Raw genomic sequence first — 136568 nt, 5'->3', positions numbered from 1 at the left:
TGGATATTCTCTGTTGGTTCTCGTAGATGCCACCTCAAAGTGGGTAGAAATTGCATTCACAAATGGGTCCTTTCCCAGATGGCACAGAATCCTCCGTATCTAATTCGTATGCAGAAACTATCCATTGACTACCGCTTCGTCGCTTTTCGTCAATGGATACTATCTGCATACGAATTAGATACGGAGGATTCTGTGCCATCTGGGTTTCTTCTAAAACTATTATTGTGCAATTGCAGAAATAGTTTGCAACACATGGCTTGCCTGTCTCCGTTGTCACTGATAATGGTCCTGCTTTTCAGGCTCACAAATTTAGATCTTTTCTGAAGAAGAATGGTATTGACCATTGCTTTACACCTCCCTATCATCCAGCCTCCAATGGCCAAGTTGAACGCACAGTTCAAACAGTTAAAAGATTTTTAAAAAAGATTCTCCCAAATGATTGGGCAGTAGAGCTTCCAAACATTTTATTGACACTTCATTCAACGCCCAATCCTGCTAATGGTCAGGCACCCTGTGACATCCTGATGGGTCGTGAAATTGCCACTTAATTGGACCGTTTGCTACCTTGAAATGCACCTGACAAGGAGAAGGGAGACAACTAGAACCTTGCAAATATTCTTTAGGGGATCTAGTTTATTTCAAAGACTACCATGGGGGTAAAGGGTATTGGAAACCAGGGAATTGCTGGAATTGAGGGTCCTAGGATATTCAAGCTGCAGTCAGAAGGAGGGAGAGTTGAAAGGCGACACCTTGATCAAATGCAAAAAAGATATCATTCTGATAAAAGTGTTCAGTTCTCTCAACAGGCACCCATTCACAGCAGAGACCCTGGGAGGAGGGAGGAGCTAGCTTCTCTAATATTAGACCCGGCCCCAGAGAGAGAGTCTGCAGGACAGAGCCTCGTGAGGATTGTTCGACTGCACAGGCAGGCCTTGCTGCCATCGGTAGTAGTGCAAAAAAGCCAATGACAGATCCAGGAGAATCAGCAAGGACCTCCCGACCGAAGCGGGAAACTAGACCACCTTCTTATCATGGGAGTTATTTTACGAACTGACTATTCTACGACAGTGACATGTTTGTTTTTTTATCTGTGTTCTCATTTGAAAAGGGGGATGATGTTGTGTATGTATATTTATGTCATGTGTATTTATGTATTGTAATTGCTTCGCGCCGCCGCCGTCTTGGCTTGGATATCATTATTCAGTTGTTCATGGGCATCCGTCTCGGCGTTGGGGGATCATCATGGTGGGCGGACGTGGCGTGGCGTCTTGGGCTATATAATAAATGGTTGTGTTGATTTGTGAATCCTGCTCTTATTTAACCCACGGACATGATACCTTAGTATAAAGATTTTGAGAACAGATAATTATCTTCTTTGAATTGTACATGTACATACTAATGATTATAACGTGCCTTACATCTTGTACATTACAAATGTACTTGGCCTTTGCGAAAATGAATACATTATTATTATTATCTTAAAACCCTATTGAGAGCCAGACAGAATGGTAGTAATGTCAGCCCCTGTTGCTGTAAGGGAAAATGAAACTCTCCCAATCGAAAGACCCGTGACTGATGTAAATATTGATAGGAACATTGAGGTGGACAATTAGGAGATGTTTGCACCCCCTAGTGACAAAGATGTTTTGAATGCAACCCAGAAGAAGTAATCGGGTAAGGAAGCCAAAACAAGTTTTTGACTTGTAAACAGGAAGTTATTTATATTTTCTTTTTCTATTTATGTTTACTAAAATCTTAGAGGGAGGATGTTGTCATATCACAAAGGTTGGAATTGCTTGTTTTGTTTCCTCCCCCTCTCGGAGATGGAGTGATGGAAGTGTAACATGTGAATTGTATCGTGTTTGTAATAAATGTGGCTGTGAACATTAAGATATAACAAATTACTCTTTACCATGTAGTTTATTTATTTTACTGGTAACTTATTTGAGTCTTGTCGGAGGAATTCATCTTGCAGATGTAACAAAAAGAATGTTAACACGGTTTATGACTGACAATGTTGCATCTCAATTCAGCTGGGTTGGGACAAAGAAGAAAAAAGCTCTGGCAGGCCTGTTGTTGGCGGATGTGATCCTAACTTTGTTTAATAGGGTATCCAGCAACCTGAAAAACCAAGAATTCTTAAGGAAGTTTTAAGTCCCGAGGAACTCAGGGAGTATTTGCATTTCTCTGAAAACCCTTGGAAATTGTTTGGCAACCAATTAACTCTGGGTCAGAAAACGCTCTTGTCATCTCGCTTGGCCCAGTGCAGCGCTATGCTCAACTCATCGTACGTTCCTCCACTATTTGCTGTGTGCCTGTCCTACATGTTTTGCTACTCAATGCCCAGTCCCACCCAGCTATGCTACTTCATTGCAAAATTGTATCGCATAGTGTGTGGAGTTTGCATGTAAGGGTGAAACTCTTACTCAGTGGTGGTAAGGTAACATTTTTTACTTATTTTATGGAACCCTCGTGCTGGTACGTAATGAGCTTGAATCTCACTCTTGAGCAGGCCATTAAGCATCTTCGTTGTTATTTTTCATTTTTGGGACTTACTTTTCCACATTTGGTATTTATAAATTATTAGGCATTCTTATCTTAAGGCCTCAGTCAAGAATATTGCCTGAAAACCGTGTTCTATAGCTCAATATTGTAACCATGGAGGCACCAATGCACTACATGAAAAACATTATATTCCATGCAGTCTGTCTGGAATACTGCCAACTTCCCTCCATTTTTATTTTGTTGCTGGGTAAGTTTATCTATCAAAATTCTTGTTTTCATGTATTTATATAAATTTGAACAGCCTCTTGCCTGTCTTTATGAAATTTTTTAATTATATTTAGCATAACCACCAGTGCTAAGTGTAAGATACACAAAAAGATAGGGGTGTTTGCTAACATTACAGTACATTCATTGCAGAGGATGTACGTAAAAACCAAATATTAAAGGTTGCCTTAGAGAAAGACATCGAGCTGGCCATCCCTTTGTTGCACCGTCACCCTTTTAGTCGCCTTCTAAGACAAGCAGGGATACTTGTTGGACTTTCTAGTCCCCCATTCCCAGGGAATGCTCTCCTAATAAGAATGACCAAGAATTGGCAACAATCAGAACTAAGTCCATTGTGCTTTCATCATGCTTGCTTTTCCGCAATCCAATGTTGAAATTATTTCACAAAGTGGCATACTGAATACCAAATTGTTTTGTCACACGTTAGAGCAGTGTAAAAAACTGATGCCCCTATAGGAGGGTCTGAGAAGCAGTGTAAACCCAATAGCTATTTAATTAACAATTCAACCACTGTAGGGTATATTCCGTTACTGTGCCACTAAGTTGTAATAGTAGTACATTCAACCATTGCTACAGCATCCACCAGATACCCTAGACGACCCATTTTCAAAGCAATGTATCCAATCATTTAACTCATTAGTGTCACGCAATGCTACATCTTAGTAAGGCATATTCCCTCCACAAAGGTCAATCACCATTAGCTCTCTACTCGAACCAAGAATATTCACCTTCATCGCCATAATATCTTACAACTGCCCACAATGAATTCTGAATCAGTGATGGCATTGATAAGGCTTTATAAATGTTGCATGCGAATGAAATGCACTGCCAAAAAGACAGTGAGGTGTGGGACAGAGAAAGTGATTTTCCTCAGATCTAGGCAATAGCGACAAAAATTAAAATAGCTGTTATGATATGGGTATTCATCATTGATTCATAATTCTATTCCCTCGAGAGTAATGATATTTCATTTTATTATGTAAAATATGCTATCACATTGAGTTTTCCCATGTGATACCAAGATGTTCAGGTTTTGCCCATACCCACACCTCCAGCTCATAAAGCAGTCCAAACCAATGCTATCAGGCATCTAGAAGGTATTGAGAGCATTCTATTTTCATTTAAGTAGCCGAAAGACTTCTGCAATTGAAAAATAATGGATTGAAATTGCAAACATTCCTGAACGTTTTCGGTTGGATATCAGGATGGCGATATTGATGCATAAGCCAATAAATTCATGTGAAAGACATACAGGAACACTTAACTTTAGCAAATAATTTTTAGTAATAGATTGTACATTCATGCCATGACAAGATGATGCAACATTACGGGCTAAAAATTGAATTTTTGTTTTAATTATTTTCTTCCTCATGAGCCAGCACAAAAAATGTGGGGTGCTTGTGACACCCGAGGGCCCGGCTTACTAAAGTATATACTATCTCCACATATTGTAATTCAGTTCTTCACTGCATGTATTAGCATTGAGTTAAATAGTTAACTGTTTTTTTGTATTTCCTGTTTTCATGACTGATCAATTTAAAATTTTTTTACTTTTAAAATTCAAAAGGAGCCAGTAAGATCTATGCATAATGATAACTTCAGGAGCGATGGCCGACCTCTTTTAAAAAGTTAGAATTGCTTATTGTACCATGTTTTATGTGCATGGGTTTTTACAAGAGAAAATTTATCTTTGTTTGTGAAAAACATGTGCTACCAAGAACATAACACTAGACAGGTAACTGATCTATATCTTCAACAAAATTGTGAAGTCTCTTCTAGGGGGGACCCTGAGTTGTGTATTAAATTGCGCAATGCCCTTCCAGAGCATTTAAAAACACTCCAACAATGTCTGAATTTAAATGCTAACTAAGGTCATTCTCATGATCTAAGTATTTTCAGTGTGGAGGATAACTACTTGTAGTTTTAATCTGACCTGTCAATTACATTCTTGAAACGTCTCCAGGATGGAATAAATTATTATTATTTCCAATGTTTTTTACTAAAGAACAATAACATTCATAGTTATTGTGATTTCAACCCTTTAAGTCGCCTCTTACGACAAGCAGGGATACTGCGGAGGTATTCTAGAATCCCCTCTCCGCAGGGAATGCTTTCCTAAACAGCTGCTATAAAATGCTTATTACAATGAAGAGTAATTCTGATGTTTTTTTCAAGAATAATTTATAAGGAACCTAGGTCTTTGATTGTGAAACTTCGAGAATAAAGGAATAATATCAAGTTGCTTATTCACAATCAACATTTTCATTACAACTGAAAGCAATGTTGCACATGAATTGCATATATTCTCTCCCAGAGTTAGAAGTGTGACTGCTATGTAGAAGTAAAGGTATTCCAGTATATGCAGATTGTACAAAAATTAACGGTTTAAGAAAACTGATTTGATGGCCCACTGTGGTGCAAGTAAAGGGAATATACACTTTCACAATCGAAGACCATGAAAACATGACATCGAAAACCTAATTTAAAAGTGATTATACAAATCAATAAAATTCTTAACTGTATACCTTGAAATGCCTGGGGTAATACTTACTGAAAGTTACTTTGGTAGAAGTCATCAAGTAAAATCAAGTAGTTGACATACATCTAAGTATTGCTACACAGTTATAAGCAATTTAAGGATAATAAGATTATTTTGCACAAGCAGAAACAAAGAAGAGATTAATCTTTATTTATCACAATCAATCGAAATTTTGTCAGCAACATTTACCGATGGTTTTTTCACATTTTTTAGTGATTTGGGTAAAATAGTTCAAATTCAGGCCACTTTATTTCCTTCAACAGCTATTTCATTCGTTGCTTTCCCATTCCTGAGGTGAGATTTGTGAGGCAAGATACTTTAACAGTGAAAAAAACACAGGTGGACACCATGGGTGTCACCTCTTGATGCTTAGTTGTGTGCAAGGCAGATCCGGACTACTTTCTTGCCATTAAATCCAGTCTCTTCTGTGCCTGATTAAGATGAATGTCTCATACTTAAGTACTTCTGGGTTAACATCCATACATCACTTCACAGCTTTGAGTTGAGCCTCTGGGAGGCATGGCTCTCTTCAGAGTATCCATATGTTGTTTGGATAGACAGAGGGAAGAGATTTCCTGTTGTCCTAGTTCGCCTCTGCTCTGCCCTTTACATATCTCAGAAATCCATCGGGAACACTCAAGTAAAGAATACCTACATGACAATAATTGGAAAAACAAACTGGATAAACTTAAAAACTGCCACATAAAATTATATGTATTGGAAATAATGATTAATATAATAATACCTATTAAGCATATTAGGAAATTTAATATTATTATGTGGGTATACCATAGTTAAAACAAGTTAAGATCCTAGAGGCAATTCTACAACTGGCATTGATGAGACTACATAGCCACTAACCACTTCCAGTCATTGCCTAGCGATGTTACAGCATTTTGCAGCCTCTTATTAACGGGAGCAGTAGGAAGGGAAGTGTACGAACAAGGGACTGTTCAGGCTTACTGAGGGTAGAGACTATACTAGAGGTCATATAGGTAAAATTCCAATGCAACAACACCACTTCAGTATATACCATATATGTACTACCTCCAGTACATCTGTGGAGCATTTCAGAAAACGAGAACATACATATGACCAAAGCCCTGGTACACTAATGCAGCAGCCAAAATACTATAAACTAAATTAAATCTCTAAAGCACCATGTTGCACTGAAGGATATGCACCAAATTTACAGATAAAAATGGTGACTAGCAAAAAAATGACCATCTTAGCATATGAAACCATTGCTGAGAGAATCATTGCATCTACAAGATGGTTGGTGGAATTACGGTAGCTGCAGGATGGAGAATGAAATGTGCCTACTTAGAGATTCAATTTTTATGTATATAGTACCTTACTACTATGCATACATTATTGATGAATTAAAACAGAGAAATATTAAAAGAGACTATCCCCACTTAAGTGAGAAACAATACTATGAGTTATCAACCACGAATGAAAAAACAAATGTATATAATTCAACAAAAATTTAATTCATTTGATAACAATTTTAGTAGCTTACACACACAACACATAAACATATTAGAGTTGAAAATAAGGAAATTGCCCTGCTTGCCCTGCCCCAAAATTGTCGTGTTCTCTCGCAATTTGGTATTGTGTGAGTGAGGGAATGAGGTATGTTTTCTGAGTTCCATATTTTTGTTTGCTTGGTCGCGGGCAGCGTGTTACATGTGCCAATCATTTCACGTTTGCTTCTTCTCCACCCGAAATATTCATTTTCATCCCATGCTTAGTCTGTTTCCCTGTTAATTAAGGTAATTAAATTGAATAATTGTGTTTTAATTATTAAAAATAAATGCTGTTATAGATACTTATGTCCCGACCTTTCATTTGGCAACTTGTCATGGTTCCCCGAATGAGGACCTATTTCACGACCTGATTTACATTAGCCTGGTATTAGTTTAGTAGTGGTTTAGACTGAGGGACGGCACCCGTACAGTTACAATATATAAATATATCAGCAAGACATTTGTAATCTTACCATTCAAAATACTCCTCCCTCACCCTACAATCCAAAAGAAGAGGTGTGATGACGTCGATCACATCAAATCCACCTGAGGGATTCGAAATCACCAGAATGGGAAATCACCAGAAAGGGAAATGAAATCACCAGAATGAATATCATGTTAATGCATGAACGCAATGGCAAATGTAACACAAATGAATAATTGACATAATTATGAATCAAGAGTGAAAACATTGTCTTACTCTCCCTTTTTAGTATCCATCAGTTGATGGCTAAAAATGATGCCGATGTATTATGTTTCCCCATTGGGCTGGAGTGGGGATCATGCTTAATAGAACCACCCTCAATGTCAAGCAATGTATCCTGAGAAGTATCCGATGGAAATTACTCATCAGCTGGTGAAATCTTAAGACCCTCCTCAAGTCATTGGATCCTATTGATAATATCATTGGAGAAAAGCATTCAAAATCCAGCAAAACTCTCTGCAATTCCGTCATGCTCTGGCCCGATACGCAAAGTCCAACGGCAGTGGGACAACCTATGAGCAAAGGAAGCATTTCGGAAAGAAAATAAGTTGCATTAAGGATTCGTTGAAATGAGAAAAAATTCTCCTGCCTCCCTCAAGGTGGTACCCCAGAAGAGATGCCAACCACAAAAAATGGCTGTCTCCCACCATTATGTGCCCGTAAATCTCGGGTCTATCCATGGAGAATCCAAATCAATCACATGTGGAACACTACCAATTGACTATGAAAAGGCAAGTGTGGCCATGATAGGCAGGGTGAAGATCAGCCAAACAACTCCACCTTCCACGCCTCATAAAAAAATACACCAGCAATGTACTCCGTTGAAAATCAGGAGGACCTCTGTCTCTCATCTCCCGATTGGCACAATTAGCTACTCTTAAGTTCAAACAGGCAACCGGATAGAAATAAAAATGTTAGCGACCTCTGCATTATTTCCAATGCCACAAACACATCGATGGCAAAATGCTCAATGTGAAAACACGTATGGTGACACTGAATGTGAAATGAACACTGTGAACATGTGTAAAATGTTTTTAAAAATAAAATGATTCAATAATATGCCCATACTTCACATTGAGTGACAAATTGAGGAAATGTTTACATCACAGGAAGGAAACACGGAATAGCAAGATGGCAATTCAGTGAACACATTGCTAATTTGTAAAACAACAATAAAAGCCAAGCAAAACAGAACTATTATAGTAAGTACATAAATAAGTTTAAGTAACATTGTTCGCATCAAAGAACCTTTACATAGTTGAAGGTAAACAACAAAATTGTGTGACTGAATCAATATAATAAAAAGATATTGCTTTCAGTTCATTAAACCTTTTCCCTACTAAAGACAAAAATATACGTGTGGACATTTCTTGACCTGGGAGATGAATGCCGCATGTTTTCGTCAGAGGTTTTCTAACACAAATAAATGAATACTGAATACATATGTTTCCATTCTCTCCCCCTTTTACATATGGGTTCCTGGAGGGGGCATAAACCCTCAGATGTGAAGCCATGCCTAACAGTACTCTTTACGCATTTAGCCATCATGTCGTGCCCATCGTCAATTTGCCTTAAGGCTGCACGTTAAGAAAATATTGAGTTTTTCTGAAACCAGTGGCTTCACCTAGCATTCTTTACACAAATGCATCATTTAGACAAATTAAATGCTAAAACATTGAATTTTGCCCTGTGATTTAAAGGAGATTATAGGGTTGCCACTCTGCCTACATAGTGAAATTCACCGTTGTTTCCAGGTTTTCATGGTTTTTTCAGGTTTTCAGCCTCAATGTCGTCAAATTCACAGTCTGTTAATAAGCCAACAATAAAACAATCACCGGCCCTATATCAACTAATAATTAACATATGCCACAGATGCCGTGAATGTAAATGCCGCAATGAAAAGTGATATCTGTTATGAAATCACCTATTGTTTGCAAAATTCAGGAAGGCCCAACCCAACTGCACTCTTGCCACGACACTGAATACCAAAGCCTCTTTTAATATGCTAATGCCCTTAGGACCTTTTTCTGTCTGGACAATGGAAGTCCTTTTTTAATTCCTTGCCAAGAGATTGTTTTCGCAAACGTTGTTATTACCACACAGTAACCAAATTTCCCTTACCAATTTCAAATTCTACAGGTAATAGAACATGTAAGTTATTTTAACATGAGTAAAAATTATTGTGAGCCGTAAATAATATTTCTACTAAAAACAATACCCAGTAATACAATAATTTGATGGACTCAGGGGCTAGAGGGTCTAGTACAGTGCCTGGGGTAATAGCCCGGCACCCCATTGAGTTGAGTCCCAAATCAGAGGGGAGCAAACACAAGAGAAGTTTACTCCTCTCAAAATTACACCTCTATAGAGAGAGATTTAAAATATTCTGATGCTATGTGTAGAATGGAAAACATTTTTCTTTGGCAGAAAGAGTTAAGTATGCCATCTTCAACATGGAGTTTGCCTTAATGAATAACCCACTGACCAGAGGATCGTGCTCAACTCCAGCACCAAGCAGCCGTTTATCCGTGGCCTGCTTACTCTCCAATCATAACTATAGCTGGGAGGTGGAGTGTTACTGAAGACACTGGGGATTCTGAAAACACAGTAGTCCTCAAAGATACTGTTTTACCTCAGCTTGTCCAGACAGACAGAACGCAGACATTTCAGGAAGCCATCCGACTGCGCTACCTACAAATCAAGAGGGAAATTTTCCATAATAACAATAGGTCCAATGAAATCCTATCCTCAAATTTTCGTCAGTCGAAATTGTGATCATAGAACAACGACACCGAGTCATGAAAGTCAATCGATAGTCAAAGTATGGCTTGATTAGGGCTGAAGTACGAGAAAAAATTCCTTTAAGTTTAGGGCCCCACAGCAACAATATCTCTAGTTCTGTCTAAGAATTACACTTCAACAATTACCATAATTCTAAATGCATTATAGAAATAAACAAGAAAATTACTTACTTCAATTTGAAATAAGTCACATATCACTCAAGAAGTTTTTCAAGGATGCCCAAGACAGTGGAGCAATAAACATATCCCTCTTGTTAGTTTTTGATCTCCGATGAATAAGTAGGGGTCAAATGTCACAGAATCTTTCACGGGAATATCAGGACAACTTCCATGACAGACAAAAGATTTTAAAAGTTGTTCCAAGGTATGGTGCTGTCCACATATCAAAAGGTTACCCTACATAAGTTACAAATTGACCTTGTTGTGTGTCTCAAAAACTGTTTGATGCATTTTTCAAGTATTTTCATGCAGGCACCCTTACCTCAGCAATAAGTGGAAAGAGCCACCATGAAGAGCCTTACTCCCGCAATCAGGGCGGATATAATCAAGACTTACATATTAAACGGAAAGTCAGTTATCAAAACGATTCTTAAATTTTCTTTTAGCATGGTCTTTGCCTTAGAAGCACAGTGGACCCTAGGTTATAAGACAAATTTAGGAAGGGAAATTGTTTCATCGTGGAACATCTCAAGAAGAGGAATTGTGAAGGGCACCCAACAATCTCATCAAAGCACAGAAACACATTTGTGGCTTCAGTCTTTGCATCTCCATGTAGATCCATCCAACGTCCCACACTTTCATTGGACATTTCCAGATCAGTGTTACAAAGCGCTTTAAAAATTCTAAACTTTATGCCTTATAAAGTGAGAATAGTGCAGGAGCTTCATGAAGGAGATAATGGCTATCGAAACCATTTCAGCAACTGGATGATTGACAAGCTTAATGAAAACCCTATGTTCACATTTCAGGTTAGTATCTTATTCATTCTGCTGTTTTATGTTATTTTCCTCTGCTCTTAATGTCTTTTAATAGTATTACATCAACTTGTATGATTTATCTAAATTAAAAATGAAATTCACCCACTGCTTTTATGTTTCAGCTTATGCTTTCAGACGAAGCAATATTTTTTTTTAATTGTGCTGTGTCTTCAACCCACGCACAATAATGGGCGACAAGTAATCCCAAGGCACGGCGTGAGCGGTCGTTAAACTGAAATGGTGTAATGGTGTTCATGGCCATTACAGCTAGCCATGTTTTTGGGACATACTTTTTCAAAAAAAACTTGACGACAGACACCTATCAGGCTATGCTGGAGGAAAGCCTTTCCCGGGATATGGAGCGTGAAAACTTTGGAAATGCTGAGGAAGTGTGGTTGCAGCAGGATGGAGCTCCTGCACACAGGTCTAAGGCAGTCCTCAATGTGCTGAAAGAGAAGTTTGGAAATCGGCTGGTGTCCATGGGGACAGAAGTTGAGTGAAAGAAACCCCGACCTCACTCCGTGCGATTTCTTTCTATGGGGATTTTTAAAGCAGCTAGGGTATAAAAAACATTTAATAATGTTGTAGAACAGAAAAGAGAGATAATAAGATGTACAGAGTTTATTACCCCAATTATGCTCGAGGATGTTTTTACTGGATAATTTGTCAAGTGAATTACATTGTGCCTGGCACGGGAGGGAGGGCACATTGAATAATTGATAATTGGTACTTTATATTTATTTCTATTATTATTTATACATATGACTTTGACATCAATATAAACAAAAATTTTGCTTTCATTGTAATGCACAGTTAAGTTTGAAATTGGCTCAACTCAACCCAACATCCCTTTCTTAATCACTAATTTAGTAACATTGAAATGGAAACGGCACCACCCTTTGGAACACATTTTAAACCTTTAATTTAGCATGGTGTTCACCGCTCCATTGTCTTGGGGCATCCTTGAAAACCTTCCGGCTAGCGGGTTAATTCCCTGGATATTTTTGTGCAAACCTCAGTGAATGTTGGCCACCTTATGACCTCAGGAGGGTAACGTCTTAACAAAATGGGCACTATTCACTCACTAGGTCACCCTTTGGGTGGGGACATTAGTTTCGTTGATATATCAAAGCATGCCTTCATGATCTTTGACTCCCATTATGAACTATGGAGGTCAAAAAATCAACAATACTGATAAATGAACTACAAAACTGTCGTAAGAACCCTTAAAAACCCATGGTTCGACACGCTGGTAGTCACGATGGCCCGACGTTTACCTCTAAGACCCTTGACCCCCATTGTGACCTCCTAAGGTCAAAATATCAACAATACTGACAAATGAACTGCAAAAATGACTAAAGCACCCTTATGTCCTTGACTGTGACCTTACTGGGTCAACAGTTGAGTTTTCGTGAACGTAAGTGTTATTTTCGGTTTCCTCGTATCCGAAAACCTAAGAATTGACATTCTGATCAATGAAATTCTGACTTTTTTCTATCTCGATTTTTTTAACATTGAAACCCCATAAGGCAAATTCATAATTTTGGTTTGGGCCCACATTGTAAGGTCAAAATTCTAAAATTTTGCTTGCATTCCGCAAAACATAGGACCTTTCCCCACAAGTATGCCAATTTTCACAAATATTTACTGGAGTGGGAGTTACTAAAATTAGAGGTCAAAAATGATGCACCACCGTTGGGATAGTCTGTACAATAACATAAATCCAGGAAGCAAGATGTATAGATCAAAATTACTACGAAAAATTTTGAGGGAGTTGGTAGTCACTTATAAGGATCAGATCAGATATAAAATGATCTCAAATGAGCTGAAAAGAAAGACAGCTTATTTGCTGATTTATCAACACGTGAAAGTGCTATGGAGAAAAGAAAAGAAGTAAGTGGTAGATGTATCATTTGTCTGCAGAATAAAGACATTAAAACAAAATTGTTGTGTTGCTCGTGCAATTATTGGATGTGCATGAGTAATATGATTTGTGTTTCCAAGGACTGTAAGAAAAATTCTAAGGATCACTGACTAGGAAAACAAAGTGTAAAAATATCAATATGTGTTTATGTTCATTAGGAACCTAGCCTACGAAACTTTGATAAGCTACGGAAATATGAGTCAGCACACGGCAAAAAATGACTACCGTGCTTATGCCACGATAACGTTATTCACTGTGCATATTGAAGATTCTAAGGAAGTAATTTTTGTAGGAGACAGATGAGGATTAGCCTATAAATTTAGTGGGGAACACCACCCCCAAGTATAGTCTCAGGATAATTCAAGTATTATCAGGTACGTATTAGAAGTGTGAACAAAATTTCTCAGATGGAACACCGAGTCACAATGGTCATTGTTTCAGACATGTCAACACTATAATCGAGCATCTTTTTTCTGGGCAATTGTGAGTCACCTCTGCCGTGAGGATGACGCTCTCCCTTCACATTAAAAATGCAAGTAAAAATTGATTTAAATCATAGTAATTAATTAGATTCCTTCACTATAAAATCTAATTCCATTTGTTCATATTTATTGTACTGCATTTGGGCAATGATAATAACAATAATTAAATTGTTTATTCTTTCATGGGATGACCCATTGTAGATTCAATGATGCTTTACTTAAAAATACATTAATCCTAGGAATTTTTTCAAATAAATTATTGTCTAACCCATTTTTTTAATGTTCTATGTGGTGTCAGGAGCACCCCACTCGAGTAACCTCAATTCAGAATCTCCCGCGAGTAACGCCGTGTTGGCTGAGCGTGACATCAGAGGCCAGTAAACAATAGGTTTATGCGGTGCTAGTAGACTATTTGTCCCAGTTTTAGTAAAACCTATGCATCTCTCAATACAATTTATTTTTTAATATCTTGATTCCAACATCAGTCATGTGAAATATTTATCCTGAATAATTGACAGGTTTAAAGAATGTATGCAAACTGGAAGATGCAGCACCATCTTGACAAATAGCACTTATTACCTCCTCATCCTCCTCATCCACGGAGATTTACACGGTATATGCTTATTGCTCTCACTTAATGTTCTGGTGTCACCTTAGCCTCAACAGTGCAAACATTCAAACGTTAACATCACATATTTCAATATTGCACCAAGTACACATTAAAAACAATGAGTAAATGACAGTAGTTACATGAGACACAAACCAAGCTTTAGATTACTAGTGAATGAGATTATTGATTTAATTTATATTACATTTCAATTTCGAAGCTTCTCAACTCCAGACCAAGAAATCTTCATTACTGGAGAAGAAATAAGTGGCTATGAATTAATGTACTGATTAAAAAAAATTTCCTTTGTGCTGCAAATTGAAGTTAAAGCATTTCTTCTCCTACCTGCGTATTATTTGTGAAATTCCAAATTGAAAAATGGATATTAATCTTGCACTCAATACAACCCATTGCCATGTTGGCTGAGCGTGACGTCAGAGGCCAGTAAACAATGTTTACATGGTGCCAGTAGACTATTTGTCCCAGTTTTAGATAAACCTATGTATCTGTGTATGCAATTAATTTTTTTATATCTTAATTCCATCATCAGTCATAGAAATAATTATCCTGAATAATTGATAGGTTTAAAAAATGTATGCATACTGGAAGATGCAGCTCAATCTTGACATATAGCGCTTATTACTTTCTCATCCACGGCAATTTCCACAGTATAAGCTTATTGTTGTCACTTGATGTTCTGGTGTCACCTTAGCCTCAAACGTGCAAACGTTCAAATTCATTAACACTTGAACCTAACAAACGGACCTTAGGATTGCTAAGTAAATGAGCGTAAAATATGATCCGTTGTATTTCTCCAAAACGTTAACATTACATATTCCAATATTGCACCATTAAAAGTAATGTACCATCAAACATCATCAACAAGTACCATCACCATTAAAGTACACATTAAAAGCAATGAGTAAATGACAGTAGTTAAATGAGACACAAACCAAGCTTTAGATTAATAGCAAATGAGATTATTGATTTAGTTTATGTTGCATTTCAATTTTGCAGCTTCTCAACTCCGCACCAAGAAAACTTCATTACTGGAGAAGAAATAAGTGGCCATGAATTAATCTACCATCAGAATGTTCCCAGGATGCGTATTTACAAAGTCGGAGTCAACCATTGCACAATACAAGCACCGTAAAAACTTTAAACTATTAACCACTGTTTTTGACACACCCTTAAATTTATGTATCATTATCGTCGTAGATCTTTGTTATCATTGTTAATGTTTTGTTATTGTCATGGAGTGAGTCTGCTTACTCGTTGATGTGACAGGGCATTTTTGTAGCATGAAAAAATTTGGTAATTGTTGGGAACTTAGAAGATCTCTAGCAACAAGAATATTGAGAATCATGAATTATTTATATTGCATATACATTTTATAAGCAAATATATTATTATTTTGCATACATTAATAACTTTAGCTAACTCATCTAAACTTGAAAAAAAATTAGCTTTTTAATTTTAGGAGAGCACCCAATTCCTTTGTAAAGAATAGGAGAAATTCCCAATGGTAATACTTATGTTTTTCACTGCAATAACTCATTCAACCTGTAAACCAGTTCACTCCACAAACAAATCTCAAAGCACTCAGTGATTTACAAATTTCTAATACATTACGTTCATTTCTATGACGTACACCAACGCAAAAAACTTGAGAATAATTAAGAAAACAGACATAAAAAGTTCACATTAACATATGACCTCAAAAATAAATCGAATTTCAACAGAAAAGACAGCAAATATTTTGCACGAACTCCATGCTCATTGACGGCCTAGCTCATAACTGACCAGGCTAGCAAGAATTAGTTTAGATACCAGACTTCATTTGCGTATTGCACCACTAGAGGTTTACGCATGCAACAGGCTTACCTTAAAAAGATGAGGTATATCTAACGATGAGTGAAATATTATTGAGGTTCATTGCATTATTTTGAACATGGATATTTTAAAACTTTTTTCATTCGACATTAATGAGATTTTTTACTGTTTTTAATACTAAAAGACCATATATGAAATGTGGCCAAGTGCAAGCCATGAAGTACCTCTTGGACTTAGTGATTGCTACATAAACTATCACAAATTGTTCCTTCAGCAAAGTCGTTCACCACTTATACTAAAAACTGCCCACGAAGACAGCCATTAAAATAAAATTGCAAAATATACTAGAAAAGAAGACTATCCTGTTCAAGTAGTTCATTGCAATCTGTACACCAACAATTATTTTTTTCATGTACTCCTAATTAAATAAAATTGATCTATAAAAAAAAACCACATCCCATCAGTAAATAAACTTTAAAAATGGGCGCAAATATGATTCTAGAAATAACCTTAACTTTGAGTGTAAACCAAATAAGAAAGCTAACAATTTTCCATGTACTCAAAATTAATTAAACAAAATGGATCAATAAAATTAAACACATCCCATTCTCTAATCCATGAGTCTAATTACAAAAAAAACTTATATGTACAAATAATAAGCGTTTCCATAAAAGAAGACAAAAAAATATATCACGAGAATCAAAATCATCACCTCATATTATTAACACCTGTTTACACCATACATTAACATACACAAGTTATTGAGTGAATGCATGAACGACTTTAGCAGACCAGGATGGAATGTGTACATATGCGTTGACCATATCAGAACAGGATCTATTGTCTATTCATGCATTCACACAAGTTGTGTGGTTATACGGTGCATTTTTGTTTACATCCATGGGTTCACATATTTAGATAATAACTGATACAGGTAAATGCATGGAGTAAACAGACCTTTAAGCAAGAACGGTAAGGAAACGACCTCTACTGATTTAAAAAGCACTACAGAGTTTAATATCCTCTGCAAGAATTATGAGGACTCCTGCATGGGAAAAACATCTAAATACATAAAAAATAGTATTTCACAGCAAAATATCTCTTAGAAATAACACACCTATGGGAATGAGCCCATTTTCCCTAGCAATAAATGTTATATTTTTTATACTAACATCTGACAGATGTAATTTAAACAAATAATAAAGTTATCTAATCAATCAATTGTGAAACAAATATAAAAAATGCATACGTGTATAATATTGTAACATGGTAATGAATAGTGCACTAAATAGCCACAAATCAACTATCTAAACTTGTTTTAAAATACTTATATCGATTTGTTGAAATGCCTCATTGGATATTTTTTGCAGCTGAATTATTCTGTTGTAAAACAAAGAGGAGGTAAAAAGCAAAAGAAATACATGGAAAACATATTCCACAAAATTCATCACGTTCATTGATATGTGTTATGAGTTGGTCATTGGTAAATTCAAATTATTCACTTTTATGACTGAATGAATTGTAAACACTTGTTATACCAAAATAAAAAGCGACTTCGGTCGTCACCATTGAGGTAGCAAGTGCGAGTTTATTAATGCCTCGTCAGGATTCGGAAACACAATGTGGGAAATTGGACTTTTCTCACTGCTCCGTCGATCATTGGCGGGGCTCCTTTCATAACATTCAATATTGTTAACTAACAAATTTAATGCTTCATTAAGTTTTGATCTCTAATAATTAGTGCTTTTCAGTTGATTTTTCATGTAATACATTGATGCAGTCACTAAGGATTTAGGCCTGTTTCCACGATGCATTAAAAGGTATGAGTTGATGTACAGTCACTTTCAAAAGTTTTAGGACAAAGTTTGTGGCGCCACTTCTGCATCTCAAGAAAATTTAGTTTCCCTTACTCCATTTGTTTTCTTTGCTCACGCACTGCAAATATTTCGCCTCCATGTGAAGATATATGAACAAAGAGGGAGAAGTTACTTGCTAAATTTATCGTTTTTTTTCGATATTTGATGGATTTAATGATCAATTTCGTGTGCATACTCTGTGTCCTTGCTCCGGTTTTCACTGCTGGTCTGATATTATGTATTACAACAACCTCAACGTCACAAATCGTGGTGGCGTAGTGGAGTTAATGCGATGTCGTCATAGTAAAGGTTGTTGGATCGATTCCCCTGCTCGGAATTAAGGTCTCAACATTTTTTTTCCTTGGTAACTCCTTTCGTATTTAATAATGGGTTTCAAATAATTTAAATTCACTGTAACCGTTATATACTTTTTTTTTATGGTAAATGGTTAATATACAAGTTAAGAATTGGGCAAGGGTTGACGTATCATTTTTATGGATTGCTAGTACCCATTTTGAAAATTAGGGATTTGCAAAAGGGGTAACCGTAACCCGACGGTAAGGGGCGCATTCAAACCCAGCGTTGGTATTAACTTAATGATTTTAGATTGGCGATGAAGGGTCATACATAGCAGTTGATTATTGCATTAATTGGTTTAGAAAGCTGTTGATTGTTATGATTTTATGCAATGAGCACCATGCCTTATCACACGTCTCTTGAGACGGGTGATAAAGCACAGTGCTCATCACCACAAACCTCAGTCTAGGGATTTGAAAAAGAGCTTCGAAATTAAACTTTTAAACGCACTATTTATAAAAATTCCCTGGGCAAGACCCCCGGTATGGGCTTCCCCAATATTTTTTTATGAGTCGGCACCCCTGCATATATATCATTATTAAAGGAATTCGCCAATATTTGAATCCTCTTTCAAGTACTGTGTTAAGGCGAACGACAAATAACTTCACTTGCGCGTTCAGGGCACGTTAAAAAAGGTAGGGAGTAGAGAAAACTGGCATCGGCTTTCTCTTGTTCTTAACGAAAGGCGCCAAGGGTCTGAACGTCACATGCGACGGACAGATATTTTGTACTTGCAGTGTTACCCACACACCACACAGGATGGGAACGACATTCAACAGAAAAATGTCCACCACCGCCAGATTTTTGAAAAAAGCCCTCGGAGAGAATTACCTATGCACTGTCAAAACGAAAATCTGTTTCCGTGAAATTACCCACTCATGCTATACACCGTAGCAGGCACATGGCGCTAGAGGGTAGTAGAGCTCAATAACCCACTACAACTCTTAAATAATTTCAAGTTTTTTTAACTTAACTGAGAATCGTTTAACAGATAAACCTTTAAATATTGAAAAACGAAAACTAAAGGAATGAAGTAAATTCTATTACCATGACAAATTATAAAATGAATCCCAGGTAAGTTAAATTTGTGGATATCAATCATCTCTCCCCGAATGATCAAATACAAATGACTTAAAGTGAAAATAATAATTAAATAAATAATCAAAAATAATTACTTGCGAACCAAAAACTTATGGAAAACTTTAAAATTGTTAATTTGACTGCCGTGTTTTTTTTCAGTACAATACGCATAAAAAATGATTGTAAATTTTCGTAAAATCTTTTATCGACCAATAAAAGTAAAAATATCAAAACATGATACAAAAATGGCAAAGCTTGCAAATTATTCTTCGGAAGGCGTAAGCGTTGGTTTTATCTATTTAATAGCGAGTAATACCACCATTATTTTCTGTAACCGCCTCCAGTCTGGAGCTCATAGAACGAACTAAATTCTCGCACACCTGAGGACGGCGTCCAATCGATTGCCATATTTGGCGCACATGACCATTTAGCGCATCCAGATTGCGCTCATTCCCAATGTCCCATTCTCTCACCACTACACTCCAAAGATTTTCTATGGGATTCAAGTCTGGGGAATTAGATGGCAATGGCAAAACATAAGTCCCAAAAAACCTAGTCGTTTACTAAATTATTTCTGCTGAAAAACAACCTCGAATGCTTCTGCTGCTCAGTTAAGAAAGGCTTTAGGGCAGGTTTGTAGTGTTGTATGCCATGCGCAATCACCCGCCTTCTAATTGTTGCGTAGCTGCAACCAAATTGCGCCTCCCTGGAAATCGCAGCTACTCCGCCAACACTGAGAGATTTACCCTCAATCAAATGGCGAATCCTGTTGTCCTCCAAATCGTTGGTGGCCCGAGGTCTGCCTCTTCTTCGCCCGTCCTTCAGGAATTCGTCGCCTTCCCTAAAACGCCGTACCCAGTAATACACGTTATTCCGGGACAAATTGAGCTGGCCAGCTATTTGGGCAACTGTTTTACCGCCCTCCACCATGCCAATTATCTGTCCGCGTAAGGCTGGGCTCAACCGCGTGCTCCTCTGCTCTTCCATAGCCCAGAAGTTCAAGACTGGTTCTGAGTTATCGATGAAGTTGTTTCTGAACCACGTGCTTTTCTTTAGTTCGCTGTTCCATGGTTCACGGTTCTCAGGCCCTGTTCCCATGATTACCACTTCAAAACCATGGATATCTTTCATTCCCAACTGTTAGTAATTCGTGGCATGGATAAATGATTAGAGCGTTAGTTTGCTGATCTGGAGTCTTAGGTTCGCATCCCCTTCGAAGCTAATATTTTTTCTTTTGAAAATTTTTAATTTCAGCGTATTTACTGTCAAAATTATTATTCAGTAGATACTCATAATTAGAGAGCGGAAAAAAACTCTTTCGACGTTTTGTAAAAGTGGGACTTTTGTGGTTTTAAATAAAAATCTTCACTAATCTCATCAAATAAAACCGTTTTTAATTACTTTCTTAGAGACTTTTTGGGACTTTTTAGCTGTGGCGGGACTTTTTCGATTAAAAGAGACTTTTCTGGGACTTTTTTTTTATTGAAAATACGTTTTTTTCACGCTAAGGTAATATTTTGCTGTTGTGACCACACTTGTTCAACTTTGTGTCGGACAAATCTTGTTTTTTATGCTGTGCAAACTATACGGAGCAAATATTTACCGTATAGTGTAAGCTACTAACAATTGCTAATGCGGAATTTTATTAATAACTCTGGAAACTGCATTGAATTCTTTCGATTATTCCACCGTTTATGAAGTAAACTCATGAAGTGCTTCAACTCGAAGGTGGTTTGGATATGTGAGGGTAGAGCTTACCACGTCCTATTGCATGTTAAATTCACATATTTTTTCTTTCCCTGGGCCACCTCACCCTTTCTTGCTAAGGGTGTCCAAAGACTTCACAAAGGGACATTATGAACCAACTTATTTGAACCCGGGTGGTCAGCTGACAAGGGGAGAGCGCTACACTGTATGCTAACTCGCTTTTTTGCAGGAGATAAGTGAAAAAATGATACAAATGTATGAAAGGTTATCTAGAATTTCCGAAATCTCTCGAAAAGTCTCACGTTATATGAAATGGAATTCCTGCAATTTTGCTCAGTTAAAAATAACTACAACAGCAAGTTCTAAATTATAGAGGAAAAATGTATTTAATTTTTTACTTCAGGTTGTAAAGAATATTGACCCTGAAGGCGATGCAGAATGTATAGAAAATGCTCGAGAACTCTTAGAAGATAGTACACTCTCACTGGAAATGATATGTATTTCAGCATCCTTTGGGTTTTTGGTAGAAAAAATCATATATCTTGAATCTTCTATCCTGAGCCTCAGTGATTTGGTGTCAACAATAATGGGTGTGAAGAAGAAACTTGAATATGTCAAGGGTAAACAAGCTGTAAGTGTTTATGGCAAATTGTGCAATGTTTTGGATAAAACGAAGGCTTCAAGTTAATGACTGATATAGCTCAGATTCTCAACGGAAAGGTAAAGGGGCAGACATCTAATGTTTTACAAAAACTCACCTTAATTGAAGTGGCTACGCTGCGATATGCTCCTATTACAACATGTGAAGTTGAACGATCGTTTTCGACGTATAAACTTATTTTGACCGAACGTCGCACAACATTTACCATGGAAAACATAGAAAAATATCTTATCTGTCACTACTTCATAGATAATTTTTTGGAAATACAACTCAAATTGAATGAAAATACGTTTTTTTCCTTTATTTTATATCATGCAATTAATAAATAAAATCTCTTATCCGTAATCCGTAATTTGACTTTAATATCCCTATTTCAAAATGGAGATAGCTATTGATCAGCTAAATAATTTACAGGGGTCAACAATATTCTTAAACAATTGCTGATCATCCAAGAAAGCGTTATTAGGAATTTAAAAAAATATTCTACAAATTATGGTGATCTCCCGTCTTAAAAGTCCATAAAATAACACGTAAACCCACGAATCCGCATCTCTACCCTCTTTTCTCCATCAATTCAGTTAAATTCAGCCATTTTCTCATGGAAATTACTCAGACTTTTAAAGAGACTTTTTTTTCAAAAATATTGACGACTTTTTAGGCGACTTTTTTTGAAAAATTGGAGACTTTTTTTCCGCGCTCTGCTCATAATTTATAAAGGGCTTAATTTGTTTTTTATGCAAGCTGACCCGGCGAACTTCGCACCACCTTGCAATCAATGAACATTTATTTGAAATAAATCAACATTCAGCCCTGATGATGAGTGCCGAGACGGTACTTGAAACGTTGGCCGTTATAAAAACATTAATCCGGTGGGAATCCCGAGAAGAGTTTACCCACATTATTCGCCGGGAAAGTATAAAATCATATTTCACAATGAACATTTTGGTTACAGCATTTATAAATAATGTGCGGCGGAACCGATTTGAATCATTTTTGACCTATTATAATACCGTAAGGAAAAAAATTCAATAAAACTACAACAATTAGTATTACAATTGCTTGTTAGAAAGGCATTTTCTCTATCTACATAGGGTTGACCAGGGCTTGTTACGCAGAATTTCTTTCTGTGAATTTTCTTATTTTTATGTTTTAACTTATCAAAATTTAGACATTGTGGTTTTATAAAGCAGTTAATAAAGTCCAAATTGTGGCGAGCCATTTATAACTCGGTTTGGTAAAAGTGCACTCCGTAAACGCGCCCCGTATGTAAACGAACCCGAGTGTACACTACACATTTGGGTTTATTCTGCACTAGCACCTTCTGATATACAACAGTTTTTGCTTTGTTATTAGACGCACGAACAAATGAAGCGGATAGTTTGCCAACACTGAACATGATGAGAAAAACATGGATTTCCTAAATTCAGACTACAAACACTCAACGGTTGACATAGTAATTAGCTAATCATCATCGCGAATGAAACACGAAGCCGAAATTTTAATTTATTTGAACTCATAGGGCATATCAGATGGGATCATGGGAATCCTTGGAATGAGAATATCCTCATCTTTGAATTTTCCTTTGAATATAACCGCGTGAATCACATTGATTATCGTTTTTTTATCACCTAACATGTTCCATTACGGTGGTAAGCCAGTAGTCACATCTAAGAAGTTTAAAAATGCAGATGGATAGTTGGTGACTTCATCTATTTTTGTAACACAGTCAATAGATTTGAGTAAATGCAGATTTGAGTAAATAACCAATTATTTGCAAATTTCGAAGTTTCCAAGAAGTAATCCACATCTTCGTCCTGAGCCGCCAAAATTGCTCGCTCGCTCTAAAATTTGTGATTATTGTGCTCATCAGTCATGTTCGAGAGCACTTTGTTGAGGAGTTCATCTTTCAATGAAACGAAATTGCAAAAATGCCGAGGATATGAAATAAATCCGCTCGATTCGTCGACATGAACACGGCCTTTACCGATAGTCAAAAATTTTTATGAGGCTCAGTCATTAAATTGGTAAAAACAAAACAGATCATTTAGTAAGTAGAATGACCGACTTGAACTTGAGCTGTTAAAGTGTTGCCAACTCCTAAAAATGTCCCTTAGCATCCATATTAATTTCTTCCATGAACTGATATTATTTTTAAATGTTAATTCTGCTATTCGAGGTTGATACGAATCCAAAAAATTCTATTCATCTAGAAAATCGTTCAACTATATGTAGCCGTGCTCGAGTTACAAATAGTGTAACTAACACGATTTACGACTTTTTTTATGAATATAAATATACTTAGATTAAATAAATAAAATAGTAACACTGAAAAAGGTACACTCACAAAATGTTTTTCAGACGTTTCAATAGGGTTACCCACCATTCTCAATGAGTGAGACAGGATTCCTGATGTCTTCTGTGGAGTTTAGGGGGGGGGGGGGTTTAAGGGGTAGGTGGAGGTGAGGGGGAAATGGGGAGGGATTGGCTGGTGGCTACTGAGCGACGTTCAGCCGTGGGGTTTGAACGCTGTTTCCACCCAGGTGTGCTGGGTGAATTTTCTGGTAGTATTTCGATTTAGGAATGGGAAAAGCACTGCTCGAAAGAACTATTTTGTGTTGGAGTACTGGTTCAACGAATGGGGGGGACTTTGTGGAGAAGTGATGGTTATTCATTCGAATGGATACTGCCGTGGTGCATTCTCCAATGTAGTAGGCAGGGCAGGAATTGTAGGATAGTCGGTAGATGGAATTAAAGGAAGTATCTAAAGGAAAAAGAAGAAGAGGAAGATTTGTTGATGACTGGTGGGGAGGTGGAGCGAAACAAGAAGCAGCACTTGCATCTTGGGCGGTTGCATGTTGAGGAGGAAGAAGATAGGGGTGCAGTACGGGGGAGAGAGGGGCGGGTGGATCGGAATATTTGCGTACGTTTAGTGCCTTTCTGTAGGTGATAGAAGGGCGGGAAGGGAGGAGATTGGAAGTACTTTGGTTTGCGCTGATGATGGGGTAGAGGTCTCTTAAGATATTTTTTATTTCTTAGGGCTGTTTAGGCCTTCTTCTAATTCATTGGTTAAAATTCTAGTATGTGCATTCGCAATAGAGTATAACATCAACAGGTTTCCATTATCAGCTCGCCGATTACTTGGATGAATCCGTTCTGACAAATTAGTTGGATCTATGCATTGATTGAAAACTAGAAAACACATTCAACGCGAAACCCAAATGAAGTAGTATGTTATGATTATAAAGGCTATTTGCTGTATGTAAGTCAAGTTGGACGTCATATAATGACACACATATCACCCGTCTCAAGGGACGGGAGAAAAAGTATGGAGCTCATTACAGAGAATTATAACAATCAACAGCTTTCTAAACCAATTAATGCAATAATCTACTGCTATGTATGACCCTTCATCGCCAATCAAAATCATGAAGTTAATACCAACGCTGGGTTTGAATGCTCCCCTTACCGTCGGGTTACGGTTACCCCTTTTGCAAATCCCTAATTTTCAAAATGGGTACTAGCAATCCATAAAAATGATACGTCAACCCTTGCCCAATTCTTAACTTGTATATTAACCATTTACCATTAAAAAAAAGTATATAACGGTTACAGTGAATTTAAATTATTTGAAACCCATTATTAAATACGAAAGGAGTTACCAAGGAAAAAAAATGTTGAGACCTTAATTCCGAGCAGGGGAATCGATCCAACAACCTTTACTATGACGACATCGCATTAACTCCACTACGCCACCACGATTTGTGACGTTGAGGTTGTTGTAATACATAATATCAGACCAGCAGTGAAAACCGGAGCAAGGACACAGAGTATGCAAACGAAATTGATCATTAAATCCATCAAAGATCGAAACAAAACGATAAATTTAGCAAGTAACTTCTCCCTCTTTGTTCATATATCTTCACATGGAGGCGAAATATTTGCAGTGCGTGAGCAAAGAAAACAAATGGAGTAAGGGAAACTAAATTTTCTTGAGATGCAGAAGTGGCGCCACAAACTTTGTCCTAAAACTTTTGAAAGTGACTGTACGTTTTCTTGAATGATTTTTGTGGACCGGAACGGTACATGTGCGAATGCACGAACCGAATTAGAATAAGTTCTATTTTCTGTGCATGCATTCGCACAAGTTGGGTGGTCACACAGTGCATTATGGCGTTCACTCTCGCGTTCATACATTTAGACATTAACCCGTACGTGTTAATGTACCGTGCAAACAAATACATCGCCCGCCTTGGCAAGTGATTCATCAAATACATGATTAATTACATTTTCAAGTTATAGCTATAATCTGTTGAAACCACAAGTACAAACATTTGACAAAAATTTCATTCCAGTCCATATGAACTTTTAACTATTAAGGCCGGGCTACACGTTAAGTTAACACGAACAAGTTAATATCTGGTTACGTGAATGATTTCACATTATTTGAAAGTTACACGAGGCTTCCAATGAAAAAAAATAAGATGCACTCACCCTCAGGTAAATTCTACACGAACATTTAGTCAGTTCTGCGTCCGATTCATGACAAATATTTCTGAAATCATTGACTTCGGTGAGCTTTTTCAAGCAGTGTACATATAGTGGCATGCAGGCCATCTCCAACAGCAACCTACGAAAGGAATGAAAAAATATACGCGAGAGATTTCAGACTTGCTGTAGAAAACATGCCCATAAAACGGAATAAAACAATAATTAAGGAGATCAGTAAAATGTAAACCCTCACTTACCTGTAAGTCAACAAAATCGCCTAAGGCACCCTTTACAGTTATCTGGCTTCCAGCAATTGAAAAGAATATGTTGTTATAATAATCATTTTTCTTCATGCAAAGTCTGCACGGAGTACCCTCGAAATTCCTTTCTGAAGACTCAGAGAAATTCCCAGTGGTAATACTCATATTTTCACATCAATAACTCATTCTATCTCTAAACCAGTTCACTCCTCAAACAAACGATGCACACAGCACTCAGTTATTTACAAATTTCTAATGCATTATGTTCATTTCTATGACTTACGCCAACGCAAAAACTTCAAAATAATCAAGGAAAAGTGCATAAAAAGCTCACATTTACATTGTGCCTCAAAAATAAATCGCATTTCGACAGAAAAGACAGCAAATATTTTACACGGACTCGATGCTCATTGACACCCTTACTCCTAACTGACCAAGGTATCAAGGTTTAGTTTACATACCGGACTTCATTTGCATGTTGCACCGCTAGAGGATTGCGCATGCAAAAGGCCTAAAATCGAAAAATCACATATTTCCAACAATATGTGATGTATCATTCTGGTTTATTGCATTATTTGAATAATACATATTTTAAAAATTTTTAATGCTGCATTAGAGAATTTTGAAATCTTTCTCATAAATTCTCATTTCTTTAAAGACTGTAGATGTAATGTGACCTTGTGGACGACGAAGTTGGGCTTTAAATTTCGTTTATTGCCAGGTGATTGAATAACTTTTAAACAAACAATTTTGCACTAAAATCGATCGAAAATTTGATGAATTTTAAATGAAATGGTCCTTTATTTTTTTTAATAGAAATAAATTACTCTTCACACACCGATGTTTGTCCTGCTCTATAGGTGTGCTGTTGGCGGATAAAATGGCAACTAGAAAACTTGGGTTCTATACTGAGGTTGATTCTATAGTCTAATAATAACAAGTGAAAGTTATGGATTAATCTTATCGTGGATGTTTGTCCGAAGAATTTACAGTCGTGTCATAAATAGTTAAAATTTTTCTCAATCCATGCTATTGAGTCGTCATATATCTTTCCATCGATTCATCATGTGTTGGATTTTGTGTTCCTCTCTTTGAGAATTCTAATGTATTTCATTTAACTCATCATCTTAGTGAATGTAGTTTCCTTGTTACATTTTGTGATTATGTCAATGCTGAGTAGATGATTTCTTTAACGATAAACCTGATTCAAAGAGTGAATGAGATTTTGAATCGAAAACATGAGTCGCACCATCGGGATTCTCACGGAATCTTCAAATAGGAATCCGGAAATAGACCTTTGCAGACTTTGTAGGGAGAAGCATGATTGTTGTTACAGCATATTCACTTCGAATGTAGCATGCAAAATAACTGTAAAGGATGCCCTACATGATTTAGTTGGTTTACAAGTAAGTGGCACATTAAATTTTATCGATTTTCTTTACAATGGTGCTTAATACATTTTATGTTTTAATTCCTAACTCTATTGCTGTGTAACTTGTTTATTAACATCTCAGGTTGCTGTGGGAGATGGCCTGCCCACTATCATGTGTCCACTGTGTTTGAAGAAACTAACGGAATTCAGTGTTTTCAAAAAGATTTGTTTAGAATCAAACGCCATTCTGAGAAAAAGTTTGCCGAGTAGTTTCTTCAGGGTGAGTACTTATCGTAATTTCTTATTTGAAGACTGGTGTAGTAAAAGTATTACAGAGTTAGTGGTGAAACTCTTTGGTTTATGTCGACAGCAGTAGGAATCAACAAAGATGCATTTTGCGAAACGGTTTACGGAAAGTGTAACAAGTCCAATTTCTCGTAAATGGTTATAACAATACTTATGAACTCAAAAAGGCAATCTACCCACTGTGCTATACCACGCTACATTTTTAAGTATTTGATTAGGTAATCGGAGCATGTTAAAGTGAACAAAAAATCCCTGACTATTTGCTGCTAAAGATTGAAGTGTCAGAGACCCAGAAATTGGTTTGTCAATGCGTTGTCAAATAAAGTCACATGTGCACGCAAACGTATTATCTTTCTTTTGCTCGGAGCCTCTTCCTTACCTATAACTATGACCTCATGAGGCTATGGTTATGTATAACTAAAAATATCTTTGCGAAGTTTCGGAAATTGATTGTTTATTTTCAAGTCATCTTGTATGAATAGATGGTGTTTACAATGAAGGCAAGATTGGCAAAGTATAAGAAATTAATTTAAGTGCGGAAAAATTAACCCAGAAAACATTTTCATCAAAAATGTAAAATTAGAAAGCAAATTAGGAATTTTGATGTGGTATATCTTTTCTGTAGTCGTTAAGTTTATTTTTATTTAGTTTACTATTTTCCAATATTGGAATATAATTTTTATATTTGCATCAACCTTGATTATTTAAATCACAGCATATTTGGCTATAACCATTTCTGTTAGTGCCCTTTTTAAAATTGTTTGCTATTTTACTTATAAAAACATAATTGCTGTGTGATTTGTTTTGCATGTTTTAAGGATAATAATAACAGGGTAATCTAAAAAAATGTTTCATGAAATAGTTTTGGAAGAGAAGATGATTTTGAGGCCTGTTTTCTTTCTGCATAAATATTACACCTTGTATTCTCTTCCAGAGTTTGTTTGAGTATTAACAAGAAATAAGAGAACATAACAAATACATTGAAAACATGCTCCACTTGTTTATTCCATTATTTCTACTGTTGAGAAAAGAATAAATAGTGATTTTGGCCTTTAAATAGCTACTACTACTAAAATGATAGTTGCTGAAGCAAATTGATTGCAAGAATAAGAAACTTGATTAATTCATTTACTTAACTGCAAAAAATTGAGTCTTCAGTCTCTCATTTGATTGCTCATGATTTGAAAAAAGGAAAAATGATACATCTGATTAATCTCCATTCTCTGTCGTGTATTTTGCTGTGAAGGGGCAGCTTCCATGGTCACTAAGATATTTGGAAATGACACTGTGTGTACTTGGATTATCAGGGATCTTCCTGTTAATTTTTTTTCAGTTTGCACTGTAGCTTTTCAGTATTTGATTAACAGACATGCAGAGACCATGCTATTTTTATATGATAGCAGAGACAATATGTGTAACATTCTTCTTCGTAATGCTTTGAGTATCCCATATATGTGTTTTAAAGATATAAAGGTTTATCCATGTTACTTTTTCTGCAGAGTTTTGAAGGAGGAGGGGCAGATGATGAGGAGTCAGAGCCTTGTGTGGAGACTAAGGACTGCATTCAAGATGTGATTGAAAACACTTCAGAATTCCCATGCTCAGCCCAAATGACTGAAGTGTACATTCCTGTGCCAGACTGCTTATTGCCCAGGGACGATAAGGTGGTAAGTTATATTCTCATTCAAAGTGAAAACTGAGTCTTATCACCTTCGGTTTTACGAATTTCTCGGTTGTATGAGGAATGGGGTTGTGTCTGTTATAAATTTAAGTATTTTTGTGTGAAGTCACTGGCATGATGCAACCTTCAGATGCTGTTCTGTATAGTAGTGACACATGAGGCAGGAAGTGGAACCACACAAATATTTTCATGCTAGTCAATAGCAGTTGTACAGCATTGATAATCTGTTGACAGAAATGTCTCTTATCCCGTGGAGTGTAATTTTGGATACCCTTGTCAAATCTCTGTTCAAGCCATCAGTGGTGGCTATAACAAGGCTGTGTCTCATGATTGCCCTCAATTTGTTCAAGCCATCATCCTCCATTATTTCAACTGAGGAACCAGCATAAACTATTGTGGATCCTTTTTATAAGCCTAGGAGAAGAAATGATGAAGGCAATTCAATGTACAGTGGAACCTCGATGTATCGTTCCCACTGTTGTGCCCTTACTGTAAGTGGCCAATACTCTCATTCAAACCATGTGATTTTGGTGGCGTAGCTCTCTCCTCCCTAGTGGAGCATTTATATGCTGGAGTTTGATCTGTGAGTCGCAAGAATCTCATGAGTATTTTGGAAAGTTGGAGTGGTCTCAATTAAAAGAGGAGTTTTCATTATTGAATGAGGCTAATATTGTTTTGCTTTTATTGAGCAATGCCCATTATTCTCTTCTAGTTTCATGTGAAAGATGAGAACGAAGGTCACTTCAGTGAGGAGAATTATCCCGTGCTGTACAAGTCAGACGCAGCTGGAATCTCAAGTGATGCCTCTGACCCATTCGCCACTGATGACCTGGTGAGTGTACTTTTGCCTTGTGTAATTCTCTTTTTCTACGGCACAATGTCATTCCTTTATGCGTTAATTATATACACCTCTCAGCAGAAATGTACTGCATTTTGCATCGCCTGTTCAGTCATGAACAACTACAGGAAAGCTTTCATGTTTGAATCATTAGAATTAAATGTAATGAACAGTTTTGGTGTATTTTGCCAAAGTGACCACTCAACTTTGCTCACTGATCAATTAAGCTCTCTGTTATCACGGCACTGAGCAGTTATTTGTCATGTGATCATACCAACACAGTTTCACTTTCGTTTACCATGGAGTGGAAGGGGGGATGTATGGAATTGAGAGTTAAACTGAGTACTATGGACTTAGGTACAGTGAAACAGATTTACCGTGACATCATGATGTAGCTGCTAGCTAGATTCAACTAAATAACTCGCATTCCTTATGAGACATTGATGTTCACAGGGATCAAATTGTTTCAGATTTGGATTTTGTGATGAAAGTGAAGAGGAATTTACTGTGGGGATGATGGATATTTTAGACCTTCTTTACCATTTTTGAATTGAGTGTTGGGCATGGGCAATGCTAGACAATTGCCAAAAGATATCAATTACTTGTGATGTTAACACTTCCAATGCTGACCATGTAAAACTCAAAATCACCCTGTGCAGCTTCCATTTTTTTCCTTCCCGTCGACTGCAGTGGAATAGACTCATGATGCAGGTTGCACAAGGTCTGCTTTTTCCCCCACGCCACCATTTTCTTTCAATTTTTTTGTGCGTGATGTGTCCAAAAAAATACGAGGAAAATGAATTTTTCATGTTCTACTGGTACTGCCATTGGTATTTTGCCACTGTCATAGGAAATTTTTGGTTTTGATGGTCATACACTCATGCCTCGTATAGCGCGATTTCGATGTTGCGCAAATTCGTTCCTCGGGGAAACATCGTAATGCAGTGTTGCCTAATCATAAATCATTATCGCTCTCATGTCAACACGTGAACTTGCGCTCAGTACACACGAAAGTGCTATCATTTTATGCATTTTAATAGTAGTGCTTTCCTCAAATCTTCTTTGTTTACATATTAATCGAAATCCATTGCTGTGCTATGGCCAAAAGCATTACTTGACATTGGGTCTAGATAGTCGGCCTACGGAAGTAATTTATCTCGTCTCCGTAACAGAATAACAATAGTTAATTTGGATCATTAGTTATGTGTGGAGCTAGTGGAAATGAGTTTTTTTAAGCAATATGGTATGAGACGTAATTTTTGCCATCATAGGTTATCAGGCAATTGACTTCCAGGTAGAGGGTCTATGCTAAAGCCTTTGAGGTCATCAGTATTCACACAGGAGAAATGGAGTGGAGGCCGAGTTGCATACGAATAGTATAAACACATAAAGGGTCTGCTTTAGAGTCTCAAACACAATGGCTTCATTCCCTTCCAGCAGTCGTACGCCCTCTTTGTCACAGGAATACAGTGCTGCAGTAGGTGATTTTGATAGAGCCGTACAGAGGGAAAACCAAGAGAACAATGGTAAAAAATAGGAATGCAGGTAGAAAAATCAAGAAGTTATCAAGAAAAACCATTAACCTAGAAGAGAAATTAAAACAGGTCAATTGCTTTGAAAATGGAGATCATCAAAGCAATATTGCATGGAAGTTTTAACTCATGATTATCTCTTTACTGTTCTGTAGCTGTAAATTTTGAAGCCACCATTTATAAATATGTTCCATACTTAGAATCTGATGCATTGTTTCCTTACCTCTGTATTTGAATTCTCAGCTGTGAGTAGATCATGCTTTTTTGTAGAATGATCCCTGTGCCTTTACTATTCCAAGGTCTATTTCTTTCTTGCTTCATCCATCACTGGTTGCTAGACTTTCTGTGGCTTATCAATGAACTGGTTACTCTGCTTTGTGTAGCTTAGCATATAAGTTTGTTTGTAAGGTTATGAAACATGAAAATTGCATATTATTGAAGCCATGGTAAGTGTATTTATAATTTAAAGTGGTGAAGTTATCATTTGTTTTTTATATTTTATCATAGATATATTCCTTTTCCACCTGAAACAACTTAACGTGTTTGAAAGCACTATCTTATACCTTTTGAGAAAATAAGTTGTAAATGGTTCAGTTATTTCCTGGAATTTAATGATGTTCTACTAAAATTGCATTGCCAATTTATTTAGTCCCTGGATGTAAAAATTCCTCAAGAAAACACCACTTATGAGTAGGGATAGGAATTTTTCGGTGGTTTGAGAGGGAGAAAAGCTGTACTTTGAAATTGGAAATTTGGTTCTTTCAAATAGACATGGTGTTTTCTCTAAAACTGCAAGTTTAAATATACACTTACATTGGTTTTTATTTCAAAACCTAGAAAAGGGTCAGTACCATAGTTTAACCAAATATATCTTGGTTATGTGACACTTCCCTTGTAGCTGTGTTATGACTGCAGACAATCACCTCAGTGGTGGAACTGGGAAAGTTGACAAATGGTAAAAGTGGTAATTTTAACAAAATAATTATAAATATTATGAATTCCTAACATTAATTACCTTGAGGCAGCTTGCAGGGTAGTATGAAGAATATATCCATTTGAAACTAACTTTAATTTTATTGGTGTGAGGAATTCTCAAAATTTTTTTATCTTTCTGTGTCTCAAGCATTAATGATGATGAATGGGGTTTATGTTGCAGCCCAATGCCTTAACTGCCTCCCAAGGTGAAAAGGTGGAAGCTCAGGGCCAGGAGCCATGGTGGCAGACGGGGACTGGACGCTGGTCGGGGCAAAGGAGGAACCATCTCCCGAGGAGAATGCCCAGGTATGTATGGAATTTAATTAATTGTTGAAGGAGATATTGGGTAAAAAATATTAATCATGGAAAATGCCAGAACATTTTGATTTTTACACAGCTTTAAAGGTAACCCATTTGATTCAAAGTTACCAATTACTCAAATAAGGTTTCTCATCATAAAAAATCTGTTTTTTCCTTTTTATGTTGTTCATTTGTGTAGTAGATTTTTTACCTTACTATATATAATCCTGGGACCGATAAAGTTAACCTTATTAGCCCTCTACTGGGGACGTGGGGTACCTCGGTGGTCCAAAGTGTTTCATGCATGTGCTGTTATTCATGTGATGACGTAAAATACCTCTGATTTTCAGAAGCTAACCATTATTTTGGTGTCAAATGCCTTTCATAGATACTTGTTAGTAACTGGTTAGCATTCAATAGCTAAAGAAAGTGGGAATGTGGGCCACAAGTTAGAAGTGTTTGGCACGTTTATGCTACTTTTATTGGTACCTCAGCAAGTGGCCTACTTGTTTGCCTTCATCACAAGGGAGGGGGGTGAGATGCAAATGACCTAATGCTGTAACTTTACAAGTGACCAAGCTCCACTTTTTTCCCTGTGGTGAATAATAAAGAGCTGTATTCCTGCAATGCAGGAGCCTGGATTCCCAGTGGTATTGTTTATTGGAAGTATAGTGACCCATCTTCAAATTCCATTCATCTTACAAGAGGAGATAATGAAACTTGCTCTGCCTTTTTCAATGCCGTATTTTTTATGGCCTTTGTAATGGTGAACACATCCCTGAACTAGTAGTGGTTTTGTTGAATGGGCATTAGATTGGCTGTACTTAATTAATTTTCAAGGAGTACTTTCCACAAGCCACGTATACTTCCATAATATCGTACTACTCAGTGTACGGTCAGGTGGGGTTAGTGGTAGCGATTATGGCTACCTGCCAGGGGACCAGGGTTTGGGGCTTTGTCATTGCTATATATTTTGTTGTCTTCATTGTGATCATACGGCATCAACTTTTTCATTAATTACTAATTGCGACAAACATAGACATGAGACTTTTTTTATCATCATAATGGCATTTAGGTATTTAAGCAGTGTCATTTCCAACGTGGAGAAGTGAAGGCTCCACTTGTTACTCTCCTCAAAAACATACCGAAAGATTAATGGGGAGCTATAACAGTGGCTTTTTTTTTGAAGAAATGACATTTGTTGGTGTGCCTCTTGTTATTATAATGGAAGGGCTACGTAAGATTTTGGGAAGCGGCGAGCACATGACACATTTGGTGTAATTGTTGCTTTTAACCTTCTAGCGGGTGCGACTGTTATTTCTACACAACCGGGCAAATGGCGTACTTTGCCCACATTATGTGCATACATGATGACACTCGATTTTTGTTTAAATTAATCTTTATTTCTATGAAGTAGTTAAATCTTGTACATTTATAGGTGCTACAGATATAAAGGTACACAGGTGGTACACGGCTGGTCGCGCGGCGTAATTTATACGCCACGTGTGATGGGTTCCTCTTCCTGATCTTAAAAAATTAGCTACAATACCTCAAACTTTGAAAACTCACAATATAGACAGTCAAAGTACATTGTAGGAATACGCGAGACCATTCTATCCCAGAATATACGTACAATGTTGAAATCCTTGGTTTTCGAGGAGTGACGTATTTTATATGCCAGCACGCCCGGTCCAGGGCCATCAACTTTTATTTCACCCTATTAATTAGTTGAAATTATATTTTGGAATGGTTCTTTTAGCACAAAGGTACTGTGTTAGTAAACTCCCTTTGGAGTAAAGTGAATAATAAGTGTTTGAGAAATATGGCATTTTATAATCCTTTTGTGTTCTTATTAATTATGTCTGTACACATGTTGTTGATCGCTGCGAACTTGTAATTACATGTGCTCTCGCAAGAGTGGTTTTTATTTTTAATGTGGAAGTTGATCAGTATAAGCAATGAAAAAATTAAAATTTTGGCACACACTAACCCTTGCTATTGTAGTCCTCGTATCTCCCTGTTTAAAATGACACTGCTTAAATACCTAAATGCCATTATGAGGATAAAAAAATAGTCTCATGTCTATGCTTGTTGCAATAGGGTTGTTCACCAGTTTTTTTTACGGTCTTAAATAAAAGTACACATGGAGGGGATACTGGCGGCAGTTTTAGCGCTGTTCTAATAAAAAATTTAACACTTAAAAGGCTAAGCAAAAAGTGTGGAATACGAGGGTTGGCTCAAACGTTCCGAAAGCATACGATGGTTGCCGAAGGCACGGTGACGGCTGGTATATTACTGGCTATCCAAAATCGGTGCGTGTGCAAGAGGCTTTTCTGTAATCTTCACAAGAATAAATATTGACAACAATTCGCAATTCTATGTTATGATGCAGAGGAATCTGAGAGGAACGTTAATGATTATTTTACAATATTAGGTCCCTTTAGCCATCATAGTTTTTATAGGCTAGAAATTATCAAAAGCCTTTCAAACTTAATAAACGAGTATTGTGTAACACGGATTGTTGATGTAATATGAAATGTATCCCTCGAGAACCATTTCAGCGTTTACTAGGGTATAATTCAAATAAAAATGGAAGCCAGCCAAGGCCAAGTAAATGGTAAGAAAAATAAGGTTTTGATACAAAATATACTCATAAGTACAATTAACATATTTTACAGTGTTATCATAGTAAGTATGCATTAACTCTTACCTTGCACGCTTGACTCCTTGAATTTCCAGAGTGCTAAAAATTTCATTATTAGATTTATTTTCTGCGTATTTAGATTTTTTCTTGCCTTGACCACTATTTACTAAAAAAACTTGAAAATGAAAAATGAGCATCAGGCACTTAGCTCATATAAGGCACAGTATTAGAATTAGCCCTCACAAAACCACAATCCAAAGGCATTTCTCACTACGGCATCCACAAATTCAAGCACGGCTTGGATAACGGTTTCAATGAAAGCATGCAGTCAGCTAAGTAGCCGTGTGTCACGTCAGAGCCATTCGAGCCTGACTGCCGAAACTGACCGTTTCAAAAGCGCACAAATTTCAACGGAGCACAAAAGAAAATGTGAAGCACCTATTGCAGAAATTTTTTCACCGATGTGAATTATCAACCAAAGCTCACTGTTAGCATCTACTTAACACATTATGGTCTGCACACATGTTTTTACGTGTTTCCGCCGCCAGCGCTTATGTGCCGATCACGCGTTTTTACATTTTTACGTTTTCATGCAGTGCAGTCTCCTGCTGACCTCTACGGATTTATTTGGAACTATTTCGACCTAGTTCTGGTTTGTGCGTCTTCAGGTAGCTTTACTGTTTGTTTTTGTGAAATTTTTTCTTATTGACGTCTTTTTTATCGACGTTATAATAGTTTGAACATATATTGAGGCCTATGGCATAAAATATGACCGGCCCCAATGGCTAGTCTAGTTTAAAGGGTGCCGGACCAAGATGTGTTAAATGGATAATTTCGTTTGAGGTTAACACCCCTATTAAAATTATTGAAAAAGGTGGCGACGTATGATCACAATGGAGACAACAAAATACATAGCCATGATGAAGCTCTGGTCCCCTGTGTGGTAGCCTGAAACACTACCACTACCCCACCTGACCTGTCTGATGAGTAGTGCGATATCATGGAACTATAGGCAGCTTGAGAAAAGTACCGAATGAAAATTAATTAATTGCAGCCAAACTAAGGCCCATACAACAGAACCACTGCAATTTCAGAGATGTGTTTACCATTCCGAAGGCCATAAAAAATACGGCATTGAAAAAGTCCAGTATTTACAGGCAGTCTTACCTATTTGATTCAAAGTTACTTATAACTGAAAAGAGTACATATTCTTATCTCAAAATAAGCCATTTTTTCCTCCTTATTTTGTGTTTAATTGTTGAAGATTTCTTGCCTTATATTTTTTTTGCCTTGTATTTTTCTATGTTAAATCTTTTTACCGATAATGCACGTATCAATATGATATTTATTTTACAATAAAATATGCTGCAACCAATAAATCATTCCTCATGAAGACTTTTTTTACAACGTGAAATCCTAGGACTGATAATTCATAGCTCATTAAGAAAATCAGGTCTCACATTTCAATCAAACTCTGTAGTGTTGTAGTTCATAGGGAGCTGTCCACAAATATCCTCCCATATTGGTTTATAGAACCAATGGTTTTAAAAGTGGAATGCAGTTCAATATTTATATACCTAATATGTTCCCCTAGAAATGGTCTCCTTTCAAGTAGCAGTGGTAGTGTGGTGGTTATGGTGTTTGGCTACTATCTGGAGGTCCTAGGTTCCACATTAGCATGCAGCACTTTTTTAACCCATTAATCCCCAGCGTTGCGTAAACGCAACATTATAGAATCGTAATTATTAGAAAAAATCTTTGCGTCAGGATATTTTTTTCTCTGGTTTTCTGAATTCCTGAAATACCTTTTGTTCTTATTCAGTTATTTTTGGAAAAATTTTCATTAAATAATAATTTTTATGTTACTTCGAAATTTGCCTATTTCGAAGAGTTGAAGTACTACATATTGTAAATCATTTTTTACAAAGATTTATTGAGTAATCTTACTATAGGTAATGTTTTCGCTTAGTTCGAAGTTTCTTTATTCATTACGGTTATTTTTGTCACAAACTTCCGTCTTTACTGGCATAAATATGGTTGTTGTAAATAATGTTGCGTTTACGCAACGATGGGAATTCTCTGGTAGACCAGAGGGCTTTTCTCAAAGCATAACGAAACTCGTCAGTATGGCTTTTTATCGACAACTTAGTCTTTTAGAGGCAGTTTAGCTGCATTTTTGGCACTCGAAGGTTGTGAGTTTACAAAGAAAAGGTGAATGGCATCTTGAATTCCAAAATGGCCATCGGTACGAATTTTACATTGAACACTGGTACTTCGTGGAGTCTAACTTGCGCGCACATGTGGAACCGATACAGGGCAATGTCACTCCCATGTCGTTGAGTGGAAGGATTACTTAATAGACGTTAAATTCGGCTTCTGATGCATTCAGTTTCAGAGATGGTAGAATGAGAGGGTGAGAAAGGTATTAGTTTTAGATTAGATTGTGATGGAAGTGAGTGTTCCTCTATTCACTCATTGTAATTTTCTCCGTGCAATCCTGAGTTACCTATTTTTTCTTTCATCGCTTAGGTGATGTAAGGCTAATAATCTAGCTTCAGCTGGATTCGTACCAGTTAGAAAGTCCTCTGAAATGCATCTTTATCTCTCGTCCAGTAATCCTATCAATAATACCGCAGTAGTTTTTGCTCGGTGTTTTGCAAAATGATTTATCCAGGGGTTTCATTCAGATTTAAATGTGAAGAAAATTTTACCCGTTATTTCTACGCCTCAGACGTATACTTTAGACTCGCACGCTCCGCGCACTCGTTAAGGGGCTCCGCCCCTTAAAAACCCCGGTTCCGGCTTCGCCGTCTACATTTGTGGTCGCTCGAAGACTTTTAAAGTTCGAATAATCTCACCTCAGCTAGGGGCCGGCTTCGCCGGCCAAGGGGTAGGGAGGCGCCCCACTCATTCCTCGAAACGGCTTCGCCGTTCCTCGCTGAAGGGCGGCTTCGCCGCCCAGGGGTTGAATGTGAGTTGAGATGGGGGACACTACAGCGGCTGCGCCGCTTGAACACCGGGGGTTACTGAAGCTCCTCCTCGCCTACGCCAGTTACTCCTCAGAACGGCTCCGCAGTTCCTCGCTGTGGGGCGGCTTCGCCGCCTTGGGGTTGAGGAGCCCCCCCGCGGCTGCTCCGCTTAGTCCTCATTAATGCTCTTCTCCACCGAGAGGGGTGCCCAGGGGGATTCGGGGGTTTTAATGTGTTATGCATGCGGTCACTAATTTTCCACAGTGATCACGTAGCGATGATTGTAAAGGGTAGTGCAATGCGGAGTGATAGTAGCGACAAGTACCCATAGAAGAAGACATAATGGCTAGTTTTTCATTTTTTGCGGGGGGTTCCAACGGAATACCGGGGGTTTTATACTTGTGTTAAACCAGTAGTCACAAATTGTTCTCATAAATTCCGTTCCGATATGTCCTAGGGGTCCGGAACAGTGGTCTGACGATTCTTTTACCTGGAGAGGCGATTTATTTTCGGAGGTTTCACGGGGTTATCGGGGGTTTTAATAGGTGGTAGGGGCACCAGGTTAAATTGTGACGAAAACTATTCGGAAAGGCGACTTAAAAATTTTTTTTTCGGCGATGTTCCAGGAGGTGATCGGGGGTTTTCTGGTATTTTTTCCTGTATGGTTTACGGTGGCTTGCCCTCACCAAATATTCCGGATCTAGAGCTCAGAGGGGACGGGTAGTGCGGCGTAATGTTTTCGAGAAGTTCCCCAATAGGAGGCTAAATGACACATTTTACATTTGAGGGGGATTTCAGGGGAATACCGGGGGTTTTTAAGTGTGTACTCCTGGCGGTCACCATCCGTTCACATAAGTTCCGTGGAGAAGAGTCGTTGGGGGCGGTGGAATAGTCACGAAAAGTACCCAAAAAGTAGACTTATATGCAAAATTTTATTTTTTGGGGGTGAGGGGTGTATGTGGGTTTACCGGGGGTTTATAGGTTTTTACTGCCAGCGGTATTCAATCGTCCACATCAATTCCGTAGCGATGAGTGGTAAGGATTGGAAAAACGGCGGAATTGGGACGAAAAGTACCCGAAAAGGCTACTTATATGGAAATTTTAATTTTTTAGGGGGTTTCAGGGGGTTTAAAGATGACGATACTATATGGTGACATTCATTTACTGTCATGTCTAAAACAAGTGTGCCCTATGACAACAATTTTTCGAGAGTAATACAATAAAAATGCAAACCAGTCCCTGAAAAAAGTGAGTAGTGCCCGCCATTTTTATTTTTTCGCGGTTAAATCCATTTAATTATTTATCAAATGTTTATGTTTTCTGAAAGACAATGCATAGTTGTATGTAACTACAAAGTTTGAAAGAAATCGGTTAGGTTGAAATAGACAAAATCTTGTGTTGATCTTTTAGAAATCGTAATTTTCGGTGATTTTCGGAATATTTTACTTTTATTCTCAGTAACCAAGGACGATGAAAAGAAATTGTTACCATAATTTCGTAAACGATGTTATGAGCATATAAAATAATCATTTTCGTTATCTTACACCTGAAATTAAGTCGAGGGGAGCGGAAGTTATGAAAATATTTTCGAAAAACCACTTTTTGGACGCCATTTTGGCTGCAATTTTCTTAAAATGAAACTAAGAACATTACACAGTCACATGGCCAGATTTATCAGATTTAAAAAAATGCATTATTGATTCGTGTGGCACGCACGGTTCCCGCGCAGTAAAATAAAAACCGAAAGACGGTCCCCGGAAAAGGCGCGATATCGGCCATTTTGTCGACCTAGCGACGACACGTGGCGGAAACTTCCGGTTTTCGGATTTTTCCTCCGGATCATTTCGGAATCCCCGCACGCCGGCCAAATTTCAGCTCTCCAGCACTTCTAGAAGTGGTCGGGAATTTGTATCCATCAGTCAGTCACCACAAGGGCTGTATATAGATAGGAAGAACCGTCAAGAATGTACCTGAAGAATATAAATTAACAGGAGAGGTGATGTATAATATTTTCTAAGCTTTGGAACTACAATGGGGATTACATCTTCTCAGTATTTCAAATATGGATGATTGCAGTAGGCAATTCAAGGCAAATCACAGTTTACTCAAGTAGTATCTAAAGAAAAATCGTCCAGTTAACGCGCACGCCCAGGCAAAAGATGCAGAGAACAAACAGGTTCATCCAAATGTGAACAAATAGAATCTACATCCGTAGTAGTCCCAAATTTCTGCGTGAAAAAAGTGATAGAAACACTTGTTACTCAGTATGGAGGCCACTCACCAATCTGTCACTTATTTCTCAGTCGAAAATTACTTGAAATAATTTTGAGCTACTCAAATAACTACGATGAGGAGATAAATAACCATGCATTTACTCAGAGTAAGGCAGATTAAAAAAATATAATTGGAATCCTAATGTTGTCGGGGTATCATATTACTGCGCACTAAGTTGTACTGGACAAGCTAAGAGGAGATGTCTGTCGCAATTGTGAGGCAATGTATGACGCGGATTCGGTTTGATGAATTACCTAAATAAATACCGACAGCTCTCCGATAATTCTCAACTACACAAAGTGATAAATTTTTGAAATTCGGATCTGTTCTCAACAGACTAAACGAAAATTCCATTCAGTTAGGAATTTTCCTAACAAATGATTCCATATTTCAGGTGGCACACAGCTAAAATGTTATTGGTTGGGAACAATTCAGAGTAGGTTATACATTGTGGTGTCTGGTCTCTTCTACAGGCTATTTTTATCAATATTTGCCATATGGAGAGGCGGAACTTGAAAGTGATATTTCGTGAAAGGTGTTCACGAAGATTCCCGAGGAAAATCGAAATATCATCAACGATTACAATCAGGGAATGGGAGGGGTAGATTTACTCGATAATTATGTTGCATGTTACCTTATCCAGATTTAGGGCAAAAAACCTCTATTCCGAAAAGGGGTTGATAGTCCAAAGGTGATTCCGTGATGGTTTTACGCCAGTCACGGGCAAAGCAATTCATTTGTTAGAATTTTGGTCTGAGATCGTAAAATTTTACTGAGGCAAGTAATCGTTTCCAATACAATGCTGATGAATATGCTGATTTGGCATAAAAATCGGTGCCCGCTGGCGGGTCACCTTAGGAAAAATGACATACCAAGAGATACCCGTGAAGGGAGAATTGGGCATTTCATCCGCAAGCATACTTATAACTCCCGGCAAAGATGTCGAGTGTGCAAATCAAAGATAAGTTATGTTGTGAAAAGTGCTACGTTTAATTCCACGCTGGATATTATTGAACATTACATCAGAAAAGACGATAAAAATAAAATACGCAACCTAAGTTTTAAAAAGTTATTTTTTGATTTTATTTACCGGAGTTTTCCCAGCGTTGCGTAAACGCAACATTTTGTAAATCATATATCATGATGAATATAATATTTTTTCTGAATATTAATCTTAATTAGGCCAAAATAAACAGTAAAATACGAAATAACCACAGGTAAAAGCCCTATATGCAGTCTGGGGAATAATGGGTTAATAATTTGTTTCTACTTTTCACTTTACAAAGTTGTACAAAAGCCTGCTCTTCATCATTATTTCCATGATTTTCACTGAAGAATTTAGTTTTCTGTGTGGAAATCTTTTTCTGCAATATAGCAGCATCAGATTTTATCCCATTTTTTCACACAGATGCCTAGTTTGCATAACGTTCATTCGGTTCATTCGTTGCGAAAGAAACCTTAATTATCATATGGTATCCCATGAACTAAATTACATCCATTGCAGAGTTATCAAATGAAGATAATATTGCAATGCAGGCGGAACATAAATCAAAGACGATTTACATGTTGAAAAAAAAATGGAATAATATTTAATTCCCTGAAGTGTTGCAAATATTTTTATTTTGTAAGGAAAAATTTGTGAGGAATTCCAAATTTTGTTGTAATGTGGTTTATAAAAAAGTTTAAATCAATCCTTTCAAAAAAGACCTGAATCTCTTTTCGTGCATGATTAATATCTTGATGATTCCTTCCAGCCTATTTTAAGTGAGGATGGGGACCCATTTGAGACTTCAACTACTGCCCATGAGTCTGCATTTGGTGAGTACTCTTACGGGTTGCAAATAACTCTATACTTGGAGGGATTGATGTTAATGTGGAGGATGTATATATTTATGCTTTTATTTAGCCAACTTTTACTGTGACTAGAGCAATTATTGAGAATTTGACAGTAGCCCATGAGTCTGCAATGGAAGCAGTGGGTGAGTGCTTTCAAGGGCTACAAGTAGCTGTATACAGATAAGGCTTAGGCTACTTTCAGATGGCACAGTGCCATGCTTTCATAAAACCTAATGTATGTAGGGATGCCTTCAAACGTGTCAAATCACACCGTGTTTTCCGCTGCACCCATTTCTATCCGGCCAGGCACTGCACCACCAACAGCATCCACTGGTCGTGAAATTCAGACCGCTTTCAGATGAGAAAACTCTGGATTTCCTTGTGCCATGTGGAGAATGAAGAAATGTGAAAAGTCGTCTCTTCTGAAATCGGCCTTATTGTGACTGATTCTGAAGGATGAAGAACCTGAATTATTCATCCATCCATATTTCCTGTTAACTTTATTTTAAGTGGTAGTTGTATAGGGGAGGAGTGTTATATTTACTTACTTTTTTGTAGTCGTCTCTATCGTTTTTAATGGTCTTCCCTAACAAAATATTTTTGTTTCACTGAAATTGTTGGGTATTTAACTGACCAATGGCTAAGAATTTTTTCTTCATTTTCTCTTTTTGGCATTTTTGACAATTAAAGAGTCATATCAAATGAATAAAAATAATGCTGCCTTGCTTCAACCTAGCTTAGAGACTAGTTTATTGAAAGAAAAAATTTACTCGTAGTAGCCACGCACCTTTTTTCCAGAAATGCCGGTGAAAAAGGGGGATGTGCGAATCCTCAAAATTATGTACACAGAAAGCCAGAATGGAGCATTTTTTTTTAGAATTGAGTATTAAAATTAAATTTCAGGCTTCATTGAAAATGTAAATATGGAACAGGGTCAAATAAGGGCAAAATTAGCTTTGCTTTTGGACCATTTTGAATTCGTGGGAAAATTAGGGAAAATCTTTTAAGGAGTGCATTCCTATTCACCCTTTTGTCCATGGGATTAGAAATGGGGCTTTGTTTGGTTTTACTGACAATTAGACGTGAAGCTTCCTTGGAGGAGAAAATATGGTTGACATAATATTAAATTGAGAGGTATGCTCCAGAAATGAAATCGGTATGGCTAAGAAACAGCCGAATTCTTCATATCAATCAAATAATTCTACATTCATTCTGCATAATACCCTGAATAGCGTATGGTAGGGGGTGTTAGGACTTTGTTAGGACAGCTGTTATTACATAAAAAGGATATATTCTATGATAATTAGGACTAGTATTTGTTAAAAATCCTTTACGGCTCGGGGGAAGTACGATTTCCCATATCTACCTGTTCCGGAAAACAACTCTTTTAATTTATCGCTTCTATCGGACCTGGAAATATAGTGGGGCTCTAGTATTTTGTCCTCCGTGTCGCGTTTAAAGAAATCCATTCTCAACTGTTCAAGAAATCTAAGCCTAGCGTGCAGCCTTCGAGTCTCCAGTGGCTCCCAGTCCAATTCACATAACATCTGGGTAATGCTTTCTGTACAAAGGTAGCGGTTTATGACGAACCACACAGCCTTCCTCGGTATTTTTTTCAGTTCGCTGATTAAGTCTTTCTTTGCCGGATCCCATACACTCGCTGCATTGTCGAGGTGCGGTCGGACGAGTGCAAAATAGCACCTTTCTTTTACTTTCTCATCTGAAAATCTTCCCACAATACGCTTGACAAATCCTAATTTCTTCGGAGCTATGCCACAAATATTTCTTATGTGTGTTCCCCACAATAGGTTCAAGGTTATCGTATCCTCCACGTACTTCACTTCGTATGTTGCCTCTATGTTAATACCATCGACTGCATAAACATGGTTATAGTTGTACGAATTCAGCAAGAAATTTACCGTCATGCATTTGTTCAGATTAAGTTCGAGTCCCCTCTCTTGGCTCCACAAATGAATGTTGTTTAAGTCCAATGATAGAATTTTGTGGAGTGATTACTAATTTCGCGATATATGACAGGGTCGTCAGCAAATAAACGTATTAAACAGCTAATGCGGGAGCAGAGTTCATCAATGTATATAATGAACAACCGGGAAGAAAAATCTATTTTTCCCTTAGCCAAAATAATTGCTGAAAGAAAAAGGCCCACATACGTTGGTGCAAAAAAGAAATAACAGGTGAATTCGGAGAGAAATTTTACCATCCAAAAGCAGAGCAGGGAATTCACCTTCTTAAGTTTCCAGAAGAATTGTACCTTAATGTCATACTGACCCAAAATAATAAATTCGTCCTTGTTCTATCTAAAATGCATCATGATTCTGTCATTGATGGTGAAAGCGATAGCCAAAATAAATCTGATATGCTTACATCCTACAACAACGAAAATTGACGTCCATCTATTGGACCAATTCTTTGCAAAAACTATACTGCAGGACGTAATACAAGATGGCAGCCTGTGGTGATTTTTTTACTGATTATTGAAAATTTCTACTTTCATAGCCCTTGGCATGTTAAATGTTCATTGAATATCTTCTCAAGTTATAAGAAGTGGATTTCTGCAGAAGAAAGCTTGGGGAATGATTAAACAGCATATAATGCAAAAGAGTGGAAATGCTACTATCCCAACACAAATAAGAGCTGCCTTGCGTGCCATACTTGGAATATCTGCCCCCGGTGCCCCTCCAAACCATTGATTATCTCATGACAGTTGGGTACATTTCACTCAAGGGAGTTTCTTTTGGCTGTTTGTTCATTGCTTTTATCTTTTAATTTTTAAATAGCTCTATGAAAACCAATCCAGAAAAAAATCAAATAATTTTTCTAGATACTCATCTGTAGTACCAACACATTTTATCGTGATTGCCATTGTTTGGAACCTTTTTAATTTAGAAAAATTTCACTAATCATTAAATATTCGATTGAAAAGGAATTTTTTTTCCCTTTTTAAAGGACCAATTCTGAAAGGGGTCTAAAAATATTCTTTTTCTGCAATTGGAAGTCATGTGTGATGCGTATGTGTGTGCTTGATTATTAGTATAATTTGACGGTGTGGCCCGCTCTAGTAATATTTTTGTATTCGTTCCATTTCTTTCTTTGTTTCACTTCGCTCGTTCCCTGTCCCGAGCTTCTATCATTCAAATTCGCGGGCACAGCAGCAGACAGGCGGCCGTGCTCTAAACCGATTTCAGGTTTCGTGTGTCAATTGTTTTTGTGTCACGTGATTTACGATATAAACTCAGGCCCGGCGCAAGGCGTCGAGAGGTGTGTGGTTGTTTAACTGTGAGTGGGCGGTGCTAGGTGTCAGAGGTACTCCGTAAACCTGGCAATAGAAGGCCAGCAGCGCACCGAGGAGGGTAAAGGCGGAGGAAGGAGGAATAGGAGCTGTGTCAAGGAGATTTAATTAAATCGAGTAATGCAAATACGTCGGTCATCCCGCAAAACCTCAGGACACCAAAATCCTTGGGTTGATGACGCGCCCAGCGGTGATCTCGACGAGGAGCCACATCTCGACGCATAAGTACTCTCCCAGGATAGTGAACTATCCACTCTCCCTACTCCAATCAGCATTTCTTCCGCTAAGAAGACACCTCGTGTGGAGGTGATTGTTTGTAACAGTGAATCAGGGACGATTTCACTTAACGTCAAAGAAAAAGCTTGTCACGAAGCTAAAACCTGTATAATTATTCTCCCGTCCTTGCAATTTGTGCTTGAAATTCCAATAGTGCTGGACACTTTAGTACGAGTGGACGTGGGGCATGTAAAATTCAAGTTGGACAATCCAACCGACATTCATAATTGTCGTAGAAATTCCTCGAGAGGCCATTATAAATTTTGTTATGCACTAGTGTTAGTTTTTGTTTTGGTGGGGCATTGCATTCTTTATTCTTTTTCCATCAGTGTGTCATCTAAACTGATAATCATTCCATCTCTGGTTAGATTTAAGAAGGAAGTTATTTATGTTTATTTTATTTTCTTTTGTCACTAATAAATGTGTAAAACCATTCACAATCTAAGCAAAGTCGTTTTGTTTCTGCTGTGCTTCGCATTGGGGTTAAAAAATTCCCGTATTTTCCTTTTGTTTCGTGATCGCGTGCCGTAGAACCCACTTGGTTTTTCTATTAGTTAAGATCCGACCACCGTCGGTGGATTACGTGAAGGTATGCACTATCGCCGATGGTTTCCAACCAGTGGAGCCGGGGATCGAAATCGTACGACATTAGGGTTGGCGAATTCATCTGATGGTACGTATCGTCACAATGCGTCTAATTTTAACCCATGTTTACGTCTTTTTCGTTCTTCCACACCCTTGTTGTCCTCGTCATTTTTATGCAATGTGTTCTTTTCCCCTTTATTCATTTATATCGAGTCTCTGAGTTCAAGTCGAAGTTGGGCAGCAATTGTACCACCTGATTTGTGCATTTTTCCATCCATTCGATGGATTTTAAATAGAAGATGTCGTAGTCTTAAATTTCACGTTGGACTGATTTAGTTGCTATTTGAACTTTTTTCTAGGGGTCCCGGCTGCCGAAGCAATGCCCGAGCAAACAACATCAACTTCTTATCTGCTTGCAGAAGGCAATCTAAGGAATCATTCAATTGATGAATGCATTGGTCCCCCAGCTTTGGTGACACCAATTGATTCCAAGGCAGGAACATCCCATGAAGACATGGAGAAAAATCTGATAGATGAAGACTTGGGAAAATGTGGTGCTTCTGAAACTGATGAGATATCATGTTGCTCAATTTCTGATGACAGACAATGTAATACCAAAGACATTGAATCACTTAAAAGCAGCAGAGTTGGAGCCGCAATGGCTGTTGTTGGGGAGAAAAGTGGTTGTGATGCACCAAATACCTCGCATAACCTTAGATTTATCAGAATAAGTAGAAATGACAGAAGTGGCTGTGAGACCATCATGGGAGGCAATGAGAAGATACTTAATTGCTTGATCAAAAATCCAGGGAACGGTTACAGTTCAAACGAAGATTCATGTAATTGCTTCAACTGCAGAGATGTGTTCAACAATAAAAAGGAGCTAATGAAACACATGAAAATTCATTTTGTTGCTCATAATTTTGATGCTGCAGCAGAATCATCAATCGTAGATTTGTCTCTGGAAGCACATCCATCAAGCGGACACAGCAGTTCTTGCGAGCCTACCACCTCAAAGGCTTTAAAAGAGCTGGAGAGGAAAAGACTAGAGCCTATGCCAAAAGAAAATGTGCTCATGAAGGAAACTAGTGGAGGAAAAGGGGATGAGACAAATACAAGACGATTGACGAGAAGTTTCACTCTGGAAGAGAAATCAACTTCACAAAGTTTATCTTCAAAGTCATCTAGTCAAAGAAATCTACGCCATCACGTGGGTCCGAGAAAGAAAGAGAGACTGTATTCATGCAGCGAGTGCACTGAGTCCTTCACTCAGAAAAGGGACCTCACCGTACACAAACTTACACACACAGGAGGGAAAACGTATTCTTGTAGCACTTGCTGCAAGCCTTTCACTCATAGAGGTCATCTCAATATTCACTCGCGAATACACACGGGAAAGAAAACGTTTCCATGCAGAATCTGCAAGAAATCCTTCACTCGGAAGGGTAATCTCAAAAGTCACGTGCTAACACACACGGGAGAGAAGCCTTTTATATGTAAGGTGTGCAACAAGTCCTTCTCTAGGATAGACGTTCTCTACGCGCACGTACGTACCCACACTGGAGAAAGGCCTTATTCATGCAACGTGTGTGAAAAGTCTTTCTTGAAGAAGAACGACTTAAATACACATGTACGTAGGCACTCGGGAGTGAAACCGTTTTCATGTTACGAGTGTGAAAAGTCTTTCTCGATTAAGAGCCTCTTAGTTAAACATGTACGTACGCACTCGGGAGAGAAGCCTTTTTTATGCAACGAGTGTGAAAAGTGTTTCTCGAATAAGAGCCACTTAGTTAGACATATTCTTACTCACACGGGGGTTAAACCGTATTCTTGTAGCATTTGCCGAAAGTGTTTCACTCAGAGGGGCAATGTCAACAGTCAGATGCGACAACACTCGGGAGAGGAGCCTTTTTCATGCAATGAGTGTGAAAAGTCCTTCGCTAGGAAAAGTCAGCTCACCTCACACACTCAAAGACACGCGGGAGAGAAACCTTATTCTTGTAGCATTTGCTGCAAGCATTTCACAAAGAGATGTTCTCTCGATAGTCACATGCGTTTGCATACGGAAGAGGGGCAAATCATGACACGAGTGTGAAAGGTCTTTCTCGAATGAGAACCACTTAGAGACACATTTTCGTATACACTCGAGAGAGAAGCCTTAGTCGTGCAGAATGTGCGAAAATTCTTTTTAAAGAAGAAGCTATCTGGTAGGACACATGCAAAAGCACATAGGAGAGAGACTCTTTTCATGCAAAATCTACAAAAATAATCTTTCACTCAGGAGTCGTTCACTTAAGAGTCACATGCGAAACAACACGTAAAAGAATCCTATTCGTGCGGCGATTGTGAATGTCCCTCTCGACAAAGAGCCTCTTAGTACATCTGTACAAAAAAAATGAGTTGCTTTATGTCTGCAGCATGTCTGTCACGCCATGATGCGACCTAGTAACCCATTCGTATACACACAGAAGATAAACGTTATCAAATGTAACATTTGTTGGAAGTGTTTTGCAGTGAGTGGTTACCTTGACAGATATTCGTACATGCTCACACATGTGAGCAGCCTTGTTAACGCATAGTCCTCATCAAGTGCATTACTACAAGGAGCGGCCCTGACCACCACATGTGTATACGTACAATTGTAATGTATTATTATTGCGTATTTTGCACTAAGTCCTTCACTGTTATTTCTAATCTCAACTCCCACATGCGTTCAAAAGTGAAATACTCTATTCATGTTGTGTGCTTTCACACAGAAAAGTCACCTTTGCGCATTCAACACTTTCTCGCGTTCAGGTTAATTCATATAAATCTTACAAATGTTCTAATTAAACCTCATGCAAAGCTGCACGGAGTAGTCTAATAGTTAATTCTCGCCTGCACAACGAGAAGTGAATGATGATATTGTGTCAATGGGGATGATGGGCCATCTACATGTTTCTATGAAATGCGTACCAAGTAATGTAGTTTTGGATTTTCGTAATGAATATTGAAAGAGAGTAGTTGCAGAAAAGGGCACGCCCTGGCTATCTGATTAGGATGAAGCAGCATACACTGCACATTTTTGATTAAAGACGTCCACAATATTAGCTCCAATGTTTCTGGCTTTAAGTCCAGTCTTCACTGTCATCTCCTAATTGGTTCTGAATTTTCTTTGAATTAATCATGTGTCCTTTGAATATTCTTCGTTATAATAATTAATATTGGATCAGCTTTTTGGAAATGATGTGATATTAGTGCATAATAAAAGGCTTATGGCCGAGTTTGATAATTTAATGAATTCAGTATGTTATTTATTTTCATTGCTAAAATAAATGCAATTTCATTCCTATTTCTCTATTTTCATTTGCGGTTGATGGATTCGTCACGATTTGTCGGAATGCACTGTTAATAGGACAGCAAGTGGGCCATTTACCTTAGAATGGCGAAGTTGCGAGAAAAGGCAGTAATGGAGCTGGAATATACACTAACATTGGCAGAGTGAATGGGGATGTTATCGGAGGGTGGGAGAGTAAGCAGAGGTGGGGAGTGGATGCTAGGTGGCGCTGAGCGCACTTGCAGGGGTTGGTAATGAGAAAATGATTCGGAGGACACGTCGGACGCAGCCAAAAGTAGTACTACGGAGTGAACGAGAAAGGGATTCATCTACGCACAAACCCTGGCCGCAATCTGTGCAGCCATATGGAAACGCATATCAGACATCAAACAGACATCCTCTTTTACATGCAAAAAAGATTAAGAGTATCCTGGCATTATCATCGCCGAGGTATGCCGTAAGTTCCTCCTTCTCCAAAGCTAGAATCACATTTTTATAGTTAGAATTTATGATATTTCGTATGCAAAGTTGATTAAACAATTAATTGAGAAAAATAAAGAAAAAGTCTAGTCGACTTACATATTTCAATGCCTTTTCAGAATTAAGATATGCATTTCAGGTTAACGAGAGGATTCCCCATTCTCCACTCATATAGTTTATATTATGTTACATTTGAGGGTGACCTTGCATAATTTGTCAACTCCAGGGGGGTGTTTCAGAGTCTCTTTTTCCGAGCGGATCGGGAGACGTGACGCGGATTCTACGTCACTTACTATCGGCCAGGCAATCCGTGCGTTTTAGACTGGCTGCCTATCGACTCAAGGCCGGCTTTCCGATCGGATAGAAGCGGAGTGGGCTAGAGGTGCCGGAAACTCATTCCGGTTGCGAGTGGAGCTATGTTATAATGCTGTTTTTTTTTATTAAGTATTTGGCTATAATAAAATAATACCACTTTATTTCATGAGTGCTGATATATTTGGATATTCTGATAGAGTAATATAGGTGTGACTTCAATTCTCGTGTAAATTAGACGATAAATGAGCAGTCTGTTCCACGGACGGTGCAAGTTTGTTTGAATTGTTATTTGGACGAGTAATTTGGCAAAAATAACGTGAAACAAGTTGGAATTCATGGCGTAATGACTTACGAATATGTAGCATAATGCATTGAATACGTATCCGTGGGTAGGAAGTATAACAATTTGTCTAATTTGATATGATTGTGTGCGTGACTTGGCATCGTAGTAACATCGAAATTAGACGTGGTCATGTACCTAATTCAGTTGATTCCATGGTGTACATTCTAAATATTCATTTTAATAAGAAATATTAGTTCAAACATTACGGGAATAGCCACGGTAACAACTACACGGAAGCTCCCTCATACCATTTTGTCATTTATAGTCCTCAAATTTCAGCTATTAGCGAAGAAGAGGTGGTGGCGCAGTGGGCAAAGTCAAAGCGCAGCGAGGCAAAGGTTACGAGTTCGAATCCCTTTTGCAGCGATTATTTTTTCTTTGTTCAATTATCGCACGTGAAATATAATTTATCAGATGTATTTAAAGGAGCAACGATAGGACCTGTTTGTCATTTTCGTACCAAATGAAATGGTGTTACAAAAATGACCGAGAACGTGCAGAACAGTTAACAAACTAACCAAATTATTTTTTGCGTTATTTTAACGTAGATAACTAGAGCCATTGCTAATAATGGACACTACTAAACCTAATGTAATCGCTGTATTTTCTTCCAGCGTACCTCCACTTTCACGGAAAATTTGTAAGACGTTTACGGCATATCATGAAGGCCATAATATCATTTATGATGGTCAATATTCATATTTAATTGAGGTACTGAATGAAAATATGACAATTTGGTTAAACAATTGAGTAAGTAAACCATATTTTGTTGGAAATAATGATGGATTTCGCGACTAACTGTAGTTAAGTTCTTAAGAACAATCAACTATGCTCTCACGAGAATGACAGAACAAACTCGTTCAAACTTTTCCTTCATTCCCGTAATTTGCTCAAAACGACAGGGTATTACGTTAAAAAAACTACAGACGAACAATTCTAAAATAATTTTACCCGGCAACAACGTCAATTATGTGACAATGTATCAATTAGCACTTATTTATGCCCGTATATACCTTTCGCCTCCCTTGTTAAGTGCCAAACCCTGCGGGAGGTTATTTTCGCTGCTCACTTGTCTCTTGAAAATGGTGACGTTTTCTTGTTTCCCGTTCAGGACGGCTGTTGACGTCATATCAAAAGCGGAACGCTCTCCGATAGTATGTGTGAAACGCACGGAAGACGAGCGTAGGATAGGTTCCCGATCGACTCGGAATGAATCCGTTTCCGACGCCGCCAATCCTATGAGACTCTGAAACACCCCCCAGAGTTGCCATTGGGTGTTTAACCTTATTTATTTCCAAGGGAAAAATCTGTTTGTTATGCTTGCAATCCACAATTAAATAAAATTAACTTATTTTAAAATTAAATATATTATACTTGCATAAAAATTTGTGGATATAATATAAGAGCAGCCATCTTTAGATTAGCAACGAGAACTTACCCCCGTGCACGGCGTCCATTCTATCGGACGACCAGTTGCTACTGTTGGTAATAGATAAAAAATAGTAAAGAACAACTTGAGAAAATAAGAAGGAATTATATCAAAAACGAGATAAAGATTATTAACATATTGAGAAAAAATTCAATAAAAAATATATAATTACCCAGAGAGGCGACTGAAAATTGTTTGTAAGCCATATCTTACATTAATCCTTCTCAAGTCGTTACATTCAAGTAATCAACTAAAATATTAGCAGCGCGGTAAAAACAGACATCCATGTCAACTTAATAAAGTTTCACTATGTAGCGCATGTCAATTGGAGCACAGAAAAAAAATTATCTACGCACGTCCGATGAGTCGGACGCTATGCACTAATGGGTTAATCCTTAGGGAGCGGAAACGTTTTTAAATGGTCTGCATGGTGAGTGCGGGGAAAACGTTTTTCAACATTTGACCAAATTTCTCGTCACTGGCAGCCTTATCTTAAGATTTCATTGCCGCCCTTTCCGCGGTTGCTTGAGCTCGGCCAAACCTATACCCTTTTTCTGAACTGACGGCGGCTGACGGTGAGCTTGCTTGAAACCCACCCACTCTTCTGGCCAATTACAGAAGAGCGACAGTAGAAAGTGTGTAGGAGCCCGCAGTCTCTCTCCGAACTCCGTGCAGTGCTGATCGCTCTCTAGCTCACAGTGTTGCTAAATCGAATCCGTGGAGACCGCACAGCGTTCTTCCGAGAATCTTCCGTCGCCCCAGAAAGTACCGTTATTACCAAGGCTGGCAACGGCGGTCGGCCGGATGGCGGGGAAAAGGGATGGGGATGGAGGAGGAGGGAAAGGTGGAAGGGGCAGTGCTTCTTATTGGCTACTTGCTATTTTCCACCCAGCCGCCATCAGTTCGGAAAAAGGGTATAGTGGTAGAGATTAAAATGGCGTCTTTCGGGGACTGGTTACCCTCACCACGGGGAGCGCTGCCCGGATTATCCCTTCTCCGAGAGAGAAAGAGCTCCCTGTTCTGCGAGGCGCATTCACGATGAAATAATTCCAACGAATTCTTGCATTTCCTAGGAATTTATTTATCTTGCTGTTGTACATTAGCCGGGGAAACTTATTTGAATGCATTGGTCTCTCCTTCTTGTAGTATCGGTGGTGGGTCTTCCGTCCCCGCGTAATTACCAAGGACATATTACATTCGCGGTCTGTCGTGAGGGGGTAGGGTGAGCAGTCCCGGATTATGAGGGTCCACCACCTGCTAGACACACGCCTGGGGTCGATGGAAAAATATCTTCCCCGCTCATGTCCCGCACACAGTGGCAGAAAAATGTTGACGTTCCCCATTTAAAGGTTTAAAGCCACCGACTGCGTCCGCCAGGGGTGCAGATGTTGCGTTGACATTTAGTCATAAAATTTAGCAGCGATATAAGCAAATTTATATGTCAAGTATGCAGTCATGGAGAAAAGGCGGCAGTGATTCGAGCAAATATGAGCCTATCCCTGGGCAACATAGGCCAACTAAATAATACACAAAGCCTCTGGAAATGCAGTGATTTGGCGATGAGAGGCTTCTAATTATTCCTTTGGTCACCTGGAGGAGACGGCAGCAGCTCCTCATCATAAGAGAAAGGTAGAGGCCACGGTGGTCAGTACAGCGACACTCATTTCTGGCAGGGGTGAGAACATTTACGTGAACGGCTGTAGTGCTGCGATGAGAAAGGCAAGGGGAAACAACCACATTATTATCCCGAGGAGTCGCTGTCTCTCCAACGTTAAATAATCATTCACGATGGAATTCCCTTAGGTAAAACATTCCGGAGGTAAAAGTAGTCCCCCATTCTGATCTCCGGGAGGAGACTGCCCGAGTGTTTGGACACCTGAGGTAAAGTTTTGAAGATAACATTGGAAGAAGATGACACACGTTTTCAAAGTCAACATTGTGCGAGCAATGGCGGATAAATAAAATCGTCTATTTTTGGTGGGCCTATGGTGTGTTTTCATTCTGCATTTTAAGGCTCTATGTATCCGGGACATCGGGAAAAGTTCCGAGGATCTTTTCCAAACACAACATACCTATAACTGTGTGACTTTGTCGTGTTTTGCAAGAATCCTGTGTCAAGGAGACAGCCGACCCCACATGAAAGGACAAGTGCCATAGAGATAAAAAGCGGAGTACACTAAGTCGAGTGCTCTAGCGGAGACTCGTACACTGGCCTGTTTATTAGTTTTGTTTTACTACTGGCCTTTAACGCGTATGATCTAGGTATCTGTATTACTAACATTCTACGGAAGGCAACAGTACCAATCAATTTTTTATTGACCCACTGGTTTCAAAATTAGCAGAGGTTTGTGTTGTATGCATCTACTCCGTTAAACATTTCGGCAAAATTGGCTCAAGAAATACTAAAAGCAACTCTCAGCAATGGCCTGGAACTGACGTAACGATGAAAATTCTTAACATGAAACAAGGATTCTATGCGAGCCACAGCAGCAGTGTTTAGCCGGGAGTGACAAATAATCCACAGAGAGGGTATAATTAATTACACTTACCTTATGTGCCTCCCGGCGAAACCACAAGCTATAATTCTCTTCAAGCGTCACCGAACGCTTTCGAATGAAAACGCGAATTATATATATATATATATATATATATATATATATATATATATATATATATATATATATATATATATATTTATTATTATTATATTAAATATAATATAATTAAATATGACGGATTAAATATGAAATTATATATGACGGATTGGAAGGATAAATGCAGATGGAAGAGGAATGGAATGGATGGCAATACGAAATGCAAGATGAAAAACACGAAGTTAGATGGATGAAAATGAAAAGATAATGTAACAAATGAGGATGTTTGCGCGATGAAGATTAATGAAAGTTCTTAAAAGAACTGATTATAAATCCAGTGAATGATATCACCCTAGGACCACCCGAAAAACGATAAGCACCACGATGACGACCGAGCACAAAGGCAGAGGACAACAAAGTGACATGGCGTTTAAGATGGCGGCGTGTCACATTAGGTTCCTTCTATCCAGAGTGCCCTCGCGCTAGCTCAGAATAACCAGCAGACGACACCATAAACGAAAGGAAATTAATGCATTTTTACCATTCCTTTATTGTTCGAATGTGAATTAAATTCACTCCTTGATTTCGTAATCCAGAGTATTCTATCGCCTTGGCTGACGTTTGTTGTATGTTCATTCATAAAACTCGAGTTGCCTTTGATAAGGCGGTAGATGTTTCTATAGACACATTCAAAAAATCCTCATCATAATAACTATTTATCCATTGCAAGCGTTCAGTATATTAATTTGAATAGTTAAAGGTACCAAGTGGTTAGTTAATTACTCGCAGGTTAAATTCAAACGCGCGCACAAGGTGCGCCATACGTGGCAGCCATTACTAAAGAGCAATTCTACCTCAACTGTTGATATCATGTTTATGGAAATCTCGGTACAACACATTACGATAAACAGTTGCTCATATTTTGCTCCGGAAGTTTATGTAAACGTCCATGGGCGTGCTAGCTGGGAAAGTTCTTTGCTGGCAGAATGGCGTCGATACTGTATACCTGAGCGCTTCTTATCCTTTTCGTACGCGCTTCGTAGCGGATATTGATATGCCTCATACGCGCTTCGCCGATAGGCCGTACGTTGATAGTACATTACATATAGTACATCGAATGATGAAAAGCGACGAAGTGGCATAGTATCTCCGTGGTCAATGGACACTATCAAAATACGAATTAGATACAGGGGGTGCTATGCCGTCTGGGTTCTATTCTAAAGATGAGACTTAGAAAAGTAGCACGAAAAGGATAGACATATGTCCTAAATCAATCGCGTTTTCAATCGATTCACGAATGACAATACACTACTTAGCATTTCTGGTCAATATGCCCCAAGTTGAGCTTGAGGGTTTGGTAAGAGGTATACCAACATGGAGTAGGGTATGAGTTTAATGCTAATACACGACTATTAATGAAACATTTAAAAGATTTTTAAATGCACAATATATTATAGAAACAGCTTAGAATCTGCACCACCATTGAGAATCATAATTTCCTTTTCGATACACAAGTGGAAAAGCCACTGAAAACAACATTCGACATGAAATAATTTATTGATCGTAATGATTGATTCAATCAAAACTCAATTACTCAAACAGAAATTTAGAACAGAGGCACAGGATGTGGTCACTATTTATCTTTATTTTACATGCAAATTTTAGGACTAGATAGTCCTTTCTTACAATTGACTTTTTTAGCAATCATAACAGAGGTGCTGATATAATGGGAGAAATAGATTATGTCACATTAGAACACCAGGATAGGCGGTCATCTGTTATAAGTGCCACAGGGGTTGAATATATAAATTTATGACAATTAACATAAATGTAGCACTAAAATATCTAACTTTTGTGCTTTAACTATTTTTAATGATGTAGCTTCAGAAAAAGTTGTAATAATTTATATAGAAGCCATATTTCGTTTATCTTTCCTTGACTTTATATAAAATATATATTTATCACTTTTATGATGTAAAAATATTTTATTCTAGATAAAGTCACCTGGAGTCATAGTTCAAGCAATGGAAAGGTGAACATGCAAATGAAATACATTATACTAAATCACTTCAGAAAAGTCAACTGGTTCATGCAAAGTATCAAAACAAAGTAACCAGGGCATTGTTGGTAAATCACCTGAAGTAGACACAATACCTTTTTCAGAGATCACAATTTTGAGCCCGAACAATGACTGCCAATATTTATAGACCATGCAGATTATTGCCATATGATTGAAAACGATCACTGCACATAGATGTTGAAGAAATTTAAACCGACGAATAAATAATAATCGAGTTTCTCGAAGGAATATAGGTGCATCAACCATCATACTGATCAGTTTGTTAATTTTTTCTTCATTTATCAATCATATTTAATTATTAAAATGATATTAACAGAGGAATGCATTTATGAGCAACCGAAGAAATAACAGAAACAGGTAGAAAGGATACGTCGGGTATAGGTTTCAAACGTGTTATATGAATGGTAATGTTCTGCAATTGAAGAAAAGGGATTAGTTTTTACAATTGAAAGAATGCCGGAATTTATGTATTAGGATATCAAACATTGTCATATTTGATGTTCACTAATACTTATCTAATCATCGAAGCTAGCATAAAATTTCAATACAAACAATCCTGCTGCCAATCAAGAGTAATCATCTTGAAGGCAAATCAACGCTTATTAATAAGACCGCCAAAGCATTACAATAACTGAACTGACATTTGACAGTCAAGGCAAAATCTCAGAGAGAAAGCTTGCAGCAAATGTATCATGATGAAGGTTTATTTCCACAGTTGGCGTTATCCATTAATGCGACTCATGCGTCGACTTGCGGTAACTGTTTTTAACTCTCCTATTCCTGTGCGTTACCCTTTGTTGACTTGTATCACAACAGTTGGCGACACACAGAGGATGGAAAACGAAAAAGGCGACACAAGTCAAGCCAAGCCAAGCGGAGCTTTCTTTACATATCCTCTTCCAAGCCCCCAGCCAATCAGCTGTCTTCCCGGCGATTCTCGACCTGGTTTGATTCATATACTATGGTTGGTGATTTTGATAAAAAGTTTCAGTCCGGGCATTGCAGGGTTAGGTTGGGGAAGAAATATGGGAAGGGATTAGGGCTGATTTAGGGTATCGGTGCTTGGATTTAGGAGGTAAAACATAGTCCCAAAGATTCTCTATTAAACTATTTCTGGTTCTTTTGCATGAATTTCGGAAAAGCGCCAGAGCAGATTTTAAATAAGTCAGAATTGGACAGATTTTCAGATCATTGCGTATTTGTCTGTTACTGACAAACCAAGGGGCGCCTATGATTTTTCGAATTATTTTGTTTTCGCAGATTTGCAGTTCTTTCAGATGGCATGCACTGGCATGAAGCCATACTGGGGAGGCGTACGTAAGCAGCGGTTTAATTGACGAATTTTATAGAATAAGTTTAGTTTTCAATGCAAGAGGAGATGTTGATTTAAGCAAAGGGAATAAAGCGGCGTGAATACCAATTGACTTATCAGTTTGTGACTTGATGTGACTGGCCCAAACGTTTGTCTAGAATAGGTCTCTGGACAAAATTTTAATATCCCTTCAAATACTAACTAAAAATCGTAAAATATAGTAAAATTGTCATAAAGGCCACTTAAACGCACTCATTTCACATATTTTCTCAAGAAATTAGAAAAGAAATGACCGAAAAAGTTCCAAAAACACACCCACTTCAAAACGTAATTCCATTGGCCAGCCGGAAAGTGACGTCAGCTCATGCAATCGTGTGGGAAATCCAGTGGCGTTGCGCATTGTCACCAAATTTCTCGGTTTATTTAACGACTTTAACGTGAGGTTTTATTTCTTATATATCTTTCGGAGGTTTTATCGTAAAAATCAAACGCCTCGGAACCCGGTTTCACCAAGGCTGACACCGGAAACTAGCCGAAAATTACAACGGCAGCAATGTTTACTTACATAAGCAACAGAAATTGCTACGTGCATGCTGAAAGCCGGGGAGTGAATATGCATAGCTATGGAAATATAATATCACCGGCTCTTGTAAAATACATATTAAATGTGTTTATGAAATTTAACAATGAAATTCCATTTATTAGGGTCGGACGAGAAGATTACGCTGACGACGCCATTCGCACAATCTAAACATATGTTCAGATTGCCATTGGTTGCGTGCAAATTATGCACAATGAAAACGAATGTATCGTTCGAGCTCGTGTGTGCCCCGAGCACAACCTATTATGTGGAGGCACGAGTTTTTGAGGACGGTGAGGTGGAAGTTAACAGCCTTTAATACTTTTTGAAATATAAAAAAACATCTGTAAGCCGGCCGCGGTCGACGGCCGACAGAGGTCTTCGTTAATATTTTTAAAACACCTTCCCTAGGCATTTCGCTGGAATCCTCATTCCATGGACAGGTGAAACTTATTTCAGTTCCAAAAAAATGTCCTCAAAAAGCAAACCACGGCATCACCTTATTCATTAATCTCCAGAATTTTCCCTACATAGTGAGCAACTGACTTTTTGCTGCTGAATCTAGCCAGAATCCAATCTCCACTTTGAATATTTAGTCACCGAACTTGTTAAGCTTTTTCGACTCATGCTATCTTGTTTCAGGCATTAATACCATGTCGTCTACATCCTTCTCGTCAGAAGACATGATATCCAATGCCCTATCATAATCAATCAACAAACTGAAGTAAGCTATCTTTATCAGATAAACCTTCAAAATAAGAGTTAATGAAAGGACTCTATTAAAAGACCTAGTTTTATTAACTTCGGTGTTTTGCAACATTTATTTAAGAAAGTTTAACGCAAGAACTGCCAGACAGAAACTAAAAGTTTAACGCAAGATCTGTTAGACAGAAACTAAAAATTCAATCCATACTTCAACCTCGTAGCCTGGGGTAAGTGCGACAGGGGGTCGCACTTACCCCAGGTAACGGGGTCGCACTTGCCCCGGAAGGTAGGAATGAATGGTTACGACGGGGAAAGTGCGACCCCCATCTAAACTAAATATAATGGCCCAAGTTCCTAAATTTTAAGTAAAGTAAGGAAAACCATTCCATGAAAAAGAGAAAACAAGATATAGTTCTTGCCTAACACCTCCGATGCGTTGATTCAGAGGGAACTGCGGTATAGACTCTCCTAACAACCAACTACGAGAGACTACGAGATGAACGGACAGGTATATTTCCTAAGCATGTGGAACGAGAAATTAAGGGATAAGTATTACAAAGTCGTTGGCTCTGGTTTCATAACAATGTGTGGAATATGTTGCACGACCGCCACCTGCTTCGAGAACGGAAATACGATTTTCCTGGAGGGGAGTCGCACTTACCCCGCAGTCGCACTAACCCCACCTCACCTGTTGATGAAATCTTCTCGGGAAATCAGCCGGGTGATGATGGCCATTGCTGCCAACGTTTCGATGGCCTTCTCTGCCATCGTCTTCAGGGCGAAGACGATGGCAGAGAAGGCCATCGAAACGTTGGCAGCAATGGCCATCATCACCCGGCTGATTTCCCGAGAAGATTTCATCAACAGCATTCGCCGGGAAAGAACCAAATCCTTCTTCCCACCTCACCTTAAAAAATATTTAACCTGTTTTTGCTCGTAAGGATAGTTACAAATAGTACACGAGAAAGGTATGTTTTAAAAATATATATTTTATTTTTTAAAGTAAAACTTCTCAAATGTTGCTCTATATAGTTGCATTAGTCTCCTTGAGGAATACAATTTTTTCAAAAAGTGTCGGACAGAGATCCCCTCGAAGTGGATAAAGCCAGCTAGTGAAAAAACTTTCCACTGGTGAAGATGAGTAGGTATAGGATTGTGTCAAATCTGATAAACAATGCGTTAATATTAGAATTAATTTTTTTCATTCATTCACATTCGTCGGCACTTTCTCATCCGAACCAATCTTCGGTCTACGTCTTGGGTGACCGTATGAAAATATTTATTTGGAGCATTTCTAGTCGTATTTCTGCACTTAGGCACAATGCAGTACTTGAAGCTATACGCTGCGACATATCGAGGAATAACTACGACACGAAAAATACGGCGTAATAACCACAATATCTCCGCTGTAAACTTCAATAATGTGCACGGTCAAGGTGGTTAAGAACGGTTAAGAACAACTCTATTGCATGAGCTGACGTCATTCAAGATGGCGGTGGTGCGAATTACGTTTTTCCTTGATGCCTTGTAAGACGTATTTTAAATGCTCATAATAAAAAAATAGATGACTTTACAGCCATATTGTTATAACTTTTAGCTTAATAATTGCACCTACTTTTCAGAAACGTCTTTACCTAAATAGGTGTTCAGAGACCTATTACGCCAAGATATTTGGCGGTTTGGCTCTTCGGGATTCTGGTATTTTCATAGAATAATTGATGTCCTTCACCGGATTTTTGACGTCGCGAGAAGACTACGTGCGTGCATTTGGTGGCTTTCACGCTTAATTTCCTGTTGTCGGCCAATTCCTGGTACTCGTCAAGATGATCCTGAAGAATGTCTGCTGTCCGATGCGGATCCAAACCCTGGGCAAGGATGGTGGTGTCATCTGCATACTGATAGAGGTTGGTTTGAGGAGAGGTTGGAGTGTCATTGACGTAAAGATTAAATAAGGTTGGGAAAAGGATGGCGCCTTGCGGCACGCTGGAGGAAATGGGATGGAAAAAGGAATCGGAGGAGTGGACTTAAACGTAGAAAGTGCGGTCAGAGGTAAAGGATTGGATTAATTTGCAAAGGTAGGGAGGGATTTCTAAGTTGATCAGCTTCTCAATCAGGCCCAGGGTCCAGATGCGATCGAAAGCGGCTTCCAAATCGAGGAAAACACAGTAAGAGATTAATTTTCTATTAAAGCCGGAGACGATGTCTTCGACCAGGCGGAGGATCTGATGGGTTTTTGCTGTTCTCTTTTGGAATCCGGTCTGCTCCGGGCGGATGATGTTATTGGCGTGAAGGTATTAGCGGAGTCGGTGATGGATAATGGTTTCGAAGAGTTTTGAGATGGTATTCAGCAAACTGATAGGACGGTAGATTTTGGATCGGATGGGGGTTTATTCGGTTTCGGGATCATTATTACTTTTGCGAATTTCCAAGCAGTTGGGAAATATGAAATAGAAATTAACGTATTGAATAGACGGCTGAGTATGGAAATCATTGGGAGCAGCAGATTTCTGAGAAGACGGTTTGAAATGCCATCAGGACCGGGCGCTGATTTATGTTTTAATCTTTTTAATACGGAACTAATTTCGTCAGGAGTGGTAACTTCCGGCGCAGAGATCGGACATTTTTGCAGGCTGAGCCACGAAGTTCTGCATTCGTCTTCGTTTGGAGATGGCAGATCATTTTTGAAGCGAGTTTCAAGAATTTCCGCGAAAATGTTAGCTTTTTCTTCATCGGACATCGCACGGCTGAATGAAGTGTTTAATGCAGGCATCTGACGGCGTGGTTTTTTCAGCGCTTTTGCTGTTGGCCAGATTGTGCCGTCTTCATGGCGAAGGTATTTTAACTTTTTGTTCCAGACTTCGCTGCGGTGTTGTTTGATGGCCCTTTGAACTCGATTGCGGAGAGCGATGTAAAGCTGACGATCTTCACGCAGACGAGAAAATTGCCAGTGCTTTCTTGCTTGATTTCTTCGTCGGATAAGAAGAAGAATTTCAGCCGGTAGAGCGTCGGGAAGAGATGTTTCTGGAATTTCATAGGCAGCGTCATTTTCGGCGTCTTGGATGATGATGGTAAGCTACTCGATGAATTTATCGGCACCTTTCCTTTTGGTAATTTGCAGAGGATGAAGCAGATGGCAGTTGTCGCCGACCAGACGCGAAAATTTATTGTAATTAATTCCACGCTTGCGGGCAGGTTTTTGGGCAGGAAGGCAATTTACAGTGAACTGAACTGGCAGGTGGTCTGATATCTGGTAATCTATTGCGGTTGAGTGGCCAGTTGGAGAAACGTTCAGTGAAAGAGCAATGTCTAGATCCGTTTCGCAGGATCCGTGGTATAAGAAATGAGATGGCGAGTCAGGGGCAATTATCTCGAGATTTCGTCTCCGCTGCAGCTTTAGGAGCATGTTGCCGGCCCTGTTGTTCGTCTTGCAGCCCCAGCTGATGTTTTTTGCATTCAGGTCGCCGGCGACGATGGTCCGGGCTTTCAAGATGGAATTTAGCGCAGCGATGTCTTCCTTTTTTACCGGTTTCGGCGGCCTGTAGACTGACCATACATGGATATCTCCCAGGAAAGTCTAGATTTTTGCACCGAATGCTTCAATGGTGGTGAATTGATCGGGGAAAGATAATTGAGACGATGGAATAGTGAATTTGACAAGGAGTAATACACCGCCGCCTTTGGAGTCAATCTAATCGGTATTACGAAATAGATATTTTGTTGAAGTTAACCAGGTTTCTTGGATGCAGGCTACATCTACGAAATGAAGATTGAGAAGTTGACGGAGTTCTTCCCGTTTGTCGTGCGAACCGCATATGTTCCAATGCAGGATCTGAAGTTTAGTGGCCGGACCACTAGCCATCACTGGACGCAGGACGTTTGAACTGCGCTGGTGCGCATATGCTGCGATATTCAGCCGTAGCGGCTAAACGCATGTTGGTCTAGAGTGTTTCTTCATGACGGGAATTTGAATAGGACGTATTATTGCTTTGGTTTGATTATCTATGTGTTAAGTGTCTGGTGTTAAAGTGTTCTTCATTGTTTAGGTTATGTGTTCTTCATTGTGTGTTAGTGGGGCCAGGCGAATCGGGTGTTTTGGTCTGCGATGTTTGAAATGTGGGTTGGTTTCATAATTCCAGATGTCGTGTAGAAGTGTATTGTTGGTGTTTGCGAGTGATTTTTCAAATTTGTCTTTAATGTTTGTGAGGTGCTGGTCTAGTGGAGGGATTTTAAGGTCCTTTTGGATTGCTTCATTTCTCACGAACCATGGAGCATTGACCATGCGACGTATAAGTTTGTTTTGTGTGCGGCAGAGCTTCATGAGGTTTGTGTAGTTTGTATTTGCCCAGGCAGGGTATCCGTAAGTTATTAAAGGCCGTATCATGGAAAGGTACAGCGTTCGTTTCGTGCTGATATGAAGCTTGCTTCTTTTGTTTAGGAGCGGGTTTAGCGCCGATATCGCAGCTTGGGTCTTCTTGGTGGCATATTTGGTGTGGGCATTCCAGGACAGCTTGGTGTCGAGCATGACTCCAAGGAATTTTACTTCTTTGGCCTCAGGTATGACCTCCTGTCCGTAGTGGGATGGCGTTGTGTTTTTATATTTGGATCTTCTGGCAAAAGTGATGGCATTGCATTTGCTACTATTAATGGATAGCTTCCATGTGTCCATCCAAGTTTTGACGGAATTGAGGTATTCATTGACATTTTTCGTGGCTACGTTGGGGTTGAAGGAGCGGGAGATTATAGCAGTATCATCAGCATAGAGGAAGGTTTCGGTTTTGGGATTACAGGGCAGGTCATTGATGAAAAGATTAAATAGGATTGGTGAGATGGCGGAGCCTTGCGGTACTCCGGAGGTTATTGGTTTAGAAGGTTAGGAAGCAGAGTTGACGGAAACGTAGAAGGATCGGTTTGAAAGGAAGGAATTTAACAGCTTCTGTAAGTACGTGGAAATGAGAAGGTTGGAAATTTTTAGGGTTAGGCCGGCATGCCAGACTCGGTCGAAAGCTTTGTGGAGGTCCAAGAACACCCCATGTGATTGTTTATGTTGAAGCCATAAATGATATATTCGGCGATCCTAGTTATTTGGTGAGTTGTTGCATGGTGTGCTCTGAAGCCGGTTTGCTCTGGACGTAAAAGGTTTCATTCTTCGATCTCCCTCGAAAGCCGGTTCAGGATACAGCGTTCCAGGATTTTTCCCAAGCAGTTAAGAAGACTTATTGGGCGGTAATTGTTGGGGTCGTGGAGACGTTTGCCTGGTTTAGGGAGTAGGATAATTTTTGCGGTGCGCCAAGGCGTGGGGAAATGGTATAACAGGAAGCTGGCATTCAGTAAGTGGCGATGATATGTTAATTTTTTACTGTGGAGGTTCTTGATGGCCCGGTTTGAGATTGTCTGGTCCCGCTGCAGATCGCAGTTTTAGCTTGGAGATTATTCCTTGGAGTTCGATCGGATTTATTATAGGGAATGGTGGTGCTGGGGTTTGCTGTAGAGATGTGATTGCTGCAGTGGCTTCTTCTTCTAGGTTGGAAGGTAGGTGGTTTTGGAAGGTTGTGGCTAGGTGATCTGCGAAGAGGTTCGCTTTGGAGGCATCAGAAACAGCGGTGACTCCTTGGTGAGTCAGTGGTTTTAGCTGCGAGCGCTTCCCTCTTAGATTCCGCGCTAGTTGCCATACAGAGTGATCCTTGTGGGATATAGACTCTATCATGGCATCCCATTTTTTGGAGTTGTACTCACGGAGCAGGGAGGTGGCACGGTTTTTGAGTGCTCTGTACAAGTTGTGGTCTGACGGGTTCGATCGGTAGGTTCGAGCCCAGAAAGCTGCGGCCCCCAGGGTGCCCTCTTGGCGACGGGTGGTCCCTATCTGCAGTGATAGCTCCTTGGCGCAGCAGATGAGCGGCTTAGGTGAGTTGCCGCACGTAGCGACGGACGATGAGGATAGCCGGGCAACGCCGGTTGGCGTTCTCGGCGGCTTGGAATTTTTGGCGAAAAGGTCCTCTTAACGGCCTAGGAGGCCGATTTCCGTGAGGGCGCTCGACTTCCCTCGGTGTCCTGCTGTCGTGGCGTTGGTTTTTCGACTAAGACCAAAAGTCACGAAAATGGTCCTTTTTAGGTCCTAGACGGCCTTTGCAGGCTGGTGTGGTGACAGGAGGAGTACTCGACTGCCTTGAGGATGGCCGGACAACGCCGGTTGGCGTCCTCGACGGCTGGTATGTTGTCGCCGGTGGGCGATGTTGTCGGCGGTTGGCGCAGGGCGGTTGTTATTGTTGTCGACGGTTGTCGCAGGGCGGATTGTAGCGGCGTTTCAGCTGGCACCGCAGCGGAGAGCACCTTAGACAGATCTGACCAGTTCCTAGCCATCACTGAGCAGCGAAAGTCCTATTTATATTATTTCGTTGATGATTATTTCTGATTTAGGTTAAGTAGAAGGTGCAAGAAGTTTTTTGATTAATCCGGAGAGCCAAGTAGAGATTTTTTGTTTCACGTCCGACGTCATGAAGGATGTGATGAAAGATGGCAGATTAAACTCAAATGCCCGGCTTCGTTGAGGACTAGCGGCAGCAGCAGGAACGGAGACGGAAGGTTGCGGCAAAGGAGGAAAAGAGCTGTCTTGAAAGAATGGCTGACTGATTGGTGGACGGCGGCTATTTCGGAGTTTTCAGCGAAAGTGAGATAATTCGGGCATCTTTTGTAGTTAGCGGGATGGTCTCCGGAACAATTTGCGCATTTTGCCGGCTGAGGCTTGAACAGCTGGCATTCTGTGCGTGAATGGTTATCGCCGCAGCGAACACAGCGGGTTTGCATTCCGCATGACTTGTAAGTGTGTCCATACTGTTGACACTTAGTGCATTGTGGAGGGCCTGGCGATGGTAGGAAAGTCTCAATTTTAACGGCTAATCCGCAGAGATGAAAGATATTTTTATATTTTTCTACTTCTGCGCATGATGGTAGCTTCAGTTCGAATATCGGCAGCAGTCTTACGGGCAGAGCAGGTAAAGAGACATCTGGGTTTTCGCGCTAAAAGCGCTCGCGACGATCGCGTTCCAATTTCAAAGGCCTATTATTACGTAATTGAATGGAATCATCGACCGGGAGGTCTTGAACAAGCAGCGACTCGCGGATTTCATCGGTAGACGTGGCGGAAAGTAGTCCGCGGACAACAAGATAATTATTTTTGTCCTCAGCGAGCTGATACGTATAGTATTCCTATTTTTTTGCAGTAAATAAATTTACGAGAGCACGAAAATCGTCCGAACTGTGGCATTGTATCCAGATTTGCGACCCAGTTGAATATAGACTGGAGGTCTTGAGGTAGCAGTAATGATTGCTCTATTTTTTCCGGCCAATGAGATTGGTCCTTTAAGAAAATAGGGGGAATTTTATATTTCCGTGGAGCATGATGGGCATTTCAAGATTGCTTAGTACTGCGGTCCTGAAAAGGGCCATTTGCAGTAGTGAGCATTGGAGATACATTCAGATTATGCAGATTTTCAGAAGTTTGGTCGCTTTTTTCGGCCTGAGGGGCCATAAGAGGGCCATTTTCGTGCTCAGAATCTAATGTACTAAATCTATTACTAGTAGCAGGGGGGGTGGGAGACATTGAAGGCGAATTCAAGACACGTCTACGCTTTCTGGGCTCTAAAAAGGGTTACTGTGAGGCAGGCTGATCATTCGATTGAAGTAATGGTAAACCAAGTATTGCTCTGACGTTAGGATCATTGAGTTTAAGCAATGGCAGAGTTATTTGAACCAGAGAATCTGTTTTAGGGACTATGCTAGGTGAAAGTAATGCCCGGACTCACCGAGGCAGGAACAGGGGCGGCCGGAACTGGGTTGGTTTCTTTGGGAATGGATGGGCTGGCTGGCGGAGATTCAGGAGAGGAAGGAGGGCTGGTGAGGCAGTCATCATCTTGGGACCACGGTCCGTTGGGCTCGGAATCCCGATTGGCGCGATGCGTCTTGACGCTATTCTTTATTTGAGTAAAATTTGGCGTAGCATCAAAGGAAAAGTAAACTGGCGCGCGAAGCACAAGATAAAATTCACGAAATTGTCGCGGCAACTAACGAAAAAACTCAGTAACAGCAGCTTCCGTAACGGAGGCGACGCTAGTCGACTTGTGTCAATGAGTGGAAAGAAACCAGAGTGGTTGCTAGTGCCTGTCAAGGTTGGACTTGCAGCAGACATTAGAGGATTTAGGCTTCTCTCTGGTGCATGTACGCTTGTGTTGGATGAGGTGAGAACTCTGATAGTAAGACCTGCAGCAAATGTTCAGCAATCATGTGAGTGTACGACAGTGTATGACGAGTTCACTCTTTCTAAGGAAAGGCTTATTGCAAACATCACATGAAAAAGGCTTCTCTCCCGTGTGTATTTGCATGTGATCGTCCAGGTCATACCTACGAGGGCAAGATTTGCTGCAGAAATTGAATGAATAAGGATTCCCCAGAGTGTATTTGCATGTGAAAGGTGAGGATAGATCTCTGATAGAAAGAGTTGCAGCAAATGCTACAGGAAAAAGGTATCTATCCTGTGTGTGTACGACATTGCAAGACGAAGTTGCTCTTTCTAGAGAAAGACTTATTCCAAACATCACATGAGTAGTGTTTCTCTCCCGTGTGTCCCCTAAAGCTTGTCCCCTAGGTGTGTACGCATGTGTCTGTCAAGGATACCACTCTGAGAGAAACGCTTGGAGCATATACTGCAAGAATACGGCTTTTCCCCGGTATGCACACGTCTGTGTCTGATGAGGCAAGAACTATGACAGAAAGACTTGCAGCAAATGCTGCATGAATAGGGTCTCTCCCCTGTGTGTACTCGACAGTGTTTGACCAGGACGCTCTTACTAGAGAAGGACTTACTGCAAACTTCACAAGAATAAGGCTTCTCACCCGTGTGTACGCGCATGTGTTCGTGCAGGCTGCACCTCCGAGTGAAAGACTTGTTGCAGACATTGCACGAATACGGCTGTTCCCCGCTGTGCGTGCGCATGTGAACGGTGAGGTAAGAACTATGATAGAAAGACTTGTAGCAAAGGCTGCATGCAAAAGGTCTTTCTCCCGTGTGTCTTCGACAGTGTATTACTAACTGTTTCTTACTAGAGAAGGACTCACTGCAAACACCGCATGAATAGGGTTTCTCTTTCGTGTGGATTCGCATGTGTTCATTTAGGTTGCGCCTCCGAACGAAAGACTTACTGCAAACTTCACAAGAAAAAGGTTTTTCCCCGCTGTGCGTGCGCATGTGAACGGTGAGGTCATAAGTCCGATAGAAAGACTTGCAGCAAATGCTGCATGAAAATGGTCTCTCTCCCGAGTGTATTCGACTGTGTTTGACAAGGATTTCCTTTGAAGAGAAAGACTTACTGCAAACATCACAAGAATACGGTTTCTCTCCTCTGTGGGTCCGCAGGTGTTCATTTAGGTGATCTGTTCTAAAGAAGCACTTATCACACATTTCGCATGAATAAGACTCCTCTTTTGCATGCTTTACAATGTGCTCACTGAGGATTCTACTTTGAGGGAGAGTCTTGGTGCCCTCACTGCACGAGTAAACTCTCTCCATTGAGCTTCCACATGGCTGATCGCAGCAGTTTCCAATACAAGAGTGCGACTTCAAGGATGCATTTTGTGGGCACAGTTTCTCATCAACAGTACTAATTTCCCTATTTTTTCTCAGACTCTTCCTCTCTCCCATTCTTCCAGAATTCTCTTTAATAGGCCCATTACCTTTTCCCCTCATTCCTTTCCTTTTCATCTTCATCCCTCCCAAAGTGTTGGAGGATGAAGTCGAACATAGAGTATCACTTTCTTCATTTGATACAATGGCTTTGATAGACTCATCTTGTCCCTCTGACAATTGAACATCACCATCTAAATTTCTGGCACCAAGATTAGTTTGGAGGTGTTTGCTGACCTCATCCTTGAAGTTGACTCCATCTCTGGTGCTGAGGAAATGATATGAACTTTCGTTTGATCTGCAACTATTCCCTGGATTTTTGATTATGTAATTACACATCTCTTCCTTTTCTCCAATGAGCGCCTCGTTGCCATTTTCTCTTTTTTCTCTACTTTCGATACAGCCAAGGGATTCTGTGGTATCTAGTGCATCACAACCAACCCCAAAAAATTTCTTTCTGGTTCCAACTCCACTGATTTTAGATCCTTGGATGTCTTTCGTATAAGATTGTCCATCACTAGGAAATAAGCACGATGTTCCCTCACCATGAATACGCGCACTAGACTTTCCCAAGTCTTTATCAACCACATTCCTTCCTTCCTCTGCATGAGATGCTCCAGACTTGGATTGAATGAGTGTCGCTGTGGTTGAGAGGGGAAGACGGCCATAACTTTGATCAGTCCTTACATCTCTTAAAGCCAGCAGGTATGAAGCTGATGATGTTTTCATCTGCGATCTCTCCGGAGCTGGAAGCCCTGAGGAAGAATTTCACATTAACATTATCACAGTTTGATGTGAAACCTGTTGACATTGCACCTACATGATGTTTGAATGCTAGATTTTATTTTAATGATAAAAATGTAGCAATTTTGATCGATCACTAAGTTGCTTTATAGACAAAATACAAAGGGAAGTAAAAACTGTAATTTTTTATCTTTAAACGCTTTTATAATTTTACCAAAAAAGCATGCTTCAATAATTATCTCATATCAAGCTAATGATTGCTTAATTAAAATGGATTATGAGGCCTTTTCAAATTTGCTCATTTGAAAGTTTGAAATGTGAGGAAATTATTGTTTTATTTTTATATTCTAAATTTTCAAATGAAAAATGGCAAACGAATTATCATTGGCTGAATATTCTGGATAAAACCTATACCTGCTAAGTTAATCACTTATCAACAATAACAGTGATTCAATTTTGCGGCATTTCAGATGGATACATATAAAATATTAAGAATTTTCATTTTCCTACATCGTAGGATCACAGTAAACCCATACAACACTTCATTACATAATTATCCAAAATATTTTGTGGCTCCTCAATTTTGATATAAGTGTGACTTTAACAGGCACATCAAATGCCACAGATATATTAGCTAAATGTAATTAATAAGTTTACAGCCAATAACACTCATTCCTTGGAAGTGGCCATTATTTATGAAAAAATTGTCAGAATTCTCTTCACATGTTCTGCAAAAAAGGGGATACATCCCTAAAGGAACACCAAATTTTGTCCACAATCATGGTCATGTCTGATTCATAAGTAAAAGTTATCAGACAGTCTACTTCATTTCCTAATTTCATGACAATCACAGCACTTCGACGATTCCTTTTTTTAATATCCACAACAGTCAAGTATATTTAGCTATATTTTACAAACAACATAATGTGCATTTACATGCTGGCAGATCCAACATCAATCCCAAAGACAACACGATGTTTAAGAGGCATTATCACTTAAACTATTGCTGCTAGTAAAAACAAATCTACGATTTTCACTCACAAATACCACCATACAAAACAATATGTAAGTTAACACAAAGCCACTTATGGTGTTAATGGTAATGGAAGATGTCAGTGTTACTATGTAGCCAACTATGACGATAATGTACTGAGACAAAAATCCTCCCAAACACCTTAAATCGTGTAAAAAGGGACATGGAGTGTGGAAGATAAGCTTATCTACAAAATTTGTTTTTTCCAAGATAAGGACAAATACTTGGTAACAGGGGAAGTCACAATAATAAAAAAATAACCCATAACAGCCATTAGATATACAGTGGAACCTGGATAATTTGAACTTCTTTAATTCGAAATATACTTTAATTCTAATATTTTTCTTGGTCACTAGCAATATATATTCAAACAGTGCTACAAAATGGTGAATAATTCGAATTTATTTGGGATAATTTGCACTTTATGGTGTGTCAAATAAAGGTATAAATTATAATCTGTGACACAAAATAATTGCCAATCTATCATTAAGTGAGTGTAGCGATCATGGCATCGACCTCGTTGAGAAAAACTCGTGCCCATAAAACTTAAGACTGGCTGAAAAAGTTGCTTTGATTAAAGAAGTGGAAAAAGGTGTTAAGAAAGAACTCAGAAAACACGATGGAGCCAAGTGCAGCTTTTCCTAGAAGCACATACAGGAGCTTGTTTTCTTGAAAGCCGATTTAACGTGATTCATACTTCAACTCATTGAATATGTTAGAACTTTTTATAACAGCTGAAAGACTTAATTCGAGGAAAAAGGCAAAAAATTTCCTTTTTTGAAAAACAGATCGTTTTGTTTCATGGTTGCAATCCCACGAGCCTTATGTTCATGTTTCAATATTGTTAGTCAATAAAGTACGCATTCAATGTTTATTATATCTTTGGTTATTGTGATTTTTTACAGTGCATTAAGGCTGCTATACACGGTGAATGATTTCATTGATTGATTTCATTCACTGTGTACAATAGATCAATTCGCAAATGAACCTTCAAGCGCATGATCATTCAGTGAAAATTAGAACATGTTCTATTTTGCTCGCATGATCCTGTGAACGATCAGGTAATCATTCTGCATGATCATTCACCGTGTATAGTGGACTTTATTCTATGACACCTTGTCTAAACATATATGATTATACGTTGACAGTGCGCAGCCATTCAGATGTTGCCTTAGGGCATTTTAAGGTCAGAATAAAACTGATACAATGCTTTACTTTGTAGTTTGTTGAAATAAATATTTCTGTTTTAAGGTTACTTTTACATTGTTTATAGGCATTAGTCAAGGAATTTATACTTCAATAGTGTCAATTTAATAAAGAGTTCTTATTGGAAAGAAGAATTTTTATTTTTTGTGCTTTTTATGAAGGATCACTTGCAATCAAATTTTTGGATAATACAAAGTTTTTAACTGGTCCTTTGATGTTAGGTTTATCCAAGTTTCACTGCACTATCATCAAAGTAATTTCAATATAATTTAAATCGTCAAATAGGGTTTGGTTTGAAAACAATAACATTTTAAATCCAAAGATGATTTCTGTATGTGGGGTGTGGCAAGGTTAATAAAACTATTAGCTTGAAACATTAGCCGAAAAGAAAACTTCGTGTGGATTCAAAACTACTGATCATAGGCAGATCTATGGGGAAGGCATGTGCAGTTACAAAAAACCCTCCATTGTAAGAATTATTAGCTAATCCTATAGAAACCTCACCTGCTGCTTCCGCTGTAGACTCAACGGCCATTCCTAAATTTTCAATGAACTCTCCATTCTCATTTAAGGTAGGCTGAAAGTAAGCAATGGAATTCTAATATTCAGCAATGCACAGAGAAGATTAAATTTAATAAATAATGAAGGCAGCTTAAGTATTACATAACTTAATAAAAGCTGGTAGCATATTTCCACAACATTTTAATGTATTTGGGCTCACTGAGCCATCCTCTGGTGTAACAGGCCGAAACATATTGAATGCATTAAAATACTGTGGAAAAGTGCTACCAGTTTTTACTTAAATACATCCTACTTCCACCATATAATGCCTGAATCTGTTGACCTTATTCAAAATATTACATCCCCAAAAAGCGGTTAAATATAGCTGTCGTGTTTGGTCTAAAATATCAAGGAAAGGCCAATGTAGTACACCATTGGAAAAAATGAGTGCTTGCTAAAACCATATTTAAATTATTTACACTTTTAACGTTTTTTGTTGAAAATTTCGAAATTTCAAGACAAAATGGCGAACAGATGATATCAACCAATTTTGAAAAAAAAATCATATCTGTAATACCCACCAGGGTACGCAACTTTTTCCGGGTATTACGATTTGCTCCTAAAAAAGTGGCAAAACGAGGCACCCTAATGGGCAACATCATGCACGGAAGATCTGATATTGGATACAGCTGTCGTGGAATTTTCAAAGCAGATGACTGGACGTTTGCTGCAGTGGACATGAGCGAAGGGAAGTGACTGCTGATCTAGCCATTTTCGGATGCATTCAGGCCCAGCCTGTCACTCCACTTAGCAAGACATTAGGGCAACTCCTCAGCAATTACGCCCCACCCTGCCACTCTTTTACCATCATCCTCACCACAGGAGTCCATTGGGAAGTGGTTACATTACCACTGGTTTTTGAAATGATATACTTTTCTGCATACTACAATTTGTTAATCTTTTAAATTAATTCTTTGTTGTTTTGTGTGTAAGCAACTTTTTAATGAAATTTTAGCATTAAAATGACAGAATTCTGGAGTAAAAGTCTTAGTACCAAGAGTTCACTAACTTTGCTGTTATTAACACTACACTTTTTTTTAAATTCGGCAATACTAAAAAGTAACAGTAATTCATTTGTAAGAGTAAATTATAGAAAAAAATGTGCAATGTTTTAATACTAAGGTAACTCTGCCCCAAAAGAGAATGCAGCATGGATAGATTTCAAATATTCTTTAAGTATTTCCCCAGCAGCAGAGAAAGTTGTCTCAACGTTGTAGCAACATTACAATGAGGAAACATACAAGTTGTCACAACGTTTCTCAAAGTTGCCACAACGTTTCACAATGTTGAGTCAACGTTGTCACAACGTTTAAGTTCCCAGGAAACAACGTTGTGACAACGTTGTCTTAACGTTGTCACAACGTTCTGACAATATTGTCTTACCGTTGTGACAACGTTGTCTCAACGTTAACATTACAATGCAACATTTTTAATGTTGCTACAACGTTGAGGCAACCTTCTCTACTGCTGGGGTTGTAGCATGGAAAACATTTTCCTATTGTAGGCACCGGTAGGAAAGGGTAGATGTTTTTGGCAAAGTACTGTATCACATGACTAGATGCCTTCTCGTTGGTATGATGCCATCCTTGTGTCCGGCCTTCATTTTGCTATTGCATTACATGCTTTTTTGAAAGAGAGGAAAGTTAAAAAACAACAACGAGATACCTAGAAGCTTCCAGGGAAAAAATAGCTGAAGAGGGAATTGAGAAAGCATGAACAATTTAATTTAAGTCCACTACCTCGCAGTGGCTAACTTTCTAAAAATAAACAGTGATTGCTTTATCAAAACTGAGATGGCTAGAGTAAAAGCATGTAGGCAAGTAAATAATTACACTGTAATTAAAAATCGCATTACAAATATTTAAAAATATTTACAAATAACCTGTGAGGTTACTCCATTAACAAAAACCTTTTCCAGCACAGAAATTTGTGTTATCAAAAAAGAAGGCACTACATATGCAATTAAGATGAATCCCAAGAGCTATTCACATCTGGAAGGGAATCCAGGTGGCAGCACTATATTAGGTGTCATGGCCGAATAGAGATGATCGGATGCCTTAGTACGCTTGTTCATGTGAAATGATAGACAGCCAGCACCGTTTAGCCGAATATCAAAGGCATTATGATGAAAAACATAGAAGGAGAAGTTCATGAGCAACAAAATGTGCGGTGTTTATCATTGCACCAACCAGTGTGAGACAAAAGCTATCTCTCTACATAGATTCCGCAACACCCCTAATTTGAGAAAGAAGTGGGAGCACGTCTTGAGAATTAGCTAGCTTATTTAAGAAAAAAAATACAATGGGTCATATAAAAACATAAAGGCATGGCAACGTCAATGTATCATTGAAGTCCCTATATAGCTAGAAACTAAATCACTGATTGGGTGATTGATACAAATTAGTAGCCCAAACTGTGATATGTGTGGCTATATGGAATATTGGACGTAAAAGTAAAAAAAAAATTCATCGGGAGGAAAAATCTGAAATCTTTAAAAAGTCGATAACTTTTCGAGATATATCGACTTGAATTAACATGGGAGCCTTATGGGACTAAAACTTTTTCACTTTTTTAATGTATTTATAAATATGTGAGGAACATGAGATTCCCTTGACAAAAACTAGATTTTTTGGTTGATTTTTTGGTGTGGCTGTCATTGCGATGAATTGATATTTAGTATTTTTTATGATTTTTTGAAAGTGCCCCATGCTTTTCTTATGGCACTACGTAAAGAATTTTTTTGACCAACTTGCAATCATCGCAGGACAAATTCCTTGAAACGCAAGATACAAGATTTTTTGGTTGATTTTTTGGCTATCTCGTAATTTTCATATGTCGAAACAATTCCGAGGAATAAACGATTTCGACTTTCCATTGTAGAGGTGGTCGAATTTTCAACCTTGGATTTCGGCGTTGAGACATGTGCCATGTAAAAATTTGGAATCTTCTGGAAAAAGCTCTTTTGAGCTCACTTTCTCCGTATCCCTCTTAGTTAATTAATAATTAAATTCCGAAAAATGTCCTGCAAGCGAAAAATCATTGTCGCCATTTTTTTGTGGAGCATACAATCTTGAATATCTTAGCAACCATTTCAGCTAGATGAATGAAATTTTCAGGGTAATAGCATCATTAAAATGGTAAACTTTTGCAATGGTGATGATTTCGCTCGATCGATTCACGTGCGAGTTATATCGATACCAATCTCCTTGGATACGCTTCGATCGCTAATAACTTTTTTGTTAATCAAGTATTGAACATGAAAGTCATACACAATACAACTGATAATGCCATTCATCCGACAAAAGTTAAATCAAGCGGATCGATTGATTAGACTCGAAGTTATGATCGATACAAGGTTGTATTCGATTGAGCCATTTTTTGGGCTTATTTACATAGTTACGGAAATAAAAATTTTAACAATACGTAAGGAAAAGAAGGAATTATCCGCACACTTAATTATTTAGATGAATTGTGTTTCCTAATGAAGATACATCGATTTGAATTTATATCATTTTGTATAAGGCCCCCGTAAGAAATACACGCATCCCGTCTATCTACGTCACCAATATAAGAACATAGGTTAAATTTTGAAAGCGGGGATATTAGAGAAGGCAGGGATAAGGGAGTGACCAAAGAAGGGATATCAATAGGATTGCGGATTTTACAGTACAGATGTCAGCAGTGTCTAATGTGCGATTCCATTAGTATAGCAAATACGCAAATTGGCATAACTTGATAAGTGTATACGTTGGACCAATGAAACTTGGTAAACAGGTACATCTTGGCATTCCTCACGATACTCTATGGTAGTATGTTCTGTATTCATCTCCAGCTCGAAATATATCGAATCTGCTTTTTCTTAAAATATATGGAATTGCTATAACATGTAGGATTTAACATCCAAGGACATAGTTGACTAGGGATTAAATAGGAGGTACCAATTAACTGGATATTTAACCAATAGCATTGCGGATTTTTCAGTACAGATGTCAGTATGATCGAAAAATCGATTCAATTATTATAGCAAATACACAAATTGGTATAACTTGAAAAGTATACCTGTTGGACCAATGAAATTTGGCAAATGTGCACATCTTGGTATTCCTCACAATGCCCAACAGAAATATGTTTTGTATGTAGTCTAACGTGCGATATATATCGAATATGATTTTTCTTAAAATATATCGAACTGCTATAACAAATAGGATTTTACATCCAAGGGCATAGTTGACCAGGTTTTATATAGTAGATACCCATAGACTGAAGGTTAAACCAATAGCATTGCGGATTTTACAGTGCAGATGTCAGTATGATCGAAAAATCGATTCGATTATTATAGCAAATACGTAAATTGGCATAACTTCAATAGTTTTTCCGTTGGACCAATGAAATTTGGCGAGTGTGCACATATTGGTATTCCTCACAATGCCCAACAGAAATATGTTTTGTATGTAGTCTAACGTGCGATACATATCGAATATGCTTTTTCTTCAAGCATATCGAACTGCTATAACATATAGGATTTTACATGCAAAGAACATAGTTTACCAGGTATTATATAGTAGATACCCATAGACTGATGCCCCGTTCACACTACGTCCTTTTTACGCCGGTTAGCCCCGACCATGGTTACAAAACGAGGTGTGAACGCAAGTTCCCGTTAACCGTGGTTGGGATTCTGACCACCGTTTTCCGACCATGGTTGGCGGTAGTTCATGCGTGTGTGAACGCAAGTTGGTTAAAAGCCGGTTAGAAAAAGAAGAAGGCGAAGCAGCAACGAAGTGAGATAGGAGGAAAGAAAACTGAAAATAAAGTTTCGAAGAGGAGACGGCCGTTATTGTTGAATTATATTCGTCAGAATTAATTCAAAGGAAAGTGCTATTGATTCATTCCGTAATGTGTTGTAGAGTATGAGATTTTAAACCTGATTTAAGTTATGCGATATACTTTATAGTTCGTAGTGAATTAGCTATTAGCTCGTATTGAATTGTTACGGACAGATTGAATAATCTATATTAATATTTTGCTAGAATTAAGTAAAATGTGCGATACTACCATAATAAAAATCCGAAGGTCACAATGATTTTAATGTTTTGGTAAGAGCACAGTCTAAACATTTGTCTTTGTTTAGACTGTGGTAAGAGTTCTTTGTCCCAGTTTGCAAAAGATCACGTATGTTCATCCTTGAACAAAAGTTCTTCCTATATCAATATAAAGTATCAGGCTAACGGCTAGTCAGATGTAACGATAGAAAATGAATTTAGAAACGTCGGGTGATACCACATATCGCAAAAATTACCACGTTCTCTCTCTTATTTCATAAGTTAAATTTCAACAATCGTCACATTTCTGCAAGTTATTCGTCCACATTTGAAGAAGAGGTAAAAGAGTTTTAATTTACGGTAGAGCATCACAGTGGATCATGTCCTTTGTCAAAGTCAGAAAACAATAATAGCTAAGAACAGCTAAGAATGTAATGCAGCGAAAAGTGTATCTCCATCCCAAATCACAAGTGTCTCAAATTGAGGCTCGAGTCTCAAGATTAGGTCCTCGATTTTCTTCACCTACATCAATGATTTGTCGACACATCCGAATCAAGGGCAAGTAGTAGTATATGTTGTTGATATCAACCTAATTATCAGTAATACTCGCTTTCATTCGTATTAAATAGAGCAGTGGAAGAATGCAAGCCACACTATGGATGAAATGATTAGTTGGACGAACACATTTGAATTACCTTCTACGTAGCAAGGAACAATGATTGTCGACGCTGGAATGCAATTTTTAATTCATAAGCAGCTCATAATATGCACATATGTTTAAATTCATCATCAATATCATTGCAATTAACACAAGAACTTTTCCCTGCATTTTCTATATTTCCTTCCAACAAGTTATTTGCTCTTGTCAATTCATTTTTCACTTGGAATTACTCTACCACTCATCAGATGTCGCCAGGGTCTAACCATGGTTGAGTGTGAACGCGCGTTGGTTCTGACGTCATCTTACGCTGGTTAAGAAAGATGGTAATGTGAACGGGGCATGAAAGTTAAACCAATAGCATTGCGGATTTTACAGTACAGATGTCAGTATGATCGAAAAATCGATTCGATCATTATAGCAAATACGTAAATTGGCATAACTTCAATAGTTTTTCCGTTAGACCAATGAAATTTGGCTAATGTGCACATCAACGTATTCGTAACAATGCTCAACAGAAATATGTTTTGTATGTAGTCTTACGTTCGATATGTATCGAATCTACTTTTTCTTAAAAGATATCGAATTGCTATAACATATAGGATTTTACATCCAAGGACATAGTTGACCAGGAATCATATAGAAAAAACCCGTAGACTGAAAGTTAAACCAATAGCATTGTGGATTTTACAGTACAGATGTCAGTACAATCGAAAGATCGATACGATAACTATAGCAAATACGCAAATTGGCATAACTTGATTGCTATATAAGTTGGACCAAAGAAATTTTGGGAATGGGTATATTCCTCACAATGCCCAATAGAAATATGTTTTGTATATGGTCTCACATGCGATATATATCGAATCCTCTTTTTCCAAATTATATCGATTTGCCTTAACATTTAGGATTTTACATCCACAGGCATTGTTGACCATGAATTATAGAGTAGATGATTACTGACTGGAATAATAATATACAGCATTGCGGATTTTACAGTGCAGATGGCAGTTTATTCGAAAGATCGAATCGATTATTGTAGCAAATATGCAAATTGGCATAACTTGAATAGTATATGCGTTGGACCAATGAAATTTGGTGAATGGGTACACATTGGTATTCCTCACAATGCCCAATGGGAACATTATTTGTATGTAGTTTCTCATTCGATATATATCGAATCTGCTTTTTCTTAAAATATTTGGAATTGTTATAACACATCGGAATTTGCATCAACGGGCAAAGTTGACCAGGAACTATATGGTAAATGGCCATGGACCGGAATTAAAGTCAAAAGCATTCTGGATTTTACATTACAGATACAGTATAATCGAATGATCGAATCGATTATTATAGAAAATACGCGAATTGGCATAACTTGATTCGTATATCCTTTGGGCCAATGAAATTTGGTGAATGTGTACATCCTGGTATTCCACACAAACCCCAATGGAAATATGTTTTGCATGTAGTGTCTCATTAGATATATATCGATTCAGCCTTTTCTTAAAATATATCGAATTGCTACAACATGCAGGATTTTACATCCGCGGGCGTATTTGACCATGAAATATAGGGTAGATGACCTAACGGGAATATAAATCAATAGGATTGCGAATTTATATTTTCACGTGTGAGTATACTTAACAATTCGTTATGATTATGGTAGCAAATATGCTAACTTGCGTATCGTTATTGCTATTGATGTTAGACCGAAGAAATTTTATGAATATGTTTATTATAGCATTGTTCATGCTGCACTTATGAAATATATTTGCGTTTTAACCCTTTAGCTGCGGGAGCGTCAAAATTTTTCTGCCACTGTGTGCGGGACATGAGCGGGGAAGATATTTTTCCGTCGACCCCGGGCGTGTGTCTAGCAGGTAGTGGACCCTCATAATCCGGGACTACCCACCCTACCCCCTGACGACAGACCATGAATACAATTGAGCCCTTTCTAAGAATCATAATTGGAATTTAAATATTTTAACGTTGCTTTTTCTAAATTGAATGTAAATGAATTTTTTTCCTCAAATTTGGCCAGCATGGCATTTTAATGAGCGATTTGATATCAAACAGTAAAATAATCCATTGATTTTTAACCATATTCCTCAATATTTCAACCACAAGTCAGCCGATTTGAACTTTGGGGAGCATTTGGAACGTCTGTTTGGATGCGGTAGGTAAAGGTAATGGATAATAAAGGTTATAATAGGCATTCTGTCTAGAAATTATTGTATTTTTGGCACTTAGAAATCAATATTTGAATGATAATCTCTAAAACAACCCATAGCTTTCTGACAGTCTCTGCAACAAAAGCGCGTGTCTTTTCTCTTTTGATCCCTTTTTTTGGTATTATTACACACGAAACATGCTCTCTGGGGTTTTTTCTGTCCTCACAGTCAGGTATTTTTTCAATAAAATGCCTGGCTTTTAATCTTTCAGGAACGTTAGCACCAGCCTGAAAGTTTTCTTGCAATATTGTGTCGTCGGTTCCTAAAACACTATACTTTTTAGTAGCTGGTCTGCAACAGCCCGTACAAATTTTCTATAAATAATTCTCTTTTTAGTTTTCAACTTGAATACATAAAAGGCGTTTACAAAGTTACATCAAGCAGGTGGAAAAACTGTTTCTTGTACCACTTCACTGACTTCCTCAAACATTCCAATGATCCAATCATCATATCGGATTTGTCAACCAATCTCATATTTTTTACATTATCAACAACAGCGTTTGGTTTGAAAATAACGTTGTTTGTCCGATAACATTTTTTCCGCTGTCAATCATTTGGCCTGAATGAATAGTGGATAACAAGCAAACATCACGTTTGTCATGCCATTTCATGGCGAGTACATTGCCATTGCATTGCATTTCGTAATCACCTCTGACCATTTTTTGTTTTTCAAATTTTGGTATATTTTTTCTATTCACTCTTACCGTACCACACGATCCAGTTTTATTTTTTAACAGAAATTCACACAATTTAGGACTGGTGCAGTAGTTATCTGTGAACAATACATGTCCTTTACCAAGATAACTCTCCATTAACTTTTTAACCACTTCACTAGACAATCCCAAATCTCCACAGTGGTTGATTTCAGTTTTGGCTCCGCTATACACTATCATGTCCACTATAAATCCAGTTTCACAATCACACAAAACAAAAATCTTATTTCCAAACCTGTGTCTTTTTGACGGAATATATTGCTTGAAGCCCAGGCGTCCTTTGAATAAAACTAATGACTCGTCGATCACTAGTTTACAGAATGGGTGAAACATCTACGAAAATTTCAACTTGAGGTGGGAAAACACATGTCTAATTTTCCATAACGGGTCACTAGCTGATGGATTGTTGTTGTCCACAAAATGAAGACAGCGTAAAATTAAAATAAATCTGTCTCTCGGCATACACTTTCCAAAAATCATGGTGCGAATTAGCGGATCTCGGGACCAATACTCTTGAATGGAATGTTTTCTTACGTTTGGCATAAGAAAACTAAGGGCAAGAAATACGTAAAACTCATTAAAACTAACATTCGAAGGGAAAGGGATATTCGAAGGGAAACCCACTCGGTGGGAAATCCAGAACGAGATTATAATACTCAAAGGAAAGAAATGTCCTTGGTAATTACGCAGGTGCGACAGACCCACCACCGAAAGTATAAGAAAGAATAACCAATGCTTTCAAATAAGTTTCCCCGGCTAATGGACAATGACAAGATTAAAAAATTCCTAGGAAATGCAAGGATTCATTGGAAATGTTTTCTTCGTGAATGTGCCGCGGAGAGCAGAGAGACCTCTCTCTCGAAGAAGGGATAATCTGGGTAGCGCTCCCCGTGGTGAGGGTGCCCAGTCCTGGAAAGACGCCTTTGTGCTTTCTGCCACTAGGTTGGGCCTAGTTCAAGCAACGGCGGAAAGGATGGCAATAAAATCTTAAGGAAAGAGTGCCAGTGGTAAGAAAATCTGGTCAAACGTAGAGAAACGTTTTTCCCGCACTCACCATGCAGAACGTTTAAAAACGTTCCCGCAGCCTAAGGGTTAAACTCCCATTCGACACATATCGAATCTACGTTTTGTATAATATATGGAATATTGCTTACCGAATATAACATCAACGGGGACAGTTGAACATTCTTCGGTTCTTTCTCCAATTCAAGTTTCACAACCGTATTAATACATTTATTGTAATCAATGCGTTTTTTTCTTATAAACCTTCCTTAGATATAAAAAAATTACAACATTGAGAGACATACATCGTCAGTAAAATCCGAACAATACTTCATTATTCGAGACATATTTATTCGGATAATCATTTCATTAGTCTCTGTTCGTTTATTTTCTAATAATGATGTATTTAATTTCATTAAGTCTGCTGTATTCAAACGTTAAAAATCAAAAATGGAGGTGATACAATCCTAGGGTAAGGGCTGAAATACGATAAATCGCTTAAGTTCATCTACCATACACTATATTCTTTTACATTGCGTAAATCATTCACATCAAAACGGTTTCCCGAAGCATTTATCACCGTGGTTACTAAGAAAGTCTTAAGTATTGTTGGCTGTGAATGAGCGTATTGTCCGCCTATTTCACTCATTCAAAACGATATTTTGAGTGTTTCTTTCGCTTTTTGAACCACGTATGGGGACATGACTCGGAAACATGTGACGCAACTATGTTCACAGCCCCCTAATTACCCGCTTGATGAATTCAAGCGCCCAATATACTCGTTTAATGCATACTTAAAACTTGTTCGCGCAAGTATGGAGGTGTCATAGGAGGAGATCCAGACGGAGGGAAGGTTGATCAACTTGCAATAACTATCAATGAATTTTCAGCTATCCAATAAGCCAGGAAAGTTAAGGTTGGGGAAATAATTCGAATCGCGACAACTGAGAATTATATGAATATTCCAGGGCGACTACCCACCAATCGCCGGGACTTAGTCAGCTTGAGACATGTAATTTTTCCGAAACTCGCAAACACTTTTTCCCCGGCGATCCCCCCACCTATCGGCGGGACATCTTCCGCCCGGGGGCCCGTCAAAACCGGGTCTGTCCTAAAAACATCTGTCTCTTTCTCATTCAATAGCTAGGCCCTGCTCTTCCGAAAACGATGCGGGGCGAATTCCCGACGTTCCTAAGGCCTGCGAACTTCGTTCGGTTAAAGGATTTCTCGACTCACTTTACCCAAATGGCCTAAATTCGATTTTGCCGACCGGGGCCGAGGCACGGAGACCCTCCCGCGACCCGACTCAACACTTCCCCATCGATCTTCGCTAGCCGGTGATAGTCGAGTGACTCCACATAGCAGTAAAAACGCCAATGCAATAGGGGAATTCCTCTCACGACAACACCGACGTCGAATTCCCTTAAGAAGAATAGATTATTGAGGACGGATGGCTTATGCGAGTAGATGCCTATCATATTGTTTCATGATTTTAAAATGATATCTATGGTAATAGATGGTTGATAAAATCGTCAAACATTACACACGGAAACGGAAAAAGAAGCACCAATTTTCTTCTGAAAAGCATGTATCTCGTGTGGCATGCCATTAATAACGCTTGTTTGCATGAAAAAGACCATTACAAGAACCAAATACTCCATCAGTGCTTCAACCATGACTGATTACAGCATTCCACTTCATAGCCCTCTACGAGGGACCTAGTGAAGTCTTCATTGAACTCCAAAGCGTCAGATGTAGAAAAAATTACTTCATCCATTATTCACAACTGAGATATACATCAGTATTCGCTTCATGAAATTGCTGAAAACACACCCTTTTCGCTCACCGCTAGGCTGTGGCATTAGTAAACCAACCGGCCGATCATCTCTGTCTCGTTTCTGAAATTGGCCACCAGATGTCAGCTACTTTGATTCCTGTTGCGAATAGTGCATCCCAAGAGACTTAAGTGATTATGTAACGTAGAGCACAAGAAATCTATTGGATAATGATTTATATCTGTTAGTAAAAACGATCAACATATTTTCAGATATGACATATTTTTCCTAGCTTTAACCTTGGCAATAAGAGCCATGAAGTCACTCCGATTTTGCAACTCCCCACAAAAACTTACTATAACCTTTAGTAAGATAGTTAGATTTTAAGATAGTTAGATAGTAATCTTTTTCAGCAGAACATCTTAATTTACATTTCACTCTTGAATTTATCTTCAAAGGAGATTAGGTTACAATCACCGAGTAGCATTAATTAGCACAATACGTACCCAGCATGGGTATCACCAGTTACATACAGAATGAGAGCTGTTTCCTGGAGCCTACAGTCGTTTAAATAAAAATTCATGTCACATAACAGTGCCTTCCTCATAGTCTGCTCAATAGAAGCTATTCAGATAGCATGACTGGGCCAAGGTGTTTGATCAATGTGCAACATAAATGAACGTTTCTCATTACTTTTCACATAACTCACGTTCAATCAGTGTATGTATTTTGTTATTATTTAAAAATTCTGAGTGAGGAAATATAACTGAAACGCCATAAAAATGTAAAGGCAAGCACCATCATTATATTCATGACCAATGATTCTATGATCACAATATTTTCTACCAATGCAACTGATAGTTCAGAAGATTATCTTGATGAATGATATTGTTGCCAATGTCTCTCGGGAGCAGCTGCGTGTTGCACTTTGTTATGCGAACTTTTGAGTCCATTGCAAGTCATATCATCAGATGATGAATGATATTGCGCAAAAATGCACAAAGCTACATGTGTGTCGTGCGATTAGCTCGAAATCAAAAGATGAGATGCTCCAGTGTCATTTTTTAGGAGCCGATGCTTCTCAACTTTCATTTATTTATGCAACAAAGAGCTGTGAAGGGCAGAAATTGTCAATGGGGCAGGGACTCTTGTCAAGTTGATGTAACACAGAGCTGTGAAGGCACCCTTAATGTCATTATCTCTTCAGGTTGTCAACAGGTATAGTTACACAGTCAAAGTTTCTTTCATTTACCGAACTTAAAATTTGTTATTTCTAACAAGCATCTCCTCATACATTAATTTAATAGATTTTTATGATCATCAAGAATATTTCAAGCTAACCTTTGGGTTAATGGGTTTTTATTAATTACAATCATACCTTTGCAGCATCACTTTCCTCAGGAGACGGTTCCTTTTTGGACTCAATAAGCTTCCAGTCGAGGTCTGTCAGGACAACTCCTCTGCCCTCATCATCCACCTCTTTACCTTCGGAAGCAGGTGAGGCTTGGGGCTGAAAGAGAAATTTAATAAACAGCATTATTAATGACAAAAATGGAGAAATGTTAAAAAAAATTAATATTAAGATTTAAGAATTCGAATAAATTAAAAGATCGTTTTCTAGCATGCAGCTACATACTAAACCACAAGAAGCCTTATGGAAATTAGAGCAAGGAATTTTATTTTTTGTAAATTTGGTTTGCTAGTTTGACACAAGGGTATCTTTGTTATATGCCTAATGCATAATTTTTTCAATGCAAAATCTCTGCCATGATCCCCACAGCAATAGACCTAGGTGTTGTTACCTCAAAATACTATATTTTTAATAATGATATATTGCATAAAGGGAGCCCTTTGCATGAGATAAGAATGCTACTACGTAAACAGACAGATTTAAAAATTACATGTAATGCCAATATTAGAGAAAAAATTTACTGCATTTAAGGCTATCATTCAGTTCATTAACAGCAATTTTGGTAATTAAAAATAATGGAAGCAAGCAAGATAAAGTGATGATAATATAAATAATGATGTTAAATCTCATGAACTGAGAAAGAAATGGGAAGGAGAGTGGAATAAAAAAACGGGCCTTCTATAACCCATAAAAGCAAGATGAGACAACTAAATTGGCCACAACATGAGATGCCATGGCCTAATAAAGAAAAATACTCTGAGCAAAGGTGGATCGGGAGAAGGGCAATTGACAGTCCTAAATTTGATTCATTGGGCAGGCTGTTAAAGATGTACAAGGGAAGAAATATATTCACACAAAAAGGTAAGCAGATAATGAGAGTGCATCAGAGTACTGTGTGAAACCAACCTCAGGATTGCTGACACACGATGGTGATAAAATTTACGCACAATTCAAGTTGAACATGCAACAAATAGTTCACACCTGATCAGCAGAGGCATGTGGCATCAGGTCATTACTGGCCCAATCAGTGCAATCATATTCTTCTTCATCATCACCACTTTTATCCACCTTTACTGAAGAGGACATGTATGTTCCCCTGCCACTCTGATAGAAAGAGAATTACCATTCAATTGATACACAATTTCACTAATTTGCACAAGAAACAAAACTGGTCACAACCAAAACATGAATTACGGCGTGTTTGCAGAAATAAGAAATTACCTGATTCAGAAAAACTATTCCTACTGCATCATGGAAGGTCAAATAAATTTTTGACTGCCCTCATTTAACCGAACAAAACTTAACACAGTTACCACAAAATCCATACCTACTACATTCTGATTTTGGTGAACATAAATTGCGACGCCAACATCCATTTCTCCCCACAACGTAGGAAATGCCAATTACATAATGAAGCAATCTGTTGCCCAGGCATTACTGAGCACAGGCGATCACACTACTGATGGTAGGGATGGCTGTGGTTCCTAAACCTTTGGTTGAAGAATATTTTTTTATAAATAGGGCGCCAGGTACATGCACAGGCTGCATCACCAAGTTAAGGAACCTTACAATGACTTTCGGCGCGTTGGATTCAAACAGACACAGGAATAATTTACTTATAGATTTAATAACACTTCAGAGTCGTTTGGAGATTAAAATAATAATTGGCACCATTCAAAAATCTGCCAATATAAGACACGGTCTCAGGCAATATTTTGTGGAATTGCTTCATGTTAAAGAAATAAAATACAGTTATTTTATTTCATTTAACAAAAATCTGCCATCTTTCAGATTGGTTTCCTCTTGAATATCCCCCAAAGGTCACTCTCTCCAAACACTATCACCTTACATCACTTGTAACATTGTGAAACAAATTAAACAAAATATGACTCCTGTCATAACGCTAAATAAACCTGCAGCTGGCACCATAGATTGGTACATGAGGATTTCCTCTCTACTGCCACATGGTGGGGAGCATCATGCAAGAAATAAAACTCTCAGCCTGAAAACGATTGGGCGTGAGCAAATTGACACAAGGAAATCAACGAGTGGGCATGGGACTGAACTTACTGACGGGGGTGGATCGGGTGGCTCATTGGAGAGGACCTTTTTAGGCAATACCTGAATTCAAAAAGGCATGTCAACATGCACGCCTCGTGCCGGTTGGCTATCTGGGAAATTCCAGGGAGGGAAGAAGGGGAGGGAGAGGAGAGGAGAGTTGTAGGCCCACACCTGTTTTTAGTGCATTTTGTCGATTGCAGAATAGCCGGAAACAAAATTTTCAATCAGCTGGCCTCGTGGTGAAGACCGTGACTAAATCCCTCATTAGGAAAGAGTTCTGTTTGGTGGACAGAGCTAATGGCTGCTAAATCCAATTCCCGGGCTAACCAACCAAATACAACAAGCTGGATTTGATTAGGATAAATCACTCAAATTGAATGATTAAATGATTGCATTTCCTACATTGCGGGGAGCAATAGATGTTGGGGTCACAATTTATGTTCACCAAAATCGGAATGTAGCAGGTATGGATTTGGTGATTGATTGAACTTATTTTGGATAAATATCTCAAATTGAATGATTTTGTTCATTTTGAACCATTATATCTGTGGATTATTATTCAAACCCTCAGGTGTGTTCAGCTGCACCTTGCTCCATGATCATGACATCATGATCACCATGTGAGAGCATTCTTGCTGCAAGAGTAGGCATCATGACCCTCGCTTGTTTTCCTCCCTTCTGCTCCGTGCTGATCCAAAGTGAGCAAGGTGTTTCTACTCTCACTAAAAGGCCAACTGTGCCATGAAGTGAGAACACTCACTCACTTAGTGAGCAAATGCGAGTAACTAGTGCAGTTCAGTGCACCCATTTTGCTCATTACAATGAGTGATTCATTTTGAATAATTCATAATTCACAACACACTCTTCTGAACTTGTTTAATGTTTATGAAGCCAGGGAAAAGGTTGCTTGTTTCTACTACATGAGGCTTGGAATGTTCCAATGTTCTGCAGAGGTATGGATTCGCATAATAAAAAATCTGAGCTATAAAAAGAAAAAGTGTTGACTCACCAAGTCATCAATTGCCAATGGGTCTCTGGCATCACTTTCAAATCCATCTGGAGCCGTTTTATTCACCACTTCATCATTCTCTTCTCCTAGGGGGTCTATGTTCTCCTCTTTTACATGAAACTATAAGAGAATGCTGGGTGACACTATATAAAATCCATATAATAATAACAACAACAAAACATCCACTTTTACCTGTGACTACTCATACTGACCAAATGCACCTATGCATGAGATTTTTGGGAGCAACTTAAATAAAATTTCTGACATAATAGCTCTTTTCTGTTCAACTGAGCCAAGAACGGCTCCTAGTATGCTTAATTGCACCTTTTCTGTTAATAATAACGAATCCCTCATTTTGAGCAATTTTTTTAATGAAAGACAAAGCCCTACAATACTTGTTCAAATTTGATCAAGTGAGGGAAAAGTTTGCGGGTTTTTTTGCTCAGTCATTCAAGTAGTGCTCCACTGAGGAATGGATTTGTTGCATAACTTAACTGTGCTAAACAAGGAAAGAGTGTTGACTCACCAAGTCATCCATTGCCAATGGGTCTATAGCATCACTTTTAATTCCATTGGGAGCTGTCCCATGCAGCACTTCACCATTCTCTTCTCTTAGGGGGTCTATGCTCTCCTCTTGTACATGAAACTAGAAGAGAATGCTGGGTGTCACTCCACGAAACACAATAAAAAATAATGGTAAAAATAAAACCTCCTTCTTTTATCACAAAATACTCATCCTAATGAAATGCAACTATGCCTGAGTTTTTTATGACCAACTTCAATGAAATTTATGACATGATACCTCTTTTCTCTCCAATTGAGCCTAGGACGGCTCATATTGTGCTTGATTGCACCTCATCTGTTTATTATAATGAATCACTCATTTTGAGCATTTTTTGATGAAAGACAAATCCCTACAATACTTGTTCAAACTTGATCAAGTAAGGGAAAAGTTTGTGTTATTTTGCTCAGTCATACGAGTAGTGCTCCACTGAGGAATGGATTTGTAACATAACTAAACTGTGCTAAACAAGGAAAGAGTGTTAATTCACCATGTCATCCATTGCCAATGGGTCTACGGCATCACTTTCAGTTCCATCTGGAGCTTTTCCATGCAGCATTTCATTATTCTTTCCTCTTTGAGATTCTTTATTCTCCACTTTTACATGACACTGGAAAAGAATGCAGCACAACACTCAATAAAGTTCTATTATTAATAACACATTTTTAATAATATTTAATGTAGTAGAAGTATGTATGTCCACGACTCCTCAACAGACTCCTAACATCAAAAATTTTATCCATCAGAACCAAACTTTAAATTTGTGAAACCAAAATACGACCGACCCTACTGTATAGAGCTGAATCAAGGCTCATCGACAAAAGAAAAGAAAAGTATTTTATTATGTATGTTTTAAAGTGAAGTTTTTATAGTAGTTTTTTGGACCCATAAGAGAAAATGAAATCTGGAAAACCAAAAACACAACAGGGAACTCAGGGATCATTTCAACTTGCCAAATATAGTTGCTGAAACTTAAGCGCTGCAGATTGTGATGAGCAGGGCACGCAATACAAAGACAGCTAGAGGCCCTAGTAAAACAAGTCTGGAAAGAAAACCCTGATGGAAGACAACCTCCAGGAATGGAAAAATGGAAAAATGGGGATTGAGCTTCTACGGCCTCAAAAGATTTAAGAAGAAAAGGAATTTCTCAATTGGCCGTATAATTCTCCCTGCTCGTCCACCATGCAAGTCAAAAAATTTTGCTGCGTTGGTGTGCGGGAAGGGGGAGAAATTCACCGCAGGGACCAAACACCAGCCTCTCAACCGGAAAGCCCAAAAACACACACACACTCACACAATCACTCACTCAAACATACACAACAAGATCCTTTGTGGGGGCTGTAGGGACCTCCACTAAGGATTCTTGCTCCACAGAAAACCGGGAATCTTCACAGGATGGGCCTGTTAAAGACAGCCAGTGATCCGTGGAAACACTTTCACTCAATAAGCAATCACTCACCTGTGGATGGCTTCAATGTTCCGGGAGAAAAAAGGTTTGCTCCAAAAAAGCGTCGTCGGGGGGGTTCGGCAAGGGGACGAGGAAAACACACGTATACGTATTTCGGCTAAAAAGGAGCCCTCTTCAGCGTGCTGAAGGAAGAACCAAAGTCACTTACAACACGAGGCTGAAAGTGAAGGGGACGGGAGGACAAAAAAAAATATAACTAAGAATAAGAAGGGGGAGGGTTGAAGATGGAGGGGCTAGGGGGGAGGATGAAAACAGTATTGGGTGTTAAACGGAAGATGGGAACCTATGGCAAATAGGGTCCGAGGGGAACGGGGGAGGGGAGTGAAGTGATTGGCTAGTGGCGTACTGGGGTAAAGGAGGAGGGGGGAGGGGTTAAAGTGAAGGAGAGAGTAGGGAGAAGGGGGGGGAGGACTAAGGGAGGGTCCTTGTCCTCTTCCCCCCCCCTTCTCCCTGTGAAGATTCCCGGTTTTCTGTGGAGCAAGAATCCTTAGCGGAGGTCCCTACAGCCCCCACAAAGGATCTTGTTGTGTATGTTTGAGTGAATGATTGTGTGAGTGTGTGTGTTTTTTTGGGCTTTCCGGTTGAGAGGCTGGTGTTTGGTGCCTGCGGTGAATTTCTCCCCCTTCCCGCACACCAACGCAGCAAAATTTTTTGACTTGCAAGGTGGACGGGCAGGGAGAATTATACGGCCAATTGAGAAATTCCTTTTCTTCTCCAGGAAGACCGAAAAAAAGATGGAAGGATTAGATATTGATTAATATAGTGAATGGGAGTCGGCAAGGAGGAGGCAGAAGATATAAGAAATTGGAGTGCAGACAGTTGGCAAGGTGAAATACCATTCAGGGAATAAATGGCTATGGGAGAAAATAAGTAGTAGTACACCCAGTAATTGTCACCAACCCAGGGGTTTAACGTTGGAACCCCACCTTTTGTCTGTAAAAAAATGCAAGACACCCAAGTTTCAGGGCATCTATCACCTAAATGACGCAATTAATTTCAATGCAACAAACAGCATATGTAAGGGAATATATTTCTACTTTGGATCATTTATGTCAAAAAAATTTCCCCCATATTACTTCCTGTACTTATTTCTTCTAAATATGTACCCATTTTTTGAGTGTAAAATCAAGTTACCCAACTTTGCGCTCTATATATTCCTGTATTTTTTTATTCCAATAACTAGGAATTTTAATGTAAGAAATCCAGATCTATTATGAACTGATTTTAAAATAAAAATTGATTACATCACGAAAATTAACGGATTTATTTTTAACAATGCAACTAACATCTCTGTTAACTTTGAAACCAATTAGCCAATTGAAAATTTATCGCTGCTGTTGTTTGCTGTGGAATGTAAGCAATGCAAGTGCGTAGATCATGCACATTAAATGGCAGCAATATATTCAAAAGTGTTTGATTATTATTCTTTTTTTGCACTCTGGTTGTCGGTTTTGCTCTGCCTAGTGAGGAAGGCCAAAACAAAACAACAGAAAAGGGGAAGTATCTCAAAGCCGTGCGCAGTTGCCATATCGTTCAGTTTGATGCATTATACACTGGTAGTATATGAATCGCCCACTTGCTGCTTTGGCCGAGTCTGTGGCAAGCAACCATGCACCTCTTTTCTCCACCCTCTCCCATGACGGAGCTGCCGGAACAGGTGTAACAACATTTAGATAAATACATAGCGATATTGACTTTATTAGCACTATTTAATATAGGTGTTATCAATAATTGTAATTAAATTATCGTACATCATATGTCAGCACCAATCAAATTTCAATTGATCTATTAGTTTCAATGTTAGCAAGGATTTGCATTGTTTACAACAACTATTAATTTTTGTGGTATAAATAATTTTTTTCCTGCAAATTTTTAACAAAAGATATGGCATTCCTCTATCAAAATTCCATGTTACTGGATAGAAAACTGTGGGAATACCAGGTGCTCAAAGTTGGGAACTTGATAGTACACATAAAAAAAGGTATTATTTTTAGAAAAAATTAAATACAGGAAAAACCTTAGGTTGGATTTTTTGAAGTAAATTATTCAAGATAGAAATAAAATCTCTTTCGTATTTTTTTTTGCATTTAAATTGATAACCTCATTTAGATCATAGAGCCCCTCAAACTCAGGTATTTTGCTTTTTTTACACACAGTAGGTGGGTTCCTGTGAACGGATACATTTGCAAATGCACCAACAGCAACATCATCACTTCTTGCTCCTACAATTAGCTGATAAATAAAGACAAATTTAAATTTATAACGATTATCTCAAATTAAAGCCATTCTGTCTCACATAATCCATCATGATGGGAGCTAGCCAGTTCATATTGCATTTTGTTACTGTGGTAGACTACGAGCTTATCAAACAATACTGCATGTCTCGAAAAACATGCAGGCCTGTCAGATTCCTTTTTTTGATGTGGTGGTGCATATGTATGATAAATCATTTAACTCCTTGGTTCTATTTCATGCATGCATGCTTTCAGTCACCTTTAGTGGTCACCAGTAAGAGAGGATTCTCAGGAGCACTTTCAACTGCAGAATCCAGCATTTGGATTGGGTTGCTACTAAAAAGGCTGTATTGTATTACAATCAGGTATATTTGCAGCCTCCCTCCAAAGATGCCAATGGTGGATAGACACTCCTAGAAAAGGAGTTCTCTTTATGTCTATGGTTGGCAATTTCACTTACCATGTACCCTGCACTCTTAAACCTTTACATATCTCTGGTTGTAATCTCTGGAGTTCTCTGTCTTTACCTATAAAAATTCCCCTTCCATCATCATTTTCAAATTTCCAGTAAGCCCTTATATCCATTTTATTTATTATTTATCATGTCTTTACAAATAATCTAGAAAAAATTTCTCTAAATTTTCTCCATTACTCAATTTTACTGTAATATAATCATACTCTTATTTTTATTATTTGAGCAGAAATGGATGGATGCATTTGTTTTTGAAAAAAACCAGAGTATAAAGAAACTTCATGCCATCATTCAAATCTGCAAGTGTTTAACGGTCTGCCAATAGGGGACCAAACCAGTCCTCAGTAATGATACACCATTTGCTATGCAATTCACAATTTTTACATTTTATAAGCTTCTTAAAGCCATAAAATAATGATATTAGGTAATGAATGAAAACATTTGTTTTAAAATGATGACATAACTATACATAACCACTAAATAGAGTCTCATAGTACTTTATTTATAAAGGGAGGAGCTTAATTTCTCTTCAGGAGCTTGTTGGAGAATAAATATACTTGACTCTCTTGATGCATATGATTGGCACATGTTTCAACGGGAGTGGTTGCCAGCTTCCCCTGTTCTACTATTATCTTATAACGGCCCTCCTCTCTAAGCTTGGGAATGAGGTATGGATGATGGGTAAGAGTATTTTCAGTACTATTGGCAGAAGGACAACACAAAAGGGGCCCCACTCCATCATGTACAAGCTTCACTGATGTTGTCATTTGAGGAGCATTGTAAACGGTTCACAGAAATGTCTTATTATCGGAGAGTTCCATTCACTCCTGATATTTGTAACAGAATGAACTCCCGATTACCTCTGCACAAATTTTGAGAAGTTGATGGACAGAATTTCAACAATGTTAACATGAAATTGTCTTCTACAGAGAAGATTAATGCAACTTTAACATTTAATTAACCTAATGCCATTTTTTTCCTTCCTATTAGCAAATCAGGACATGCTCATGAAAACATTTGCGTCATCAAGTTTTATTCCTATTACAAATGAATTTCAATGAGACAAAATTCCCTTGGACTGCTGCAAATGAAATCATTGCTGGCTTACAGTGCATATCACAATGTAGATTGCCAGGGCAATTTTATCAATGCTCATGGTACTAGGTGTAAGGCCCCCATTGTTTATCAAGGATGGCAACACGCGGGAGAAAAGACTTTAATGAACCCACAACCAGTTGAGAGGCTCATGAAATACTTTTCTTCTTAAAACGAAATCACGGTCTTTCACAAAAAAATTCTTTCCATCTAACATTTTTAACTGTAACAGACACTCCCACTGAACACTGCAGATATTGTCCCAAAAAGTGCCATGGTAAGTGAAAGATGCATTTCAGACAGTATTATTTAAATGCTGTGCACCATAGGATTAGTTTACTGAGGCTATTTCACAGCTATCGACATAAATTAACCTTTATCATCCTTGCAGTCCTAAAGGGGACCACCTAATGACCCTCCAGACCAGGGGCGGATCCAGGATTTCTTTCTGGGGGGGGGCATAAGAAAGGCTGTATCCAGGATTTTGTTCTGGGGGGGGGGCACAAGAATAGCTCTTAATAGAAAAAGGACGCAATAATAATGGGACCATATTAAAAATCTTGCATATTTTTAAGGGTGTGGGGAGGGGTCCCCCATGCCCCCCTGGATCCACCTATGCTCCAGTCCCTTTTGTGATCAATGATACACACTTCATTTAAAATCGGCTTATAATGAGTTTCATCGCTCGAGAGTTAACTGGAGAGCCGCTTATATTTTAAACCAAGGCCATTAAACCTTGGCCGTATTGTGCAACTTAAATTGAATTATGAGTAAATGGATCAGCATTTTACCTTCTATCATGCAACTTATGACGCAAATGTTAAAGAAGACTCCACATAGAAATGCATATACATATGCCAGGCAAACCTGTTTTCATCATACAAAGGATATATGTTGATATCACAAAAGCTAAAATTATAAATCTTCCAACAAAGGTTTTACCATATATGAGAATAAAACTTACCAACATATTGGCTGTGGGCAGTTGGATGTGTTGCACAGGAATGAATATTTCATTTGGTTGGACTGAGCATGCTTCCTCTGAAGTGCCTACAATCGCATCACGAACGCAGTCCTTAGTTTCAGTAGAAGACCTCAAATTGTCATGAACTGCCCCCTGTCCTCCAATATTCTGAAAAGAGAGTAACACTGATAAACAACTCACCTACTTCAAAATCAACAATTAAGGAATGCTAATAATCTAGATGAAACAGGATTTTTGTAATTTTATCTATGCCATTAACCCATATATGCCCAATGAGTCGTTTTCGACCCACGGATATAAAAAATCCTAGTCCCTCTAATTTGAAGTATTTGTCTACATTGTTGTTATTTTTGTCTTACAGGAAAGCAAGTGATTCATTCCTGAAGTAATATTTCCAAGGATACATTTTCAAATCATTGTAATGTGGGCATAAAAAATTACTTCTCTTTACCGCGATTTTCGAATAACTTTGACGCACAACGTGACCAAAATTTTCAAGCTCAATCGAAATGACACGACATGCTACAATACTTTGTATACTCAATTTCATTATTCCGTATTCAATTACTAAATGTCATGTCTCCTGTGTCTGCCACGGGTCATGATATTGGCGTGGGTCGTTTTCGACCCACTGGGCAGAAAAGGCTAGTTTGTTGGGCAACACCAGACGTACTAGGTTGACCAGAATTTGAGCGTTCTCTCTGCTGAACTGCGATAAGATTCTTTTGGAGTGCATTAGTCCAAATAAATTTTGGCATGGCAAGGTTAGTATATAACTCCCAGAGGACATATTTTTATTTTATAAACATTTTTTTCTTGAGCTCATTGACTAATTTATATCTCTAATTTAGTCGCAAACAGCTGACTACAACAGAAATACTTCACAAGCTAGAAGAGTTGGATGAAAAAGGTGTAAAAGATGAAGTATATATTTACGTAACTCCTCCAGAAGATGGAAACGAAACATGTGAGGATTCCGGGGACGAAGAATGTAACGATCCTGATCGTCTTTGTGGCCGGCAGCTGCAAGTGGAAGGTGACTTCAACATTGACATTGAAGATGACCCTGGTGAAGTTGATGAGGAAATCAAATTCGTTGAGGAATCATCCCATTCTAAAAGGAGAAGGAAGTCAACCAAAACCCAAAACATAACACGGAGATGGGTCAGTTGTGATCTTACTACCCCTGTTTGTGATTCCTGGAGTACATGTTTTATACCTCCACTGACTTTATCCTCATCCAGTCACCCATTAGAGTTTTTCGAACTTTTTATTGATGACAACATCATTATGAAACTAGTTGAGTTTACAAACCAATATGCAGCAGCGAGGAATAGGCGTGTGCAGCTTTCCAAGGAAGATATGTATACATTTTTAGGCATATTGTTTTTGTCCGCATATAACTGGCTCCCAAGAAGAAGAATGTATTGGGAAGAAAAGGAAGATGTCTACAATTCACTGGTGTCTAGAAGTATGAGAAGAAACAAGTTTGAGGAAATATTTACGGACATCCATTGTGCAGATTATAGTGCATTAGACATATCCGATCGTCTCGTAAAATTGCATCCAGTCATTTGTGAACTGAACAAAAACTTTTGTAGATTTGCGCCTTTAGAAGAATCAATTTCTATCGATGAGGCTATGATTCCATACTTTGGAAGGCATGGATACAAACAGTTTATTCGGGGAAAGCCAGTGAGATTCGGTTACAAGGCCTGGGTACTGCATCCAATTTGATATCTACCAAGGGAAAGTAAAGGAAAAAAGGGTTTTCACTTCATCAAGAGGGCTCGGTGAATCTGTGGTGATGGGGTTTGCTGAAAACTTAAAAATAATTATCCACTGCTGAATTTCTCCCTGTATTTTGATAATTATTTCACTTCTGTGAATCTAATACACGAACTAACAAAATTTGGCTATGGTGGAATGGGAACCGCTAGAGTGAACCGAATTGATAACTGCCCCTTGCAGGATGTTTAAGTGTTTAAAAGAAATGAGAGAGGTAGATATGACTGCCGTGTATCTCGGGAGGACAATATCAGTTCAGTTAGGTGGATGGACAATAACGTTGTCACAATGCTATCTAATCAGTTTGGCGTCAAACCTCAGCAGAAGGCATCGAGATATTCAGCATCCGTAAAAGGAAGAATTGAAATTCCATAGCCCCACGTTATTGCCATGTACAATCGAAACATGAGTGGTTTAGACCAAATGGACAATAATATCTCTAATTACCGTATTGGCAGTCATGGGAAAAAGTGGTACACGCCTATATTTCTATGGATGATGGATGTATGCATGAGTAATGCATGGTGTCTCAGCAGGACTTATGGTATGAAACTGGAAAGTTTAGCTTTCAGAAGAGAAATTGTAATATCATTATTGAAGAAATATGGTACTTCACCACAACGAGCAGGACCAACAAGCAAGTTTGCACCTCCAGAGATAATCCGAACGAGTGGACCGCACCATATCATTCTCACAGATCAGCCAAGAAGAAGATGCGTTTTGTCGTAGTAAAACAGTAAAATCATGCCATAAATGTTGCACTCCTTTGCACGATAAGTGCTTTGAGGAGTACCATAAAAATATCTCTGACTGTTAAAACTTAGAAGGAAATAAACAATTATTTTATATGAATAGCATATTAAAATATTTTTATTTTATTTTAACAATTTTCCCAAAATAATGTAAGTTAATTAAAATTTCAATTAAAAACAAAACACAACAAATTGGAAATCATAAAGCAGTTGCACCTCAATAACTCTGAAGAGCCTATTGGAAAACGATCTAATAGCTAATATCCTAAATGTGCTCACCAATGCGCAGTGGGTCGAAAACGACCCATGTCATAATTTTTAAACAAATGCTTCAGGATTTTTTCAACATTTTTTCTGTTGTCCAGAGGAATAATAACTTCGAAAGAAGTAAATACAGTTAAATTTTCATGAAAAAAATAGTGGGCATAAATGGGTTAAATAAAAATTGAAACATGTCTGCAAATTAATCACCCATAAACTACATGGCTGTTAGAATCAACAATGGGCATGAAGATTCTAGGTGAAACTCAGGTCATACTATTATGGATTTATTACAGCGTCATTGGGGCCATGAGAAGGCCTTCAAATCACGCCATTCACAGCAAACTCATGTTACCTGGAATATCAAGGTCATGCAAAGTATCTTAACTCCCTTCTTTTAAAGTTACAAGCTAGTACATAAAATAGAAATTTAGGGTGACAATTTTCACAGGTAAATTACATTTATGTGTACATTCATGGGTTCATTTATTTGGACAATAACTAGAAAGGTGAAGTGGTGTAAGTGCGACCTCCCTCAAGAAGATCTCGAGGCAAAGATCTTTCCATTCTCGAGGCACGTGGCGGTCCTACAACATATTCCACATATTGTAATGGAACCAGAGCCGACTACATCAAAATATTTATCCCTTTAAATCTCATTCCACTCTCTTAGAAAATATACCCTTCAGTTCCTCTCGTAGTTGTTGTTGGTTGTGAGGACAGGTAGAACCACAGTTCCTTCAGAATCTACGTATCAGAGGTGCTAGGTAAGAACTACTTCTTGATTTCTGTTCTTCACGGATTAGTTTTCTCGGTTACTTTAAATTTTAGAACTAGGATCATTACATTTAGTTTAGATGGGGAGGTCACACATTGCCCACCATATCCAATCATTCTTTCCTTGCGAGGCTACGTGATTGTAGTAATAATATGTATTATTATTTTCTCCCTTTTCTTGACCTTATTTAATATTTATTATGGCATTTCCTGGGGTAAAGGTCATTTATACAAAAGTTAGCAGCCAACGTTTCGATTTATTTTCTTAAATCATCTTCAGGGCTCTAAACTTTGAAATATGTTCAAAATATGTACTATGTAATATATACGTTTGAACTCAAAATATGTTAAAAGTTTAGAGCCCTGAAGATGATTTAAGAAAAAAAATCGAAACGTTGGCTGCTAACTTTTGTATAAATGACCTATACTCCAGGAAATACCATATTAAAAAGTAATAATATGAGCAACAATTATTATTGCAAGGTGAAATGGTGCACAGTTATGTAAGAAAAACACAAAAGGGACTGCCTTACAGCAATGACGACTAAAAGAAGGCACTTGGCGAATTTATAATTGGAAGAATGGGGAGAAAATGTGCTAGTAGGAATAAGTATGGATTAGAGTTGTCTAAAAAAGTGGGTTTGGAAATGGTAGCTGATCATGCTCATAAAAATAGTATAAAATGCCTTTCTAAGATGACAAGCCTCCTGAAGATTGTTTTTTTGGTCTAATTTCATGGCACACATTTTCATTTAGGGTCATTCCATTTCAAATCAACCAGGCCATGACACCCATCAACTCGGATTTTCATAAAACTTACCATGGTCATAAATTTTGGTATGATTAGAAATTGTGTGCAATTATAGCCTCCAATTGTCATTTGTTAATGAAATATGAGCAATTGAAATTTGGGTGTGACCCCTAAAGTGCCGCAACGTGCAACACATGGTGATTTTTATTTTCATCCATAACTCCATTCCTGTGTGATGAAAAGCCATGATTTTTTTCCTAATGCTAATTGGCCCATAATGATCCCACTATTATCTTTAAATATTCACTGCATGAAGTAATTCAGCTGCAAAAAAATAAAGTTTACAAAAAAATCTCCCTTGCACTATTTTTCACTATCAGCATCCACAGGGAAAGGCCATGCGAGTACAGACTCCTGGTTTAGTTTAAAGTAATTACTAATACATGAGAAAAGATCCTGATGAAAAAAAATCGTGAGTCCGGCGTTCCTTTTAGAAAAAATGCTATGGTGGTTGGCGTAACATGGTGAAACTCCTTCATGATGCACAAAGGTTAAGAAATACTTAGCTGTTTCACAAAATAAAACAAAAAAAAAAATTTGTGAAACAGCTAAGTATTTTCTTAACCTTTGTGCACCTTTTAGTAAAAAAATGCTCGTTCATGTTCACAGGAAAAAATGGCTCTTATTCAAGGCACCTAGAAATTACACAATTTAGAGGACATATAAGCTAGTACTCATGATTAAACAATATTAGATCATGCATTACCTCACTATAGTGTATGCTACTGGTTCTTAGAGTAGGAAACACAAAGGCAATCATGTGAATGTACTCCCCCACTTACTGCTAATTTCGTGCTCTCAGAACTATTCCCATTAAGCTGTATCTTCTATGAGTAATGGGTAACTGAATAGTATGGCATAAAATGTAAAGCCAGAAGTGAGCCATCATAGAGTTTTCCAATTCCTGTCTACGTGAAGTTAATTAATTTCTCATTCATATGGTGCTGTCTTAGTGATATCCTGGTTGAATTTCAGACTAAGTAACTCATGTTAGTGTGACTGATAGCTAGGCTTACATTGTAACATCTCTTTTTCACATTGAGGTCTGTCATGCCATGTCAGAGATAGCATTGTGCAGTGTTGGCAAAGAACACTGTTCTGAATGTCACAAAAAGAACCCTAACTTTATTTCAAGGAACTACCAGAAGTGGACAGAGAATCAATTGCCCTGCTGTGCAATATTCCTATTTCATTACTGTTGACTTGTGTGATAATAATGAAGAAGCAGGAGCAATATCCACAATTTTAAATTTATTAGTACTACTGGTTTTGCTTTAGAGCATCATAGGTACCTGATGATGCTGTAAAGCGAAACCTGTTGTACCAATAAATTTAAAATCGTGTAAATTGCTCCTTCTTCTTCATTATGTCACGTTTCCACTCCATATTGCCTGAAACCTCAGACTATATTGATTGTGTGCTCTCATCATCTTCATTGCTACTTAAAGAAATGCGAGTGTTATCAGCTTAAATGCTGTACCCCTTTGCCATACATAAAGGTCCTGTGAGGACCATACCTCTAAAAAAAAGTCTGAGTCTATGAGAGCAGTGGGCATCCTGGTGAAGCCTGGAGAAAAATTTTGCTGTAGGTGTGACAAGAGGATTTCCAAAATTTGTAAAAGTGAAGTTGTTTCCAATGGTAGTGAGGAAAGCGAGAGAGAACTTACATCAGTTAAGTCTGTGGTGGAAAGTGAAAGAAAATAAGAAGAAGCCAATTGCAGCTTGGAGGCTTTAGACTGCTCTCCTTTGAAATTACATTCTGTGCCTTCTCACAGTAGACACTCATATGGAAAAGGAAAGATAACACAGGCTAACCATTACCTTGTTTCTAAAGTGTCTGGTGCATTGAAATCAGTGAATCCATCCCTGAAAAATAGAAGTAGTAATGAAGATGAGAGTGACAGTCAACTCATCAAGGGAAAGGCAGCCAACTTGGATGGCCTGCTGACTAAAATTAAGACTAATTGCCAACAGTTAGTTGGCAGGGTAAAATTCAAATGCTGACCCTGACCCCTTTATCTTAGTCTAGGAAAAGGATTATTAGTGAATTACATGTTTCAGACTACACTGTGAGACAGTCAAAAAAGTTACTTGATGAGAAGGGAATTCCTGCTATACCATCACCATGTGCTGGGAAACCACGTCTAAACTCCACAGAAGAGCTGGAGAAAAATTTTTACCAGCTTGACAAGAATCCTAGACAGATTCCTGGAGTCAAAGATAAAGTCAGTGTGAGTAAGAATGAGTAGGTATATGGAGAAGAGGTTGATTTTATATAACCTCAAGAAACTATATGTGCTCTTCAAAGAGCAATATCCACAAGAAAAAATTGGGTTCTCCAAATTTTGTTCACTTCAGCCAAAATGGTGTGTGATGGCTGGTGCTTCTAGGACTCATTCAGTTTGTGTTTGTGTCATACATCAAAATGTGAAACTGCTAATTAGTGCCTTGCAATTGAAGGAAACATAAGAAGTTGATCGCTATCATCATCTGTGACAAAAAGAATGCAGATTGTATGCTCAGAAAATGTTTTTACTATCCAGATCCTTCCAGGCTAAAGGGTATCATCATTTCTAAATTTTGTGAATATGACCCTTCTGATACAGTGAAATATAGGCAGTGGTTTTCCACGGATAGAACAGAACTTCAGTTGTATATATCATCCATTGATGAACTCTTGGACATTCTATGCCTCAAAATGAATAAACTGATACCACATTATTACGTCACCTAATAACAATCCTCGTTTTTTAAAATAAGAAAAGAAACTTTCAGTCATGAAAAGACAGTTATCGTAATGGATTTTAGTGAAAAATTTTCATTTTTAATTCAGGATGAAGTTCAAAAATATCAATGGACCAATCTATCATGCATCATACACCCTTGCTTGATTTACCAGAAGAAAGATGGTGCACTCACTACCTCATCTTATTGTTTCATATCTGATGATCTTAACTATAATGTGGCCTTGGTTATGGAAGTGCAGCGTCACCTGGTAAAATTTTTAAAGAGAACTTCGCCTATGATCCAAGAGGTTCAGTACTTCAAAGATGGATGTGCTGGGCAATATAAAAACTGCATGTCTTTTATAAATTTGTGCCATTATTATAATGACTATGGAATGAATGCAACCCGATCTATTTTTCCACAAGCCATGGAGAGTCCTCTTGTGATGGTATAGGTGGTACCATTAAACGAATGGCACAGCAAATAACAAACAGCACCGGGATGCATGAATTTTGTAGAGTTTATATGAAACACATCAAAATCCATTACGTTAAGTTTAGTGATGTGGCTTGGTCACGTAGTAAACTTCTTGAAAGATCCACCAAGGCAAAAACAATTCCAGGAACAAGAAATTTCTATCATTTTGTGCCTTTATCAGAATAGAAAAGTCGCTGCAAAGTTTACTGGCCTGGATGATGAGTACAGCGTTATATTTGATTTTTGTTCTGAAACAGTGGATTTCCCAGATAATTTGGCTGTTGGTTCATATGCAGTGTGTATTTATAGCAAGCAGTGGTACATTGGAGCAATGAAAGTTCTCAAGCATGAAGATGGTGATATTTCAGTTAAACTCATGACACCTAAAGGGCCCTCACCTTCATTCTCTTGGCCAGAGAGATATGATGTTCGCTGTGTGCCACAAGGACACTTATTGTGTGTGCTTAATTCTCATGCAACCACAAGCTCTAGGAGGTCATACTACATCTTGAGGGAGGAAGCGGACAACATTAAAAAAAATATTTAGACTTCGTGAAAAACAGTGAGACATCTTAGAATATGGTCAGCCAGTTAAAAAGAGAAGGCTCACCTTCAAATCAATTGGTAAGGTCGTTAATTTAATGTTACTCTTTTCGCCTAAATTTCCAATGATATAGAATGACTGAATGAAACATTGAAAATAAGCATTAGGGTGAAGTACCAGAGAAATTTCTCAATTCAAATGATTTGATAACGGTTCCCTTTGACATTTGATAATGTACATCCCTGTGATGTAAATACATCTGGATATGAAATGTATTTGGTCTTTGGACACACATTAAAAGATATGTAGAATGTAATAGTGTACAATAGATCATGCAATTTTTTTTAAATCCCTCTGCTCAAATAGTTCTGATAGCACGAAATTAGCAGTAAGTGGGGGAGTACATTCACATGATTGCCTTTGTGTTTCCTGCTCTAAGAACCAGTTGCATACACTATAGTGAGGTAATGCATGATCTAATATTGTTTAATCATGATTACTAGCTTATATGTCCTCTAAATTGTGTTTTTTTCTACGTGCCTTGAAAAAGAGCCATTTTTTCCTGTGAACATCGGGTATTTTTTTACTAAAAGGATCGCCGGACTCACAATTTTTTTAATCAGGATCTTTTCTCATATATTAGTGATTACTTTAAACTAAACCAGGAGTCTGTACTCGCATGGCCTTTCCCTGTGGATGCTGATAGTGAAAAATAGTGCAAGGGAGATTTTTTTGTAAACTTTATTTTTTTGCAGCTGAATTACTTCATGCAGTGAATATTCAAAGATAATAGTGGGATCATTATGGGCCAATTAGCATTAGGAAAAAAATCATGGCTTTTCATCACACAGGAATGGAGTTATGGATGAAAATAAAAATCACCATGTGTTGCACGTTGCGGCACTTTAGGGGTCACGCCCAAATTTCAATTGCTCATATTTCATTAACAAATGACAATTGGAGGCTAAAATTGCACACAATTTCTATTCATACCAAAATTTATGACCATGGTAAGTTTCATGAAATCCGAGTCGGTGGGTGTCATTTGGTCAAAATATTGGTTGATTTGACATGGAATGACCCTTCAAAAAACCTCAAAGGATAGAGTATGCAAGGAAAAAAATTCTGACCTTTTGTGATAAATGCTCAATTTGATTTGTTGCGAAAGACAATCCATGAATTGCACCAAAATAATAAACCGGAACGTATGAATAAAATCTGGACGAAACTTCATTTTCTACGTACCCAGGGAAGACAAGAGTTGTTGGCAAGAGTTGTTTTCCATCGACTCATACAATTAGTTTATTAGATCGTTTGAGCATCATTGTTAATGGCGGAAAGTGCAAATGAGATCAAAGCCCCTCCTTTGATAGTATTCGAAGGGAAATACGCTTGGGATAGTTGGTGCACTCCCAAAAATACAGGATTGTAGTGGAGATTGGATTCTGGCTATATTCAGGGGTAAAAAGTCAAATGCTCAATAAATCGGGAAAATTCTGGAGATCAATGAATCAGGTCATCATGTGCTTTCTGAAGGCATGTTGCGGGGCTGAAAAAACTTTCACCTATCCACAGAATGAGGGTTCAAGGGAAATAACTAGGGAAGCCATAAACATATTACCTAAGCTTTTGGTTGGCTGTTGAGGATAAGTTAACCATTTGCCTATCTTTCTCTGGTTAAAACCCAACTTAAAATGAAAAAATAATATCCAATGCTGAGTTCTCCTTCATTTTGCTTTTTCACACTGATAATGTGAGGTACATTATAGACTCAATTTTTTGTTCTTTTAAATCTAGTTTATATTCAGACATCTTGTCATATAAAAACTTGATGCTATTTTTATTATTATTAATTCAGCTTCTATACACATTAGCTATTTTTAATACACTTGTTAATGTATGCAATTCGAATACTGCAGGATCATTAGTAAAACAAATTTGACTAAAATTCCTTAGTGTACTACCTAATTAACCAGAAGATGCAAAAAAAAGCCACTTCCAATACCTTAAACAGGGTATTGGAAGTGGTAAGTGAATTTTTCAAGAACGGCCAGACATAAGTTAGTACCTTAAAAAGCAAAGGAAAGCTGAATATCCAGGCAAATCGCACTTACCCCATGTGCCATGTTATGTGGGAATATATTGCACATCAGCCAGGGGACGCAATTGCCCCATGCACGGGGAAAGTGCGATCCCTTGACAAGGCTCTAAGATATAAATTATAGAAATTACCACTTTACAGAGAGAGGAATGTAAATCTAATTTTCTTTTTTGGTTATTAATGGGCCATTCCATGAAAATAGGTAACTTTTGGAAATAAAAATATTTTTTTATATTTAACTTATTATGCCATGATTGTCTTCTCATAAGGTTATATTATGAGTATTTACTAAGAATTTTAGTCAAATATGTTTAAATATGTAGGTAACCTAGGTTCAAAGTCGTCTCTTCATCAGCTGTTCAAAAATTGCCATTTTCATAGGTTGTGTTGCCATATCAATGCTTGACTAAATGCTACTTTTATTTGTCTTGGTAATTATAATATCAAAATATAGTACAGTATAAGAGTTTCTATCACAAAATTATATTAATTTTGCGACAGTATAATGGTAAAATACAATGTTTAAAAATAGATTGTTTCTTTGTCCCGTACGTAACATAAAATAGATAAATTTATTTTTTCACCAAGTTTCTTGACAAACAGCTACTCAAAATACAATTTTCTAAACAGGTTTTGTGTCAAACTAAATGATTATGATGTTGTGAAAAAATAATTAAATTTAAACATACCCTAATGTTCAATTTCTTTCTGTCCCATATGTAACGTTATGTACGGGACACTACACAACATAATATGCAATATACATAAAAATAAATTCACTATGTCATATCATTACTAAATTTTGATAATATTTAATTCTAATACATAAAATGAAGCATTATTTACATTTAGGCCAGAAAAGTCTAGGCCTACGGTAATTTAAATTTAAAATTGTGCTCTGGGCACTCAGGGTTGGGGAGTTTGGCATCGGTTAATAGAAGGGCCAGGTATTACGTTTATGTAATGAAATGACAAAGTGGCAGAGGAGTAGGTGCTGTGGTTGAAAGTATGCATTGTAATAAACAGAAGAACAAGTAAAATTTTAGGTGCATAGAGGGCGGGTAGAGAAGGTTAGAAAAAGTACGGTGAATGAAATGGCAAAACATGACAGTTTAATTCCTGCGTTTCATTTGATTTTGTCACCTCAATAATCTCCGGTTCTTCATGACAAAAAGTGGGGACTTAATTTCTTTTGTCTAAGTGTGTGGTAGATCTCAGATGTGAAAAAACTGGCATAGTTGTTCTCGATTAGATGTTTGGTGATACTAGAATTTACAGTCGCTTTTAGCCAACACGTAATACATGTTTCAGTGCGTGAGTGATTATAGCATATGTTATTTTTGTGACTGATTACTACGAGGGAATCAAGGTCAGAAAATAATCAATGTGGACTACATGAAGTATTTTTATTTAACTAAGTTTACATAAGCACCACTGAGTAATGCCTGAAACTTTGAAGATAAGAAATTTAATGCTTTTTCAGAATTTAAATGGTGGAGGAAAAACCTTAGGCAACTGCTGCTGCTAGAGTAAATAAAATGCGTAGTAAACTAAATGCAAGTGATCATGATGGGTTCTTAAAAAAAAGTAAGAGGAAAAATTAATTAAGAAAAAAGCGGAGAGAAAATATTACCGACAAAGAAAAAGTATGAAAAGGAAAAAATGACAGTGAACAGCAGGCAAACTTAAGCTAAAATATCAAGCTCACATCAGTTCTCCTGAATGCAATTTTAGAGAACTGACTGAATGTTAAGAGTAGTGAGGATGAAAATGATGCTCTATTCAATCTACCAAGGATTTTGCATCAGAATCTTCAGTAGTTTGTTCAAAGACAAGTTTTATTGTATTGTTGTTCAATATTTGTTTGTTCAAGGCATATTATGCTGGAGAAGATTATATAAATGATACCATCATCAAAGTAAAGCCTTGAGACAATGTTCAAGCAGCACCAGATATCCTTAGCTTTCACATGATATGCAATACGAATGAAAGTGTTTCAGGGCAGAAACATTTTAAAGATATCAACTTGAATTTAGACCTGTTTGTTGAAGTGAAGACAGAATTCAGAGGTCAGTGGGTTCAATTTCTTTTGAGGCAAAATCACAGAAATTGTCTCAGAGAAGCAACTGTAAGTTACAGTCATGGTACCCAGTGGCGCAGCGAGGGGGAGGAGGTGTTTGGGGGATAAACACCCCCAAATCTAAATTAGTTAATTGGATTAATATTACTTATAGAAAAGTGTAAGGATTAATAAAATATCCCTCAGAAAGCTGTAAAACTCCCCATTTTGAACCATTTATCTTAAAAAATTTCTTAATTAATTATATTATAATTAAGCTAAGCAAATACAAGATAATTGATCTAGAAAATAATGCTTATAAACATATGATCTTCTTATATTGTAATTGGCTTAACAACATTTTCTGATAAATGTGTTTTTGACCATGTTAACTGACCATGTTAATTTTGACCATGTTCTGAAGTGTACAATGTCCCGTACGTAACACCCTTGTCCCGTACGTAACAAAAGGTAAAAAAATTGTAACTTAGTTGAAAATTTTTTGTTAATAATGTTAAACATATTTACTTGAAGCATCCTTTTTAAGGTATATGAAAAAAATAGCACAGCATTATGAAAATTCTAATTGAGCTGAAATATCATTTTTCATAACATGAGCCAAACAAGTGGTTGACCCAGCTTGTCCCGTAGGTAACAGGCACTTATTTTTTCTTGCAACAGTTACAACAAAATGCTAAAGCCAAAACTGTAGCTTGAAAAATAGCTTAGGTCTACACCTAACAATTTATAGCTGTTTCAATGAAACACAAAAAATATTAGGAGCAGAAATAATATTTTAAAGCTGTAAAAATTAGTACAAATGTCCCGTACGTAACGGTGGAATGGCCCTAATACATATATTTTACAACGAATCTCAGGATTTTAGCAAGCCTAAAAAAATGTCCTAAGGTAGTTAAGGTTGATATATGCTATCTAGGGGTAGCACTTACCCCACCATAATTACGTAAACAAAATATTGTATACCATAAAATAATTTGAATAAACGGTTTTTGTAAGCAAGCACTGCTCCGTCGATCATTGGCGAGATCCTTTCATATCATTTTATATTGCTAATTAACAAATTTAATGCTCCATTAACTTTTGTATCCTAATTAAAGTGCTTTTTAGTAAATTTTTCATTTCTAATTTGATTCAGACATAATCCTTCACACTATGCCCGTCGTGGCTTCATCAAATACACGATTAAGTTACTTTTTCACGTTACCTATTGTGTTAACCTGTTAAACCCACAAATACAAACATCCTACAAAAGTTTTCAATCTCGTCGATATGAACGTGAAACTATTAAGGCCTGGCTACACGGTAAACTAACACGAACAAGTTAGTATCTACTCACGTGAATGATATCACATTATTTGTAAGTCACACGACGCTTCCAATAAAAAAATAAGATGCACTTACCCTGGAGTAATTTCTACACGAACATTTTCTCAGTTCTGCGTCCGATTTATGACAAATATTTCTGAAATCATTTAATTCGATAAGCTTTTCCAAGCACAGTGCACACAAAGTAGCAGGCAGGCCATCTCCCACAGCAACCTAAGAAAGCAATGAAAACATATGCAAGAGATTTCAGGCTAGTGGAAAATAAGTTCATAGAACGGAATAAAACTAGAAATCAGGAAATCAATAAAATGCAAACCGTCACTTACTTTTAGGTCGACTAAATCATATAAGGCATCCTCGACAGTTATCTGGCTTGCCACAATTGAAGTGAATATGTTATAGTAATAATCATTTTTCTTCAAGCAAAGTCTGCACGGGGTACCCTCGGAATTCCTTCCTGAAGACTCCGAGATATCCCCAATGGTAATACTCATGCTTTCACTGCAATATCTCATTCAACATGGAAATCAGTTCACTCCTTGAACAAATCATCCACAGAGCACTCGGTGATTTCCAAATTCCTACGATATTACGGTCATTTCCATGACGTGCACCAATGCAAAAACATTAGACTTATCTAGGAAAAGGGCGTAATAAGCTGACATTTAACTACGATCTCAAAAAGAAATCACATTGCAGCAGAGTAAACAGCAAATATTTCACAAGTATTTCAAGGTGATCAAAGACGCCGTACCTAGTAACTGACCAGGCAAGCGAGATTTAGGTCAGATACCGGACTTTAGTTGTGTATTGCACCGCTAGAGAATAACCTATGCAACAGGCCTACAATCGAAAAATGAGGTATTTTCAACGATTAGTGGTATAATATAGGGATTTATTGATAAATTTAATTGATAGATAATTTTTAACGATTAATGTTACATCACAGAAAGATTAAAATCATTTTTCAGGTTTAAAGATCGTAAACGGAATATGACCGTGAGCAAGCCGAAGTTGAGTTTAAATTCCGTTTCTGGCCAAATGATTGGATAATTATTAACCAAAAACAATTTTATTACAATAAATTAAAAAAATGATGAATTTCAATGTATTTTCTATTTATTTTATCAAATGGAAAGAAAATGGTCTTCAAACGCAGATGTGTGGCCTGCTCTATAGGTGTGCTCTAAGCGGATAATACGGTAACTAAAAAACATCGATTCTATACGAAGTTTTGATGACATTGTCTTATATTAACAAGTAGTAATGTGGGTCAACCTTTATTGTGGATTTATTGTCCACGGATTTGTAATCGTGTAAAAAAGTTGTTGAAAATATTCTCAGTCCTTGCTATTGGGGTCTGATATATCTTTCAGGTGGTTCATTATTTGTTTGCTTTTATGTTCCTTTCGTCGAGCATTCTTAAGTATTTTATTTTCACACATACTCGTATTGAATGCAGTTTCCTTGCGGGATTTTGTGATGTTGGTTAATGCTGAGTGGATGATTTCTTTGACGAGAGATCTGTTTTAAATAGTGATTGATGTTTTGAAGCGAAAACATGAGTCATGCCAGTGGGATTTTCTCGGATTCTTCTGGAAGGAGTTCAGAGATTGACCATTGCAGACTTTGTATGAAGAATCATGAATATTACTACAACATATTCTCTTCGAGTGTAGCATGCAAAATAACTGTGAAGGATGCCCTACATGATTTAATCGGTTTACATGTAAGCTATACATTATATGTTATCCATTTTCTTTACAATGCTGCTTACTTCATTTTGTTTTCCGAGATAATTCCAAAATCTGTTAATGTATAACTTGTTTATTAACATCTCAGATTGCTGTGGGAGATGGCCTGCCCACTACCATGTGTCCACTGTGTTTGAAGAAACTGACGGAATTCAGTGTTTTCAAAAAGAATTGTTTAGAATCAAACGCAGTTCTGAGAAAAAAATTGATAAAAAATTACTGCAGGGTGAGTACTTTTCTTTTTTTCTCATTCGAAGACTGATGTAGTATAAATGTTGCAGAGTTAAAAATTGACACTCTTCGGTTTTTGTCTACAACAGCAGGAATGTAGTGAGAAAATGTTTGCGGACTAAAGTAGTTACAGCATAAACATATAAGGATTAACTCAATATGGTAATAGATTAATAGCTTGGTGATACAATTGGAGAAATATGTAGTGTTTTATAGCTGACGTTGGCTATTATATCGAATATTAACAAAAAAGTCACTTCAATTAACGATCAGAAGATAGCGTACCTTTTGTTAATTTACAATAACAGGGGCCTTAAAAGGTCCTCAAACATGGTTTACGGAAAAGTGTTACTGATCCAATTTCCCAAAAACGGTTTTTCCCCACCTGTGAATCCTTTGCAAGGTCCAATTAATGTTGCAGTTGGTTTTTCATTGGCAAATAATGAAGGCATTTTGTCTTCAGGCAAAACTACCCCCATGAAAAAATTGTATAACCCTATTTCAAAATTTTATACAATCTTATACATTGCCATGGTAATGTATAAGATTGTATAAAACTTTGAAACAGGTTTATACAATTTTTTCATAGGGGTAAGTGTGTGCTAAACAATGATATCCAGGAAAGTATAGCATTCAAATTCACTATTTATCCACTCAAAAAGAAAAAATCTACCCACTTGGCTGTACTGCACTACCTTTTTAAGTATTTGATTAGGTAATTGGAGCATGTTAAAGTGAACAAACAGATCCCTGACGATTTGCTGCTTAAGAATGAAGTGACAGAGACCTGGAAATTGTTTGTGTCGTAAGATAAATTCACATAAGCACGTAAACATATTATCTCATGAGGCTAAGCTTATTTATAATTAAAAGCACCTTTGCGAGGTTTCGGATATTGGTTGTTTATTTTCAAGGCATTTCATGGTGGGTACAAAGAATGTATGAAAAGCAAAGTATTAGAAATTAATTTAAGTGCGCAAAAATTATCCTAGAAAATATATTCATCCACTGATGTAAAATTAAGCAGCAATTAGGATTTTTGACCTGATATATCTTATCTGTGACTGTTAACTCTATTTTTATGTCAAAATTTCCAATATTTGAATATTGTATTTATATTTGCATCAACTTTGATTTATTAGATCACAACATATATGGGTAAAACCATTTCTGTTGGTGCCTTTATGAAAATTATTTGTATTTGTGGAAAAAAAACTGTTTCTTTGAATAATCTTTCAGATAAACTCTATTCTGTTTTAAAAAGTGCAATATAAAATTATGGCATTTAAAATTTGAAAGTTTCCCTTTACTTTTGTGGTTAACAATTTTATATTTAATTTTATTACCTTAGTATAAATAAGTAAAAACGTTATCTGTGTTGGGAAACACATTTTTAGGTACTGAGACATAGGCTGATCAAGGGGGGGCACATGCCCCCCAGACCCTGAAAAATATGCAAGAAATTTAATACGGTCCCATTGTCATTGCGTTCGTTTTGTATTACGAGGTATCCTTGTGCCCCCCTAGAACAAAATCCTGGATACTGCCTTGCTTGTGAGAAATCCTGGATACTGCCTAGAAAGAAATCCTGGATCCGCCCCTGTACTAAGATGGTCATCCCACATAAGTCTTCAAAATCGTGGCAAATATATGGTATGCAGAAGGTTACCCAGTAATTACACCTGGTCAGATTCTCCAACTCTATCTCAGCTGACGTTTCTTTGTTCGAATTTTCCAGGAGCCGTATTATGTATCTCCAAACCGATCAGTGTGGCACCGATTGTCGAGTGGTGCATCACACCAACTCCCGGTAAGCAGTCGTACTATTCTGTGTGCACCCAAGTGGTACAGCACAGAGAAGAAAAGGAGAGATCATCGGTAGCCATATGGACACCACAAATGTATTGGAATGGCCACCAAGTAGGGGGTTTCATGAATTCCCCCGTGCACATTGTATGTTTTATTTTGTTTTTCCCTCATCAGCAAATAAATATGAGGTTTGCCACAATGTTTAGTCTTTCTCAACCTTTGAATGGGCCACTTTAATTCCCTGTATCATCAATTAATGATTACTTTAATATAAATATGAGATATTGTTATTGATATATGATAAAGTAAAAATGAGGTCTACCACCATTTTATGACTTTCTCTCATTTATGATATCACCTTCACTCACTTGGAATATGCTTTATTTCACTCTATCATAATTTATATACTCCCTTCTCACAAGAAAAGAAAAAGATACATAAAGATAATTAGAAATAGAATGGAGAAAGAGATAAATTGTGACAAACCTCTTTAATGACTCTGTGATGAGGGGAAAATGAAATTAAATGCACAATTCGCATGGGGGAATTCATGAAACACTAGTGGGTGGCCATAGAGACACCTTTTTGGTGTTGGTACGGCTATAGATGATCTCCTGTTTTCACGTCGGTGCTGCACCGACCGGGTTCAAACAGAATTGCAAGACTGCTTACCGTGAGTTGGCATGAAATCCCACCCAACGAATTGGTGCCACACGGATCAGTTTAGAGATACATAATATGGTCCATGACCTGGTAGAATTTCAGAGTAACGTTCCACAAATCTCTACACTTGGAAAACCTGTGATAACTCTTCATATAATGTGCATGCCTTGCAAGTTTATTGCATTCTTAATTTTTTGAGGCTATTGACTTAAATAAGGTGTAGTAGTGTATGTTCAAGGTTTTTAAAGTTCTATAATCTATTTCGAGTTCTATTTCTTAAAACCTTTTTTTAAATTTGTTTTGATAACATTTTCTGTAGTAATTGAGTGATATGTTGAATGGGATACTGATTTAATTTGTGGATCAATATAATTCTATGAGGTAAAAGTGTGGTGACAGAAATATTTTCTAAGTACACATAGGAATGATATATTTTTTTTGCTCATATTTTTCTAGTGTCTTTGAGTTTATGCATATAACTGTGGTGAAAAACTTTTTCACATAACTGTAGAGTTAAAGATTTTGTTTGCTATGGGTATTTATTTTGTATTTTAATGGTTGATTGATTAATAATTTAAAAATCTGGGTGATTAGGTAATAAGGTTTTGTCCATCCTTATATAGAAACGGAGCTATATATCCAAATTTCTTATGGGTGATGTGTAAAGGGAAGGAAGTTTTACATCGTCAGATGCAATTTTTCTACATCATTGTGGCAGAACTTTAACCACTACCGTATTCCAAAATACGGTAATGGTTAAAGTGTTTATATTTTGAGGTTGTGTATGTATGAAGACATTTTTCAATGTATTCATATGGGTGCGACTGCAGATCTGTCAGACCATGTACCATCAGACACTCTATTCACCCAATGGTAGAAATGAAGCTATATATCCTACGGTAGATCCACAGAGAAAAAAATCATTCGCCTTGACCCGGATTCGAACCCGGATCCCTCGATTTCCGGTCGAGTGCTTTAGCCAGTTAAGCTACCGAGGCGTCATTTTCCCTTGTGGATATTTTCGGACACTACCGGACAAGATGTTGCTAGACTGCTGAGCATATAATGCCACAAGCAGTCCAAATCGTGCGCACTGCGCCACAGCCGGAGAGAAGGCCCGGACATAGAACACAAAGAGGTGTTCGCTCTACACTAGTTTAAAGTATAGCTGTGGTGATAACTTTTATGGGAGTCACCCACAAAATCCTGCCCGCGGAAATCGGGAGATCCGGGTTCGAATCCCGGTCAAGGCGAATGATTTTTTTCTCTATGGATCTTTCGCACGATAGTGCATTGTGGGTGACTCCCGTAAAAGTTATCACCGCGGCTAGTCCCGGTATACTTTAAACTATATATCCTAATTTCTTATGGATGATGTGTAAAAGGAAGGAAATTGTCCATCGCTAGCTGCAGTTTTTCCCCATCACTGTGGCAGTGTTTGAACACTGTATTTGTTAGAGTGATCATCTTTTGAGGCTGTGCATTAATGAAGCCATTTTTCAATGTATTAATGTGGGTGCACCTGCTAATATGTCAGACCATGTACCATCAAATGAAACAAGTTATAATCGGACAGTGCAATGCCTGGAGAATTTGCAGGGATCGTTTGGCTTTTGCAAATACAAAACTCCAAATACAAAGCAAACTCTTCTTAAGTTTTCCATTCGTCTTCTTCAAGCAATGCCTCCAATTAAGTTTCGTTGAAGGTTTTTGGTCTTCCTTCAAATGGACTGTTGTCATCATTAGAAATACGGTGTTTAAAGCAGTGATACCAACCATTTAACAATGTTTCTTTTAGAGCAGCATCTCGGTTAACTTAATGGGACTCTTGATGCACTTTATCCCTTGTTTTCTTTGAATGGAAGAAGGAAATCATTTCCTCCTACAAATGATGGATAATTGGCTCAAACTTAGAAATTTTCTCACAACGCGAGGTATCTGTTAGTGAGATAAATTCATCATGGCTGTTGATACATTATGCTCAGCATCCATTTTTTTATGCTTTAGTGCATCCCATGTATGTGTTTTTAAGGAGATTTGTTTTTGTCACCGTTACCTTGTCTGCAGAGTTTTGAAGGAGGAGGGGCAGCTGATGAGGAGTCGGGGCCTTCTATGGGGACTAAGGACTGCATTCAAGATGTGATTGAAAACAATTCACAGGCCACATGCTCAGCCCAAACAACTGAAATATACATTCCTGTTCCAGACTGTCTACTGCCCAGGGATGACAAATTGGTGAGTTTTATTCTTATGCTCAGTGAAACCTGATTTGAACCACCTTCAGTTGTACAAATTTCTTGATTGTTTGAAGAAAGAGGGTGTGTCTGTCATTAAGTATTTTTTATGGGAAGTCACCCACCATTATGCAACCGTCAGTTGTTGCACTGGTCCAGTTGTAACCTATGAGGCAAAGAGCCATACCACACAAATATTTTTTCATGCAAGTCAATATCAGTTGTACAACACTTCTTATTGTCGAAAAAAATGTCCTGCGGGGTAGCCATTGGTAGTGGCTAAAACTAGGTTGTGTCAATCATGATTGCCCTCTTATTTGTTCAAGCCATCTTCCTCCTTTAATTCTTCTAAGGAATTAGCATAAATTGTTGTGGCACATCTTTATAAGCCTAGGCAAAGAAAAGATGAACACAATTCAATGTACACTGGAACCTCGATCTATTGTTTCCGCTGTTATGCCCCTACTGTAAGTGACCATAACTCTCATTCAATGTGCTCTTGGTCATCTAGCTCCCTATCCCTATTTTGACATCAATATTCTAGAGTTTGATCTGTGAGCTGCAAGAATCTCACAAGTGTATTTTGCCCAGCTGGAGTGGTATCAATTAAAAGAGGAGTTTTCATTATCGAATGAGGTTGCTAATGTTTTGCTTTTGGTGAGTGATGCCCATTATCCTCTCCCAGTTACATATAAAAGGTGAGAACGAAGATCAGCTCAGTGAAGAGAATTATTCCATGCTGTACACATCAGATCCAGCTGGAATTTCAAGTTGTTTGTCAGACCCATTGGCCACTGATGACCTGGTGAGTGTACTTTTGCCTTGTGTAATTTAATTTTTCTACTGCACAATGTCATTCCATTATGGATTATTCTTAACCCCTCTCAGCAGAAACGTACAGCATTTTGCCTCTGCTGTTCTGTCATGAACAACTACAGCAGAGGTTTCACGAATGAATTATTTAAAATGAAAGACTCATTGTGATGAACAGACTTGGTGTATTTTGCCACACTGACTGCTCAACTCGGCTCACTTAGCTACTGAGCTCTCTGTAATCACATTTTGCCTCACCTGTTCAATCATGAATAAGTACAGAAGAACTTGAATGTTAGAATCATTTAAATTAAATGTAATGAACTGATTTGGTGTATTTTGCCAAATTGACCTCTCAACTTTGCTCACTGAGCAAGTAAGCTCTCTCAGCAGTCATTTGTTATGTGATCATACAAACACAGTTTTCACTTCTGTACACCACAGAACAGAATGAGGTTGAGGAATTGAGAGTTAAACAGAGTACTATTGACTTAGGTACACTGAAACAGATTGACCATGGCATCATGATGTAGCTGCTAGCCAGATTCAACTATGTGACTCTCATTCCTTATGAGATATTGATGTTCACAGGAATAAAATTGTTACAGATTTGGATTTTGTGATGAAAGAGATCAGGAATTTACTGTGGGGACAAGGAATACACCCTTCTTTACCATTTTTGAATGAAGTGTTTGACATCAGCCAGGAAAGTCAGTTACCAAAAATATCAGTTGTTTGTCATGTGATTTTTTAAAATTAAACCTGACTCAATATTCTGCTGCTTTTGTTTATAGCCTTGAAATCCTTTCAATTTTAATGTAATATTAAGAATTTCCTTATTCTTAGATTTTTATAATTTTTTTAGAAATCAGTGCTCTTTTCTTTGCTCCTTTTAGGAAATTAATGATAATGATACAGGAAGTAAATAATTTTAAGAGCTTTTCACTCTCAAAATTTACCCGATGAAGTTGTTCCTCCTTCCTACCAAGGATTTCATTAGGTTACATGAGAAGGAAGAAAAACTTTATTGCACAAATATTGTTGGTCGATTTAGCTAATCTGTTATCTATGAAGAGGCCAGAATCGTTCATAAGGGTTAATTTATTTTCTACAGACACCATGTAATTCAAACTTTGTTCATGATCATATTTGCTTGTTGTACCAAGTGATTAAAATGTATATCATTGGGTGCTGCTCTTTCCAAAAGAGTGATGCGGTAAAATGCAAGTGATCCTCTTTTAAAGAAGGTCAGATTAGATCTGATGACAAAAGATATGTGCTCAATGATTGCACTGAATGTGCGTCAAGCAAAGTGATGTGTCAAGACTCTTCTGAATAGGTAATACCATTAATGAAATTTTTATTGTATGTTGAATTTGAATTGCATATGAACTGTGGCACCATCACAAGTCATCAGTGCTAAAATCAGTTTCACACAGCCCTCAATTCCTGTCTAACATCTGCTTATCTTTTCATGTTAATGGTTTTCTTTTTTTATATCCTTAATAATCTTACCTATGAAAAACATGCAGAGGCTTTCCTTTCCCATCTTCCTGTCCACCTGTCCCTTTCTTTGTCTGTAGACTGTCTTTATAAGGCCATCATATCTCATGATGTGGGCGATTAAGTTAAGATTTTGAGAAGACTTCTTTTCTCCCACTCTTCTTCATACTTCCTTGTTACTTTGTCAAATTTTTTTTGTCAACATTCTTCGGGAGCAACACATTTCCAAAGCTTTCGCTGTTGACTTTTCTGTAGCTGTAAATTTTGAAGCCTGTCTACCATTTATAAATATTTTCCATACTGTTGTTTACTTATATTTTCTTTATGTTGAAACCATAGTCAATTGTTTAGTCATACATAAATGTGTGTATATTATAATTGGTTGTTTTTATTTTGTAATGGATGTATTGTATGTACCCCTGAAATAATTTCTTATGCTAGAAAGCACTGTCGTATATCTGTTGAGCTAAGTTGTAAATGATTCAGTTGTTTCTGGGAAAACAAATGATGTTTTACTTAAATATGCATTTTAAACTTTTATTTAGTCCCTTTATGTAAAAAAACCTGAAAAAAACACCACCTATCAGTTTTCCCTGCAGAGTAAATGAACCTTCATATTTTACGATTGAAATTATGCAATGCTTGTCACATATGGAGCTTATCTACAGATTTCTCTTTTTTGTTAACTCAGAATGGCCTTCCATTATACCTCATCTGAGTAAGTTATTTTTCTTTGTAAAAATTTTTAAAGTGTTATATTGGTCTCAAAACTGAATTATAAACCAAAACACACTAAATTTATCCTCAGTTATTGACCCTATTTATTTTCCATTAATGTATGTCATCACCTCTGGGCTCTGGATACTCATGCAAAGATCTCCCATAAAATAAGTTACTGTTAGGGATAAGATTATATCTTGAGTTTTACATCTACAGAAACCATGGCCCTGAGGATCATCACACGGCTTTTGCAGGGATTTTCCCATGTAAATAAGATATATTAGGTGTTTAGTAAAGTGATAAATTTAAAAACATAATTAAAAAAAGAATAAATTCCTGGCATTAATAACCTTGAGGCAGCTTGCTGGGTAGTATGGTGAATACATCCATTTGGAATGAACTTCAATTTTATTCGTGTGACAAATTCTCAATTAAAAAAAAAATATTTGTGTATGTCAGTCGTTAATGATGACGATTGGGGTTTATGTTGCAGCCCAATACCTTAACTGCTTCCCAAGGCGAAAAGGTGGAAGCTCAGGGCAGGGGAGCCAATGTTGCAGACCTGGACTGGACGCTGGTGAGGGCAAAGGAGGAACCATCTCCCGAGGAGAATGCCCAGGTATATACAGAATCCTTGTTATGGACTTTAATTAATGAAGGAAGCATATAATAGGTTGAAAAATAAATGATTATCATTGTAAATGATAGGACATTGTGCATTCTACCCAGATTTGAAGGTAACCCATTCGATTATAAGTTACTAATAACTCAAAAATGTTTTCTTATATAAGCTTATTTCCTTTTTATGTTCTCCATTTGTTGGGGATTATGTTGCAGCCCAAAACCTTAACTGCTTTCCAAGGCGAAAAGGTGGAAGCTCAAGGTAGGACAGCCATGGTGGCAGACCTGGACTGGATGCTGGTCAGGGCAAAGGAGGAACCATCACCCGAGGAGAATGCCCAGGTATGTATGGAATTCTTGTCATGCAATTTATTTAATTGATGAAGGAGATAGTGGTTAAATGTCAAAACGTTTAAAATTGTGATAGGATATTTTGCTTACTACTCAGCTTTAAAGGCAACCCATTCCTTTACTAATATATAACTCAAACAAGTTTTCTCATCTCAAAATAAACTGCTTTTTTCCTTTTTATGTTGTACATTTTTTGGTAGTTTTCTTGCCGTATATTTCACTATATAACATCTTGGAACTAATAAAATAAACCTTATCAGCCAGTGGGCATGTGGGGCTCCTCAGTGGCCCATAGTGTTTCATACGTGTGTGTATTTCAGGTGATAACATAAAATACCTGTGAATTTCCATAGCTACTCATTATTAAGTACTCAAGAGCCTTTCATAGTTGCATGTTAGCAACTGGCACATAATTAGCATGAAATAGCACATGATAGGATGTAGGCATGTACAGTAGTGTGCCTTGTTTTGCCACTTTTTTTAGGAGCGAATTGTAATACCCGGCAAAAGTTGCGTACCCAGGTGGGTATTCCAGATATGTTTTTTTTTCACAATCGGTTAATATCTTCTGTTCGCCATTTTGTCTTGAAATTTCGAAATTTTTAACGAAAAACGTTAAAAATTTAAATAATTTAAATTTGGTTTTAGCAAGCACTCATTTTTTCCAACGGTGTATAACATTGGTCTACTCTTGATATTTTAGACCAAATACGTCAGCTCTATTCCTTTTAATTATCGAGAAAATGACCTTTAATCGTGCCCCCGAAAGCAGTTTTGTGGGTATGCAATCCGCAACACATAGTCTCATTTTATGCCATGCATGCGATAAATGACGCGAAATTGAGATGTTTTTCAGTCAAAAACTTGTAAATCGTTTCAGAAGTTGTCAAGGGTAGTCAATAGGATGAATGTATGCTCTTTAATGCCATTGCCGACTATAGTGACTATATTTTCGTGTAAGAAGATATCACTGAAGTTTCTGTTGAGGTATGTGCCGTGTGGAATAAAGCGTCTATTTTAGTAGTTATGTAAACCAGAGCACTTCAACTCATCTCAGTCTACATGATGAAAACAATATGGCAAAATAAATCCTATGTATTAAAACGGTATTTCAGAAAACAGGATAACTTATTTAAGTCTTTTAATGAGGATGAGATGAAACTATTTCATAATGTGAATTTGCGAATGTCAATAGTTCCAATTCGGATTATTCTTGGACCTCGCTGTTCCACAAGGAACTGGTACTCTAGGATAGAAACATTTTTTTCTTATGGCAGATACAATTGGGGAAGTTGGCACATTTGCAGAAGGCTATCCAGAAGGCATGAAATAAACATTAAGGACTAAACTCAAACTGATACTTCTGCAGGGAAAATGCGTCTGCCAACTGCGATAGAGCAACAACAACCAAGGTGCAGCAATGATCATCCCCGCAACTTACGTTGTGGTAAAAATCATAACTTTGTAAGATACATCCAACGTAGTGTACCAGAATTACTTACGTAGACAGAAAAAGATGCTAATTACTGTGAATACGAAAACAGAGGTATCAAAGGTTTTCATCAAAGGGCTCCATGTTGATGGAATGAAAGACTATACTTTGGCTGATGAAAAAAGGCAAGAGCAACTTCATCATTCAAACTTAGAGGGGAATGTGTGGTGTTAGTTAAAGAAACAGGGTCGCAATTTTAGGGGTTTGCCTCCCCCATGGGAGGATTAGCAAAAGTTATTAAATCTGCGATTCTCAATTCCGTTCCGAGTGAAAAGTAGAAAAATAAAATTGAAAAGGATTTTAATAAGATGGTACCAAGTGAATACCGCCCAAAAAGGAGGCATTATCCCTATGCTACAAGCATAATTCCAACATCACTTGCTGTGCGAGTAAACTCTTCTCGGGATTCACACTGGGTTAATTTTTCATAATTGCCTTTGTTTCAAGCTCTGACTCGGGGCTCTTCCTCAGGCATAAATTTTGCTGAATCCCCGGAAGAGTTTACCCACATCATTTGCCGGGAAAGCATCAAATCATATTTCATCCCTTACAGTGGTCTATTTGCTAATTGCACTAAGTTGACTTTGATTTGTGACATAAAAATTGGGAGAGAAATCTAGGGACCGAATTTGCATTGTTGCAGGGATGCTTTTGGTGACCAATCCAAGATTTTTTTAATTGCTGGATTTTAATATCGACGTAAAGGACTACCCGCTGATGACATATATGAGGAGACCACAGTATCTGTAGCTATATCTGACCTTAGTGCTGTGGAAATTCAAAAATCTATTAATGAATGTTAAAATTTGAAGTTAAATATTCCTTTTATTATGCATGCGGATTAGAAATTTGTGAAGGAATTCACCAAATCTTTGTTGACAGCAGCGAAAGACGAGGAATGACACTGACATAAGAAATACAGATACGCAGATAATTGTGCAATTCTTTCGTGATTGTTCCTCCACAGGCGATGCAGAAACATGAAATAGTAGTTATACTAACAAAAAAAGATGCACTTGGTGTAAATTTTTTGCATTTGGGGTGTGGGAGAGGCGAGCGGGGAGGGGATGCAAGCAGCCTTCGCACAAAATCCATTTAGTCACAGCTGTCGGACAATACCAGAATTGAAGCGCACATCCAAAGTTTGCACGCCTTTATAGCCTATCAAGAGGCCTCTTCATAGACCGTAGGCTCCTTTCCTGCATTCATGGATCTAAAAATATTTCATCACTTCTCTAAAAGTTGGCAACATTGATTTGTTTAATGCCGACGAGCTCCAAATAAGGGACAAGTCGTCTCACTGTGCATACTTTTTTACCTTTTATCATCTTCCGATTTACATTATCCAAGATGAACGCCCTCCTAGCAGCACAGGTGGGATGAACTTTGCTGTATTGGAGGCGTGGGAAGGGTAGAAGCGAGTGGGGAGGGGACGGGAGAAAAATTAATTCTTTTGCGGTATCTCATGAATAAAATGGCATCAGTTGCAGAGTTATCTAATAAAGATAATATAACCATGCTGACATAACATAAATCAAAGACCGCGTCCATGTTTAAAGAAATGCACAAATATTTAATTCTCTGTGAGTGTTGAAAAATACTTTATTTTGTAATTAAAATATGTGCGTGGAAATCTAAATTTTGATCTAATGTGGTTTTTATTAAATTAGTTTTAGTCAATCTTTAAAAAAAGCCCTGAATCCCTGTTCATACATGATTCATATCTCGATGATTACTTGCAGTCTACTTCAGGCGAAGAAGGGGACATGATTGAGGGTTCCACTATTGCCCATGAGTCCACTACAGAGACATCTGGTGAGTACTCTTATGGGTTACAAATAACTTAATGCATAGAGGAATTGACGTTAATAATTGTGGACAATGTACTCGATAAATGTTTAATTTAGCCAACGTTTAGTGTGACTAGAGGCCCTGGAGACCGCCCTCTATCCTCAATCCGTGAGCGACTGGCTCCCATGTGCGCATGCCCCCCTATATGCGGCAGTCGACCAACATCTTGACTGGCATCAGAATAAAATAAAATGGTATACTTCCACACAATTTTATTTACAGAATACCGACCCAGTTTCTACACGTAGTGTCATTTTCAAGGTACCGATTTGGCTTTCCAAGTTCTATATATACCGTACAGCAAGAGAAAGGTGGGGTGGAAAGGCTAGCAAGGGAACATTCCTGCCCGCTCTTAGATGATTTTAATGTTTGACCTTCGCCAGCACCCGCTCCTCTCCCGGTTGTCATGACTTCTCTTCCTTCCTCACTGATTTACGTAATCACTAGTCCCACCCGCTCCTTCTTAGACCTTCTATATTATGCTTCTTTTTAGTCAAACTGTCTCCCCCCCTCCCTTGCTAGCCTATCCACCCCCCTTTATCTTGCTGGACGGTATATATGTATAGAACTTGGAAAGCCAAATTGGTACCTTGATAATGACACTAATGTCGAAACCGGGTCGGTATTTTGTAAATAAAATTGTGTGGAAGTATACGATTTTATTTTATTCTCATGGATATAAAACATTTCCACCAGATATCGCCGGACACTGAATTATCTTGACCGACCACTACATTCAGGAAGGCACGGCCCGCGAGGGCAAGTCGGCCGGATTAAGTGTAGAGGGTATCCAGAAACAGGTCACACTGTGTGAGTTGATTTCTTTAATAATAACTTGTACATACAATTCAATGAGAACAGGGTTTAAATGGTATACACAACTTTGGCCTCTTTGCAAGGTACATAATGATATTTTATACTGAAGGCTTAGGCTACTTTCAGATGGGACGACCAGCCACCGTGCATGGTAGGGTGCTGTGCTTTCAAATAACCATATTTGTCTACGGATGACTTCAAAAGAGTCAAATCATGTCATGGTTTCCACGGCACACATTTCAATATGGTGCGGTGCTGTGCCATCAACGGGTCATGTCATTTAGGCTGATTTCAGATGAGACGACTTTCTAGATCTCACAGTGCCATGCCGTGAATGGTAGACGGCACTTTGAAGTCATCTCTTGTGACAGTGGCCTTACTGTGACTGATTTTAGAGAAGGATGAAGAATTTGAAATAGTCGTTTACCCATATTTTCTGTTTTCTTTACTTCAAGTGCCAATTGGATAGAGGAGAAGAGTTATATTTACTTGCTTTTTTTGAAGTCATCTGTATCATTTTTAATGCCTTACAGAAATTTATGTTGTATTGAATTTTTTTCAAATATTTAACTACTTTGACTAGTGGTTAGGAAAATATCCTTTATTTTCTCCATGTGGCATATTTGTCCGTTAAAGTATCATTCCGAAATGTTGCCTTACATCAGCCAAGTTTTGAGACCAGTTTATTGAAAAATATTGTAACAAATCATCAAAATGGAGCCCTTGGATTGAGAATCAAGTATCCCAAAGTGAATTTCAGTCTTCATTGAAACTGTGAATGTGGAAACTGGTCGAGTCAATTCAAAAATTATCTTTGCTTTTGGTCCATTTCAAATTTGTGGAAAAAATTTTAAAATTCTTTTAAATGAGCGCATTCTTTTATGCCCTTTTTCCCTAGGATTGGCAATGGTGCTTTGTTAGCTTTAACGGAGAACCAAGCATGAAGCTTCCTTGTAGGGGAAAATATTGTGGCCGTAATGTAAAATTGAAAGTATTGCTCTGGAAATGGAATCAGTATGGCTCAGAAACAGGCGAACTTGATTTCAATTCAATAATTGAAAGAGTTCGGTGTTATACTTCTGCATAGTATTGATAGTGGGTATACATGCTAATTTTGCTTGGTAATATAATGATTCTAGCTGTTAGTTTTATCCACCTCGCCGCAGGAGTTAACTTCAGTGCCAGTCACCTTTCCCCTTGCAACACTTTCGAGCCGACCGGCATTTTCATATGAGCAACACCTAACGTCAGGTATCAGCTGTCTTGGATTTTACAGGAAATAATGTTGGATGTGTTGATGTGACTATAATGGGTACCTCTGCAAGTGACCTGATTTCTTGTCTCCTCTGCATGGAAGGGTAGTGGGGGTGTTAGCGACCTAAAGCTCTAGCTTTACAATCGGCAAAACTCAACCCTTTTCTCCGCTGTAAGTAGCAGAGAGCCGCACTTCTACAATACGAGAGTGGTGATTTCCAGTTTTTATTTGAAAGTGTCTTCTTCAGGGTTCCTTTTCTCTTAGTTGGCTGATGCACGAGTACTTACAGCGTATGACGCTCGCCTGTAGCGTTTAGACGTGTGCAAAACTTCCTCTCTGCAGAATTGCAAATTAGTCAACGGAATAGGAAGTGTTCCATGTTCATTTTCTATTATAATCTAGGAATAAGCGGTCCCGTTTGAGGAACAGTTTTCCGTGGTAGTTTTTCTTTTAATAGAACTTATTTCATATATTTCTACAGCCCGAAGGACCGTACTGAAGTAGTAACTCATTTGAAGATGCTGTTATTCAGTTAGTTGAAGCATTTGTGCGTACCAAGAGGAATGTTACCTGTGATAACTAGTTCACTATCGTTTCCCTGGCCCAAATATTTGCTGGAAGAAAAAGACGTAATACGTTGGCACGATAGAAAGTAGTAAGAGATAATTTCAGAAAGAATTTTTAACCAGCAAGAGCAGAGCCATGAATTCATATCTCTTTGGTTTCCAAAAGAATTGTGCGTTCATGTCATACTGCCCCGAGACAATAAATCTGTTATTGTTCTCTGCACAATGCTTTACGATTCTGCCATTGATGTTTTAATAGAAATGTGATATTCTTACATCCTACGGCCGAACGAAAATTGGCTTTGATCTAATGGGCCAACTCTCTTCAAAATATAATGTGGCACGTAATACAAGACGGTGTTCAATGATTTTTTAAAATGATTTAGATAAAATTTCTGATTTTATTCGCCTTGGTGTTTTCAAAGCTCATTGAATATCTTCTTAATTTATAAGCAGTGATATTCTGCGGAAGATATAATTATGAAAAAGAGTGGAATTACTACTATCCTAACGCAAATAGAAGCTGAGGTTTGCGTGCAATCCTGGAGTATGTAACCCCACTATGCCTAAAAACGAATGTTTATTTGATGACAGTAAAGTATATTTGGTTATAAGATAGTTCTTATGGCTTTTTTTGTTGATTCTATCTTTAAATATTTCATAGTTTTATGAAAACTATTTCGAGAATAATTGAAGATATTACTTCTAGATATTCATCTGTAGCACCACAAAATTTACGATTTTTAATGTATATTTTTTTATGAATTGATTGAGTGTTTTTTTAATTTTCAAAATATTTGGCAGTCAGAAGATATTCTATTGAAAAGTTAATTATTTTCCATTTTTTAAAATACCCACTTTTAAAATTTAAACAACATTTAACATTAAAAGTACCTTTAGAACATTTCAAATTGGAAAAAAAGGTTAAGGTCAGAGTCTTTCATAAAAAGGATCAATTCTCAAAGGGCCTGATTTCATTCTTCTTCATCAATTGTGAGTCAGATGTGTTGTGTGTATGTGTTTTGGCTTATGTATTTATATCATGGTTAAAAATGGTTCCTTTTGCTCTAGTCGTTTTTGTGTGATGTGTTTCTTTCCCAATCCTTTCCAAAAAAAAGAGGGGACTCTTTTAATTACGTTTTTTTAGTTTCCGGGTTCAAGTTCATTCTAGGTTGCATTTTAACTCCATGATTAATTATGGCTTTTTTCATTCATTTAATCTTTTTTGAATGGTAGGTTTAGAGTCTTAGATTTCATGTTGGACTGTGATAGTTTTCATTTGAAATTCTTTTCTAGGGGTCTCGGCTGCCGAAGAAATGCCCATCCAAACAACATCAATTTCATATCTGCTTGCCGAAGAAAATGTAAGGAATCATTCAGTTGAAGAATGCGTTGGCCCCACAGCTTTGGTGACTCGAATTAATTCCAAGACTGGTGCATCCGAAGTTGGGATAGGAAGAAATCTCATTGGTAAAGACTTGGATACATTTCAGGGTCTTGATACTGACAAGAAAACATATGGCTCAATTCCGGATGGCAGACAATGTAGTCCAGAATACAACGAATCACTTATAGGCAGCGAATGTGGGGAAGCAATGACTATTGATCGGGAGAAATTTTGTGATGCACCAAATACCACGGATTACCTAAGGTATATCAGAATCAGTGGAAATTACAGAAGTGGCTGTGAAACCGTCATGGGAGACAATGAAGAGAACCTTTATTGCTTGATCAAAAATCCAAGGGATAATTACGGATCAAACGAAAATTCACATCATTGCTCCAACTGCAGAGATGGGTTCAAAAACGAGGGAATCAAACACACGGAAATTTATTTTGCTGCTCGTAATTTTGATGCTGTGGCAGAATCATCGATCGGAGATGTGTGTCACGAAACCCTTCCGCCAAGCGGAAAAATCAGTTCTTGCGATCCTACCACCTCCAAGACTTTATATGGGCTGGAGGGGGAAAAACAAGGGCAGGGGCAAAAAGGAAATGGGCTTTTCAAGGAAACCAGTGGAGGGAAAGGGGACGAGAAAAGTACGAGGCGAGTTACGGGAAGTTTCACGGTAGGAGAGGAATCAGCTCCACGGAGATCATCCCCGACGTCGTCTTGCATTGGATTCCAGCGCAATGACGGGAGTGCGAGGAGGAAAGAGGGACCATGTTCAAGCATCGCGTGCACCACGTCCTTTGCCCACAGTCGTCACCTCACAAAACATAAGCGGATGCACGGAGGAGAGAAACCTTACTCATGCAGCATTTGCTGCAAATCTTTCACTGATAGACATAATCTCGACGGTCACGTGCGATCGCACACGGGAGAGAAACCTTACTCATGCGGCGAGTGTGAGAAGTCTTTCTCGAGGAAGAGCGTCTTGGTGAGACACGTGCGCACGCACAGCGGGGAAAAGCCTTATTCGTGCACATTCTGCAGTAAGTCCTTCACTCAAAGCAGCATCCTCGATTCCCACGTTCGCGTGCACACGGGCGAAAAGCCTTACATGTGCAAGGTGTGCAGCAAGTGCTTCCCCCGGAAGAACGGCCTCGTTTCCCACATGCGTTTACACTCGGGAGAGAAACCTTTTTCGTGCGGGATCTGCAAAAAATCTTTCACCGAGGGAAGTAATCTCAAGAAACACATGCGAAAACACGCGGGATAGGGATAGCAAGTATTTCACCATCAGGGACAACCTTCTTTCCCATGTGCCTACCCGCACCGGAAGGAAACCTTATTCTTTTATCATTTGCTGCAAATCTTTCACTGATGGAAGCAACCTCAATATACACATCCGTACACAGACGCAGGATAGGGACCTAACTCGTGCAAAAAATATGATAAGTCTTTCTCAAATAACAGCCGCTTGGTTAGACACATTCGTACACACATAGGAGCTAGGAGCGGCCTTGACTACCACATGTGTACATGAACAGCTTTGAAACATTATTTATGCTGAGTTTGCACCAAGCCTTACAATGTTAACTCCAACCGCAACTCCATCTTGCAAATTTAAGTGAGAAGCATTATTCATGTAGCGTATTTCTTGATGCTTTCATTCAGATAAGCCACCTTTGCGCATACGCAATGTTTGCTCACAGACTGGATATTTCATACAAATGGTGTACTTCAACCTAATGCAAATCTATACTGAGGAGCCCAACATTGGATTCTCGCCTACTCAACGTGAAACGGATAATGGCATGGAGCCAATTCGGATGATGGGTCATCTACATGTTTCCTTGAACGTGCGAACCATTCATGTATTTCTAAATTAAACATCTTAAACCGGGGGAGAAACCGTATTCGTGCGACAAGTTTGAAAGTCCGTCTCGGCAAACTGTGTCTTAGTGTAGACGTGCGTCACATCCGATGGTATCTTTATTTCTGCAACGTCTGTAGCAAGTCTTTGATTCGTTGATGCAACCTAGGGACGTGTGAAAACGTACAGAATATATAAACCTCATCAATGTAGCATTTGTTGTGAGTGGTTGCCTTGACAGTCTCTTGCGTGCTCACACATGGGAGCGACCTAATTTATGCATAGCACGCATGAAACTGCAAAAAGCGGCCTCGACTACCACATGTGCACACGAACAGGTTTGAAACATTATTCATGCCGAGTTTTCACGTAGTCTTTCACATTAACTCTAACCTCAACTGCCACGTGCGCACAACAGTGAGGGACAATATTTATGCAGTCTATGTTGTGACGATATCACTTACAAGGAGAGACCACGAAACTTGCTCCGCCTTTTTAAATGCTGTATTTTTTATGGCCTTTGGAATGGTGAACACATCCCTGAACTAGTAGTAGTTTCCTTGAATTGGCCTTAGTTTGGCTGTAATTAATTAATTAGCTATACGCAGTACCTTTGTGCTGAAAAACGATTCCAAAATAAAATTCCAATTAATAAATAGGGTGAAATAACAGTTGATAACCCTGGTCCGGGTGTGCTGGCATATAAAATACGTCAGTCATCGAAAACCAAGGATTTCAACATCGTACGTACATTCTGGGCTAGAATGGTCTCGTGTATTCCTGTACTTTGTACTTTGAGTGTCTAAATTGCGAGTTTTCGAAGTTTGAGGTATTGTAGCAAATTCTTTTTGATCAGCATGGGGAACCCGTCACACGTGGCGTATAAATTACGCCGCGGGACCGGCCGTGTACCACCTGTGTACCTTCATATATGTATCACCTATAAATGTACAAGATTTAAATAATTTCTACAAATAAATATTTTTTTAACCGAGTGTTATCATATATGCACATAACATGGGCAAAGTACGCCATTCACCCGGTTGTGTAGAAATAACAGTAGCGCCCACTAGACGGTTAAAAGCGACAATAACACCAAATGTCTTGTGCTCGCCGCTTTCCAAAATCTTCCGTAGCCCTTCCATTATCATAACAAAAGGCCCACCAACAAATTTCATTTATTCAAAACGAAGCCACTGTTATAGCCCCCCGTTAATCTTTCGGTATGTTTTCGAGGAGATTAACAAGTGAAGCCTTCACATCTCCGCGTTGGAAATGATACTGCTTAAAAACCTAAATGCCATTATGATGTTAAAATAATAGTCTCATGTCTATGTTTGTCGCAATCAAAATTAATGAAAAAGTTGACGCCGTATGATCACAGTGAAGACAACAAAATAAAGAGCCATGACGAAGCCCCCAACCCTGGTCCACTAGCAGGTAGCCATAATCGCTGCCACTACTCCACCTTACCCGTATGCTGAGTAGTGCGATATCATGGAAGTGTAAGCGGCTTGTGAATATAACTGCATGAACATTAATTAATTACAGTCAAACTAAGGCCCATTCAACGGAATCACTACGTTCAGAAATGCGTTTACCATTCCGAGGGACATAAAAAATACGGCATTTGAAAAGGCGGAGGAAGTTTCGTGGTCTCAACTTGTTAGATAAGTCGCCTTTGAGCATGCGACACGTTTGCTCGCGGACATGATAAGTCATATAAATGTGAAAAACGTTGTAATTCAACCTCGTGCAAATGAGTATAGAGGAGCCCAATAGATACTTCTCGCCTGCACAACGAGCAACGAATGATGCTATAGTGCCAACAGGGATGATGGTCGATCTACGTGATCCATGAAGAACGTACGGAGTCATGTATTTTTAAATTTTCAAAATGAATGTTGGAGGAGAGCAGTTGAAAAGGGACGCACCCAGGCCAGCAGATCGGGATGAACCAGTCTGCATTCCACATTTTTGATTGAAGACGCCCAGAATATTCACTGGAAGATGTCCTGCTCAATGTCCAGTTTCAATTTTCATCTCCTAAATAGTTTTGAAATTTTCTGGAATTAATTATGTGCCCTTTGAATGTGCTTGGTTAAAATAAACTGTTGTATCCGCATTTTGTATGTAATGTTGTATTTGTGCTTAACAGTAGGCATATGACCAAGGGTGCTAATTAAATTAATTCAGTCTATCATTCATTTTCATTCTTAAAATATAGTCAATTTTATTTCAATTTCCTTATTTTCACTCGCGGCTGAGTTGTAAGCCAACGAGTGCGTCCGCCAGATTGTCGGGTCAAACATTCGTATGAAGAAAGTTCTGCTGCGATATAAGCGAGTTTACTCGTCGAATAAGCAGTCGTGGACAAAAGCGGTCAGTACTCCTAGCTGGCATGAGTCCACCCCATGGGCAAGATAGGCCAACTAAATGATACATAAAGCTTGTGAAGATGCCGTGGTTTGGCGATGGGAGGCTTCCCTTTAGTTATGCCTCCCATCGCCTGGGAAAGAGGGCAGCAGCTCTTTTTATGTGAGTGAAGGTGGAGGACACGATGGCCAGTTAGTATAGCGCACTCATTTTACTGCAGGTTTGAGAACAGTTACTTAAACGGCTGAAGTACTGCGATATGGAAGGCAAAGGGAAACCACCACATTATTATCCAGAGAAGTCGCTGTGACTCCAACGGTAAGTAATCATGCAATATGGAATTCTCGCAGGTAAAACAGTCCAGAGGTAAAATTAGTCTCCCATTCTGATCTCCAGGAGGAAACTCCCCGAGGGGGTGTATCGGTTAACTGGTAAAGTTATAAGGATGGGTTCATGGAGCGTGAGATCACTTAGGGCCTGCGGTAAGCTAAAAAACATTAAGGTCGAAATGCAAAGAGTGAATCTCGATGTTCTAGGAATCAGCAAAATTAAGTACCTGCGGAGGCACACTTTTGTAGTGGAAGAAGAAATTTATCATAATAAGTCCTAAAAATATGAGCGGTAATGTTGGGATTGGGATTATTCTCAGAAAGAGCGCCAAAAATGCGTGTGAAAAGCTTACGACACTACAAAGAAAGGAAACTTATTGTAGAGTCATAGACTAAGCCAGTAAGTACCATACCGGTAGAGGTAAGCCTACCACAAACTACGAGGATGAAGAAGTGAAAGACGTCTGTGATGATATGAGGGAAATAATGACATAGGAATGGGGTGATTAAAACTTTCTTCCTCTAAGTGACTGGAACACCGTCGCTGGAGAAGGTTGGGATGGAAGAATGACCGGAAAGAATGGATTAGGAAATCCAAATGAAAAAGTAGAAAGGCTCCAGGAATTCTGCACAGAACAGAAATTAGTGGGTGCCAACGCGCTATTTAAGAATCGCATGCGAATAAGATATATCTTAGAAATTGCCAGGAAACAATGGAAAATTTTAACTAAGTTATATTTTTTCGTGAAACTGAGGCTTAGAAATCAGATAAATAAATGCCAAAGCCACCAGGGACATATGACTACGGTGATTATAATCTAGTTCTACCGAAATGTCATCTGAAATTGTGGATTCAAGAATGTAAGGAAATGGGCGAAAAATGCAATGCGATAGTGAAACTAAAGGAGCCGAAAAGTCTACAAAAAGCAATGGAGAGCAATTTAGAATTAAGTCAGCCTAAGAAATCAGTGGAGGATAGCCGGAAAAATGTCAAAAGTGGGCTTCAGGATGGCACCAGAGTAGTTCGTGGGGGAAGAAAATGTTTCGTGAAAAAGCCAGGGGTCATGGATGAAGTCCTAGAACTATTTTAAGAACGGAAAATGCATAAGAATGAGAATACTGGGGAAGGGGTTCGCTTGTAACAAGAAAATATGGAGCGACATTTGCCGCAAAGCGAGGGAAGGGTGGATGAAGAGCATGTTCTTTATTCGCCGGCCTCGTTGGCTGCTGGGTAAAGTCCTCGCCTGCCAAACAAGAGGTCGCGGATTCGAGCCCCGCCTTTGTAGGTTCACTATCCAGGGCATGGTTGTTCATGAACGTGTATTTGTTAAAAATTGTTGAAAAGCGCAGACGTGAATGCCATAACCAGGTGTTTTGGTGGTATGAAATAAATAAAAAATATGCGAGGACGTAAAAAATGATCTCGCACATGGAGAGGTGGACGCAGCTTAAAGAATATTGAGGGACCATTTCAAGGAACGAAGCACAAGATGTGATACCATAAGGGGCAAGAATGGAAGTATTTTTACCCCTTATCCGCGGGAGCGTCAAAATTCTGCTGTCACTGTGTCCGTGACACGAGCGGGTAAGATAATTTTCCGTCGACCCCGGGCTTGTGTCTAGCAGGTTGTGGACCCTCGTAATCCGGGACTACCCACCCTACCCCCTGACGATAGGCCATGATTGCAATTGAGCCCTTTCTAAGAATTATAATTGGAACTAAAATATTTGAACTTTACTTTTTGTTAATCGAATGTAAATTATTTCTTCCCTCAAATTTGGCCAGCATGACATTTTTACGATCGATTTGATATCAAACAGTAATAAAATCCATCGATTTTTTGAACTTAGGGGAGCATTTTCGCCTAAGTTTGGATGCGGTAGGTAAAGGTAATGGATGATAAATGTTCTAATAGGCATTCTTTTTAGAAATGTTTGTATTGTTGGCACTTACCCAGACGGCACATAATCCTCCGTATCTAATTCGTATGCAGATAGTATCCATTGACAAAAAGCGACGGAGCTGTAGTCAATGGATACTATCTGCGTACGAATTAGATACGGAGGATTCTGTGCCGTCTGGGTAGAAATCAATATTTGATTAATAATCTCTAAAAACAACCCACACAGAGAGCTTTCTGACAGTCTCTGCACAAAGAGCGCGTCTTTTATCTTTTGATCCCATTTTTTGTATTATCACACACGAAACATGCTCTCTGTTTTTTTCTGCCCTAACAATCAGATATTTTTTCAATAAAACACGCAGCTGCACCCGGAAGCCATTATCAATCAACAACAGTGTTTGGTTAGAAAATTACGCTTCTTGTCCGATAACATTTTCTTCCACTGCCAATCATTTGGCCTGAATGAATAGTGGATAGCAAGCAAACATCACATTTTTCATGTCATTTCATGGCGAGTACATTCCTTTGCACATCATGTCGTAATTACCTCTGACCATTTTTGTTTGTAAAACTTTGGCGTATTTTTTTCCAATTCACTCCTACCGTACCGAACAATGCAGTTTTATTTTTTTTAATTCACACACTTTAGTAGTTATCTGTGAACAATACATGTCCTTTGTAGAGATATCTCTCGATTAACTTTTTAACCACTTCATCAGACAATCCCTTCTCTCCAAAGCGGTTAATTTCAGTTTGACTCCGGTATACACTATCATGTCCACTATAAATCCAGTTTCACAAACACACAAAACAATCTTAATCCCATACCTATGTGTTTTTGATGGAATATATTGCTTGAAGCCCATGCGTCCTTTGAATAAAACTAATGACTCGTCGATCACTAGTTTACGGAATGGGTGAATCATCTCAGAAAATTTCAACTTGAGGTGGGGAGACACATGCCTAATTTTCCATAACGGGTCACTACAATTTTTCCGAACTCATGGCGGCTGGGTGGAAAATAGCAAGTAGCCAATCAGAAGCGCTGCCCCTTCCTCCTCACCGTTCTCCTCCATCCTCTACCCTTTTCTCCTTCCCTCCCCTCCATCCGGCCGACCGGCGTTGCCAGCCTTGGAAATAGAGGTACTTTCGGGGGTGGTGGAAGATTCTCGGACGAACGCTGAGCGATTCGATTTGGCAACACTGCTAGCTGGAAAGCGATTATCACTGCACGGAGTTCGGAGAGAGACTGCGGGATCATACACACTTTCTGCTATCGCTCTCCTGTAATTGGCTAGAAGAGTGGGTGGGTTTGGAGCATGCTCAAGGTCAGCCGCCGTTAGTTCAGAAAAATAGTGTAGTTGACGGATTGTGGCTATCCACAAAATGAAGACAGCGCAAAATTGAAGTAAATCCGTCTCTCGGCATACACTTTCCAAAAATCATGGTGCCAATTAGCGGATCTCAGGACCAATACTCTTGAATGGAACGTTGTCTTACGTTTGGCATAAGAAAACCAAGTGCAAGAAATACGTAAAACTCGTTGAAACTAACATTTTCCCATGATTTCATTCGGCTTTTTGGAGATGGATTAGTGGAACTTGCCAAAGCATTTCCATGTCCATTTGTTTAATCTACAATGCATCCCAGCTAGCATATTATAAGTCATTGAGATAAGGTGAAAGGAAGAAATAAGGAAGTCGCTTCTCAAGTAAGCTTGTTATGGGTTTCTTACGGCCAGGGCGACAAACATCCAGGGTAATGGCGAAATGGATGCCAAACTTTCAGCACTTCCGTAGATGCTATTATTATCCCATCGTTTCAGAGTGTTTATGAAGGCCTTTATGTACTAAAATAATGTTTTTATTATTGGCGCTTCTATATTATGAGGTGAAATAACATCATACCGCCATAATTTGATAATCATTCACATTTATGAACTGATGGCGAAACGAAGGTCGTAAGAAAAACACACAATTTCACAAGAATAATATAAAAATGCCGGAAGGAA

At 38.2% G+C, this 136568-nt stretch overlaps 2 protein-coding genes and 1 long non-coding RNA gene across 3 annotated transcripts; 1 reads left to right on the top strand and 2 right to left on the bottom strand.

Annotated features, from left to right (window-relative positions):
• Positions 1-26129: 26129 nt before the first annotated feature.
• LOC124172360 lies at positions 26130-26500 on the bottom strand. The gene is made up of 2 exons (XR_006868139.1): positions 26373-26500; positions 26130-26254 (listed from the first exon to the last, which is right to left on the bottom strand). It is a non-coding gene; the product is annotated as an uncharacterized LOC124172360 (long non-coding RNA).
• Positions 26501-30195: 3695 nt separating this feature from the next.
• LOC124172076 (zinc finger protein 271-like) lies at positions 30196-66426 on the top strand. Its single transcript, XM_046551483.1, has 5 exons — positions 30196-30225; positions 30447-30566; positions 43021-43084; positions 47633-48819; positions 66229-66426. Exons 1-5 carry the CDS (start codon positions 30196-30198, stop codon positions 66424-66426), a joined length of 1599 nt encoding a protein of 532 aa, XP_046407439.1.
• LOC124172075 (zinc finger protein 211-like) lies at positions 65855-110365 on the bottom strand. The gene is made up of 9 exons (XM_046551482.1): positions 110336-110365; positions 110085-110222; positions 96345-96512; positions 90602-90721; positions 89550-89669; positions 87461-87583; positions 86447-86578; positions 73588-73660; positions 65855-70855 (listed from the first exon to the last, which is right to left on the bottom strand). Exons 3-9 carry the CDS (start codon positions 96348-96350, stop codon positions 69048-69050), a joined length of 2382 nt encoding a protein of 793 aa, XP_046407438.1. The 5' UTR covers positions 96351-96512; positions 110085-110222; positions 110336-110365; the 3' UTR covers positions 65855-69047.
• Between the last annotated feature and the right edge of the window lie 26203 nt (positions 110366-136568).

The sequence above is a fragment of the Ischnura elegans genome (assembly GCF_921293095.1).
Source record: "Ischnura elegans chromosome 13 unlocalized genomic scaffold, ioIscEleg1.1 SUPER_13_unloc_1, whole genome shotgun sequence".
NCBI lineage: Eukaryota > Metazoa > Arthropoda > Insecta > Odonata > Coenagrionidae > Ischnura > Ischnura elegans.
Note: the sequence above shows the minus strand (reverse complement) of the source record. Positions and strands in the feature narration are given on the sequence as shown.

Excerpts from the sequence above, each read along its gene's own strand:
- LOC124172076 (XM_046551483.1), top strand. The coding sequence starts at position 30,196 with ATGTATCGTTCCCACTGTTGTGCCCTTACT. Across the intron at positions 30,226-30,446 it reads CCCACTGTTGTGCCCTTACT|TTTCATGTGAAAGATGAGAA; the intron begins GTAAGTGGCCAA and ends ATTCTCTTCTAG. Across the intron at positions 43,085-47,632 it reads TGCCCATGAGTCTGCATTTG|GGGTCCCGGCTGCCGAAGCA; the intron begins GTGAGTACTCTT and ends ACTTTTTTCTAG.
- LOC124172075 (XM_046551482.1), bottom strand. Across the intron at positions 86,579-87,460 it reads CACATGCCTCTGCTGATCAG|CCCCAAGCCTCACCTGCTTC; the intron begins GTGTGAACTATT and ends TTTCTCTTTCAG. Across the intron at positions 70,856-73,587 it reads GTCTACAGCGGAAGCAGCAG|GGCTTCCAGCTCCGGAGAGA; the intron begins GTGAGGTTTCTA and ends ATTCTTCCTCAG.